Raw genomic sequence first — 144,179 nt, 5'->3', positions numbered from 1 at the left:
CAGACATAAGCAAGAGCGTTGTACTCAGCTTCAGTAGAAGATCTAGCCACAGTACGTTGCTTATTACAAATCCAAGAAACGAGATTAGACACTAGAAAAATAGCAAACACACTCGTGGATTTCCTATCCGTAGGGCAGTCAGCCCAGTCCAAATCAAAGAATGCATGGATATCAGTGTTAGAAGACTTAAGCAGTTGAAAACCATAGTGCAAAGTCCCCTACTCCCCTTAACATACCGTAGCGTCCTCTTAAGCTAAGTCCAATGAGCCTCCGTAGGGGCACGCATGTGTTAGCACAATAAATTTACCGCATAAGATAAGCCAAGACGAGTTACCGTGAGTTATTGTAAAACACTAGCCAAACTCCTGTACTTCGTGGGATCTACAAACGGCTCATCCGCTCTACTGACAGGACGAGAAACATGAACCTGGGTTGCTAATGATTTGCACTCAGTTATGCCCGCATGCTTCAATATTTCTGCCATGTAACGCTTTTCAAAAAGAAGCATACTCGTTTCATTACGAACCGTCTCAATTCATAAGAAAAACCCCGGTGCGCTTAGATCACAAATCTTGAAAGCACTAGACATCTTGGATATGAGAGTGGACACTAGAGATGATGAGATAAGGATCAGCGTTTCTATTCCAACACAATAGAGATTACAAAACAATCACCTAATATACATCAGCGTGAACTAATCCTATTAACCAGGAAAACCATAAATAACTAATCTAATGTAAAGACTAGTCAAACCAAATAACAAATAATAACATAAATAATAACATTACTAACAGAGATGGATCACTGCACATAACCAAGATATCATCTCACTTTCAGCTCCCCCTACGAAAAGATAAATAGAGAAACATCTGTTTTGGAAGCTTGAAAGCCAATAGAAAGTAGGAAATTATGCAGCCTAGTAAACCAATCCCGGGGAGCCTGCTTGAGCCCATATAAAGACTTCTGCAAAAAACATACATGACCCAGCCCGAGGTCAACGCCAAAGACAACAACAACCGAACCGTGGTTAGCTTAACCACGGGACTGAACGTATCAAAGAAGTCATGTCTAGCCACTTGGTAGAATCCCTTAGCTACCAACCGCGCCTTGTGCCGCTCAATAGAGCCATCAGCCTTTCGTTTGGAGCGAAATGCCCATTTGCACCCAACCACATTCATTCGTAAGGCACAAGCTGCCTAAGTGAATTAAATTACGTGTCTATAGCCTCTCTCTATTCTGGAAACCTGACAACCTGTGTATAGCAAGTTGGCTCAACAGGACATACCTTAGCAGACAAAGCAACTAAAACCGCACCTTCAGCCCGATACCTACTCCTCGTCGCCATAAGCGCTCGAACTAGAGGTCGAGATGTAGCCCGAGGCACCCGAGCACGAACTACAGGCGAAGTAGGCTGAGTAGTCACAGGACGCATCGCTGAAGCCATACACGGAGCCTGAACCCGAGAAACGGCCCACGACTGCGACGATTCATTAACAGATTTCTACAAAATAGGCTTAGCAAAAGGAAATACATGCTCATCAAAATGAACATGCGTGCAGATAAAGACCTTGTTAGTGTTAAGATCCATACAACGGTATACCCCCTAAACGACTCAGGATACCTAAGAAAGATACAAGGAGTAGACCTCAAACTCATTTTGTGACGATTGTACGGACGATGATGCGGATAACACAAGCAACCGAACAGACGCAGAAAAGAGTCGAACGATGAATACTTGTGTAAATATAATGTGGACTGGAATTTTGTAGAACAAACATAGGCATTTTATTGATTAAGTAAACAGCAAACACAAACGCAAAGTCCCAAAAGCGAGGCGGAACAGACACAAGAGCCATTAAAGTGAGCCCAGTTTCAACAATGTGCATGTGCTTACGCTCAACGCGACTATTCTGTTTGTGAGTATAAGCACATGACTGCGTATGATTAATACCAATTGAAAGAAATAAAGAGTGCAATATCTTATACTCAGCACCAAGATCAGACTGTATAGACTTAATGCGACAACTAAACAAACGTTCAACCAAGGCACGAAAATGATCAAATATAGCATAAATATATAATTTTAAACGCATAGGATAAAACCAAGTGTAGCGAGAATAATCGTCTACAAAAAAAGATAAAGTAACGATAGCCACTAATAGATAAAACAGGCGCAAGGCCCCAAATGTCTGTGTACACCAAATCTAAAATATGACTACTAGAAGACTCAACACGAGATAGGGGGAAACGAACAGATTTCCTGTGACACCCCAAAAATCCACATTTCCATCCATGAATTAATTGAGTAATTAATTCTATATCTTTTGAGGAATTGATTCCTAAAATCCTGATTTTTAATACTCAAGGACTAGAATTTGACTAGTCAACCTTTAAGTTGTGTTGTACCTTGTGCTTTGAGGGGAGTTCCCTTGTTCCTTACACTTTCTAAGGGTTAGTAAGGGTATCCTTGTCTTTTCACCAAGAGTTAGTATTGTAACATAACCTAGAAGACTTCTTCATTTCATTCCTTACAATTCCTAGAAAAATATCTCTACCTTCTCTCTAGAAAAGAAGTGTAGCTTATTCTCCAAGCCAAGTTGAGACTGTAACACCCCGTGTTACGACCCCTAAGATCAATTAAATCATTTAATCAATTACCCAAAAGAAAGAATTAAATCACAATAATTAATTAGGAAGGCCCACCATAGTCCACGGGCCCTTATCCCTAAACCCAATCCTTAGTTCCAAAAGAAATAGAATTAGCAAGCCCATAATATTAGTTCCTAACTAGGACTCCTAAATATATAAATAGGGGACTCAAGGGGCACCTAGAAACCCCCCACCACAAGAATAACGCCCACCACCCCAAAGAGCTCCAAGAATCCCCCTAGAAGAAATCAAGAAAGCAAGAAAGCTTAAAGAAAGGCCCTTCATAGCCGAGGAATTAATTAAGACTAAGAGGTAACCCATGTCTCAACAAAACCTATTTTCATAGTTATGATTCCCCCTTAGGATCCCCCATATTATTGTATGTTGATGATTCGTTATATTGATAATTGGTGTTATGATTCCATTGATGTTCTTGATGATCTTGACGATGATGGGTTCTTGATATTTAGGGCGTTCTTGATGATTAAAATGACGTTCTTGATAATTACGTGGTGATCTTGATGTTCTTAATGATTATATGAGGCTCTTGATAGTTATGTGATATTCCTACCGAATCTCGATTCGGGAAGATGAATTGTGTTCTTGTTGATTAAAAATAATTAGAACCCTAGGTTATATCATGAAATTCGTATGGTATTATTCTTGGTATATTTGGTGGGATTTCGCATGATTGGGTGTTTATTATGTTTAGAAAAGCATGATAGGTTATGTGCCGTTTGTTTCTTGATGATTGATTCGTTAATTGTCTACGTGTGTTATCAATGGCGTTTGAAAGTGTCTAAGCATGGTTCCGGGTTCCTCGAAGGCTCCCGGGGCGTTTTGTGATGAAAAGAGTCAGTGGGGGGTAGGTGGGGGTAGGGGACCCGCCACCTACCCGCGGCCTATTTGGGCATCACCGGCAGCGGGCAGCCGGCGGGCGGGCAGCTGCCCGCCGGGCACCCGCTGCCCGGAACAGTTGCCGCCGGCGGGCAGCCGGCGGGTGAACCCTTACCCACCGGCTACCCGCTGGTTTACACCCTACCTCGGGATTCCGGCTTCCCCGTTTGATGTTTCCCCGACCCCCGTGGTGTCCCAACGGACTCCGTCTATCGTGCCTATGTCTAGTTTGATATTTCGGGTACCGTTCGTAGGTTGTATGAGTCTTATATATTGCATGCTAGTTGAATTGGTATCCCGTTGACCTAGGTATAAGAAGTATGAACCCCTTAGGAGTATTCCTAGTTGTGGATGACCACGCATAGGTTTCGTTATACGTTTTCCCCCTTCCCAATGTGTTAATATGGGTTGCATGTGCTTGCTATGTGTTATGTGTGCATGTTACCCCGATTGGTTGAAATCAATCGGGCTATACGGGCAGTCGGATGGGCTGAGAACCATACCGGCTGTTAACCAGGCTGGTAAAGACCGGTTAGGTATATAAATATTATATAGGACTAAGTTCCACTATACGGGCAGTCGGATGGGCTGAGAACCATACCGGCTGTTAACCAGGCTGGTAAAGACCGGTCAGGTACATAAATATTATATAGGACAAAGGTCCACTATACGGGCAGTTGAATGGGCTGAGAACCATCCCAACTGTTAACCAGGCTGGTAAAGACCGGTCAGGTATATAAATATTATATAGAACTGCGGTTCATTAGTCGGTTGCGATCGGCTCCTCCGTAATGTGAGACGGGGCAGGGTGCTACGGGGCCGTGTCAGAGCTATATGCGCTGGCCCTCATGTATGGGCATGCGATTGGTCCTGTGGCGCCAACAAAGTGTGCTATGTGATGAGATGAGAAGAATTGATGATGTGACTGTTATGGAAACGTGACCATAGGACTCTTACTAGTAATGCTTAATTGTGATCATAGGTTGTGCTTATCTATAACTGTTCCCTATGTGAGAATTGTTTATGCTTGATTACGACTACTGATTGTGTGTACCCCTATCTGTCGAGTCGGTTCCCTAATTTGGAAACTAGAGTCTCGTAGGATATATCTTCATGCTTCGAAATGACTTTTCGTATACCTATGTATATATGTATATATGTATTGTATTTCAATGCGTTGGAGTGGGTTACCAGCATCTCTCGCTGAACAGATATATTTGGCTTTCAGGCACAGAAGAATATGTCACTGGAGCGCGCTAGAGCTTGGAACGTAGAAGTAGTTAGTTTCCGTTTCGGCCTGCGTGCCATGTTTATGCATTTACACTATTAAGACATTAGTTAGTTAGCCTGTGCACCCGAGTTCTCTAGCTCAGGTGTGGCATAACACCCCGTACTCTCGTACTCTATTTGGGATTTAATGAGATTTCACCTTTATTTTATAAGTTTTATATATCTTGAAAATCTGGGGTGTTACAGAGACCCTTGTCAGGATTCCAAGTTTTGCTTCCAAGATTCAACCTTTCACCTATTTGGCCATCTAGGAGGGTAAGATCTAAGCCTGTATTGCGTTTTTGGTTCCATCTTAGTTGTCTTTTTCTTAAAGGTAGGATCTTTATGATCTTTTGGTTTTATCTTGAAGTGGGTTTGGAAAGTGAGCCTAGTGGAGAGCTTGTTGTGGTGTAAATTGAAGTCTTTTGGTCTTCAAGAGGTAACCCATGCTCTACAAAACCTATTTTGCTTACCTATATGTGATTTCTTGGATTCTACTTGTGTTTTGCTATGAAATGTGAGGGTTTATGCATTTATCTTGTGATATTGCATATCTAGAGCTTGTGTTTAGGGTTCATTTGTGCCATTGCTTGGCATTTTCCATGGTTCAAGTCATTTTGTTGTGTTGGGTGAGATTTGGCATCTTTTGGACTTGAATTTGTGTTTGGAGAAGAAAATCCCCGAAGGGATTTGTTGTGGAATAGGGATGTTCCCGCGGGCGGAACGGCGGGCGGGGCACCACCCGCCGGCCTACCCGCGGGTACATAGGCCTGTGGGGTAGTGTACCCGCGGGCGGGACCACGGGTGGGGCACTACCCGTGGCTCCACCCGCGGGGAACACGATGGTATTCGTTCGGGATTTGATCCCCGTGATTTGTTTGTCTTAGTATTTGATCTTTTGGCTTCCCGATGTTCTTGTGTGGAACTATTTGAGCGTCTTCTTGATGTTTCGTAGGTCTAGAACTATATGGTAGGTATCCATGTAGGACTTTGGTGTCTTGAATCGTGCTAAGTGTTCAACATTGTTTTTCGTTGGACCAAGAGGTGTCTTGTGTGTTCCTCGGAACTATCTTGAGTTTCCCCGTTGTTAAGCATGCTAGTTCGTTGTCTTAATACTAGCGTGTGCGTGGTTTGTACCTTCCATTTGGTTGATGATAACTTGTGTTACTCATCGTTATTGTTGTTGGGCTGTGACCCGTTCCTTGATTGAGTATGTTTCATACCTTCATTGCAATCCGTGATTGATACCTGTTGAGGTGTGGTATGTGTGGCTTTACCTCGATTGCACGATTAGTGGTATGGGACACTAGTCACCAAGGTATTGCAGTGGTCCTCGTGGTGGCCGTGACGTGATTATGGAGTGTGACCTGTGTGTCTGGTTCACGTATTTCTTGGGTAAGGCGTGTGTCGCCGAGGCGTGTGTCGCCATGTGTGTGAAATTGGTGGTTTTGTTGGTGGTCTGTTGGTGGGGGACGACGGTTCCAGGAGGGAAAAGGTTGGACTAAGAAGTACAGGGGTTCCTGGAGGTAATGGTTGGATAGAAGATACAAGGTTGGGGGTAGCCATAAGGTTGGAACAGGGCATAAGGCGGGTATACCAACTCGTGATGGGTGATGTTGCGAGGGCTTGTAAAGCCGGCGTTGTGTAATCTTCTCTCGTGACGTGTGTAGTCACGGAGGCTTGTGTTGTTTGGCATGTGTTGCCGTTGGGTGAGTCTTTATCCTTGCGTGTGGTTAACCTTTGTGGTTTGGGATGTGTTCCCGGTGTTATCTTTGTGAGTGGTGAGTCTTGTGTTAACTATTGATCTTGGCTTTTGACTTATATATTTATGTATTCCGTTTCGAAAATGGTTTTTATTACCTATATCTATCTATGTATGATACTTAACGGTATTGGTGGGTTACCAGTATTATTCGCTGACCGGGCATCGTCCCAATGTTTATCTTTGTATCTTTCAGGTGATGTTTAGATGAGCGCGATGTCTAGAGCCTGGTAGCTTAGCTCCTTTACCTTTGTGGTTTTTTGTGGCCTGTGCGCCAATGTAGTTAGATAGACTGATGTTTGGGATAGATGTACACTTGCAGATTGTTTGCCGTAGCATTTACCGTGTTTGGTGGACGTGGCGTGACACCCCGTTGGATTTCTTTTTATCCAGTTTCGTTTTTATCTTCCGCTGTGCTAGTTTTGTCGCTTAATCTGCATGTGTTTAAGGCTTTTATATAGGTCTTGTTTGGGGGGTGTTACAGTTGGTATCAGAGCCTAGGTTTGAGCCTAGGAAGAGTTAAGTCTAGACTTTCTAAGTGGTTAAGTGTGCTTTGAGACCTCTAAGCGACCTTAAGAAGCTAAGTGTTTGGCTTAGGACTCTAGGTTGCGCGGTGAGATGTGTGTTGCTTTCTGTCTTGCATGTTTGCTCTTTTGGTAATCTCGTTGTTGTTGTAGAAGTTTGAGATGCCTCCTCGTCCCCGCGCTCGCACCCCTGAGACCCCGACCAACGAGCAGCTCGCTCAGAATCTCCATCAGCTGACGCAGACAATGCAGTCGCTTAGTGAAGCCTTGCTGAACAACAATCAAGCTGCATCGCGATGTAGGTCGTTTGGTGTCAGGGCATCGGCCGCCAACCTTCGCTGGCGAGGAAGACCCTGTAGTCCTAGAAGAGTGGCTACGGGTGTTTGATAAGATCTTCACCGTGGTGGGCTGCCCCGAAGAGAGGAGAGTAAAACTGGCAACATTCTACTTCTGCCAAGAAGCGGATTTGTGGTGGGTTCACGAAGGTCCGGCCTTCCTTGAAGATCCTGGGTTTGATTGGACCACACTCAAGGACAGAATGCGCGAAAGGTTCTACCCAGCGCATGTGCGAGCCGCCATGTTTGATGAGTTCCTTCATCTGCAGCAAGGATCCTTATCTATGGTTGAGTACCACAAGAAGTTCTTAGAGCTGGCGCGCATCGCGAGGATGCTGGTGCCTACAGAGCTTGCTAAGGTTGAGCGTTCCGTTGGCGGTCTGAATTTTGAGGCACGAAAAGCGTTGACGGTGAGTATGCCCAGTTCCCTTAAGGATGCGTATCTGTGATCTGTTTCGTGTTCAGCAGCTTCAGAGGGGTTCGTTGGAGTTGGCCAGGAAGAGAGTTGAGAGTGGGGGTTCTTCCACCTTCAAGAAGTCCCGATCGAGTTTCCCGGCTTCTTCTCAAGGACCTATCAGAATGAAGCTTCAGGATCAAGCTCAGTCGGTTGGTTGTCGTAGGTGTGGGAAGGTGCACGCAGGCCATGATTGTTATGGCCAGGCGTTCAAGTGCTTCAGATGCGGGGATCGTGGTCACAGAGTCGCGGAGTGTCCCCAGCTTGCCGGTCAGAGAGCGTTGCCGCCACCCCCGAGAGCCGGAGGAGCACCAGGAGGGAGTTCAGGTCGCGGAGCTGTCGGAGCTAGGCCGCCGGGAAGAGTCTTCGTGATGGCGCGTTCGCAGGCGGAGTCGGAGGGTCTGGTGGAGGAAGAGTTAGCAGGTAACCCTTGTTTTCGAGCCTATCCTTGTTTCCCAAGAGTATTGTGCTCTTTGTTGCCTTGAGTGTTCTCGTGTGTTTCGTAGTTGTCTTTGTTTGGCAAACCTTGGCATGTTTTCCTTGTTAGTAATTCGTTGGATGCTTAGTATAGACTCTCTTCTTGCTAAGTGACTTCTTTAGTTGGCATCTAAATCTTGTTGTGTGGTAGCCATCTATCCTTGAGTTACCTTGTGCTTAGCCTAATCCTTCAATCCCTACACTTGGTTGTTCTTACAATAATTCCTTGTGCATTTCTTAAATTTTTCCAAGTATTCTTTGATTTGGGAGAATAGAAAAATCCATACCAAAAACCTCTCCTTGTGTAGTTTTAAAAGCCAAGCCTAAAGTTTAATTATAGTCTTTGAGTTTCAAACCTTAGCCTATTTCTTTTCTACCCAACCCCTAAACCACTTGAGCTAATTATCTTCCTTGGAACCTACCCAATTCTAATTCCTTTTCATCCATATTTTTCCTCTTTACCCAAAATCCCCAAATTTAATCATCTTTTTCCCCAATTTCACCTAAATCCCTAAATCCCCAAAATTTTTCTCCTCTTCTCCTTTTTCCTTCTCCCTACCCGTGAACCACCCTAACCCCATCCCCAACCCGTAGCATCCCTTCCACCCGTCGCCAGCCACCACCGAACCGCCACCCGCTACCGCCACCGAGCCGATGTTGTTGTGTCGCCGAGAGAGAGCGCGAGAGAGAGAGAGCGTGCGAGAAAGAGAGGAGCAGCGAGAGTGTGGGTGTGAAGAAGAAGTTGTGGGCTTTGTTTGTTGAGCTTTGGATCATCTCCTACCATACCTAGAAAGTCAAGTTTGGCTAGGAAAGCGGAATGGGTGGATGCCCATTACCTTGTTCTTGAAGGTAAAGCTTTTGATTCGGAATCTTTTCCTAGTTCCTTGTTGGATTTGCTTAGGTATCAAGGTTTGTTGGATGGGTTTCTCGCCATAAGGGCCGAGACTTACCCGAGTTTGGTGAAAGAGTTTTATCGCCACATGGTTGTGACAAAGGAGGGCGATAAGTTGGAGATCACCTCTAAGGTGAGAGGTGTGAAGGTTGTGTTGTCTGAGAAGAGGTTGGCTCAGTTTTGAGTTTGTCTGCTACCGGAGTGGCTCAGTACAGTGGTCATTCTTGGATTAGTACGGATACCATGGGGTACCGTGACTATTTGAGCTATCTGTTGGGCTGTACGAGTGGTTTCACTCAAGCCTCTAGGCCGGAGAAGAAGTGGTTGTCTGCAAAACAAAGGATCTTGGTGATGTTGGTGTCCGATTGTTTGTTGCCCAATAACAACAAGAGTAGTTTGTTGGGTAATTTGGAGTGCACCTTTGCTTTCTGTCTGAAGAATATGGTTAAGTTCAACCTGCCTGCTTTGATGTTGCAACACATGGTGTTTTGCCGGGATCACAACCGGAAGAGTTTGCCGTACGAAATGGTGCTGAGTTGGATCTTGGTTAAGAAGGGTGTTAGTGTGGACGGTTGTCTCTCGAAGGCTGTGAGAAAGATGGTGTTGGATACCACCAATCTCCGGAGTTGTAATCTGTTTCAGTTGGATGATGGTGAGTACATCACGCTTGAAGAGGTTGCAAGGAAAGCACCTGATGAACGGGCAAGTTAGCTGCTGAGCTTGGAGTCCATGTCGGGAAGTTGAGCCTCGCAGTCCAGAGTTTGGGTGGTGACGAAGAAGCTGGAGATGAAGCAGACCAAGAAGACGGAGTAGGAGCACCGGAGGCCGCCGAAGCTGAAGTAAGTGAATCAAACAGTGAGGAAAGTCGGAGAAGGAAGGAAGCTCGCACCAAGAGAGAGCATGACGTCGCCTCTTTGCTTCGTCAGCAGAACAGTTTGATCGCCGAGGGCTTTGCGTTTGTGAAGGCGTAGTTCGTCACAGTGCATCAGAGGCTGGACCAGATTGAAGCCAGTTCAAGCCACAGAGACGAAGACGAAGAGGAGTCTGAAGAGGCCGAGGAGTCGGAGTGTGAGGAGTTCTAGTTTGTGTTGCGGTAACCCTGTTCGCTTCTCCCTTGTTGTTTCCTTCTTAGTTGTTGCTAGCTTGGTGAAAGGTTGTTGTTTGCCTTGCGTGCTTGTTTGTTTTGCTTGTTGTTTTGTTGTTTAGCTAGCTTAGTAAGTCGGTGTTTAGAGTTAGTTGATTAGTTCTTGGTTGTCGTCTAGAAGTTGGTGGTTGTGTTGAGGGTAGAGTTCTTGATGCTCAATCTATCCGTTTGCTTAACTCTTGACCGATCCTTGAATTCGAAATGCCTTCTTCTTTGCTTTGGAACCCTTGTGAGTACTTTTGGAGTTTTTGACCAAAAGGACTATTCTTGAATTTCTTGTCACAATTTCGTTTCCTTGTTACCATTCGCTTTTAATTCGTCGTACCCAAGCTTCGGGGACGAAGCTTCTCTGAAGGGGGAGAGGATGTGACACCCCAAAAATCCACATTTCAATCCATGAATTAATTGAGTAATTAATTCTATATCTTTTGAGGAATTGATTCCTAAAATCCTGATTTTTTATACTCAAGGACTAGAATTTGACTAGTCAACCTTTAAGTTGGGTTGTACCTTGTGCTTTGAGGGGAGTTCCCTTGTTCCTTACACATTCTAAGGGTTAGTAAGGGTATCCTTGTCTTTTCACCAAGAGTTAGTATTGTAACCTAACCTAGAAGACTTCTTCATTTCATTCCTTACAATTCCTAGAAAAATATCTCTACCTTCTCTCTAGAAAAGAAGTGTAGCTTATTCTCCAAGCCAAGTTGAGACCCTTGTCAAGATTCTAAGTTTTGCTTCCAAGATTCAACCTTTCACCTATTTGGCCATCTAGGAGGGTAAGATATAAGCTTGTCTTGCGTTTTTGGTGCCATCTTAGTTGTCTTTTTCTTAAAGGTAGGATCTTTATGATCTTTTAGTTTTATCTCGAAGTGGGTTTGGAAAGTGAGCCTAGTGGAGAGCTTGTTGTGGTGTAAAGTGAAGTCTTTTGGTCTTCAAGAGGTAACCCATGCTCTACAAAACCTATTTTTCTTACCTATATGTGATTTCTTGGATTCTACTTGTGTTTTGCTATGAAATGTGAGGGTTTATGCATTTATCTTGTGATATTGCATATCTAGAGCTTGTGTTTAGGGTTCATTTGTGCCATTGCTTGGCATTTTCCATGGTTCAAGTCATTTTGTTGTGTTGGGTGAGATTTGGCATCTTTTGGACTTGAATTTGTGTTTGGAGAAGAAAATCCCCGAAGGGATTTGTTGTGGAATAGGGATGTTCCCGCGGGCGGAACGGCGGGCGGGGCACCACCCGCCGGCCTACCCGCGGGTACATAGGCCTGTGGGGTAGTGTACCCGCGGGCGGGACCACGGGTGGGGCACTACCCGTGGCTCCACCCGCGGGGAACACGATGGTATTCGTTCGGGATTTGATCCCCGTGATTTGTTTGTCTTAGTATTTGATCTTTTGGCTTCCCGATGTTCTTGTGTGGAACTATTTGAGCGTCTTCTTGATGTTTCGTAGCTCTAGAACTATATGGTAGGTATCCATGTAGGACTTTGGTGTCTTGAATCGTGCTAAGTGTTCAACATTGTTTTTCGTTGGACCAAGAGGTGTCTTGTGTGTTCCTCGGAACTATCTTGAGTTTCCCCGTTGTTAAGCATGCTAGTTCGTTGTCTTAATACTAGCGTGTGTGTGGTTTGTACCTTCCGTTTGGTGATGATAACTTGTGTTATTCATCGTTGTTGTTGTTGGGCTGTGACCCGTTCCTTGATTGAGTATGTTTCATACCTTCATTGCAATCCGTTGATTGATTCCTGTTGAGGTGTGGTGTGTGTGGCTTTACCTGGATTACACGATTAGTGGTATGGGACACTAGTCACCAAGGTATTGCAGCGGTCCTCGTGGTGGCCGTGACGTGATTATGGAGTGTGACCTGTGTGTCAGGTTCACGTATTTCTTGGGTAAGGCGTGTGTCGCCGAGGCGTGTATCGCCATGTGTGTGAAATTGGTGGTTTTGTTGGTGGTCTGTTGGTGGGGGACGACGGTCCCAGGAGGGAAAAGGTTGGACTAAGAAGTACAGGGGTTCCTTGAGGTAATGGTTGGAAAGAAGATACAAGGTTGGGGGTAGCAATAAGGTTGGAACAGGGCATAAGGCAGGTATACCAACTCGTGATGGGTGATGTTGCGAGGGCTTGTAAAGCCGGCGTTGTGTAATCTTCTCTCGTGACGTGTGTAGTCACGGAGGCTTGTGTTGTTTGGCATGTGTTGCCGTTGGGTGAATCTTTATCCTTGCGTGTGGTTAACCTTTGTGGTTTGGGATGTGTTCCCGGTGTTATATTTGTGAGTGGTGAGTCCTGTTTTAACTATTGATCTTGGCTTTTGACTTATATACTTATGTATTCCGTTTCGAAAATGGTTTTTATGACTTATATCTATCTATATATGATACTTAACGGTATTGGTGGGTTCCCAGCATTATTCGCTGACAGGGCGTCGTCCCAATGTTTATCTTTGTATATTTCAGGTGATGTTTAAACGAGCGCGATGTCTAGAGCCTGGTAGCTTAGCTCCTTTACCTTTGTGGTTTTTTGTGGCCTGTGCGCCAATGTAGTTAGATAGACTGATGTTTGGGATAGATGTAAACTTGCAGATTTTTTGCCGTAGCGTTTACCGTGTTTGGTGGACGTGGCGTGACATCCCGTTGGATTTCTTTTTATCCAGTTTCGTTTTTATCTTCCGCTGTGCTAGTTTTGTCGCTTAATCTGCATGTGTTTAAGGCTTTTATATAGGTCTTGTTTGGGGGGTGTTACATTTCCCCATTTGACACGCATTACACAACGAAGATAAACGACCAGACTGACTAACTGAACAAGACTTCAAGATGTGACTCTGAACCCGCTGATGAGGATGACCTAAACACCCATGCCAGATAGAAGCAGACGTACAAGCAGACAAGAATTCAGATGAAGACGAAGAGGACACTGGAAGAGAGTACAAGCCATTCGAGCTTTTACTCTGTAGAAGAACCTCCCTGGTTATGGAATCCTTCACAACAAAATATGACGGGTGAAATTCAAAGAACACATTATTTTTGGAAGCAAACTTCTGAACAGAAAGTAAAGACGCAGATAATTTGGGAACATGAAGAATACGAGACATAATAAATGTCCTAGAGGGGGTAGAAAATGAAGTATGACCAACACTAGAAATTGACAAGGCCTTACCATTACCGATACGTAAAGTGTCATTACCCATATAATCCTCGGACGCAGTGAGAGCATGAACATTAGGTATAGCATGATCTGTAGCACCCGTGTCAGGGAACCAACTCTGAGACGCCAAAGTGGTACCTGTGCCAGAATCATCATGATACACCATATTTGCCTGAGCACCATCCGAGTATCGACGATAACAAGTGACGGCAGTGTGCCTCACCAGGTCACAAATTTGACAACGATGTCCGTTACGGGAGCGCTAATTATGCCCACGTCCACGTCCACGCATGTTCTGCCCATTCTGATTCTGCTCGGAGCAACCACGTGTACACTGCGTAGAACCACGTTTTCCACCTCCACGCCAAATCTGCCCGGAGCCGCATCTGCCAGAACCATACCGACAACTACCTCGACGTGCCACATTAACAACCGGCGCACCACCAGCAACCACCGAGATATCATCCACCATCAAGAACTCCTGGTCGCCAAGGAAGTCCGCCAACTCTTCCAAGGTCGTCGGCGTCGTACGGGTGGAGAGAGAAGCGGTGAGTGACCTGTACTCCTGTCACAATCCACGCAGTACGTACAAGTTTTGCTCCACTGTCAACATAGGCCGGCCAACAAGCACCAAATCTTCAATAATCAACCACGCGTTACCCAAGTAATCAACTACAAAGGCGTCACCTTGACAGAGGATCTGCAACTGGCCTAGCAAATTAAGCCCTTGCTCGTGAGGAAGATGCCAATGCCGTTTCGATAGCCACCTAGACCTCCATGGATGACCGGCGACCTACTGCTAGGTGTTGGTCTCGGTAGGATCGAAAGGAGAGTCTAGAGGGGGGGAGGGGTGAATAGACTCTACTCGAGACTTCGCGAGCTACATCTGAGTTTCCGTTTGGTGGTAGTGGTGGTCGGTTATTGTTATGGAGGATGGCGTTGCTAAGTGTCTAGGCGACCTGAGTTAGTTGCTGTAGATTCTGAACTAGTGATTCGTGGGCGGAGGGTTCAGGGGTCCTTGACTGACTTCTTGTCGGTGCCATTCTGGTGTTTTACAGGGTCAATGTCGATTGTAATGGTAGGTTAAGGGTTCGCATCCTTACCTTGATGCTATAATTATAGGGAACCTTTAAGCTAAGCAAAGGATAGAGTGAGGAGAAATTAGGCAGATAATGATAGATAAACTCCCAGCCTCACCGCTCGTCCTAAGTATTCAAGCACCTAGAGTTATGGCTTAGCATCTTAAGGTCTTAGACTTAGAGTACTATCCTATATGCAGCTTAGATTCTTAGAGTCTAATTCTCAAGTATGTATGTACCTAGAGTTCGAGCATAATGTCCTAAAGTATTGTCTTAAGGGTCTCATCCTAGCTAGAGTCGAACTTAGGCTCTGATACCAACTATAACACCCCTAAATTTGAGGTATTTAAAACTTATAAAATAAAGGCGAATCCATTGATTGATTCCCAAACAGAGCATAAAACTATTCATAGGAGTCGGGGTGTTATGTCACACCTAAGTTTGAGAACCTAGGTGCACAGGCTAAACTAACTAAGCATAAGAAATCCTCAAATCGATATTCAATACAATCCCAAGGCACGCAGGCCAACTACTGAGCTAAGACTAACTAAGCCAAGTCCAAGGCTCTGACTAGCGCGCTCCGAAGCTAAAGCTCATCACCTGAAAACCATTCGGTATAACAACCGTCAGCGAACAATGCAGGTAACCCACTCCAACGCGTTAAGTACGATATAGGTAGATATAAGAAACTCATTTTGAAATTGGAATACATATATACTTACGAGACTCTAATTTAAATCCAAGTTCAAGACCCAGGGCATATTAACAGACTCAATATCATAGAATAATTATGAGAACTAATAGACACCCTAAACACGCAATGCAAGACATAACAGACAGATAAGCATGCAAATAACTAAGGCATTCAATACAATCAATTAGCAAGTAGGCAACAAAGCACACAATTCATCCTCCAACCCTATACCAAGTTCCAACCTTGTAGCTCCCATCCGTCCTTATATCAGTTCCAACCTATACCTCCAGGCCACTCTTATATTCCAACCCCTTATGCCTCCGGGTAACTACATGCCCCTACCGACAAACCACCTTTCAACCACCAACATATCAAGATGGTGCCGCAGTGCCATTCAATGATCCGCACCTCTAGTGCCAATATCAAGGGGTTAGCGCATATAGCTCTAACATGACACCGCAGCACTTATAACCTGACCTATGCTCAACGGCAAGCTAGTCAAAGGTGGGTGTGTGCCTTTACCAGTCACCGCTATGGCCTGTACCTTTAGTACAATGACCGTGCACAAGTGGTGCCAACCGCCAACAGTTTATTTTCCACCAATCACATTCTCAACATCATCATTATCATCATTCACACTGGTCATTGCTCAATGACCACAATACTCATCATCATTCAATCAATCAACACATAATCACATAACAATCAAGACACAACAACAACGACACGTATTACACATAAAATCCTAGAACGATGCCTAAAACACCAAACGAGACTCATACACGACAAACGGAGTACAACGGGACAAGGGGAAACAACAAACTGGAGAAAACATCACGACGCACCGCCAATTTCCAGCGGGTGGAGGACAACCCGCCGGCGGCGGTACACAATCCAACAGGTGCCCGGTGGGCAGTCGCCTGCCCGCTGGAGATCGGGCAAGGGCAGCGGGTAGGTGGCGGGCACCCCTGCCCCCACCTACCCCCCACTTGTGACACCCCGTAAATCCAAACTCTAGTTAAGGATTAATTAGAGAATTAATCCTAGTCTTATTGTTAATTTATTTCAAAAAATCCTGAAAATTCAATAGTCGGAGGACTAGAATTTGACCATTCAATCAAGGTCAAAGAGTTGTACCTTATGCTTAGTGGGTTGTTCCCTTATTTCCTTATTCTTCCAACTTTAGTAAGGGAAAAGATGTCTTTCTACCAAAAGTTTGTGCTCCAAGCTAACCTAGCATCATCTCTTCATTTCATCCACCAACAATCTAAACACAAAACCTCCACCTTCTCTCTAAGAATTTGGTAGCTTCTTCTCCAAGCCAAAATTCGGCATCCTAAATCTTACAAGTTGTCTTCCAAGATTCCTACTTTCCTAATATTGAGCATAGGGGAGGGTAAGATCCTTTATCACTTGGTGTTTTTAGCATCTTTTTAGTTGTCTTTTTCTAAAAATAGAATCTTTGTTGTCTTTTGGTTTGTTTATGAAGTTGGTGTTGAAGAAGGGCTTTAGGAGAAACTTTCTAAGGGTGAGAAAGTGAAGTTTTAGGCTACAAAGGTAACCCATGCTTTACAAAACCTATTTTCTTACTTATATGATGATTTCTTGGCTTCTACATGTGATTCTCGTGATGAAATGTGAGATTTGATGCATTGTCTTGTGGTAATGCAAGTTTAGAGCTTGTTCTTAGGGTTTTTGTATGCCATTGCTTGGTTATTTCTTGGATTCAAGTCATATTCTTGTATTGTGTGAGATTTTGGGTGTTTTGGACTTGAATTTGGACTTGTTGAAAATTGTAACACCCCCGATTTCCATACCAATTTAAACTTAAACATGTAGATAATTCTAACCATAAAAGCATACACAGCGGAAGACTAGATATGGAATATATGGAAAACGTAGAGTGCTATGCCACGCTCACTCAATGGTGAACGCACAGGCGTAAACATCTGCACAAAATCCACTATCCAAAATAAAGTCAAGGACAGAAGGACTCAAGTCTAACATCGGCGCACGGGCCAAAACATAACAAAGTTCAAGGGGTCTAATCTAACAGTCTCTAGACCGCGCTCTCGTCTACTTCGCACCTGAATGAAACACATAAAATATGAGACGACGCCCGGTCAGCGAATGATGCTGGTAACCCACCAATACATGTGAAATATCATATGCAGATAGTTTATATATACAAAATCATTTGCGAAATGGCATATAGTATATATATCAATTTCGAAGCCAAGATAGAAGTCAAACACAAGACTCTTTGCACTCACAATAACGCTAAGGGAACACATCCCAAGACACCAAGAAGCAATAACAACTCACAGGACGACTCAATGCATAATCTACCATCACACAGTAGATTAACACCCGACATGCATAACACAAGAGAAAGAAAGACTCAACCATTGGCAACACATGCCTTTGTGAAAACACATGTCACAAATAGAGAATCACACACACAACGGCTACACAAGCCTTCGTGACATCACCCATCACGAATTGAGATGCCTTCCTTATGCCCGGTTCCAACCTTATGGCTACCCCCAACCTTATAGCTAGTTCCAACCTGTACCTCCAGGACCCCTGTACACCAAGTCCAACATTTTCCCTCCGAGGACCGTCGTCCCCATCCGCCAACGACCGCCAACAAATCCACCAATTTCATAGTACACGAGGGTACCAATCACACACATGGCAACACATGCCTCCCAAGAAATACGTGAACCCGACACACAGGTCACAAACTCCATAATCGCGTCATGGCCACCACGAGGACCACTGTCGTACCTTGGTGACTAATGTCCCATACCATTAATCGTGCAATCCAGGTACAGCCACACACACCACACCACAACAAGAATCAATCAACGGATCACAACGAAGATATGAAACCATACTCAATAAGGAATGGATCACAGTCCAACAACAACGATTATTAACACAAGTCATCATCAATCAATAAGAAAGGACAAACAACCCACATGCTAGCATTTAAACACCGAACTAGCATGCTTATCAAACGGGTAAACCAACATAGTTCCGAAGAACATACAAGACTCATCATAGTTCAACGAATCACAATGTTGAACACTTAGCACGATTCAAGACACCAAAACCAACATGGATTCCTACCATATAGTTCTAGACATACGAAACATCAAGAAGACGCTCAAATAGTTCCACAAAAGAACATCGGGGAGTCAAAAGACCAAATACCGAGTCAAAAGAATCACGGGGAACAAATTCCCAAATACCAACATATAAGTACCCCGCGGGTGGAGCCACGGGTTGACCCCCACCCGTGGTTCCTCCCGCGGGAACCACCTCTTCAACCCGCATTCCCCGCGGGTGGGGCGGCGGGTAGGCCACCGCCCGCAGGTACGTTGTCCTGTACAAAATAATCCCTTCAGGGATTTTCAACACCATGCTCAAATTCAAGTCCAAAACATGCCAAATCTCACCAAATACAACAAAATGACTTGAATCAAAGGAATAGTCAAGCAATGGCATACAAGAACCCGAAACACAAGCCCTAGATATGCATTTTCACAAGACAATGCATAAACACTCACATTTCATAGCAAAACACATGCAGAATCCAATAAATCATCATATAGTTAAGCAAAATAGATTTTGTAGAGCATGAGTTACCTCTTGTAGACAAAAATCTTCACTTAACACTTCACCAAGCTCCTAATAGGGTTCTCCTTCCACACCAACTTCAAGAACCCACCAAAAGATCATAAAGATTCTATCTTTTAGGAAAGACACCTTAGAAAACACTAAAAACACAAGATAAACATAGATCTTACCCTTTTAGATGCTCAAAGGTTGGAAAGGTGGAATCTTGAAGACAAACTTTGAGGATTTGGAAAAGCTCCAACTTGGCTTGGAAGAAAAGATATCTAACTTTTAGAGAGAAGGAGGAGCTCAAGTTTAGAAAGTGTCCTCTAGGTTAGCTTGCAATTCTAACATAGGGTGAAATGTCTTTATTACCCTTACTAAAATGAAGAGGTGTAAGGGAACTAGGGAACCACTCACAAAGCTTTAGGTACAACATTTGACTTTGGGTTGACTAGTCAATTACTAGTCCCCGACTATAGAATTTTCAGGAATTTAAGGAATTAAATTATCAATTGGATTAGGATTAATTAATTAATTAATCCCTTAATTGAATTTAGATTACGGGGTGTCACAAAAATCCCCGAAGGGATTATTTTTGGAGTACAGGTGTACCCACGGGCGGAACGACGGGCAGGGCACCACCCGCCGTCCCACCCGCGGGGAACGTGACTCGTGGGTTTGTGTACCCGCGGGTGGAGGTCCACCCATGGCCCCACCCGCGGGGAACATTGTTGGCAATGTGCGGGGATTTGTTCCCCATGATTCTTTTGGCTCGGTATTGATGTTTTGACCTCCCGATATTGTTTTATTGGGCTATTTGTGAGTCTTTGTGATGTTTCATATGTCTAGAACGGTATGTTAAGAATCCATGTAGGATTTGGTGTCTTGAATCGTGCTTGTGGTCCAACTTTGTGATTCGTTGGATTGATGTTGAGTCTTGTATGTTCTATGGAACTACTTTTGGTTTACCCGTTTGATAAGCATGCTAGTTTGATGTTGAAATGCTAGTGTGTGCGGTTTGTTCTTTCCTATTGAGATTGGCAACTTGTGTTGACCATCGTTTGGTGTCGGATTGTAATCCTTCGTTGTTGAGTATGGTTTCATATCTTTGTTGTGATCCATTGATTGATTCCTATGATGTGAACGTATGTAATCGTTGTACCATTTGATTGATGCATGATTAAGGTTTATGGGGCCTTAAATAATGATGAGGTCCTCGTGTGGCCATGATTCAAATTGGTGGTGTGACCTGAGCGTAGGCTCATATGTAGGTGGTTGTGTGATTGAAATGAATAGTACCTCGTGTACTCATATGTAGGTGGTTTTGTTGGAGGTTGTTGGAGGGGGAACGACGGTTCCCGGAGGCATAAGGTTGGACTCAAAAGTACAGGGTAGCACTCGGAGGTAATGGTTGGAACTGAAATAAGGCCGGGGGTAGCCATAAGGTTGGAACAGGACATAAGGTTGGAACTTGTGACATGTAGTTGTCACTGTGGCATGTAGTTGCCGTTGTGTGAATGTCTATTCTTTGCTAATGAGCATGTCTTGATGTATTCTACTTTGTGATCAGTAGAATACATCTCAAGTTGTATTGTTTATAGTTGGTATTCTTGTCTTGTTGTTGTCGTAAGGATGTTGATTTCCTTTCCTTTGAGAGTGTGAATGAGTCTTTGAAGTTGACTTCCCTCTATGGCTTTTGAAATGATATATACTGTATTCCGTTTCGAAAATGGTTTTGACTTATACTTATCTATATATGCTATTTAATGCGTATTGATGGGTTACCAGCAATGTTTGTTGACCGGGTGTCATCCCCTATCTTTATGTTGCTTTACAGGTTTTGAGTAGCATCTTGGAGAGCGCGCTAGCAGATCGTTAGTTAGTGTAGCTCCTTGTGACTGTTTTAGTTAGACTTTTGGCCTGTGAGTCGTGGATTTTTATAAGTATGACTATGACGTTTTGTTTAGACTTAGCTTGTGCACCTACAGATGTGTAGGTGTGGTATAAAATCTCCCGTACTTGTTTATTAGCTTCCGCTTTAATTTAATCTTGATGAGTAGACTTTACCTCTTCATTAAGCTTTAATTGGTTTTTAAAAGTTGTGAAAATCGGGGGTGTTACACCACTAACTCATAGGTAATATTTTGGTCCCGGGATCTCTCGTGGAACCCGAAATCATGTCCAAACACATCCAAACACATAACGACAACACCACGTATTCAATTAACGGAATTAAACCAAGAATCACACCAAATACATCCTAACACGATTCCTAAACATGCCAAGACTCAACATAAATCATATAACGATCCAGGGACATCCAGAATCACAAGAACATTAAGAAATCTATATGCAAAGTCCTAAACACAAGTCCTAGGCTAGACTCAACACCCGATCATGCGTAATCCCACCCAAATATACCAAGAACATCATAATATGAAATCCACGATATAACCCTAGGGCTCTAGACATAATCAAAATACAAGATCATTCATATAATTAATCATAGTATCATGAACATCAAGATTATCACATAAACATCAAGATTATAACATAAACACAATATAAACCCTAGGTAAAGCTCTCTCAAGTCTCAAGCACAGAATCATATATCAAAGGAACCAATGAATAAGATATAGCAAGGAAAATAGGTTTAGTCGAGACATGTGTTACCTCTTAGCCCTAATCAATATCCTTGGCTACTAAGGTTCTTCTCTAAGATCTTCCTCCCGTGAATTCTCCTACGACGTTTGGTAGCAAGGGGATTCCTGTGTAGGTTTCTCCCTGGAAATATCTTGTGTGGTAGAATTAACTGTGGTAGGGTTTCTAAATGATTCCTAAGTCCCTATATATAGATTTAGAAGTCCTAACTATGGTCTGAATAGTAAGGATCCACTTATCCTATTCCTTATAGGATTAAGGGTTTGGTTTAAGGATAAGGGTCCATGGTACATTGTGGACTACACTAATTAATTAAAGGGAATCCTAACCAATTTCAAACCCTTTTTAATTATTATTAACGGGATTGGTTAAATGATTAGTCCGAAATTGAAGGTCGTAACACGGGGTGTTACAATAGGATTGTTGAGGCCTTAAGGGATTTTGTCGAGATCTAGAAGGAGGAGGGTGACTTGACTTGGGGGGGCAGGAGGAGGAGGTGTAGGCTTCCGCGTTCTTTCATTTCTCCTTTCGCCTTGTCTGCTTTCATTTCCCTTGTTAATAATTATGCTTACATGAACCAAAACTAAATGGCAAAAACTTGTGTTAGGTCGTCTCACGGACGATCTTTGTTCGTGAAGTGGGTCGTGTTAAGATGAAATGTAATACTTATACTAACAAATGTAACATTAAATCATGAATAAAATATTTATTACCTATATAGGAAAATGTAATACTTTTGAAGAAAAATGTAATACATTTATATTTTGAATGTTACTTATAAGGGAAAATATAATATTTTTTATGATAAAAGTAATACTTTTAAATCAAAATATAAAAGTATTACATTTGTCCTTAAAAGTATTACGTTTTACCATGTTAGTAACAAACATTTTATTCTTGATTTATATAATATTATACAGAGTATTTGTTAGTATAAGTATGTATTACATTTGCACCCGACTCATCTTATAGATAAGAATTCATAAAACGGTGTCGCACAAGTGTTACCCAAAATAAATAAATAAATTATGCCAGTCTTCACAAGGTTTTGTCTTTGCGAAGTCTTCTCAAGGAGTAAGAGAAGACGAATTTCGCTTGAATTAAAAAGAAAAAAAAAGTATATTAGATCAGACTACGTATTTGATATGGCATGTCTGACGTTGAGGTGACAAGATTATTTACTTACATTTGAGGAAACGACTGTACCAAACTACCAATAGATGTCCAAAGTATCAAATTGGTTAGGTGGTATTGAGCCATTGAACTTGCCTTTTTAAGGACTCCAACATCAAACTTTAAAAATCCCACTACTCCAACAGGAAACAAAATACCCAAAATCCTAGAAATGGCGACAAGCAACCAGGTTGTCCGTCCACCTGTCACGAAATTCTCCCCAAGCCTGTGGGGTGATGAATTCCGATACTTCGTCTTCGATAATGAAGTTGCAAAAAGGTATGCACAAGAGATTGAGGTGTTGAAAGAACGAGTGAGGAGCATGCTGGTACGTATTAGGAGCTCCAAGCTGGCTGAAAAACTCAACTTTATTGACACCATTGAACGTCTCGGCATTTCATATCACTTTCAGAGTGAGATTGATGAGATGTTGAAAGAGATATACAATGCCAATCTCAAATTTCATGGAGATGATTTGTGCACTTGTGCACTTATGTTTCGATTACTTAGGCAACATGGCTACAACATCTCTTCAGGTAACACATTTACACATATATGCAATGTTTGCAAGCCCATAAAAGATGAGGTAAGGCATATATTACTACTCCACTTATGGGTTCTAATTTTATGAATTATTAGGAATCTTTGAAAATTTTCAAGAGAATGGAAAATTCAGAAACAATCTTTCCAGAGATATCAAGGGATTGTTGAACTTATATGAAGCATCTCACATGGATGGACATAAAGATGACATCTTAAAGGAAGCTTATACCTTTTCAAGAACTCATTTAGAGGGTTTTCACCCACAACTCAACTCTACTTTGGGAACGCAAGTGAGACATGCACTTGAGCAACCCTTGCACAAGGGCATCCCTAGAGTAGAGATTAGCTTTTTCATCAGAGTTTATGAAGAAGATGAGTCCAAGAATGATGTTCTGCTACGGTTTGCAAAGTTGGATTATAATTTGTTACAAATGCACCACAAGCAAGAACTCTACCAACTCATGAGGTAAAGAAAACAATTGAAATAAATTATAAAAATATAATTAATTATTTCTTTAATTAATAACCTATAAAATTAAAAGCTCATGCACTGTCAACTCTTATTAGTACAGCATATAATACAATCCAAAAGAGTGTTCGTGCACACACACACATACCCACAGACCCATGCATGTTTACGTGAAAAAACAGCGCATAAAAAATGTGAAATAGTCTTATCTATCCATGCATCTCGGTTAACCATGCTAGAAAATAATGAAAAAAATGTGGGGATAGACAGTTTCACAAATATTATAAAAATTTTAAAATTTTGTAATATTTACAAAAAAACGACTTGCACCTTTAAACAAAATTCATTTTCCCATATTTTCCAACTGTTGATCACCTTAGATGAGTTGATGAGATTGTTTAACATTTTTTAGAAAGCAATATTCTCATATGGTGATATTTATATATATATATACTATATCAATCAATTGACTCTAACATTGCATCACCCTTTACAGATGGTGGAAGGAGTTGGACTTTGTCACTACACTTCCTTATGCAAGAGATAGGGCTGTTGAATCTTACTTTTGGGCATTGGGAGTGCTTTTTGAACCCGAATATTCCAATGCTCGTCTCATGATCGCCAAATCCGTAGCAATGATTGCCGTTATAGATGACACATTTGATTCTTTTGGCACGCCTAATGAATTAGAGATTTATACTGATGCCATACAAAAGTATATATGTTCCTACCCATACTATAATGTTTTTTTCCTTAAATATACGATATATATAGTATTATAGCATATCTCGTATTAATGGAAGGTTAATTGTTTAATATATAGGTGGGATATAAACCAAATAAATCGTCTTCCAGATTATATGAAGATAAGCTATAAAGCACTTATAAATCTTTACGATGAGGATTTCAATAAAGAACTATGTGAAGAAGGAAGAATTTTTGCACTTTATTATGCAAAAGAGAGAGTATGTATACTCACTAACAAGTTGTACTGACTTTCTAGCTTTCTTTTTGCTTTGTTATTATTATTTTTTGTTTTTCTATTGTAATTATGAAGTTGCTCTAATCTTGTTTTTTTTTTTTTTTCTTTAATTTCTTGACAAGTAGATGAAAGAACTTGTCAGGGCTTATTACACGGAATTAAAATGGTCTACTAAAGGATGCATGCCACCATTTGTTGAGTATCTAAACAATGGTCTAGCTAGTAGCACCGTCTACTTGCTCATCACAACTTTTTTACTTGGCATGAAATCCGTTACAAGAGAAGCATTTGAATGGGTGAATCAAAACCCTAGAATTGTTGAGGCCAATGCGATATTGGGTCGGCTTATTAATGACATAGGCTCCTATGAGGTATATATAAAAATAGTATTTCATGAACATATATATAATATTGCTTTTTTTATTATTATAATATCATTTTTATTTTTTGTCATTCATTATCGGTGCAATCAGTTTTGGCCCGTTGATATTTCAAATGAACCAAATTGGTTCAAAATATCTTTTTTTTTTTTTTTTTTTTGAAAATGGTTCAAAATATCTTAATTGCGCTCATATGAAGAAAAGTGAAGTTTGGTAAAAATGCAATCTTTTGGACATAATTTGTTCAATTTAGAAAAATTGAGGGCTCAAAATTGATTGTGCAATTAAAAATGTCTATTCTTTGCAAATTAAATAATTTTTCTAAGTATATTCCATCTATGTTTACCTATATACAGCGTGAGAAAAGCAGCAGCCTAATTGCAATAACAGGGATTGATTGTTACATGAGTGATTATGGCGTATCTGTTCATGAAGCAATGGACAAGCTCAAAGAAATGATTAATAATGCGTGGAAAGATATCAATGAAGATATTCTTCAACCAACTTTTCCAATCTCTAGAGAGATTCTTATGTGTCTTCTCAACATTGCTCGTGCGGTTAGTGTGTTGTATATGCAAAATCAAGATGGATTTACTAACTCTGAAAAAGTCATGAAGCCTTATATGAATGCTCTTTTTGTGGAATCCTTTGAAGTCTAAGTTGCCGTACGTGGTTTCTTTGGTCTTTGTATTGTTTGTGTGTGTTTTCCCTTTTTAATGTATTCTGCAGTTTGAATTGTAATAATGTGAAGGGGAGAGACAAGCCTTGTACGCATCATACATCCATATATCCTTTGTGACAATAAAGTATGGATGTTCTCCTTCAATTTTTCTTGCATTTGTGTTTTAAAATTCAAGATTAATTAATTTGTTTTTAATTAGCTTTATGGTCCGTAACGAGGAAAAAAAAAAAGTCTAGAGAAGAGGGCATTTAATTTTCAAACTTCCTAGAAAAAGATAGATTTGTACAACACTTGGTAAACTGATACTAAAACAATATACGTTAGTGTTAGGTTGAAATGTTAAATAATTAAACTCCATAGTATAATACCAAGTATAACGGGAGTGATCATCCATGAAAATAACAAAGTAATGATAGCCATTAGTGGATAACAAAGGAGCTGGACCACAAATATCTGTGTATATTAAATCAAGAATATTGGAACTAGATGACTCAACACGTGGCAGTGAGAATCAAGCACATTTCCTAACTGACACGTATTACATAGACCCGAATTACAACGAATAAAATTACTAGACTTACTATCGAAAAAGGCTGAAGAATACGATGTAAGACTCGAGGGTGTGGATGTTCCAAGCGATCATGCCACAATGACTCAGATGCGCGAGCAGAAAGAAAAGTTGAAGGAGACGACCTGGTGATAGGAAGCTTGTATAGACCCCAGAGCTATTGCCCCATAGCAGAATTTCCTTGGAATTGATATCCTTCAAAAAAAAAAAAAAAAAAAAAAAAAAAGTGTGAAACTCAAAAAACACATTATTATCTGAAACAAATTTTACAGATAATAAAGATGTAGACAAACTGTGAACAAGAAGGATATTTGATAATTGAAAAAAAACTAGATGGGGTGTTAAAGGAAGCATGACCAACATGACTAGCTAACAGATTAACCCTTACCATCACCGACACGCAACGTGTCATTACCAACATACTCCTCAGATGTGGATAGGGCTGTGATGTCGGGGTCACAAGATTGGTTGCTCCCATGTTTGGAATCCAAACTTGAGAACCACTAGTGTCTGAACCATTATATATCTTGATATGTCAAATTGGCTTGAAGAGGATGATATCTTTGATTATCAAAACAGTTGTGACATGCAAGAGCCGTGTGACCATTGCGCCCACAAATCTGACACTTATTCTGACCACCATTGTTACCGTCGCGGCCACATCCACCACGTCCTCCTTGCCGCAACCGCCGCGATGATTTTGCCCGCCGCACTGGGTATGTAGTGAAGGCCACCGACGCTCCATCGTTGGTGGTTCCTCGAATGAATTCCTAAGCTCTGAGAAAGTCTGCGAGCTCAGTAAGAGTAACAGGTTGCCCACAAACCGAAAGTGATGCAGTTAGGTTTTGTTAATCTGGCCGTAACCCACGAAACACATACAAGTTCATCTCGTCCAAACCAATCGGTCGACCAGCCAAGGCTAGGTCTTCCGTAAGAACACGTGTACAGCCAATAGAATTAGCAATAGAAGAGTCACCCTGTCTAAGAGACTGAAGCTGACCGAGGATATTAAGTGACCGGGCACGAGGCGAAGAAGCTAGAGACTGCTCTATGGACAACCAAACCTCTCGTGATGTACAACATCCAACAGCGAGGTGCATGAATTCTTCGGAGAGTGATGAAATCAGTACATCAATGCTTTGTCGTGGCGATACCACATGACATGGTCCGGGTTTGGTTGTGGTTCGCTGTCGGCGACAACCGGTAGGAAGACTGCCGGGCATGGGTTAGTCCCATCAATAAACCCATGAGCCCGTGTCCCTCTAAAAAGGAAACTACTTGTGTCCTCCAAAACAATAAATTTTTGTGAGTAAGCTTAATACTGATAAAGTGATGGGCAGTAGAAAGCAAATTGACCGCTACAGAACCGGAGGAAGTAACGGCAGCATCCGAAATGGTCTACTCAGAAGAGTTAATTAACAGATTCGTCAATATTAGTGCCCTGGGGTTCCATTGAGAGAAAATAGAAAAGAAACCTGAGACTACTGATGCCATATGACAACTATATAAAGTGTATTACATAAACAGCCATTACAACTGTATAGATTGAGGGAATATATACAAAAGAGAATCATAGGAAGACTAAGATAAGGAGTAATAATGTGACTCAAATATAGAGAGTTGTAATCTTACATATAATAAAGCTATATGGTTGGGAAATAATTAATGTTACAATTAATTACCAACATTATTATTATTACTAGCTATAAATATAAAATAGCCACAACACCTTTTACTATAATAATAATAAAAAAAAATAAAATAAAAAAAAAGAAGCACAACATTTGAAAAATAAAATAGCTATTTTTTTTCTCGCCCATAACAAAGGATTACATTTATTGAATTAATGGAGTTATTAAATGTTATGATATTAGGATTAAGGATTTCGATTCCCGATTAATAGAAAATATGAAACGATGCAATATTAGTTAAATCTCTGGCTTTACAGTGAAAGCCTATTTGATATGCTTTTGTTATTTATGGTGGTTCTTAGGATTACAATTTTAATTAAATTTTCGATGAAAGCCTATTCAATATCTGAAACAGTGCAATTAATGCAAGCCTCTACATATAATTTTTCTCCATCTCAAATGCTTCAAAGAAATGGCAGAAGCAAGAAGGAATGAAGAAAGCAAATGTTGCGGGCCGTGGGTCAATTATTTGACTTCAGAATTAAAAAAAAAAATCATTTAAGCCATAAATAAAAATTTAAATATATATAAATGTATATATCGTATGGGTCTTTAATGTTTTTCTGAATGTCTAAACTTAGGACTTTTAAAAGAAAAAAAATACATTTGAATTATCTCCACAAAAAGTGGTCTTGGACTTATAAAATGACATTTGAGTTTATGGAATGCCATGTGCATAAAGAATACATTATATAATCATATAAAAAAAATGTGTTCAATTAAAGTTTAAATTTACTCATACAAAATTTGAAATTTGCTTTCTAAATGTAATTATCTTAGTTATTATTCGTATATTGTAAAAATTATAATATAGATGAAATACAATTAAGAATAAATCAATATAATTATGTAAATTCTCTCTATAAGTTTATTTGAATATGTACATAATTAGAAATTATATTAACCATACAAAATTTTAATTATAATTTTGTATTCTATAAAAATAATAAATACTTGACCAATGGAAGCTCAAAAATTTTATTATATTAAACAATTTAAAATATTTTTATTTTTTCTATTTTTTTATTTATATTTATAATAACATAATTTTTTCCCCGTGCATTGCGCGGGTGAATTACTATTACTACTTATAATAGTAAGAAACTGACATATAACTATGTTTAATTTAAGACGGTTTGGATAGAACATGAAATAAATGGCCTTTTTCCCAGAGTGCAGAAAAGAGTAGGCGTATGTATATAATATTTTATAATAGTTTGGATGGTATAATTCCTGTCATCTTCTCCTGTGAGGAAATTCATTAATTAATTATGTTACCATAAAAATACAATAGTGAATCAATTTTTAGGCATTATTACTCACTAAAAAATTATTAGCATATTTTATTAAACTAGTATTTTTACTTGTGCGTTGCACAAATAGATTTGTTATAATATTTTAAAAATATTTGGATTGATATAAAATTATATAAAGTATAATAACGAATATTATATAGTGCAATTGATGAAATGAGTTTGATCTGTTATGTTTTCTGATGTTATTCTTATTTGAATTACCCGTGCGATGAACGGAAAAAAATTTTATTATATATTTAGATAATAAAATTAAAGATAAATTATAGAAATTCTAATATTTGAAAGTGTACAATTATTTGATTATAAGATTAATGAAAAAGTATCACACAATTAATGAAATAACATATGACTTGTTTGTGTGTAATTATCTTTAAAAATTGATATATAATAAGATTTATGTAATTATATTATTACTAAAATAAATATGAAAAAATGGAGAAATAATTTATTTGTAATTTGTAATTCTTATATATAAAAAATAAATTCAACGACTAATGTTTAACTTAATTACCATAATAATTATTAGACAATTATTATTAAGTAATTATACTAATATTTGTGCAATTATACTTTATTTTATACTTTAAGTATATTCTTTTCACCATATCACATTTACTTTTTTCCTACCTCCAGCTCCACATCCCAATGAATTAATTGTAATTATTATAAAAAAATTCAACGACCCATGTTTACTTGTAATTATACTAATATTGGTGCAATTATTAGTTAAATTAACATAATGATTATTAATCAATTATACTAATATCTGTGCAATTAATTCATTAATTACCATAAAACTTAATAGGTAATTATACTAATATTGTACAATTATACATTTATATATATATATATATATATATATATATATATATATATATATATATATATATATATATATATACTAATAAGAGCCCAAGAGAGTTAGGCCTATAATGGGTAGAAAAAATGGCAGTCAAAGATTTTAATTAAATGAATGGCTCAGATTGAATATACTAATAAGAGCCCAAGAGAGTTAGGCCTATAATGGGTAGAAAAAATGGCAGTCAAAGATTTTAATTAAATGAATGGCTCAGATTGATTGAAAGATTGATCAGATTTAAATTTTACATTAAAATTTCCTAAAATACCCACACACCGTTACTAATTCCGTTAAAATTTTAAGAATTGCCATTAGTTCACCGTTAACTTACTCATTGATTTCAATAGAAAAAGGTCTTAGGTTCGAATCTCATCCCAATCAAAGTTGGCATAATTAGTACTCTATTTTACTCTTATTAAATTATATAAATAATAATTTAGTAGTTACAACAAAAAATAATACATATGCATTTCTTTAATTTATAATTATGTGTCCACAATGCCTTTATTCAAAAAAAAAAAAATCATTATCAATAAATTAACTAAGAGAAATAATTTTATTAGTTATATTGTCTTTATTTTTCTTCAATATAAAAATTTTTTATATTCAAATTTATTAATTGATTATATTCGCTATATTATCCTTACAATATTATTATTATTATTATTATTATTATTATTATTATTATTATTATTATTATTAACAATAATAAAGTAAATCCATGTCCCTTGATGCCTACTCCGTTCAGTTCCTATTCTCACTGGTATCTCTCTTAAATTTTTTTATTTGATTTATCTTTTGTTAATTGTCGCAATTGTTCCTTAGGTCACAATTATTTCTAACTTGAGTTATTCTTACAATATTCAGTATTTTCCTTAGGGTGTGTTTGGAAACCTGGAAAATGAGTTCTGGAAATCATTTTCCAAGTTTCTATTGTTTGGATGTGCTTGAAAAATCAAGTCAACAGAAATCATTTTCCGTTGACTTTGGAAAATAGGCTTGTTTTGGAGGAAAATGACTTCCCCTTTTTTTGGGGGGAAGTCATTTTTCAACTTTTACACCAACATCACACCACCACCAACATCATCAACACCATACCACCACCACCTCACTACCACCATCACCACCACTACTGTCGCCACCACCACCACTATACCACCGCAACTACCGCCACCACACCACCACCAACACCATACCACCGCAACCACTACCACCACCAACACCATCAACACCATACCACCACCACCACCACCACTACTGTCACCACCATCACCACCATACCACCGCAACCATCGTCGTCGCCACCACCATCATCACTACCACCACAACCACCGTCGTCATCGCCACCACTACCATCGCACCACCACCACTACCACCATCGCCGCCGCCGCCGCCACCACCACCATACCACTGCCGCCGCCACCACTACCATACCACCGCCACCACCACCACCATCACACCACCGCCACCACCACCATACCACTGCCACCACTACCACCACCGTCGCCGCCACCACCACCACCGTACCACCGCAACCACCGTCACCGCCACCACCACCACCATACCACCGCAACCACCGTCGTTGCCACCACCACTACCATACCACCGGCGCCACCACCACCACACCACCATCACCGCCACCACTACCACCACCGCCGCCGCCACCACCACCATACCACCGCAACCACCGTTGCCGCCACCACCACCATCATACCACCGTCGCCGCCACCACTACCATACCACCACCACCACCATCACACCACCGACGCCGCCACCACCACCACCATACCACCGCAACCACCGTCGCTGCCGCCGCCACCGCAACCACCGCCACCACACCATCACCACCACCACCACTGCTACCACCGTCATACCACCACCAGTTATTATTATTATTATTATTATTATTATTATTATTATTATTATTATTATTATTATTATTATTATTATTATTATTATTATTATTATTATTATTATTATTATTATTATTATTATTATTATTATTATATAACAAATAACACCACTACCACTACACCACCACCATAATATTTTTGATATATTATTAGTTATTTTTTATTATATTTAAAATTATTATTATATTATTATACATGTTGTAATATTCTAAATAAAATAATTAAAATGTTTAATTGTACAATTCTACTCATTTTCCAGAAAATGAACCAAACACACAAAAACAGTTTTCCAGAATGCAACCAAACACCGGAAAGGAAAATATTTTCTGGAAAATGACTCATTTTCCAGAAAACATTTTCCAGAAGTCATTTTCCTACTTTCCAAACGGACCCTTAGTTTCATATTTCTATGAAATTAATGTGCTTTGATATCATTCTAATTTTGATTTCAAGTGCACTGAAATTATTTTCTAGTACTGGAATATATTTCCAGTGCATTGGAAAATAATAGTTCAGTGCACTAGCAATGACGGATTGTGTCCAAAAATTAACTATATAGTACTTGACACTTGTTCTCCAAATAATAACTATATAGATAGATGATTATTCATCTTGTCAATAAAATATTTTCCAAGTGAGCCAACAGAAGAATCAATAAAAAGTCAACTGATGTTTGGTAATTAGTACTTAGTAGTGTGTTTGAACTCTGGATTGTTATTTTGTTATATAATGTTTAGACTTTGTATTTGGACTATGTGAATATGTATTGTTTGGTAGTGTGTTTGTAAAATTAGGAAATATTAAAATTTCGGGTTCTTAAATCGAACCGAACCAATTCCGAACCGAACTAAACTTTTTCAAACCAAACCGAATGGAATCGAACTATAATGTTAAACTGAATTGTATCTTTAAATACCAAAATACCGAAACCGAAAAAACTCAAATCGAACCCCGAATTGCCCACACCTAATTCTAATATATTATTTGGCGATTCTGTAAAACAAGAAGTAGAATTGTATTAGGGATAAGAAAGTATATGTGCTAAAATTTTAATATAAATTATTAATAACCGATTCTTTTCTATTTTTTCGCAAAATCTTCCTTATATTCATTAGAATAATAGTAAAATAATGTCATGTAATTTTAATCTAAATTATTAATAACCGGTTCTTTTCCTCTTTTTTTGTGCAAAATCTTTCTTATATTCATCGTATCCATTAGATTAAGAGTAAAATAATGCGTACAGAAAATTTTAGAAAATTATAACTTCTTGAATTACAAAGTCTTTTCCATTTTTTCTTTTTACTGCTAACCTTTATTATTATTAAGTGTTTAGCGGGAAGTTAAAAAGAAGTATTTTGTTTTTAATAATGGTATAAATTAATCAATTGAAATATGCTACTTTTATGTAAAATACCAATTTTTTTCATTACATTTGGCACATTTTAATTTAATTTGTGACATAAAGGTGTAAACGAATCAAAGCGCGATCTCAACTTGTTAAGTCTTTAAACATTGTTTAATTAATGCTGCATTGAGCTTGAGTAACAATTTGAGTCCAATTCTAATTAAGTTTGTAAAAATACTTAAGTTATAAAGTTCGAAACATAGTCAATATGATCTTTTGTCTTTGACGATAATTGGAAATTGCCATAAACTTGGAGGGATGATAAATTAAAAAAAAAAAAAAAAAAAAAAAAAAAAAAGATACTCCGTACCACAAATATATGTCTAGAATTACAAATAGACAATTTTAGAATTGAGGTCTAAAAGAAGTAAATCAATGGTAACGGGAGAAGAAACCATGCTGTAAAGTAGAATTAGTTACTAGTATTTAATAGAAATACCATATCTTGACTATTCAATATTAGAAGTGTCAATGCAGTCCAGCTCGCGCTTGCAATTTACAAAAAAAAATGAGTTTTGAAAAGTCAGATTTCATGAAAGAAAATAAATTTATTATTAATTTACGTAACTTAATTGATCTAAAATTTTAACGTCGTGTGACATTGACATGACCTTTGACTTTAAAATAAATTATAAAAAATCATTCGCATTCAATCCCCAACCCTCTTAATCATATGATTAACAATCACTAATCACGTACACATTATAACCATCATTTTTTATACCCAAATTTCATTATCTCAGGCATGCATTACCTTATTCTATATATATATATATATATATATATATATATATATAGAATCGCACTCAGGTGCGAATACTTCGCCCAGACGCGAAATAGGAATGGATTCTGTCTGTCCACATGTCCAGATCTAATGGATGAGAAACACTGATTTTTTTTTAAAACGTGGTGGCATTTTCGTAAATAATTGAACATCGAAGTGCAAGTAAAATGTATTACAAGTGCATGTAAAATGTATTATAGGTGCAAGTAAAAATTTACACTGAGCATCAATACTTAGTTGCACCTATAGTTCTAAGTAGTTGCACAAATAGTTCTAAGTAGTTGCACCTAGCTGTATGAATGTTTGCGAGTGGTTTTCAGGGGTATTACTACCCGCTGAACTCATATCAATGAATGTTAACAAGAAAAAATTACATGCACTTATAGGTGAAAGTTATGTGCACCTATAGTTATAAATAGTTGCACATATAGTTATAAATAGTTGCACCTATAGTTATAAGCACACCCAGGTGCATGAATGTTTGCAGAAAGTGAATGCTAACAAGGCAAAATTACATGCACATATAGGTGAAAGTAGGTGCACTTGTAAGTGATTTTACTTGCACTTCGATGTTCAATTATTTACGAAAATGCCACCATATTTTTTTTAAGTTATTAGATCTGGACACGTGTCGCGCGCTGATTCGTTCGCATATTCCTTCCTGGGCACTTATTCGCACCTGAGTGCATCCTATATATATATATATATATATATATATATATATATATATATATATATATATATATATATATATATATATATATATAACAAAACAAAAAAAAAAAAAAAAAACCAGAAAAAAATAAATAAATAAATAAAACAAAAAACACACACTTTACGTACACATTACAACCATCACATTTTTATGCCCAAATTTCATTAATCTCAGATTCTCAGGCAAGCATTACCTAATTCTTCTATATACATATTAAAAAAAAAAAAATAGGAAGAATAAATTACTATTATTATTAGTATTTTCGCCCGTGCGTTGCAAGAAATGGATTTGTTAAAACATTTTAAGAATATTTAGATCAATATGATATTATATAAGTTATAACAACGAAATTATATATATAGTGCAATTGATGAAATGGGTTAGATCGATTATGTTTTTTAATGTTATCCTTGATTGAATTCGAGCAAATAATTGTCCAATTATTTGTAAGAGTAAATGCCAGCCAAGGTCATCCGAGTTTGGTGGTTTTGCCACCTTTAGTCCTAAACTTTCAAATCGGACCATTCGTGATCCTTCGAGTTTCGAATTCAACTTGCCGTAGTCCTTCTATTAAGATATTCCGTCTGAGTCGTGAAAATTAAGGGCAAAAAAATCTTTTAATTTCAATCCCAGCCAAATCAATTCATTTCCCTCAGAAATTATCCCTAATCCACCGAAAAAATTACAATTGAACGAATTTCTGAGCACTAATTTCTAAGGGAAAAAATTGTAATTGAACGAAAAAAATTGCAATTGACAAAAATTAGGGCTAATTTATGAGGGAAATGAATTGTTTTGGCTGGGGTTGTAATAAAAAGACTATTTTGCCCTTACATTTCACGGCTCAGACGGAATATCTTAACAGAAGGACTACGGTAGGTCGAATTCGAAACTCGGAGGATCACAGATGGTCGATTTGAAAGTTTAGGACTAAAGGTGGCGAAACCACCAAACTCGGAGGACCTTGGCTGGCATTTACTCTATTTGTAACTACTATAATAATATGTAATACTTCGTATGATTTATGAAATTATATTATTACAAAAATAAATATGGGAAAAAAGGAAAAATAATTTATTTGTAATTATTAAAAATGAATCCAACCACCCATGTTTAGCTAAATTGTCATAATAATTATTAGGCAATTATATATATTAATATATATGTTTAATTATACATTTATACCTTAAATATATTCATTTTTACAATATTGCCTTTACTTTTTCCTTCTCCTCCATATCGGAATGAATTAATTGTAATTACTATAAAAAAAAATCAATGACCAATATTTAATTGTAATTATATACTAATATCTGTGCAATTAAATCTTTAATTACCATAATAATTATTAAGTAATTATATTAATATTGTAAACTTATACTTTTATACCTCCAGTATAAAAAAAAAAAAAAAAACATATAAATTGCGATTACCATAAAATTACTATAATAGTTATACGGAAGAATATGATTTATAATTTTTTTTGTTCACATAGTATTATACTTTTAAGGAAATATACTAATATTTGTGAAATTAATTATTTAAATACCAAAATAATTATTAGTTAAATTACTAATATTATGCAAGTATACTATTATACGTTAAGTACGTATGTGTGTGTGTGTGTGTATATATATATATATATATATATATATATATATATATATATATATATATACATATATATATACACACACACACACACACACACACATACAAATTTAAAAATTAATTGTAATTATAAAAAACTTCAACCGTCTATGTTTAATTGTAATTATACTAATATTTGTGTAATTATTAACTTAATTAGCATAATAATTATTAATCATTTATACTAATATCTGTACAATTAATTCTTTAATTATCATAATAATTATTAGGTAATTTTACTAATATTGTGCAATTATACTTTTATACCTTCAGTATAAAAAATATATAGAGAGAGATTACCATAAAATTATCATAGTAATAACACAGAAGAATATGACTGATAATTTATTTTGTTATCATAATATTATACCTTTAAGTGTATATATATCGATTATCAAAAATTTAATTGTAATAATTATAAAAAAAAAATTAAACAATCCATGTATAATTGCATTTATACTAATATTATGGTAATTATTAGCTTAATTTTTAATTATTATGTTAGGAATATATTGTAAGATTTTGATGAGTCAAATGTATTTTTGAAAAATTAGTAGTTTCCAATTTTATTTTATTTGAGTCAGTTCTGAGTCCATGAAGTATGGTGCACCCATATCATGCAACCCACGTACAAGTCTTGAAGCTCATATTTTATTTGAGGAGAATTAAGCGGGATTATAGCTTAACACATTTATGATGTGCATAAGTCATTAAAGGTGTGCTAGAAGAGATGGAATACACTTTTATGATGTGTATTCCAAACAAATGGTCTATAGTTTGAAACTCTTGACAATATTTTTTGGTCTCACATGAATACTAAGGAGACTAAGTACTAGGCAACACCGGGAGACTTGACAACATTTTTGTTCTCATGGGAGGCTTAGTAGCTCGGGACACTAAGAATAACGATCCAATGGACATCTGTGTTAGGACTCTTGTATTAGTAGTTGGCTAGGACTCTTTACTTATCTCTTTATATTGTTATTGTTCAGACTATTATTGGTTTACGTTGAATATACAATCCTCATCTGGTATCAGTATCCAGGGATTCTTATTTCCATGGCAACCTTGGGAGATAACAATGGCGGTTTTGTTCGTGATTCGTCTGAATGGACTGTGTCCGAGGTTGCCCCCACTCCCGTTTACCCGAATACTAGTTTGTCCTCCGCCCATCACTTCGTGGTCTATCAAACTTACCGTCCACAATTATTTGTTTTGGCGTACTCAGATGTTGCCATTCTTGGAAAGCCAAGGGTTGCTTGGATTTGTTGATGGCACACTGCCATGTCCGACGCCAGTACTGCCATCGTCCGTCCCGGTGGAGTCGACGACGGACAGCGCTGGCCGGCCGTCTGATTTGGCTTCGCTGCAGCAGCAATGGCGCCGGCAGGACAAGGCTGTCCTTTCTCTACTGATTTCATCCTTGTCCGACGAGATGCTACCTATGGCGATCGGGCGCTCTACGTCGCGGCTTCTATGGTCGGCGATCAAGCAGGAGCTTGGCTCGGCAACGCGTTCTCGGGCTTTGAGGCTTCTCGGCGAGCTGCAGGGGCTGTCCCAGGGGGCGTCGTCCGTCTCGGATTATTTGAGTCGGGCGAGAGTTCTGGTTGAGGACTTGGCGCTGGCCGGCCGGGTTATTACGCTTGATGATCAGAATCTCTACGTTTTTCGTGGATTACGACCGGAGCTCCGTCCTCTTGTTGCACCACTGACGCGTGGCTCTCCGGTAACCTTAACTGAGCTTTCTGATTATTTAACTTCGCAGGAGTATATTTGTGCGCCGGGTGGTGGTGATGCTGCTGCCCCGACTGCTATGGCAGCCTCGCGTGGCCGAGGAGGAGGCCGCGGTGGCGGCCGGTCCTATCGTGGAGGCTCGGGCAGTAGCAGTGGCAGCTCGGGCAGTGGCGGCTCGGGCGGTGGAGGTTCGGGCCGTGGCCGAGGTGGCCGGGGTCGTGGCCGTGGGCGGTCGGACGTCCGGTGTCAGATTTGCGAGAAGTTTGGGCACTCGGCACGGGCTTGTTTCCAGCGTTATTCTGAGACCACAGATCCTCAGGCGCATATGGTTGTTTCTGGTGGTGAGACTGGTGGTGTTGAGTCTCATCAGTGGTTTCCTGACACGGGAGCCACGAATCATGCTACTCCCGACTCCTCTATGTTGACTTCTTGGGCTCGTTATGATGGTCCAGATACCTTACGTGTGGGTAATGGTACAGGTATGCCTATTTTTAGTGTTGGGTCTGCTTCGATAGCTTCTTCCTCTAGATCGTTTAGTTTAACTGATGTTCTGCATGTTCCTGGGTTGTCCTCTTCGTTGCTTTCTGTTCAGCGGTTTGCTAAAGATAACCGTGTCTTTTTTGAATTTCATCCTGACTGTTTTCTTGTGAAGGATCTCTTGACCAAGAAGGTGGTTTTTAAGGGGGTACCTCCGGTGGCTTATATTCGTGGCCTGTGTCTTCGAGTCCGTCTGCTTTTGTTGCTGCGCGTGCGTCATCCTCTACTTGGCACAAGCGGCTTGGTCATCCACACACACGGGTGTTGCGTCAGATATTGCAGACATCCGGTGTTAGTTCGTTTAATTCTAGTGATTTGTCTCGTTTGTGTTCTTCGTGTCAGTTAGGGAAGTCTTCCCGTTTTTCTTTACCTCGTGTTGAGACTAAAAGTACTCGAGTATTAAAACTTATATATACTGATGTTTGGGGCCCAGCGCCTGTGTACTCTGTTAATGGTTTTCGCTATTTTGTTCTATTCGTGGATGATTTTACGCGATATGTGTGGTTTTATCCTATGCGTGTGAAAACGGATATTTATTCTATATTTGAACGGTTTCGGTCACTAGTTGAGCGGTCATATTCCCACAAAATCGTGTCTATTCAGTCTGATCTAGGGAGAGAGTACAAAAAGCTCCACTCTACTTTCGAGTCGCTCGGTATTCGTCACAGGCAGTCCTGTGCGTATACTCATGAGCAGAATGGTCGGGTAGAACGCCGCCATCGGCATATAGTTGAAACTGGGTTGCCTTTGATGGCTCAGGCGTCTATTCCCTCTCGTTTTTGGGATTATGCGTTTGAGACTGCAGTTTACTTGATTAACAAGATGCGTACTCGTGTGTTGAACGATGAGTCTCCTCATTTTCGGCTCCATCGTTCGCCACCCTCTTATTCTTTCTTGCGTGTTTTTGGCTGTCTGTGTTTTCCTTTGTTACGTCCCTATAATCGTAATAAATTGGAATATCGTTCGTCTCCCTGTGTTTTCTTAGGTTATCCTGACTCTTTTCGAGGCTATCGTTGTCTGAATCCTAACACTAATAAGGTCTTTATCTGTCGCCATGTGCGATTTGATGAGTCTGTGTTTCCTTTTGCTGGCTCTATTTCTTCGCAGGTGGTTTCTCGGCCCCCGACTGCTCCTTGGGGTGTTGCTCCAGTTGTTTCTGTGCCTCCTCCTACTACTGAGGTGGTGGATAGTGATTTTGATAAACAGGTTGTGGATTCGGATCCGGTACCGGCTGACTCTGTGTCTAGTGAGCAGACAGTTTCTGTTCGGCCGGCTCGTGGTCGTCCTCGCCGTGGGACTAAGGTGGTTTGTCCTCGTTCTCATGTTATGGCCAGACGGAGCCAGGGTCCACAGGAGCATGTGGCATTGGTGTCCACTGTTGATCCACCTGAGCCCACGTGTTACTCCCAGGCAGTCAAGCATCCAGAGTGGCGTGAGGCCATGGATGCTGAGTTTAATGCTTTGCTTCAAAATCAGACATGGCGGCTTATTCCCTATACTCCGGGGATGAATGTTGTGGGCTGCAAGTGGGTATTTCGTGTCAAGAGGAATGCTGATGGGTCTGTTGAGCGGCACAAGGCCCGGTTAGTTGCCAAGGGCTTTAATCAGATTGCGGGCAAGGATTTCTTTGAGACGTTCAGTCCGGTTGTTAAGCCCACCACGGTTCTTCTCTTGCTTTCTCTGGCCTATTCTCGTGATTGGTGTATTCGGCAGCTGGATGTGCACAACGCCTTCCTTAATGGGCGTTTGGCTGAGACAGTGTATATGCGTCAGCCTCCGGGATACGAGGACAAGTCAGCTCCTACTCATGTTTGTTATCTGCAGCGCTCTTTGTATGGGCTTAAGCAAGCCCCGCGTGCATGGTTTACCGGTTACATAACTTTCTTCTTTCCGTTGGCTTTACTCCATCGAAGACTGACGTGTCTTTGTTCATTTATTCTGATCATGGTGTGCAACTTTATTTTCTGGTCTATGTCGATGACATTCTTGTCATGGGATCGGATTCTCGCCGAGTTACTGGGCTGGTGGATCGGCTTGCTCAGGAGTTTAAAATTCGAGATATGGGGCCCCCATCTTTTTTTCTAGGGATTGAGACTGTCTCTATTTCTGATGGTATTCTTTTGTCTCAGCGCCGTTATGTTCAGGATATTCTCAAGCGTGCAAGGATGGTTGACTGTAAGCTGGTTTCTACCCCGATCTCGGTTGCTCGCTCTGAGGACGGTGATGTTGCTCCCTTTGCTGATCCTACGCACTATCGTGGGCTAGCTGGTGCCTTGCAGTACTTAACGGTGACTCATCCTGATTTATCCTTTGCAGTCAACCGGCTATGTCAACGCATGCAGGCTCCTACTACTGCTGATTGGTCTATGATGAAGCGGGTGTTGCGTTATGTGAAAGGCACTCTTGGCATGGGGCTGTGTGTTCGGAAGTCTTTATCTACCTCGCTGCATGCGTTTTCTGATTCGGATTGGGCTGGTAGTCCGGATGATATGAAGTCTACCAGTGGTTTTGCGATATTTTTGGGCTCTAATCTAATCTCGTGGTCGTGCCGGAATCAACGCACTGTGGCGCGTTCTTCTACTGGGGCAGAATATAAGGCCTTAGCTGATATGGCGACTGAGGTGACATGGCTTGTTTCTTTGCTTAAGGAAATCAGTTTCTCTCCAGCTTCTCCGCCTAGTCTATGGTGTGACAATTTGGGTGCTACGTACCTGTGTGCCAATCCGGTTTTCCATGCTCGGACTAAGCATGTGGAAATTGACTATCACTTTGTCCGAGACAAGGTCGCCAAAAAGGAAATTCAGGTTCACTTCATTTCCACGAAGGATCAGATTGCTGATATTTTTACCAAGCCACTTGCGTCAACTCGGTTCTCTCTTCTTCGTGACAAGCTCAACATTTCGATTGCTCCACCTTGAGCTTGAGGGGGAGTGTTAGGACTCTTGTATTAGTAGTTGGCTAGGACTCTTTACTTATCTCCTTATATTGTTATTGTTCAGACTATTATTGGTTTACATTGAATATACAATCCTCATCATCTGGAATCACAAGAACATCAAGAAATCTGTATGCAAGGTCCTAAACACAAGTCCTAGGCTAGACTCAACACCCGACCATGCAAAATTTCACCCAAACATACCAAGAATAACATAATATGAAATCCACGTTATATATAACTCTAGGGCTCTAGACATAATCAAAATACAAGATCGTTCATATAATTAATCATAGTATCAAGAATATCACATAACCATCAAGATTATCACATAAACACAATATAAAACCTAGGCAAAGCTCTATCAAGAATCAAGCACAGAATCATATATCAAAGGAGCCAATGAATAAGATATAGCAAGGAAAATAGGTTTTGTCAAGACATGGGTTACCTCTTAGCCTTAATTAATCCTCCCTTGGCTATTAAGGTTCTTCTCTAAGATTTCCATCCGTTTGATCTCCCTAGGCTTGGTGGTGGGGAATCTCCTAGGAATAATTTCGTGTAATATAACTATGGGTGGTAAGCGTTCTAATTTCTTTCTAATTCCCTATTTATAGAGTTAGGAATCCTAATCAGAGTCTGAATAGTAAAGACCTACATTCTATTCTTAACAGGTATATAGCTCTAGGATCCCTAATTAGAATCTGAGTAGTAAAGACATACTATCTTTATTCCTAATAGGTCTGGGATTCCTAATTAGAATCTGAATAGTGGAAGGTCCACTCTCTTTATTCCTAATAAGCTTAAGACTCTAGTTTAGGCAAGGGTCCACAATCCATGGTGGACCATATTAATTAATTAAAGGGAGTCCTAACCAAATTAAATCCTTTTTAATTATTATTAACAGGATTAATTAAATAATTAATTCGGGATTGAAGGCCGTAACACGGGGTGTTACACCCGTATTTTAGCCCTTCTAACTTTTGTCCCAAGCCTTATCCTACACCCTAAAACACTTGTTCATGAACTTCTACCACTTAGGTAGAATCACTCTCAAACATTTCAGCTCACCCTACACACCTCTACACATGCCATTTTTCCTCTTCTACTCTACCAAGAGTGTTCTTCATTTCTCAACCAAGAAGACTAAGCAAGATTCCATCTTTCACCCTCACCAAGCATAGGATGGGTAAGAAATAGGTGTTTATAGTCTTTATTTGTGGTTTTCCATCTTCATCATCTAAGTCTTTTCCTTTTTGTGTGTTGGGTTTGGGATTTATGATGAAGATCACTTTGAAGGGGACTTGCAAGAGTGACCTTGGACGGTTTGGAAGGTTTGTTAAGCTAAGAAGATTACCCTATGTCCAACAAAACCTATTTTCTCTACATAAATGTGTATTCTTGATGATCATGTGTTGTTTGAGCATATTCTTGTGTTTATGCTATTGTTAGAGCTTGTATCAAGGTTGTATGATGTTCTTTGATGTGTCAATCCTTCTATTCAAGTCGTTGATGTGAGTATTGAGTAGTTTGGACTTGGATTGTACATTCTTGGCAATTTTTTCCCCGAAGTCCATTTTTTTTTTGCAGGTTTGCGTACCAGCGGGCACTTCGGGCGGGTGGTGTCGCACCCGCCGAATGTACCTACCGGTACATTATTTTCACAGTGAGTTCCGGCGGGTGCTTTGGGTCCCGCGGGAACCGCCCACTGGTACATCAAAGGGGTTCGGCGAGACATTTTTCACCCGCCCAAACCACCCTCTGGTACGATATTTGTTGCTTTTTTGTTGTTTCCCCGTGTATTTGCGTGTATTTATTGATGTCTCGTAAGTCTAGAGCGGTGTATTATGAACCTAAGGGTTAGGATTTGGAGTTTTGAATCGTGGTTAATATCCAATATTGCTATTCATTGGATTATTCGATTCGATGAAGTTGATGATGTTCGTATGAACCCTCGTGATTATTCTTTGACTTGTGTATTAGCATGTTGTTTCTTGATGCTAGTATGTGAATTCCTTGTGATAACCTTCGCTTGCTTCTTGATTGAATTGGTAACTTGAGCGTATCCATTCGTTGTGATTTCTTGTTGGAATCCTTTGATATCGTTGTATTCTCTTTGGAATGTCTTTCTCATATCTCTTTCTTGAATTCCATTGACCTTGAATTATCATTGCAAGCTTGTACCTTCGTTGTACATTATCCTTGCTAATTCTTTGATTGAGCTATTGTTTGAGCTTATCTGATGTTGAATACCTTCTTGTGGAATCTATTACTTGGTTTTGTCTCTTACGATTCCTTGTGTATCGAACCTTGTTGTGATGATTGAGCTAGTACAATAGACAGGGTGGGAGTTCTTAAGATTCGGGATGATGGTATAAGGATTTCCCGTTGAAACTTATCCGGGTTGTCGTATTTCTACTTACTAGGGGTTGGAGGTCCCAATACGGGTGTATACACTTAAGGATTTAGGGTTGTCTCTATCGGGTCTTTGACCCCACGGAAACCATAATCGGGTCTGTGTGACCCCGCGCATCCTAGTCGGGTCTTCGTGACCCCGCGGAATCTATGTATTGAGATGGTGGTTTACCACAACCGAGCTTATGGCGCCGCGGCATCTCTTGCGTTACTTGCTGAACTTGAGCCCCCCCCCCCCCCCCCCCCCCCCACATTGATCCACTATGGTAAGAAGTTGTTGCGATGACTCCGCGGTGTATGAATAGGTTTGGCTATGCCCTTTGAGGGCTTGGAACCTTGACGTTGCTTGATTTGCATATCATGATGAGAATTGCCCTTTGTTGATGATTGTGATTACTCTACCTTGCTTATTATCCTTGCTTCGTTATCATTGCCTTGTCGAGTTGATCTCTATTGATATCCTTGTGTATTGAGTGGTTTGTTGAGTATATTCTTTGAATGGTCGAGTCTTGAATCTACTCCTTGTGATTTTATAAAATTAGAGTTGTTTAGAGATATACGTATGTATTCCCAAGTCTTAAAATGATTTCCAAATATAAAGTATACGATTATGTATTTTAACGCGCTGGAGTTGGGTTACTTAGCATTATCGCTAACGGTTATTTAAACATGTTTTCAGGTGTAGTTTAGTCGGTCCGTGAGCGCGTTAGTTGGAGTCCATCTTCTAGCCTTAGTATTCCTTTCCTAGTATTTAGATGGTTTGGCCTGTGAGCCCTTTTGAATATTGATGACTGTTGAATGATTAATTCTAGTTTTAGCCTGTGCATCTACGTTTGATGGCCTAGATGTGGCATAACATCCCCATACTTTAATGTTAGCTTTCGCAATGTTCTGAATTATGATGGTTAGACTTTATCTTTATTTCCTAAGTTAAATGCTTTAAATTTTGTCTGGTTTTGGGAGTGTTACACAAATAGCTTTTATCAGCTATAAAAACCTGTGAAGACTTGAAGAACAGAATGGCTGATCAATTAAGATACACAAGCAAGAGAAAAGCAAGCAATATACAAATCAGCCAAAAAGAGAATCTGAGCTTCATAGAAATACTTTCAAGTCTGAGAGAGAAATATTTTATTTCTTTGTAAACATCTCTACTGCGTGTAGAAAGAGGGCGGAGTAACAACGGGAGTGTGAAAAAATCTGATTGAGTGTAGCTTTGTGCGCAGCACTCGTTGTAAAGGGCAGAGTAACAAGAGGAGCTTGTGAAAACCCTGTGAGAGCGTAGCTTTGTGCGTAGTTGGATTCTTTTTCATTTTTTCATTTTTTTTTATTACTAATTAACCTTATTATTATTAAGTGTTTGGTGGGAAGTTAAAAAGAAGTATATTGTTTTTAACAATACTATAGATTAATCAATTGAAATATGCTACTTTTATATAAGATACCAATTTTTTTCCATTACATTTGACACATTTTAATTTAATTTGTGACATATAAAGGTCTAAATGAATCAAAGCGCGATCTCAACTTGTTAAATCTTTAAACATTGTTTAATTAATGCTACATTGAGCTTGAGTAACAATTTGAGTCCAATTCAAATTAAGTTTGTAATAATATTTAGGTTATAAAGCTCGAAACATAGGCAATTTGATCTTTTGTCTTCGACGGTAATTGGAAATTGCCATAAACTTGGAGGGATAAAAAAATAAATAAATAAATAAAAACTCCGTAGCACAAATATATGTCGAGAATTACAAATAGACAATTTTAGGATTGAGGTCTAAAAGAAGTAAATCAATTATAACGGGAGAAGCAACCATGCTGTAAAAGTAGAATTAGTTACTTGTTGGGAGAAGAATTAGTTACTTGTATTTAATAGAAGTGCCATTTCATGATTATTCAATATTAGGAGTATCAATGTAGTCCAGCGGTTGCAATTAACAAAAAATTAAATTTTGAAAAGTCAGATCACATGAAAGAAAATAAACTTATTATTAATTTACGTAACTTAATTGATCTAAAATTTTAGCATCAAGACACTGACATGATCTTTGACTTTAAAATAGAATATAAAAAATTTGTTACGAGATAAAATTTAAAAAATCAATCGCATTCAATCCCCAACCCTCTTAATAATATCATAAAAAAAAATAATAATATCATTAACAATCACTAATCACACTTTACGTACACATTACAACGGAACCATCATTTTTCACGCCTAATCACTAACAATTATTATGTTAATTACGCCTAATCGAAAAAAATAATATCGTTAACAATTACTAATCAAAAGTGTACATTTATATGATTATAAGATTAGAGCAAAAATATTACTCAATTAATTGAATAATATATGACTCGTATGTCTGCAATTATCATAACAATTGATATGTAATAGATTTATGTAATTATATTATTACTAAAATAAATATGCGAAAAGAGGAGAATTAATTTATTTGAATTTATTATAAAAATAAATCCAACGACCCATGTTTACCTTAATTACAATAATAATTATTAGGTAATTATACTAATATCTTTTTAATTATACCTTTATACTTTAAATATATTATTTTTTAATATGACATTTAATTTTTTTCTTTCTTCTTCATATCTGAATGAATTAATTGTAATTATTATAAAATAATCCAACGACCCATGTTTAATTATAATTATACTAATATCCGTGTAATTATTAGCGTAATTAATATAATAATTATTAGTCAATTATACTAATATCTATGCAATTAATTCCTTAACTAATAACATAATAATTATTAGATAATTATACTAATATTGTGCAAGTATACCTTCAGTTTAAAAAAAAAAAAACATATAAAGAGAACAAACAAACATACATACATACATACATACATACATACATACATACATACATACATACATACATACATATATATATATATATATATATATATATATATATATATATATATATATATATATATATATATATATATTTGTATGCATGTATATGTATATATTATCAAAAGTTAATTATAATAATTATAGATAACAATTCAATGACCTAGGTTTAATTGGTAATTACACTATTATTATTTTAATTATTAGCTTGATTATCATAATAATTATTAGTCAATTATACTAATATCTGAGAAATTAATTCTTCAATTGTCATAATAATTATTAGTTAAATATACTAATATTGACTCTTTCTCATATGAAAAAATCAATCTAGCCAGCACATTTTGCCCCTTAATTGGGACGGCTGGTGCGAACAGGGATTAGTTTGAGTGTGATACGAGCTTAAAGGTACCTCTTACAGTTAGGGCCTACTTAGGACACCTCGTTGTCTGCAAAAAAAAAAAAAAAAAAAAAAAAAAAAAAAAAAAAAAAACTAATATTATGCAATTATACTATTATACCATAAGTATTATATATATATATATATATATATATATATATATATATATATATATATATATATATATATATATATATATATATATATATATATATATATATAGAGAGAGAGAGAGAGAGAGAGAGAAGGGTTCAGGTGCAGTATAGCTTCCGGTGCGTCTGACGCACCTTAAGCATTAAAATGGTGCACCTTATATACACAAACCACGCACCTTAAGCATACAAACAAAGCACCTTAAGAACACAAACCACACGCACCTAAAGCTTTAGGTTGACGCATCTTAAGAACACAAACCACGCACCTAAGATTTTAAAATAGCGCACCTTAAGTTTCAACAACTCACGCACCTTAAGCAGTGGCGGAGCCAGAAAGTCGGGGTTGGGGAGACCAAATTTATATAGGAAATTTATCATCTTAGTCTATATTAGTACCAATCACGCAATATTATTATATATATACCATATATGATTGTGCAAATTATTATTGATAATTATTTTTAATTATACTATGTGCAATAATATATGAAATATATAATTATATGAGTACGATCGTTAAGATTGTCAAACATTACTTTTGAATTTTTTACATAACACGAAAATTATACAATAATAAAAAATAGGAAAAATTACACTTTTAATCACTAAGTTATAGGGTAATTGAAGAATTCATAATTATTAGTTGTGCTTACTTTTCGTCTCTAAAATTACTCTGTAATTGATGTTACAAATTTTGTCACTTTACTAACAAAACATTAGGAACGAAGTATAGCTTAGAAAGGAAGAGTGACCACAACTTGTTATTAAAAGGACGAAATTTGCAACGTCAATTATAAGTTAGAGACGAAAAGTGAACACGACCAACAATTATGGACGAATTCTACAATTATCCCATAACTTAGGGACAAAAATTGTAACTTTCGAGTTAATTTAATATATACATAATAGATTATTTTTTAAAAAATAATTAGGATGGGAGCCAAAAGTGTAATTTATCCATATTATAATAATATATACCTATATATTTACTAAAAATGGGGGTAGTGGGGGGCAGGGCCTCCTTACCCCAAGGGGTGGCTCCGCTCCTGACCTTAAGCATACAAATCACGCACATTTATAAGAAGGAAAACCATGCACCTTAAGCTTTAGGTCGACGCACCTTAAGTTTCAACTACTCACCATAAGCACACAAACCACACACCTTAAACATAAAACCCACACACCTTAAGCATAAAAATCACGTACCTTAATATGGAAAACCACACACCTTAAATTTGACCTAGATGCAAAAATTACCAAATTGCAACCGCATTTTTTAAAAATTTTGTTAATCCTTGACGTTGATTTAAGCAAGATCAATGGTTTAGATTTTACCACACAACCGCACCTGGAACCTTATATATAATTAAGTTCCCGTGTGGTTGATTGTCTCCTGTGTGGTGATTAATGTGTGTGAGTTTTGTACTTAAGGTGCGTGTGTGTGTACTTAATGTGAGTAGTGTTGAAACTTAAGGTGCATGAGTTTTGTACTTAAGGTGCATGAGTTTTGTGCTTAAGGGTCCTGAGTTTTGTGCTTAATGAGCATGAGATTTGTGCCCTTAATGTGAGTAGTTGTTGAAACTTAAGGTGCATGAGTTTTGTACTTAAGGTGCGTGAGTTTTGTGCTTAAGGTGCGTGAATTTTGTGCTTAATGTGTGTGAGATTAGTGTTCTTAAGATGTTTTATTTATGTGCTTAATATGCGTGTGTTGTGTACTTAATACGTGCCATTTTAATGCTTAAGGTGCGTCCAACCGCACAACCGCACGGAAAACCATTCTCGCACCTGATCCCTTCCCTGTATATAAATTATAATTTATTTTGTTCTCATAGTATTATACCATATATATATATATATATATATATATATATATATATATATATATATATATACATATACATATATATATATATGTATATATATATACATATACATATATATATGTATATATATATATACATATATATATATATATGTATATATATATATACATATATATATGTATATGTATATATATATATACATATATATATATATATATGTATATGTATATATATATATGTATATATATATATATATATATATATATATATATATAATCAGAAAATTAATTGTAATAACTATTAAAAAAATTCAACGATCAATGTCTAATTGTAATTATATTATTATTATTGTAATTATTAACTTAATTTCCATAATTATTATTAGTCAATTATACTAATATTTGTATAATTATTGGCTTAATTGCTATAATAATTATTAGATTTCATATAGTAATGGCCTGGGAGGTAGTTTGGACAAGAAGTTGCAAAAATTGAATTTTTTTTCATTAGTAGTAAAATTGCCCCTTTAATTTTTACTAGTTCAACATATAGAGATTCTTCAAGTGTGACATGGGTTGTTTGGGATCTTCAACTAACTATGGAGTCTTCAATCACGATCTTGATCTTGATCTTTTCCCTTTAGCATTTGAAGGGTTTTACTTCCACCCATTTGATGAAATAATCGACGGCAACGATCAAGAATCTTAGATCACTAACTTCCTTCGGGAAAAGTCCTGTCAAATTGATTCCCCATCATGCAAATGGTACTGCCGAGGTTAACGAGGTGTAATAGAAGGTGGGTCTATTACTTGAGCTAATCGGGTAATATAAGATGGCCAAAGTTTCCTCCTTCTCACTACTCGGAGCATCGATGTCTACTACTTGAGCTAATCGGGTCACGTGTCCTAGGTGGTCCTCTAATCCTTGGTTCAATCGAGATAGGAGGTTCGCTTCATCGTTCTTAGTTCTCGGGATCTGTGTAGTTCCCACTGCTCAATATAATCCTGCCAATAAAACTCCTGTACTGTCTCCTTATATTGCCTCATTTTGTCCTACAGCCTCGAATTGATTGTTAACATGTCCCACCATGATTTGGGTGTCGGACCTAATATTTAAGTTGCAAACCTTAAGGGCTTTTGGTTCCAACTTTAACCGTCTGATTAAAGCCTCATACTCTGCCTGGTTAAGAATTTTTTTTTTGGGTTTACATACCCAGGATTTCTACCGTCTGACACAGTGACTAATCCACTCGTTGAATTGTAGGCACCTTTTTTAGGTGGGACAGCTGACCTGGAGATTTAAGGCTGCTCCATATTCAAAGCCATGGATCGAACCTTTGACCTTTGGTTAAGGATGGATAAGTCCATTCTACTCAATCACACCCCCAGGTTGCCTTGTTAATAAAATGATTACTTGTGAAAAAGGTGTTATAAATATGATACGGACTAAGAGTCATCAAACATTTACACATTCATCTAAAATAATAAATAAAATGATAAATATATTAAAGCTCTCTGGAGATAAAGCTGGATTAGGCTACAATCTAGCTACATGTTCTCAAATCCTTGAGAAATTCACTAATTATACTACTTCTTTAATTAATAAAGTTCAAGTAGTAAAATTTTATATAGGTCAGGACAACATAATGAGATAAGGATTTGGTTATCACACTTATTCTAAAATTGCTAATGCAAGGCCGAAGCATCATAACATTATTTCAACTAAGCAACAAAAATTCAAAAAACATAAGTTTGTATCTCATAACACGGTTATTGAGTCGCGAGCAAAAAGACCTCATAGGAAAATGGGAAGATTATCAAGGATTGGGACTGGGAGACTTTTTTCCACGGAATTGAACAATATTGGTTATATGAAGCTGAACCATTGATTAAGTCTAGCTTTGCTACCTTTCATACGTTCAAACAACAACCTGGTTCCTAGGTGCAAAACAATAGATTAAATTTTAAAAATATAGCACCAAAATTTTCTTCAAAATTTCATTATGATTATAAAATATCAAATGGATACAAATCACCTCCTCTTGGATTAATGAGACCAAGGTGGATTTGGATGTCAAAAATTACTATCAATGAAGGACACAAACAAAAATGGCTACCTAAAAGTACTTGATTTTATTGTAGGAAGTTTGGTACTTTGATAGTGGATGTTCTCAACATATGACTGGCAACAAAGCGAGTCTAGTAGAGTTCAAATATGTCAAAGGACAAAAAGTTATGATTGGATGAAATGAGAAGCATGGAATGACCAAAGGAACATGAACAGTGATAAAAAAAATGGATTAAAATTCGAAGATGCATCCTATGTTGAAGGATTGAAGTTCAACTTATTGAGTACAAGTCAATTTTGTGATAAACGATATCTTGTAGAGCTTTTCAAACAAAAATGCCAAGTCAAGGATGAATCTACAAAAGAAGTAGTGCTCATCGGAATATGAAGACAGAATATGTATATTGTAGATTGGAATACATCAAACAAGTGTTGAAGATTGGAGGATATATCCTAGTCGAAGGAACACTACCGGCGATCAATAGTGCTTTGTGGATACACTGAGTGCTCGGTTCACTTGTATTTGTTACAATACTAGTGATAACCTCCTTGGAGTTTATGGAGAACATTGGAGTAGGCTATTGCCGAACCACTACAAAAATTTCTCTCCATGTCTTTACATTTTGCACGCTTTACATTTCAGCATATTGAATCGGACACACACACTCTAAGACATTTTAAGACGTCTTTAAACTTCAAATCACGCTACAAATTTTCAAGACTTCCACTGCCTATCAGGCTATCACTTGCATTAAGCTAGAGTTAAGCTCTATCTAAAAAGAGCATTTAAGTTAAACTTTTTGAAAAGTCAATTCAACTCACTCCCTTACCCCCCCCCCCCCCCCCCCACCACCTCTTCTAGACTTTTTACTCCCCAGGACCAACATAGGCATAAATATGATGCTTGGGTCGGGTAGGGTCGGGTCGCTAGTCGCCACCACACATTGGCTTTAGGCTTCCACCAATCACCACCACACACTAGCATGTGGGCTAAGGCTTCCACCAGTACCACTGAACCACCAAGAATGGGTCACCGTAGAAGAGTGTCAAGAATTGAGATTCTAAGAGACAGAGACTGTGAGTAAACTAAGAAAAGACAAGAGACAGGAGAGTATAGAACGGGTGGGTCGACAGAGAACAAAGTAGAAGACACTAGAAACGCGATTGCGCAAATGAGAGGAATGATATAGGGCATCTAATATATGCTTTTATATATATATATATATTATTTTTAAATATTTGGACAGGTCAGATATAAAAATATACACCCCACCCAAATATATCTACCCACAACATGCAATAGTTATGCTGTGCAACCGTGTGCACCATGCATGGTGCACACGGTTGCAAAATGACGTTGTGACACCCCGTAAATCTAAACTCTAATCAAGGATTAATTAGAGAATTAATCCTAGTCTCCTTGTTAATTTATTCCTAAAAATCCTGAAAAATTCAATAGTCGAAGGACTAGAATTTGACTAGTTATTCAAGGTCAAAGGGTTGCACCTTATGCTTATTGGGTTGTGCCCTTGTTTCCTTATTCTTCCAACTTTAGTAAGGGTAAAGATGTATTTCTACCTAAGGTGTGTGCTTCAAGCTAACCTAGCAACATCTCTTCATTTCATTCACCAACAATCTAAACACAAAATCTCAAACTTCTCACTAAGAAGTGGTAGCTTCTTCTCCAAGCTAGAATTTGGGCATCATAAATCTTGCAAGTTGTCTCCCAAGATTCCTACTTTCCTTATCTTGAGCATAGGGGAGGGTAAGATCCTTGATCTTTTGGTGTTTTTAACCTCCTTTTAGATGTCTTTTTCTAAAATAGAATCTTTGTTGTCTTTTAGTTTGTTTATGAAGTTGGTGTGGAAGAAGAGTTTTAGGAGAGGCTTTCTAAGGGTGAGAAAGTGAAGTTTTAGGTTACAAAGGTAACCCATGCTTTACAAAACCTATGTTCTTACTTATATGATGATTTCTTGACTTCAACTTGTGATTCTTGTGTTGAAATGTGAGATTTGATGCAATGTCTTGTGATAATGCATATTTAGAGGTGTTCTTAGGGTTCTTGAATGCCATTGCTTGGCTATTTCTTGGGTTCAAGTCATATTGTTGTTTTGTGTGAGATTTTGGGTGTTTTGGACTTGAATTTGGACTTGTTGTTGAAAATCCCCGAAGGGATTATTTTTGGAGTATAGGTGTACCTGGGGGCGGAACGGCGGGCAGAGGCCTACCCGCCGCCTCACCCGCGGGGAACGTTGTTGTTGATGGTTGGGGATTTGTTCCCCGTGATTCTTTTGACTCGATATTGATGTCTTGACCTCCCGATGTTATTTTATTGGGCTATTCGTGAGTCTTCTTGATGTTTCGTATGTCTAGAACGGTATGTTAGGAATTCATGTAGGATTTGGTGTCTTGAATCGTGCTAAGGGTCCAACTTTGTGATTCGTTGGGCTAATGTGAGTCTTGTATGTTCTTTGGAACTACTTTGGTTTACCCGTTTGATAAGCATGCTAGTTTGATGTAAAAATGCTAGTGTGTGCGGTTTGTTCTTTCCTATTGATCGAGTTTGGCAACTTGTGTTGACCATCGTTTGGTGTCGGATTGTGATCCTTCGTTGTTGAGTATGGTTTCATATCTTTGTTGTGATCCATTGATTGATTCCTATGATGTGAACGTATGTAATCGTTGTACCCTTTGATTGATGCTTGATTAATGTTATTGTTAAACCTTAGTCTTCTTGGTATTGATGATGACTTGTGTGATTATGATTGAAATTGGTGGTGTGTTACTTGAGCAAAGGCTCATATGTTGGAGGTTGTGTGATTGAAATTAATGGTATCCTCGTGCACTGAGAGTTCGACGGTGAATAAGAGATGTTGGAGGGGGGACGACGGTCCTCGGAGGCATAAGGTTGGACTCAGAAGTACAGGGTGGCACTAGGAGGTAACGGTTGGAACTGAAATAAGGTCGGGGGTAGGTATAAGGTTGGAACTATGATACTTGTGACATGTAGTTGTCACTGTGGCATGTAGTTGCCAATGTGTGAATGTGTATTCTTTGCTAATGAGCATGTCTTGATGTATTCTACTTTGTGATCAGTAGAATGCATCATGAGTTGTATTTTCTTTCAATTCATGATTCTTGTCTTGTCATTGTTGTAAGGACGGTGATTCCTTTTCCTATTGAGAGTGTGAATGAGTCTTTGAAGTTGACTTCTCTCTATGGCTTTTGAAATGATATATACTTTATTCCGTTTCGAAAATGATTTTGACTTATACTTATCTATATATGCTATTTAACGTGTATTGATGGGTTACCAGCAATATTCGTTGACCGGGTGTTATCCCCAAGTTATGTTATCCTTGTTCTACAAGTTTTGAGTAGAGACCCGAGAGCGCTAGACTTGGAGCTTTAGATAGTTTTGCCCTTTGTCTAGACGTTGTGTTTTGAGCGACCTGTGTGCCTTGACTCTTTATACTTTGTTGAATGGTTTAGTTTCCCACCTGTGCATCTTTAGTATGTAAGATGTGGCATAATGCCCCCGTATAGACTTGTTTCCGCTTAATGATTATGGATAATTAGTTTGTTTATCTCTAGCATTTAAGTTTTAAAAATATGGTAAAATCGGGGGTGTTACAGACGTCGTTTTGACTAAAAACGCGCGTCCCATTTTAAAAAAAAAAATCTGTTCCGATTCCCTCAACAGCATTATGTTGTTCAGTCATTGTGGATATTTAGTTCATTCATTTTGGATTTTGTGTTATGAATTTGTGGATATATAGTAATGAATTGTGGATATATAGTTATGAATTTGTAGATATATAATTCAAATTATGCACAAAAAAATACTATTGTCGAGAATCAAACCTGATTTTTTTTAAGTGGGACGCACGTTTTTGGTCAAAGCGACGTCGTTTTTGCAACCGTGTGCACCACGGTTGCACAGCATAATTTGCGCCCAAATGCTAGTTTGTTTGGGTTAGTATCCACAATTTGGAAAAGGATATCCATGCCGAGTAGGATTTCGGTTCTCAGGTCGAGCGGAAAATGGGTGCGTTAGGTTGTGCATAGGCATAAATATGAGTAATCAATATTGCATGTTTTCTCATAATTTATTCCAGCTCTTAAATTTTTTTGTCACGAAATGTTAAAATTGATATAGATTAATAAGGAAAACATAAATTAAAATTCGTACACCAAATATGATAAAAATAATACTTAATCGTAAAATTTAAAAGTAACCTAATAGTCATACGATCAAAAGTACAAATTAAATAACTTCGTTTAAAAACATTAAAAATCACAAGTCTAAGACTATCCTTATCTCTACAAATATTTCTCACTTTTTAAAATGGATCCCATTTCCACATCATCAAATTTACAAATTTTTCACTATTTATTCTACATTCATACAAATCTCTCTCACTTCCAAAAATAGGTTCTACTTTCATATTATATTATAATTTATAAATATAATAATAAAATAATATTAAAAGAAATATATATATATATATATATATATATATATATATATATATATAAAGGTGTGTTGCGAAAGCTTAGCCAATTCTCTATCCCTTTGCTAAGCTTGCCAATTTTCTCTCCCTTGCAATACACGTTGACTTTAAATATAATAAAAAACTAAAAAAAAAAGTGTCTCTCTTGTCAGCTTTCCAATCCCAAACTTGTTGGGATAATGGCAGCCTTACATTGAGGATTATACAATACATGGTAGGTGGAGTACGGCAGATGGATGGAGACTATTGTCCCAATAGATTTCAAATGATAAAATCAGTTAGGTGGTGTAGAACATACACTTTGTCCTGCCATTTAAAGGAAATTTCTACTCCAAAATCTCATTACTCCAACAAAAACCTTAAAAAATCCCACTACTAAAACAAGAAACAAAATACCCAAAATTCCTAGAAATGGCGACAAGCAACGAGGTTGTCCGTCCAGCAGTAACAAAATTCTCCCCAAGCCTGTGGGGTGATGAATTCCGATACTTCGTCTTCGATAATGAAGTTGCAAAAAGGTATGCACAAGAGATTGAGGTGTTGAAAGAACAAGTGAGGAGCATGCTAGTACGTATTAGGAGCTCCAAGCTGGCTGAAAAACTCAACTTTATTGACATCATTGAACGTATCGGCATTTCATATCACTTTCACAGTGAGATTGATGAGATATTGAAAGAGATTTACAATGCCAATCTCAAATTTCATGGAGATGATTTGTGCACTTGTGCACTTATGTTTCGATTACTTAGGCAACATGGCTACAACATCTCTTCAGGTAACACATTTACACGTAGGTAAAAACTTGTATGAGACCGCCTTACAGGTATCAATTCGTGAGATGTGTGGGGTCATTGATTAATGAGGTCAAAGATCCGACTCATTAATCAAATAAAGATTTGATCCATTAATCAAAGATCTGACCAGTCTCACAGATTTAGATTCGTGAGACAGTCACACACAAGTGTTACCCTTACACATATATGCAATGTTTGCAAGCTTAATGTGTGTGTGTGCCGTGCCCATAAAATATGAGGTAAGGCATATATTACTACTCCACTTATGGGTTCTAATTTTATGAATTATTACTAAAATTATTTATTAGGAATATTTGAAAGCTTTCAAGAGAATAGAAAATTCAGAAATAATCTTGTCAGAGATATCAAGGGTTTGTTGAACTTATATGAAGCATCTCACATGAATGGACATAAAGATGACATCTTAAAGGAAGCTTATACATTTTCAAGAACTCATTTAGAGGTTGTTCACCCACAACTCAACTCTACTTTGGGAACGCAAGTGAGACATGCCCTTGAGCAACCCTTGCATAAGGGCATCCCTAGAGTAGAGATTAGCTTTTTCATCAGAGTGTATGAAGAAGATGAGTCCAAGAATGATGTTCTGCTACGGTTTGCAAAGTTGGATTATAATTTGTTACAAATGCACCACAAGCAAGAACTCTACCAACTCACGAGGTAAAGAAAAGAATTGAAATAAATTTTAAAAACATAATTAATTATTTTTTTTAATTAATAACCTAAAAAATTGAAAGCCCATGCACTGTCAACTCTTGTTAGTACAACATATGATACAATCCAAATAGAGCATTCGTGCACGCATACACCCATGCATGATCAAGTGAAAAAACAACGCATAGAAAATGCGAAATAGTCTTATTTATTCATGCATCTGTGTTGACCATGCTACAAAATAATAATAAAAAAATCTAGGCACAGTTTCACAAATATTATAAAAATTTTAAGATTTTGTAATATTTACAAAAAATTAGTTGCACCTTTAAAAATAAAAATTCATTTTCCCATATTTTCCAACTGTTGATCACATTAGATGAGTTGATGAGATTGCTTAACATTTTTTAGAAAGCATTATTCTCATATGGTGATATATATATATATATATATATATATATATATATATATATATATATATATATATATATATATATATATATATACTATTTCATTTGTCAATTGACTCTAACATTGCATCACCCTGGACAGATGGTGGAAGGAGTTGGACTTTGTCACTACGCTTCCTTATGCAAGAGATAGGGTTGTTGAATCGTACTTTTGGGCGTTGGGAGTGTTTTTTGAACTTGAATATTCCAAGGCTCGTCTCATGATCGCCAAATCCATAGCAATGATTGCCATTATAGATGACACATTTGATTCTTTTGGCACCCCTGATGAATTAGAGATTTATACCGATGCCATACAAAAGTATATATGCTCTTACCCATACTATATATAATGTCTTTTCCTCAAATATACAAAATTTTTATATACAGTATCATAGCATATCTCGTATTAATTAAAGATTAATTGTTTAATAGGTGGGATATAAACCAAATGAATCGTCTTCCAGATTATATGAAGATAAGCTATAAAGCTCTTATAAATCTTTATGATGAGGAGTTCAATAAAGAACTATCTGAAGAAGAAAGAATTTTTGCACTTTATAATGCAAAAGAGAGAGTATGTATATTCACTAACAAGTTGTTTATCTAGCTTTCTTTTTGCGTTATTATTATTAATTTTGGTTTTGTATTGTAATTATGAAGTTGCTCTAATCTTGTTGGTTTTTTTCTTTAATTTCTTGACAAATAGATGAAAGAACTTGTGAGGGCTTATTACACGGAATTAAAATGGTCTACTAAAGGATGCATGCCACCACTTGTTGAGTATCTAAGGAATTATGGTTTAGCTAGTAGCACCATCTACGTGGTCATCACAACTTTTTTACTTGGCCAGAAACCCGTTACAAGAGAAGCATTTGAATGGGTGAATCAAAACCCTAGAATTGTTGAGGCCAATGCGATATTGGCTCGGCTTATTAATGACGTAGCTTCCTATGAGGTATATATATATATATATAAATAGTATTTCATGAACGTATAATATATATATATATATATATATATATATATATATATATATATATATATATATATATATATATGTATGTATGTATATATTGCTTTTAATTTTTTTTATTATAATATCATTTTTATTGTTTTTTATCATTGATTAATATTTCAAAGGCAAATTATATCGTGGACCATGGTCCAAAACAGTGTCTTTTTTTCAATGAAAAGAAACGACACTCGTTTCGCGTAAAGTAGCTCCGTTTTTATAACATATTCATTTTTATTTTATAACACTGCAACTTCATTTCAAGACAATTACAGTTTCATTTCGATATAACTACAGTTTCATTCAACATTATACACTCAAATATTTGAAAATGTTATTCAGTTTCATTTTATATATATTATAGTTTCATTACAACATAACTATAGTATCATTTCGATATAACTACAGTTTTATTGAACAATATACACTCAAATATTTGAAACTGTTATTTAATTTCATTTTATATACACTACAGTTTCATTTCAATACAACTACATTTTCATTTCGATATAACTACAATTTCATTCGACATTTAACACTCAAATATGTGAAACTGTTATTCAGTTTCATTTTATATACAATGTCGTTTCATTACAACACAACTACAATATCATTTCTATTCAACTGCAGTTCTATTTGACAATATACAATCAATATGTGAGACATATTATTCAGTTTCATTTTATAAATACTGCAGATTCATTTTAATACAACTAAAGAATAATTTCAATTCAATTAGAATTTCATTTGATAATATAAAAATAATATGTAAGACAATTTCATTTTAAATACCGTGCAGTTTCATTTTCTAATTAACACACTTAAAATACGGGTTCCATTAAAATGTAATGACAACCGTTTCTTTTCTATTAAAAATAATATGTAAGACCATGGCCCACGAAACTTTGTGGACCACGGTCCACGATATAACAACTTTATTTCAAATTAACCAAATTGGTCCAAAATGTCTTAAATGCGCTCATATGAAGAAAAGTGAAGTTTGGTAAAAATGCAATCTTTTAGGACATAATTTGTTCAATTTAGAAAAGTTGAGGGCTTAAAAGTGATAAAATTAATAATCGTAGATCAAAAGTGGAAATGCTACTTTGATCAATCGACCAAATTGAAAATGTCATTGAGTGCATTTTTTTTTTTGTAAATAATTTTTCTAAAAGTAAATTTCATCTATGTTTACCTATATACAGCGTGAGAAAAGCAACAGCCTATATACAGGGATTGATTGTTACATGAGTGATTATGGCGTATCTGTTGATGAAGCAATGCACAAGCTCCAAGAAATGGTTAATAATGCCTGGAAAGATATCAATGAAGATATTCTTCAACCAACTTTACCAATCTCTAGAGAGATTCTTATGTGTCTTCTTAACATTGCTCGTGTGGATAGTGTGGTGTATATGAAAAAACAAGATGGCTTTACAAACTCTGAAAAACTCATGAAGCCTTTTATGATTGCTGTTCTTGTGGGATCCTTTGAAATCTAAGTTGCCGTGGCTTCTTTGGTCTTTGTATTGTTTATTTGTGTTTTCCCTTTTTAATGTGGTATCCTTTGTGACAATAAAGTATGGATGTTCTCCTTCAAATTTTTCTTGCATTTGTGTTTTAAAATTCAAGATTAATTAATTTGTTTTTAGTTAGCTTTATGTATGGTCTGTAATGAGGAAAAAGAAAAAGTCAGGCCGTTTACTAACTGCAAAATTTCTCCTAAAACAATATACGTTTGTGTTAGGTTGAAATGTTACGTTTAAACAATTAGTCTTTAAAAAAATTTAGGACCCGTTTACTAACTGCAGAATTTCTCCCGTTTGTTGATAAATTGGAAAATTAGATAATAAAAAATAGAAAATATGTTTAGTAGTACATTTTTCCATTTTGAAAACTGAAAACATTTAGAAAATTGGGGAACTTTTAAAAACTATTTTTTAAATTGAACATAAAACCTCTATCATCTATTTGATTATAAAGCACTATATCTACATTCTCAACGTCCTCGGGTAGAGGAACAATGTGTAGCTCAATCACCTCCGCTTTGCTCATCGGCTCCATGTTAGAGGCACAGATCTCTCTTTCCAATTGGGCCTTGAATCCCAACACACGGCACAACTGACTCACAATCGATCCCACATAAATGGTCTCGGCTTTAGCTTTACGTTGGGACTCCAACCATCTCTTACAAACTGCCCCCATGTTAATGGGGTTGCCAGTGTCCATACTCGAAAGAGCAAGGAGATCCGTCCTAAAAACTTTGTTTGAGTTGATCCTTCGGCCACACCAAGAGTGGACCAAAGTCCTTCTCACAACTCTTATACCTTCTCTAGCAATGTCATTCCCATGCACTCGTACGTGAGCCTAGCCACGGGATCCCGGGGTATGCAATACTTCTCCAAAAATCATGCAAGCTCTTCTCATCCTTGAAATCCACGAGCAACATCTGGTCCTCCTCCTCCTCTTGCTCCTCTCGGTTGTAAAATCCAAACATTACGCCCAAGCCATTCACCGAAAATTTGAATACGGTGTTGAAGATTTGAAATTTGATTGTTCGGTCCGTGAGATTCTTGGCCCATCCCGTAACCTCCAAAGTTGCAACGAATTCATGCACCACGGGACTATAAGTAATGTCTCTCTATTCAAATATATCTCTCCAATGATATTGGTTCATAAACTTTTCCAACCTCTCCTGGAGACCAAAGGAATCCAAGAGAGGTGGATCAATGTATCTCCCCTGAGCAATCTCCGTATTCTTTGCATTTTCAAACTTCACCAATGCCCGCTGGTATTCCTTGTGGTTCATTTTGTTGCATGGGTGCCTCAACACCTCATCTTTCACCTTTCGCACTTGATTCACCTTGTTCCCTTCTTCTTTTAGCTTGTGTGGCCCTAGTTCTCCTCATTTTCCTACAAAAATATTTTCAAGCATAATATAAAGGAGCAACATTCTCGGGTCCATCATTCTTAGTCAAGAAAATCAAGTGTGTGCAATTCATCATTTTTTTCAAGTTTCAAGTGTTGGTGGTGAAGTTAAGAGACATGGTTCTCACAATTATTCAACAAAATTAAAGGAGTCAAGTAACCAAACTTTCTTTCTCAATTGAATCAACTATCAAGCATAAAACAATTCAAGCAATCAACTTTCCAACGTTCTTCATCTTCTCTCTTTTTTTTTTTTTTCTTCAAGATTCAAGAACAACAAAGATGATTCACAATTGTAAACAAAAAGATGGTCCATGCCTAGCAACAAGTGTATTATACAATGCTAAATTCAACACGGAATGATCAACAATTATGTACTAGCTGTTAGATAATAATATTAAGGCTAACATAAACTATAGTAAACGAGTAACCTGCCTCGTTACAGCGGAAGCTCTAGGACCGCCCGAATATCTCTAGCCATAGTCGTTGGTATTGCCATGAGATGGTAAACCTGCAAAATAAAGGTTAGTGTTTTGTCTACCACTTCTCTCCCGAATACCTGATGGTGCGTAAATTCTGAACACGGGAGCTGTGGAAGGACTCATTATGCTTAGAAGCCTACATGCCATCAATGTAGGCAGATATTCAGTTAATCCTAAACTGAATATCCTGAGTTGCCTAACAGATTAAGCCACTAACTAACTTAATCTTCCTACTTGCACCACAACCACCCAATAATACAATATATTATATATTATAATATATTGTATACAGGAAAAATACTTACACTAGCATCATGTGAACAAAGAGCAAATTAAATAGAAGCACAAAATTCCTACATTCTTCATTCTAGAATTTCCACAAACACCTAATGTGCATTCTTAAAATAAGAGGTTTTCAACAAAAATGTTCAATGCAATTCAACTCTCATGTTCAAACATCAACAAGAAGCACAAATACATGGATTTCCAACATCAATTTCATCACATTCATCACATTCTAGCTCAAATTCATAGCCCTAAAGATTTAGCAAAAATTTCCAAATTGGAAGAACAATTAAATTTCTAACATTGAATTCATGAATTGGGAAGATTAGAGCTTGATTTTTTGGTTTTGGAATGTGCACAAGTGATGTATGGGTGTACCTTTGCAAGTTCTTCAACCAAATTCGAAGTGGGGAGGTGTTTGGAGAACAATAGAGTGTTTTGAAATGAATATTGGCAGAATAAGGTTGCTTTTTGGCTTTAAAATCTAGGCGTTGTATACCATTAGGTACGCGCCTACGCGAGACTACGTACGCACCCGCATACACTTGTACGCTGCCGCATACGAGCTATGCTGATGAACCTTCCACGAACTGTGGTCCGTTCGTGGTTTAGAAACAGTAGGTTCCACGAACCGGATCACAAGTCAACACAATGAAATGGTGAAATGAACAACACTATGGATTTACAAGATAGCACAATGGAATAAGCAAATGTAATTGAAAGCGCAACTAAAAGAAACTAGACTCCCTATGCAAATGTGCAACTCATGCCAACAACACAAGATTCAAGATCGTTGTCATCCCCAACAACATCACCATTTTGACAAGGTTTGTAGTAAGCGTGGGATGGAATGAAGGTTGGAATGAGATCCCTAGGAATGTCATTCTCAAAGGATGGATGTGACACCCCGTAAATCCAAACACTAATCAGGGATTAATTAGAGAATTAATCCTAATCTCTTTGTTAATTTATTCCTAAAAATCCTAATAGTCGAGGGACTAGATTTTGACTAGTCACTTAAGTCAAAGGGTTGTACCTTGTGCTTCTTAAATTGTGCCCTTGCTCCCTTGTCTTTCCAACATTAGTAAGGGTAGGAATGTCTTTCTACCTAAAGTTTGTGATTCAAGCTAACCTAGTCATTCTCTTTCATTTCACTCACCCTTCAACCTAAAACACAAAAACCTCTAGCCTCTCCCTAAAAAGGTTTAGCTTCTTTTCCAAGCTAGGATTTGAGCATCCAAGTCTTTCAAGTTTGTATCCAAAGATTCCTACTTTCTTCATCTTGAGCATAGGGGAGGGTAAGATCCTTGGTCTTTTGATGTTTTTAACCTCCTTTTAGGTGTCTTTTTCTAAAGATAGAATCTTTGTTGTCTTTTGGTTTGTGTATGAAGTTGGTGTGGAAGAGGAGCTTTAGGAAAGGCTTTCTAAGGGTGAAAAGAGGAAGTTATTATGCTACAAAGGTAACCCGTGCTTTACAAAACCTATTTTCTTACTTATATGATGATTCTTGGCTTCTACTTGTGATTCTTGTGTTGATTTGTGAGATTTGATGCATTGTCTTGTGGTGATGCATGTTTAGAGCTTGTTCTTAGGGTTCTTGAATGTCATTGCTTGGCTATTTCTTGGGTTCAAGTCATATTGTTGTTGTGTGTGAGATTTTGGGTGTTTTGGACTTGTTGTTGAAAATCCCCAAAGGCCTACCCTGTAACACCCCTAAATTTTAAAACTTTTAAAGCTTATGAAATAAAGGCAATTCTATTATCAAATCCCAAACAGAGCATAAACTAAACATAAATGTCGGGGTGCTATGCCACATCTGAGCTGGAGAACTCAGATGCACAGGCTAAACTATCCAATCATAAGAGATTCCCAATTCAATATCTAGTACAATCTCAAGGCACGCAGGCCGATAATAGAACTAATCTAGCTATGTTCACGGATCCGACTAGCGTGTCCGGGGCTACTCATCTGTGCCTGAAAGCCAAATATATTTGTTCAGCGAATAATGCTGTAACCCACTCCAACGCGTTAAGTACAATATAGATAGATATAAGGAAAATCATTTTGAAGCCGGAATACATATATATACTTATGAAACTCTAATTTAAAACCGAGAGTAGACTCAATCAAGCAATAGCAGACACCTTCAATATAATTAATCATGCACATAAAGATTCCAACACACATCCTAAGGTCACAAGACTATCCAATATCAATCATATCAGTGCCCAATTACTATTTCAGTCACAATCAACAATAAGACACGTATGCACATATGGTGGTGCCGTATGACCCTTCACGTGCCCATACATGAAGGTCAGTGCATATAGCTCTGACATGGCCCCGCAGCACTTTACTTGTACCGCAGCACAAAGAGATTGATCGCAACCAATCGATGAACCGCAACTCATTTATATCATAACGTTTGATCGCAACCAAACGGCGGACCGCAGCCCTATTATCATGTATATCTGATCGCAACCAGATTATGGACCGCAGCCCTCTCTCTCTCTCTCTCTCTCTCTCTATATATATATATATATATATATATATATATATATATATATATATATATATATATATATATATATATATATATATATATATATAACAGCCGATGGTTCTCAACCCATCCAACTGCCTGTATAGCCGACCGATCGCAACCGGTCGGGTTAATAACTAATGGTTCTCAACCCATCAAATAGTCATTATAGCCAATTGATCGCAACCAATTGGGGTATCATGCACAATTAACATAGAAGCCAAACAACATGCAACCCACATTAACACATAACGAGGGGGGATTATCGGGGAACACTTATCCTAATATAACTCATACGTAACACACCACATTAAACCACTCATGACACTCCTAAGGGATCATACACCTTCCTCCTAGGCCAACGAGATACCAATTCAACTAGCATGCAATACACGGGACTCTTTTATCCTAAGAACGGTACCTGATACATCAAACTAGACTCACACACAACAAACGGGGTATAACAGGACAGAACCGGACACGGGGAAACATCAAACGGGGAAAAATACCACGATTTGCACCCACATTCCAGCGGGTGCCCGGCGGGTGGAGGTCCACCCGCCGCCGCCGGCCTATAAACCAGCGGGTGCCCGGCGGGCAGTCGCCTGCCCGCTGGGAAGAGGGCACGGGGCAGCGGGTAGGTGGTGAGCACCCCTGCCCCCACCTACCCCCCACTGACTCCTATGTAATATTTTGGTCCCGGGATCCATCGTGGAACCAGAAACCATGTCCAGACACATTCAAGTACAAACGACGACACCACGTATTCAAGTAACATATTTAAATCAAGAACCACACCAAATACGTCCTAACACGACTCCTAAACATGCCGAGACTCAACACCCGAACATGCTAAATCCCACCCAAACTTACTAAAACCACATAATACGAAATCCACGTTTATTACCCTAGGGCTCTAGACATAATTGAAACACAAGATCGTTTATATAATTTACCATAGAATCAAGAACATCAAGATTATCACATAAGTATCAAGATCAACACATAAACATCAAGATTATCTCATAAACACAACATAAATCATAGGCAAAGCTTTATCACGACTCGAGCACAGAATCATATATCAAAGGAGTCAATGAAGAAGATATAGCAAGGAAAATAGGTTTTGTTGAGACATGGATTACCTCTTAGCCTTAATTAGAATCCTTGGCTACTAAGGTTCTTTCTCTAAGATCTCCTCCTCGTGGTTTCTCCTACGTTTGGTGACAGGGGAATTCCTGTGGAATCTTGTGTGGTGGAATCAATCGAGGTGGGATTTCTAGGTGCCTCCTAAGTCCTTATATATATTTAGGAGTCCTAACTAAGGTCTGAATGGTAAGGATTTACTTATTCTATTCCTTATAGGACTAAGGGTTTGGTTTAAGGATAAAGGTCCATGATCTATGGTGGACCCTCCTTAATTAATTAAGGGGATCCTACCCCAATCAGGTTCCTTTTCTAATTATCATTTTTGGTAAACAATTAGACAGTTAGTCCGGGTTAGAAGCCGTAACACGGGGTGTTACATACCCGCCGCCCCACCCGCGGGGAACAATGGCCTCGTGGGTTATGTACCCGCGGGCGGAACCGCGGGTGGTTGTCCACACGTTGCCCCACCCGCGGGGAACGTGTATGGTTGTGGGCTGGAATTTGTTCCCCGTGATTCTTTTGACTTGGTATTGATGTTTTGACCTCCCGATGTTATTTTATTGGGCTAATGGTGAGTCTTCTTGATGTTTCGTATGTCTAGAACGGTATGTTAGTATTGAATGTTCTTTGGAACTACTTTTGGTGTTAGTATTGAATGTTCTTTGGAACTACTTTTGGTTTACCCATTTGATAAGCATGCTAGTTTGATGTTGATATGCTAGTATGTGTGGTTTGTTCCTTCGTATTGAGATTGCGAACTTGTGTTGACAATCATTTAGTGTTGGATTGGAATCCTTTGTTGTTGAGTATGATCTCATGTCTTTATTGTGATCTCTTGATTGATTCCGATGACGTGAACGTATGTAATCCGTTGTACCCTTTGTTGATACTTGATTGAGACTATTGTTGAGTCTTGGTCTTCTTGAAAATGATGATGACCTTGTGTGTGATTATGATTGAGATTGGTGGTTTGTTACTTGAGCTTTGCTCACGAGTTTGGCGGTTTTGTGATTATGAAATTAATGGTACCCTCTTGTACTGAGTGATCGGTGGAAATGTGGGTGGTTGTAGGTGGGGGGACGACGGTCCCCGGAGGCAAAAGTTTGGACTCAGAAGTACAGGGGTTACTTGGAGGTAATGGTTGGAACTTAAATAAGGTCGGGGGTAGCCATAAGGTTGGAACAGGGCATAAGGTTGGAACTATGAAACTTGTGACATGTAGTTGTCACTGTGTGAATGTGAACTCTTTGCTTATGAGCATGTCTTGATGTATTCTACTTTGTGTCTTTGTGATCAGTAGAATGCATCCCGAGTTGTTTGTCTTTCAAGTTGTGGTCTTGTTGTAGTTGTGAGGACGGTGATTCCTCTTTCTTTTGAGAGTGTTTGATGAGTCTTTGAAGTTAACTTCCCTCTATGACTTTTGAAATGCTATATACTGTATTCCGTTTCAAAATGGTTTTGATTATAATTATCTATATATGCTATTTAACGTGTATTGATGGGTTACTAGCAATATTCGCTGACCGGGTGTCATCCCCATGTTTTTCCCTTGTTCTACAGGTTTTGAGTAGGTGTCCGAGAGCGCTAGACATGGATCGCTAGTTAGATCATCTATCCTGTGTAGACGTTCTATTTTTGTTGGCCTATGAGCCTAGTATAGCGGCATGTGAGCCTAGATACTTTATGACTTGTTTGAATTGTTAGTTTTTCCCACCTGTGCACCTATGTCTGAAATAGGTGTGGCATAACATATCCTGATTTTATATAGCTTCCATTGCTTTATGTCTTGATGATTAGATGTTTTCCTATGCATTAAGTTTTAAAAATGTGCTAAAAATCGGGGGTGTTACAATGGACAATTATGAATTGAACATCGTGAGGTCAAACACAAGCACTCATTTGCAATAGGAAGCTAGGAGAAAGCATTGTGCACATGGGAAAGTAAGTAAGCAATGAAGTTAGTAAAGATGTTGTTAGGTGAATTGGATTTCCCTATCCCTTGTGGATTTGGAGTGAATCAACCTAGGAGTGTAACTAGTGGTGAATGAATCTATGTGAGATAACTTCCAAAGTCGTTCACCTCTCGGTCTACTAGGTCTATCATAGGTGTAGAACCACCTTTTAAGTGTCTACTTTCCTTATGAACATTTAATCAAACATGTTGTCTACATCTCATTCCCATCTTAGGCCTCTCGGAACTTAAAGAAAGGAATTGCAAGGGGGACAAGTTTAGGATTAAGCCACAATCTCTTGCAACCCTAATCCTACTCAAACCTCAAGCATATGGTGCACATCCACACACAAGAGTCCATACAAACTCTCCTTACAACAAGACATCACACATAGCCATAACTACCTAGATCAATCCACACACAACACAAGCAAATAGGATCCAATTCACAAAGAGATTTTAGCCAAGCATCATTGTCTAGATTGCAATACAAACACAATCAAGCAAGGTAATACAATTATACGATGGAATTGAAGATGAAAAGTGCAAGAGATTACCAAGCTAAATTGCTACAATCCACTAGATTGAAGGAGAACAATCAATACATGGAGGTAGAGTTGTCAATTCTTCCTTCAATCCTTGAAGATCCTCTTGCTTGGATGGAGAATTGAGAAGAGCTTGATCTAGAAGATGACCTAATCTAGAGAGAGAATTTTCTAAACTGCAAAGCTCTGAAAATTACAAATGAAAGTTAGATTGTGAGTGTCTCCCTGAATCCCCGCGACAAGCCTTATTTAAGTGCTGAATCCTATAGCGCATACACCATTGCGTACGTGCCCTGATTTTCACTTATTCCCAGCCACGAGCGTGGATATGCTTTGTGGGATCTTCTGTTTCCGATCCACAACGGTCCATGAACGTGGCCCACTCGTCAACGGGTGTTCGGCACCTTTCTCCATTGCATTCTTCCTTGGTTCGCTCCGATTCAAGCCGTATGTCTTCCTTTAAGCTCAAGACCCTTCAAAACACTAAAGTGTACATGTTCATGGGCATTTGCAACACATTAACACATTTCATAGCATTTACACCATAAATCATCCCCAAAGAACTTCAACTAAGCAGAACACAACCCCTTAATGACACATAAAATGTGGTATCTTTGACACTTATCAAATGTCTACGATCGTGGCACGCTCGTGGATTGAGAACAGAAGCTGCCACCAAGCAAACCACGGTCGTGGCCAAGGCACCGGATCACTTAAATGCCTGAACCACGAACGTGGCTGGTTCGTGGTCGACTCGTAGATTTGGTCTTGGGCGCAAATTGAAGTGCCACATAGGAGGAAAAGCTATAAAAACGCTAGATTTAGATATTTTAGGGGAGTTAGTGAGTTTTAGTTGAAGTTAGAGTTTGAGATCACTTTATATTTCCTAGATTACATCTCTCTAGCCTTTCAAGAACATTGGATTGGAGATCTTCATGAGTGAAGGAATCTTGACACAATTCCTTGATTCTAGAAGTAATTTGTAGAGTGAATCCTCAATTGAATTCAAGTTTGGTAACTCTCTTGCTTTCTTATTTCAATTTCATTATTTGATTGATCCTTGATTCAATGATGATTCATCTAGCTACAATGAGTGGTTAGGTTTCTTTTAGAAATTGAATTGTGATTCTATTGCATGATGCTAGTGTGAAATGTAATGCTTAATTAGATTGTGGATTGCAATTGTGATTGAATTCCTGTTATAAGTGGTTGCTTGATTGCATCTTGTGAGTTAGGGTTCAACTCCCTTGATTGTCCTAGGATCAATTGATCTAAACAAGAGATTGCTAGATCAATTGTACTCTCCATTCCATTTGTATTTCCCTTCTCAAGATCCGAGAGGACTAAGACCGGAACCCGGTGACGACAAGGCGTTCGATCAAATGACTCTTAGAAATATAATCACTTAACAAGTGTTTCTATACATTTGAGAGACCTAGTAGATCGAGAGGTGAACGACATCAGTAAAGCCTTGCTTGAATCACACAATTGCAATGTCTCAATCTTACCTTAGACACTAGAAGCATCATGTAATAGATGATCAATTCTATTCCTTGTTTTTCTCAATTTGATTCAATTGATTGATTGTACTCTTGTGACCTTGAACCAATGAACACCAAGCTCCTTGTGAACCATGTTGGGTTGGACTTCCCTCCTATGTGGTAAATAGCTCATGTTTGGACCAAGCCAATTTTTATCCACTATATTTTTGTTGAGCCCTAATTATTATTATATTATATTGTATAATAATATTAGGGAATATAAGAAGTTGGAGCAGCACACGTTTTTGGCATGTGAAGGGGTGAAGAATTAATTCTCTTTATTTGTCTTCATAAATTCCCATGTTCAAGTAGCGAAGCTATATAAGGAACAAGTTATTCTTCTCTTTCATTTGACATTGATTCGGCAGTAGTGCAAGCCAGTAGAGAGCAGTGAAACAAAACCAAGTTTCTTTTGCTTCTTTTTGTCTCTTTGGCCAGTCTTGTGAGGACATTCTCCACTACTTTTAGCGACACGACGACAACGTGTTCGGCGGGTTTTGTCACACGATTGATGAATTTGTCATGAGGTTTGTCGAGGTTCTTAGGTTCTTTATTCATCAAATATTTTTGGAGGTCAACTTGTTTGTTACAGGCATATTTTTGGATAATCTCGTAATATTTGTATTCACTTTCATCTTGTTCGTGATGGTTGAATATTTTGAGTAAAAGATATTATTCATGTTTATCCCGTGAAATATTATAGAAGTCTCTGGCCTAGAGTTGTTGTATTTTGATGATTTTTGGATGTTTGGCTCGTGTGGTAGGCAGAAACTTTGTATCCAAGATTTGTTATAATAGTGGAATTGTTGTTGGTGGTGGTCCCGTGGTGTTTCCCCGTGGTTTTGGGGTTTTTCACGTAAATCATGTGTCTCTTGTGTTGACATTTATTTTGGGCTATTGAGTGTTGTCTCGTATTTGTGCACCATGTCGGGTTTGTGATTTTCATTGTCACATGAAGTGGGATTTTTTCCTAAAAAACCATGTATATGATAAGCATAAACTTCATTATATACAATTTAGCATTTTCAATTTGTTATCCTTTGAGAACGATATAAACTCGGGAATCGTGATTCCTATCTTTTGACAACCACCACCACTGTCAAACCACACCAAAAACCGTCTTGTCAACTATGAATAACATTCATGGCCGTATTGTTCGCTAATGATTTCTTCTTTTCGTCTGGTGTCTACTGATTAAGTGGTGTTTCCTTCTCTTCATTTTGGACCATCATCATGTGTGGAGTCCAAACATTTTCCATGGCATCCCAACATTCTTCATCCAATGATTTGATTAAGTCTTTTATCATAGCCTTCCAATAAACATAGTTGCTTACTCCTTTCAACAATGGTGGTATTGAAATTGAGGCACCATCTTCCATTCTGCAAAACAATACTCGTGTATCCCTAGGATCTCGCTAGAAAATTGAGCGGCATTGCTCTGATACCAATTGAAATTATGTAATGCAGATATGATACACAATATAAAGCAATAAATGAAGCACCTAAATAAGTACACAACTGAATTTGATGATGCAGTTGGAGAACACCTCCTAATCTGCGGGGCCACGCCCAAAAACTTTTTCACTCAAGTTCAACTCACGGTTTTTACAATTACAAGATTCAATGAATTACAAAACTAGATTTACCACATATTTAAATATTAACCTCATAAAACAACCCTATAAAAAAATTTACAAGTATAGTTTGAACTAATTCTACCAATTAAACAAACTGTAACCAATTTGTATTTTAACATAACTTGTACTAATATAAAGTGGAGCCGATTTCTCCAGATAGTTCTGAAGTTTCCTTGCAGCACCTTTCAAATAATTCCTTGTAGCACCTTCCAGAATAATATTACTATTTTTTCCCATTCTGAAAACTTCAAAAACTTCATTACAACCTTCCCTGTTTATAGTGTTAGGACACCCCGTTATTAGGGAAGTTATTTCCTAATTTCAGAAACTTCATTACAACCTTCCCTGTTTATAGTGTTAGGACACCCCGTTATTAGGGAAGTTATTTCCTAATTTCATGCTACATTATCCACCATGATCTCATTCATGCATACACGTACATACACCACTCCTGCAATGTTTCCTACTTTCATGCTTATTCACCATGATCTTCATACACGTATACCACTCATAATGCTTATTCACCATGATCTTCATACACGTATACCACTCATAATTGTTTCCTAAATTCATGCTTATTCACCATGAACTTCATACATAGATGTACACCACTCATTCTTTCCACCTTTCATGCATCATCTCATGTTAACCTCATGTTTGTTGATCTAATGCCAATTAACGAGTACTAACTAATATATATATATACATATGTATATTATAAACATACGTTATATATATATATATATATATATATATATATATATATATATATATATAGTACTAACATCTTTCATGGTGTATGGAGTTGTTTTATCATCATGAAAATATTGTATGACACCAAATTTCGGTCTAGGATTATTTGCAGAACTTGAAAAATTAAAATTAGCTCATTTTCCATTGCTTCTAGTAGCAAAAGAGGATCCGAGAACCAAATGACTGCTCTCTCCCCCTTTTTGGCATAATCAACTTAGAGCTCAACATTGCCATCAATTAGATCTACTTTAGAAGATATTGCAGTATTTTCATTTCTCAAGGCAAACAATTCATTATGTAGATCATAAATTTGATTTTGTTTTTGATGAATTATTACTTAAAGTAGGCTCTTGTTCTATGCCATGGAGAAGTTATCTGACCTCTGTTACTATTCTTCCAATGCCTCTTTAATTCCAAAACATAGCATCCCATCTTTTCTCCATTTTCTACACTTACTAAGGTAATCATGTAAAGGTCCAACGACTAAGTAATTAACAAGATCATTATACCAAGGAACCACATCTGACATTTGGAACAATTGTTCATCAGGGAAAGTTTCAGAAATAGGAATTATATCTTCATTTCTTACCAATTTGCTCAGATGATCTGTCACTGGATTTTCAGCTCTCTTAAGATTCTTTATTGTCAAATCAAACTCCTGAAGTAGTAAGATCCATCTTATTAGCCTCGACTTAGATTCTTTTTTTTTTCTTAAAAGATACTTCAATGCTTCATGGTCAGAAAAAACTATGACTTTAGAACAAAGCAAATAAGATATGAATTTATCTATAAAAAAAAAAAAAAACAATAGCCAAAACTTCTTTCTCTATTGTGGAATAACTGCACTGTGTAGCATTCAATGTTCTTGAAGCACAGTATATGACATGACTTTACTTCCCAACTCTTTGGCCCAAAATAGCTCCAACTACATAGTTGCTGGCATCGCGCACAATTTCAAAGAGTAAATCCAATTTAGAAGTTGAATAACAGGCGCGCTTGTCAGCAATGCCTTATGCCTGTCAAATTACCCAAATTCTTAATACATGCCTTATGTCTTTGATTACCCAAATTCTTAATACATGCCCTTGTTTCTTATTGAAACTATCGAGTGTTATAAGCAAGTGCTTTAACAATTTTATCTAAAGACATACCAAAATTTGAAGCTTGGGGTTGAAATTATTGAGGTACTAGGAATTGTCTAAAATTCTCTCTAAAACCTTAGTGTGCCCCTTGGTTCCCATAGCTCAAGTTTGGATGATCTCACCATCCGGATTATACTAGTTTGAAAAGGATCATATTTTTTGGTTGGGTTGACCAGGAAAATCCCCCTATTGCATTCAACTCTTGATTTGGATTTTGCAATGTTGGGCACATGTCTATGGAATGCCTGACAAATGAACATACTTCACATGTTCCTGTGGACTGCATTTTTCCTACAACCATTTGGCGCACAAAAGTAGTCAAATTAGAAATTTTATTCTCAAAGTTGAGAAGTACTTACCTCATTAACTCTATGGATATACCCATCCGCTCGTGTCCTGTATTGTTGAGAGTTTTCTTCCATGGTTGATATTAATTGTCTAGCATCAGTGGTTGTCTTGTCAGGCAAAGAACCAGCACCGGCTGCATCTTTCATACTTCTATCCATAGGTAACAACCCTTCATAAAAATATTGTATCAAGTGTTGTTTTGAGATTTGATGGTGTGGACAACTAGAACACAACTCCTTGAATCTTTTCTAATATTCATACAATGTTTCCCGTGTACATTGCCTTATCTCATATATTTCCTTCCTTATATTAGTTGTCCTAGATGTAAGGAAGAATTTTTCTAGAAATAGTTTTTTTCGCAGCATTTCACGTGGTAACTGAATTAGGGGAAAGATTATAGAGCTAATCTTTTGCTTTATCCTTTAATGAAAATGGAAAGGCTCTAAGGCTTACACTAGCACAGAGATGGCCTTTAACGTCGGTTTTTATGCCATTTAACGTCGGTTAAAAACCAACGTTGTTCTGGTTGACGTTATAAACTAATTATACGACGTCGGTTATATAAATAACCGACATCGTATATTATTTTTGTTATGAAATAGACGAATGTATTATTTCCTATACATCCTCATAGAAGAGAATACACAACACAACCCTATATATACAAGCTAGAAGACACCAAACAAGGAAACAAATATATATTATTTTTTTATTTTATTTTTTTCATGGTATTAATAAAATACTTGGTAAATAAATATATAGCATTATTTTGTATATAACTTTGATATTTAATTAAAAAATAGCGTACAAAAAAGATAATAGACAATGTAGTGAATATAATCAATTGTTGAATTTGAATGTAAAGAATTTTTAAATTGGAGAAATATAAAGACAATATAACTAATAGAATTATTTCTCTTAATTAATTTATTGATAATGAATACTTTTTTTAAATAAAGATCGACAGTGTAGGAAGAATGTGACGAATATAATCAATTGATGAATTTGAATGTAAAGAATTTTTATATTGAAAAAAAATAAAGACAATATAACTAATGAAATTATTTCTCTTATTTAATTTATTGATAATGAATAACTTTTTTGAATAAAGACATGGTAGACACATAATTCTAAATTAAAGAAATGCATATATATTATTTTTGGCTCTAGCTACTAAATTATTATTTAATTTAATAAGAGTAAAATAGAATATTAATTATGACAACTTTGATTGAGATAAGGTTCGAACCTAAGACCTTTTTATTGAAATCAATGAATAAGTTAACGGTTAACTAACAGAAATTAACGAAAAAGATAATATTTAAGGGAAAAATTAACGGATAATTATATTCATTAAGGATAAATTAGAAAATCTTAAGGGAAAAAATTAAAATCTGATCAATCTGAGTCATTCATTTGATTAAAAAATTTGACCGCCATTTTTTCTACCCATTATAGGCCTAACTCTCTTGCGCTCTTATTAGTATAGTAGATATATATATATATATATATATATATATATATATATATATATATATATATATATATATATATATATATACACTATAACAATTTTTTTATTTATTAAATATAACTTACAACGTCGGTTTTTTACAAAAAAAAAAAAAAAAAAAAAAAACCGACGTGGTATGTTAATTTTTTTAAAAATTAAATACATACAATGTCGGTCGTATGTATTTAATTTTTTACAAAATTAACATACCACGTTGATTTTTTGTAAATAACCGACGTGATATGTTATTAAAAATTTTTTTTAAAAAAATATTAGTGCCTACAACCAAGGAACTGGAGACTCAAATAGTGCCTCCATGCGTCACAATTAGTTTTATGCATGGACCCCAACCATCAAATACCAATACTGATAATTAAAAACTCTAATTGCATGGACCTCACCCCAGTTTTTCCACTTGAATGTGAACATCACAATTCTAAAACAGGCTAATTAACTGCTAGTGCTCTCAAAAATATTCAACCCTTGTGCAACCACATCAATTGAGCTTGTATTTCACCCTGTACAAAGAGTACCATTCTTACCCAAGTCCTAAACACTACTAGTTCAAGAGAATTAGTTAAATCATATCAAAATTCACAGAAAAAATATCACACATACACACTATATCTATACAAATACAAATACAACTTACCAAAAGCCAATTAACAGTCAACACCACAGCGTCGGAGCTCAACCTGAGGGATTGGGTAGCAAAGGAGTATGCATGGCATAGAAGTTGGCAAGAGCAGCAGAAATTGATTGAAAACAATTCTTTTCATCCTCCCAGTCAATCTACCAAAGTGAATCTGTCCTTATCATTTTATGAACTCGAGTTTTTTGTGATTTTATCCCTGTAACAGGCAAGATTAGCTAATTGGATTATAAAAAAGAAAATCTAAAAAGTCAGAACATTTCCACACATCAGATCAAGTACATTTGCCATAATTCAAGGATAAATTGGGAATATATCCACTATACCAGATTGGAGGGATCTTTTAATTTTGTGGACCTTGGTTTGTAGGCAAAGGACTAGATGAAGAAGGATCCATTGTCTGCACCATATTAGAAATAGAGCATAAAGTTAGAAAAAGAAAAAGATGGCATGTAGAGTATGACTCATAGTGAAGCATGCAAGGATTTGGGTTTAACTTCAGGAATAAATTAAATGAAGATCCAAAAGTATAAAGTTTATTCTGATTAAGTAACTATGCTCTCAGAAATATAATGTCCACAAAAGTACACATAAAAAAACTACCATGCATTATTGCACACTGTGCTCTGTGTTGTGAGAGCAATATTCACTTTGAATGAGTTGGTTTTTCACTTTGGGTAAACTACTGTTTCATTTTCAATTCTTAAAATAATGTTCACTTAGAATGAACTAATGTCCGCATACAGCGAATCACTTTTGATGAACTAATGTTTCACTTGAAATTAATATTTCACTTTCGATTTTGCATTGGCACATGGTAGTTTACTGTAAAGCAGGAGAGTATTTTCACATTCAAGATCATGGATCAATATCAATATCACATGTTACTTTCCAAAAGATTTCTTACGAGTACCTGCTCTTGGAATGTCCTTGACTCATTGGAACTTCTCAGCTTTAATTCTACCACAGATTGTATCTTCTCAATAATAACCTCAGCTCTTGGTTCAAAAGGCTAACCTGTTTATTAAACACAACTCTTAACACTCCAAAAGTATAACACTTATTATATAAAACATAAATAATAGCAACTCTTAAATCTGAGAGAGAAAATTTTGAAGGGAAGATGGGAAACAGAGGTGGGAGTAGACCTTCCCACGAGCATCAATTAATGAAACTAACAGCACAATCATCAATACATCTCTCTTTGTGGGGTGTACATTCACATCAACATGCTCAGCAGGTAAAGTGATTGACATATACACAAATGGTTTTGATGCTTTAGGCAATGTTGCACCACGAACTATTTCAATTGCCCTCTTGAGAGCACCAAAATCTACAAGTCTGTCTGGAAAAGAAAATAAAGAAACGAAATATCTTCTTTAGGAAAAAAAAAAAATATACTAGAGAAACAGTCTAGACTTCATAGACCATTCAATTTAACGAAACATGAGCAGAAAAATTGAAAAAACAAATAAAAAATAAAATGGCCATTGAGCTCCACTCTTTGGCCAAGAAAAAAAAAAAAAAACCAAGAATGATTGTTATTTTACTTAATAAGAGTGAAAATAGCAGTGAAAAATATGAGATAGAGTGCTAAACAAAAGAATACGAATATCTACCAATAGCAAACCATCAAATGTATAAAATATATGTTGTATTGTTATGTAAGTCATAATACCCATTTTAAAATGTCCACATGCAAAAAGAAACAGGAAAGGACAATCTTTTCTTAAGTGGTCATGTTTAACAGTTACAAACAGATTATAAAATTGGTAAATAAAAGCTTCAAGAAACCAATTAATATATTCAAGAAACAGATTCATAAGAAAGCTTATTATAACAAAAGGTTGGTAAAATACTAAGATGCAAACCTATAAACAAGCACAAGGTTGGCTCAATTAATTGGATGGCATTAAAATGTGCAAACCGCAGGAGAACTTGCTGGTACATGAGCTCTTTGCTGTGAAGCATCAAACAGAAGGAATCAAGGAAATATTATCAAATCAATTTTTACAGTAAATCCAACGGAATGGAAAAAGCAAGCAGAAAATAAATTAAATTCATATTCTCAATATAGTATACAAGAGCATAATGTTTAAACATAACTAGTGTCATATTATTACTAGTAAAGTTAAACTCAGTTTACGGGTATGCAGCTACTTCACATGACAACTTAGATCGAACTCATCAAAGAATAAAGGGAAAATAGCATATAAATCGGTACTAGAAGCATTTCCCCTTCTTGCTATACAAATATAAACAATGCATGGCTTAGATCTGGTATAAGAATTAAACTGCAGTTCTGATACATTTCTAAATACTGGCCACAAGTATTTGTATCTTCTAATCTGTTAGCCATTAGCAGAGGGTTCTATAGAATTGTCAACATATGCAGTTACAGATGGCTGCACAAGCACATGCTTTACTAGACCTTGATTAGAATGTTCTTGCAAATAAATGCTTTCCAGTTTTCAAGGAGTTATTTTTTAAAATTTATGCCACGATTAATTTAGAAAATTTGAAGTAGGCCTTAGAAATGAGCTTGAAACACTCAACATTCAGCTTGGCAATGCAACACAAAATAATGGACCTATAATTCTGAACATCCATAATAAAATAATTATTGTCAACTCCCAAAAATTCAAAAATTTCAAAAAAAAATATACAAAAACTCACAAGGTAGGTCGTGCATGCGGGGAGGTGGGAACGCGGTGCGGCGGGAACGCAGTGCGGCGGTTCATTTGTGATCCAGTGCGGTGGAGGCTGTGCCGCGGGGCCTGCAGTGGTTGTGCGGTTGTGGCTGTGTTGTGGGCGCTCGAACTTTGTTTGGGGAGAAGAAGAAGACGAAGGCGATGGCGGTGGTTGTGAGGGGCGGTGTGGCGGTGGGCGTTGGCTGAGCGCCGATTTGTGGTGCCACGGAGAGGGGTAGAATGACTAAAATGTGTAGTGACGAACTTGTATTCCCGAAAATGTGTAACTATTTTTTTGGACAAAAATATGTAAACCGAAGTTGGAATTGCGTTTTTGAGTCTGTCCCACTACTTTTTTTTTTTTTTTTTTTTTTCTGGATTTTCTTAAACCGCAAGTTGGATTTGCGGCTTAGGTATTGTATACGTTGAAATGCGTTTTACCTATACGTATCACATACTGCAAAACGCATCTACCCAGATGCGTTAAACTAATAATACGTTTAACGTATGTTAGTCATTTTTCCTCTTAGTTTGAAAAGATCTGAGAAGATTATGGACAATTAACAGACACTGAGACACATAATCATATCAATGTTGAAAAGTAGGAATAAACTTGAAATTTTCTGCAATATTCCGACTCAACCACTGCTTGAAAATGCATACATACATAATAAACTATATAAGCTCGAAGCAGCAATCTTATATTCTCAGCTTAATCGTCTTATTTAGGAGGGGGATCGGAAAGGTGATATATATATATATATATATATATATATATATATATATATATATATATATATATAGTGTCAGGTTTCTGTGAAGTCAGGTCTTCTCGTGCAGTCAGTGCGGCGTACACCATTAGGTATGCATTAATGCATCACACAGTGTTCGTAAATATGCCGTGTGGTGTATTTTTTTTTTGTGTGGTGCATTTTTTTACATTTCATTCTTGTGTATTTTCAAACACTATATGATGCATTTATGCATATATAATATTGTATGTCGCACTGACCGCACAGGAAGACCTGACCGGAACCAATATATATATATATATATATATATATATATATATATATATATATATATATATTATATATATATATATATATATATATATATATATATATATATATATATATGGTGTTATATTAAACATTGGTGACAAGGCGGAGATAATCCTTGCCGGAGGGGAGATCAACGGTGTTAAATCCCTGCGAGAACTGCTTCTTGGCCTCGTCGGTTGAGACGCTGGGAGAGATAACCACCGCCTCCCCGGGCTTCCAATTCACCGGCGTCGCAATCTTGTGCTTCGCCGCAAGTTTCAGCGAATCCAACACCCTTATCACTTCATCCATGTTGGCGCCAGTGCTCGCTGGATACAGAAAGCTCAGCTTAATCTACAAATTAAATTAAACAAGCCGTGAAAATTGTCGCGGATGTGATAATAAATAAGATAGGGACAGTAAAAAGTAACTAAAAACCTTCTTATCCGCGGCGACGAAGTGGAGAGCCCAGCAAGGAACCTGGTTGCCGGCGGCGTCCTTCTCGTCGGGATCAACGATGATGGGGTATCCGACCTGGTGTCCTTTAGTGTAAGCTTCAATGTCTTTGATCCACACTTTGTGAGACTCGACGTCGTCGCAGGACAAACCAAGCAGCTTCACTCCACGCTCCGTGAACTTGTCGGCGTAGGCCGCCATCATCCCCAGCTCCGTCGTGCATACCGGAGTAAAATCACCTGAACCATATATACAGACCCATCAATTCAGTTCAGTCACCGAAAAATCAAGAAAACAGAAAAACAACAAAACTCATTCCATGAATACATATCAGGGTGAGAGAAGAGGACAACGAAGGTGTCTATGTAGTCATGGAGATTGAAGCTGCCATGGGTGGTTTCAACTTCAACATTGGGGATCTCGTCGCAGAAAAATGACTAAAATCTGTAGTGGTGGGATCGGCGGTAGCAAAACGCATCTGGCAAATGCAATAAACGTATTATTCATTTAAGGCATCTACCAGATGCGTTTTGCAGTATGTGATACGTATACGTAAAACACAGTTGGGAAATGCGTTTTACCTATACAATACCAGTGTTGTAAAACTCGGCCGCCTAGCCGCCTAGGCGCTAGGCGGCCACTTGCCTTGGAGTTTTGGCCTATAGGCGGCCAAAACTCGGTCGGCCGCCTAGGCGGCCTGGGCGGTCAAACTCGGCCGAGTCGGTCAACTCGGCCAACTCGGCCGAGTCGACCGATTTCGTCCGATTTCGACCGTTTTGACCGATTTTGATCGATTTTGTCTGATTTTGACCGATGTCGTCTTTCATTAATTATTGATTTTAATATTATTATGACATTATGACTTATAAATTATCATTATTTCATTTATTTAGATGTATTATTTGAGTGAACGTTGAAAACAACCTCATTAAAATTGTCGAACTACAAGTCTGTCACTATTTTTTTAAATTTTTTTGGTGCCCGCCTAGCGCCGCCTAGAATCCGCCTAGGCGCCGCCTAGACCGCCTAGGCGCTAGGCGCTGCCCGGCCGCCCGACTAGCGCCTAGCGCCTACTGCAACCTTGTACAATACCTAAGCCGCAAATTCTACTTGGGGTTTAAGAAATTCCAAGAAATTCCGGAAAAAAAAAAATATTTACTGGGACAAACCCAAAAACACAATTCCCAACTTGGGTTTACATATTTTTGTCCAAAAAAGAAAAGTCAATACACATTTTTAAAAATACATGTTGGTCAGTACACATTTTAGTCATTTTTCCACGGGGGAGAGGCTGGGCGGTGGTTATTGGTATAATTGTTTGGCTGTGGTCGATTTGTGAGGCTTGGGGATTTAAAAATTTTAATAACAATATACGATGAAATAAAATAAAATAAAAACTAAAATGGTGTACGACGTCGTATTGTTGTCTTTTTTTTTTTTTTATTTATAACGTCGGTTATCGACGTTATATATTTTTTAAAAAAATTTTTAAATTGAATTAACTTTTAACGTCGATTATGTATAAAATCGACGTTAAAAGGGCGACGTTGTATGTGAATTCTGTAACCCCATGTGGCTTCATACCTGCACAAACAATTTGAAACTCTTTCAAATGTTTATGTGGGTGTTCATTAGCCAAACCTCGAAAAATTGGGAGTAAATGAATCAAATCTCTATCTCTATCTCTATCTGTATATATATTATATTATAAAGCGAAAAGGTTGGCACAACAATTTCCCCCCCAAAAACTTAAGGGCATTTTTGTGAAACCAAACTCATAAATATTAACTAACCCTATAATAATAATAATAATAATAATAATAATAATAATAATAATAATAATAATAATAATAATAATAATAATAATAATGCTATTATCACAAAATATATAAGTATTTACCTTAATAATACTAATTATTCTTATTAAACCCTCCCCATAATTCTGACAATCCTAAATTGTCTAATAATTATTTATTATTTAATAATAATAATAATAATCTCTATCTCTCTCTTTCTCTCTCTCTCTCTCTCTCTCTCTCTCTCTCTCTATATATATATATATATATATATATATATATATATATATATATATATATATATATATATATGTAAAAGTTCAGGTGTGAACTTCAGTTATCATGTGAACTTGTGCACTTATACCGGCCGTGCATTTGAGCTGATCAATGGTCATGAATTAATGTGCACGTCGACCAGGTGCACCGCATCCCATCTAGTAATTTGTACACAAGGGGTATTTTGGTCTTCTACTTAAATTGTTTTACCATTGGTCAGCAAAATGGTTGGCACAAAATTTTTTCTCCCAAAATTTATGGGCATATTTGTCAAATCAAAATTTGGATTATTTTAGTAAATTAAATTATTAATTGACCAGTTCAACAAGACTGTGGAGTACATTGTGAGGAGAAAATATAGGCAGAAAGAGAGGAAGGTTCAGCTTGAAATGTCGGCTCTGTTTGGCAAACCTAGCTGAAAAGCTATAAGCTAGGAGCTGAAAGCTGAAAAGCTATAAGCTCGGAGCTGAAAACTGAAGAGCTGTTAAGCTAGCTGTTATGATTGAAAGTGTTTGGTAAAATTAACTTTTTGATAAGCTGATAAATGTAAAAAGACCAAAACGGACATCTTCATAAAATTTAAATTAGTTTGTTTACATATTAAAATTTAACATTTTGTCTTTAAAAAAATTAACATTTTGAAATAAAACTATTATCATAATCAGGATCTATCTAGAATCTCATAATGAGGTATCAATATTGTTGCAAATCTAATAATAATAATAATAATAATAATAATAATAATAATAATAATAATAATAATAATATTTGCAGTGAAAATTGCTGATAAAAGAGAAGAGAAATGGATTTTAATTGGGAAGGGTAATTATGTCATTTCTTTAAAATAATAAGGATAAAGATGGAAAAAATGTTAGGAAGCTAGGAGCTTATTTTGAAACGCTACCTAAGGTAGCGTTCTAAAATAAGCTCTTATTTTAAGTTAGGAGCTTATTTTGGGAACATTACCAAACAGAGCTTATAGCTCATTAGTAGCTCAGAATAAGCTATAAGCTCCTAAATAAGCTTTGCCAAGCAGAGCCAAAGCAGAGCCGTCATGTAAACTTCCAACTTCCTGTTGGCCTTTCAGTGGCCCCGCGGCTAAGTCACAGATCTGAACTACCAAGTATTATTTAGTTTTTTTTTTTTTTTTTAATTGTGAATCAATATAAAGTAGGCAGATTTGTCCAAAGATAAAATAAATTTAAAGGTCAAAATAACCGAATAAGCTAACTACAATTAATAAAAAATTATATAGTCAAAAATCTTCATCCAAATTTAGAGAGATTTCAGAGACAAAGTTGAAGATAAAAATAAGAAACCATCAAATTCACACTGAAATTGATGATTTTTTACCTTTTATCTTCAACTTTGTCTTTGAATTTTCTATTGAAGTCTAGAGTTTAATAAAAAATTCACCAAAATCGAGCAAAATTCGAATTTCAAATTGAAGCAGCTAAAGGCACGAATTTTATTTAAAATAAAAATATAAAAAAAAATTTAAACATATCGATTTCTAGGAAAAAAGTCCACGAAAAAAAAAAAAATCTAACTTTAACTTAAAATTGAAAAACAAAATTACCCCTAAATACCTAGATATTATTATAGTAATTTTGTGTTAATCTTCGTTTACATTCTTTTATGAAATTATTATGATAACGACGGTGGTTTTGATAATTTTATAGGATTTTCTGAAACTTAGAGTCAGAATGTTGATTTCGAGGTTTGTACATGCTATTCAATTTTCTATGCTTTTTCATCCTACTTTGCCTTTTTCTCGAGTGAGTAGGAATGTGACGGTGAGGAAAGAAAAAAAGAAAATAGAGAGAATATTTTTTAACCAGAAGTTTCTATGTTTTCTTATACAAATTTATAATTTTAAATTTATTATAATAAATAATTATTAGGGTAAGTATAATTTATTTTATATTGTGGACACGTTATTTTTAATAATTTTAATTTAATAATATTATACCTTATAATTTATTTTATATTGTGGACACGTTATTTTTAATAATTCTTATTATCATAACATAACATAGTCCGTGCATCCCACGGGGATCATACTAGTCAGATTTTATAGCAAAATCAACCTCAATATTTGATATTCTTCTCCCAATATTTGATATTCTTATACATAGAGGTTGTTGGTTTAGATTCGGTGTATCTAGCTCCAAGTGTTCTATTGTTTGGTTTCGCCATTTTACTTACAACCTCCTCATTTATTGGATCACTGGTTGAATTTACCTCTTCAGAGCTTGATGAACTATTTCTTAACTTTGTTTCTTTCCTTAGCTGCCTTGCAACTTTCTCAGTTTCAGGGATATATTGCAATTCTCCTGAATGAGAGGAAAGAGACATGCAACACTAAGGACCACATAAGCAATCACAATGAATACTTCAAGAAACGATTTAGTTCCCAAATAATGGTGCCAAAATTTGGCAGAGTTGTCAAACCCCTACAAAATTAATACTAACCCACTCCACTAATTTGTAGTAGTGGTAAGACAAGGTCGAATCTTTAAAAAAAAACTAATGGGTCTCATTTCTTAAATTAAAGGACCAAAAATAGGAAAAATAGTTTGAAAGGAATAAATAAAATAAACTATAATTGTAAACAAGTTCAAGGATACTGAATTCTGACTAAGGAAAAGAAATGGTAAAGATATGATTTAGATCGTTGGCTCTTAATAAAAATAAGGGGAAATGGCATTTTTTCCTCTCTGAGTTATATACTTATAGTACTTTTTTCCCCTGAATTATTTAAGTGGCTCTTTTTCTCCCTGAAATGTTAAATGGACATATTTACCCTTAAAATAAATATTTTATTTATTTTTCTTCTCTAATAAGTTATTACTATAATTTGGTTCAAACCAAAGATACTATAGCAACCAAACCAAAATATTCCAATTACAATTTATAATCAAAACGCAATATTTAGAGTTTATTAAAATCGCGAACCGGAATGGCCGGTTCATGTTCCGAACTGAAAAAATAAAATACATTTATTGTTGAATTTAGACTATTTTAAAATAAAAAATAAAATTTTAAAATAAAGACGGTTCAAAATCGCGAACCGGATCTGGAACTGCCGGTTCACGGTTCATGATCCAGTTTTTTTTATTCATAAATTTAATAAATTGAAATCCAAATATTGGGTTCTAGATCTGAATCATATCCGAAAACTTTTAATTCGATTGCTATAGTGTCTGGTTCAGTTCGAACTGAACCATGGTAATCGCTACATATACGCAATAATTTGTTGGAGAAGTAAAATAAATAAAATGTTTAGTTTAAGGGTAGAAATGTCAATTTAATATATTAGGGGGAAAAATCACCACTTTTAAAATAATTGAGGGGGCTAATGTGCTTACATAAATAATTGAGGGGGAAAAAGTGCTATAAATATATAACTTAGGAGGAAAAAATGTCATTTTCCCTAAAAATAAAGTTGTACTTAGCCAAAAACTAATTAGGATAGCCATAACTAGCATTTGATCTCTTGAATTAATTGATTCAAACTAAACATTCAAACTATCAACTATTATTGGATAAACTAGTGACCATAGAGTTCCATATTCAACAAATAAAAACACTATTACACTTTAATGGAAAATAACTAAGCCTATATCACGAATTGAGATAGCTAAAACCTGCAACTTAGTCTTCCTATCCTTCATGCACTAATTACAGCAACATAATCAAATACAGGTTACTGGGTCTAATCGTTCATGACAATTACGGATCATAAACACTACTTAGATAGCAATAGAAAAAGAAGTAACCAACTAAGTTGTTAATTTAATTCATTATCAACATTTCCTAGAAATTTTAACTTCAAAAGAACATAAAATACGGGAATCCAACAAATCAATGGAAATAAAACCTCCCTAAATTCACAATTGAAACTTCAATCATAATTAAGAAAATTTAGCTAAACATAGAACTAAATGTTGAGCATATAGTCATTAATGTGCAATCCAACTATTAGCTTAACTTTTGTTGAGATGGAGCACATACTTCAATTTGGTATCAGAGACCAACGAAACCCGCACACGTGAGGGGGCTAAAAGCTTAAGCTAATAGTCGGATTGCACATTAATGACTATATGCTCAAAATATAAGAAAAATGAAAAGAAAAATCTACTAAAATACATCAAAATAACTCTCATTTTATAGGATTCCAAATCAACAATCTTCCCTTCAATAACTAGTTCCTATAACAAATTCTTCAACTTCAAAAGATTGTTTTATTCCCTCTAAGAATGACCGGTCGAAGTTGCTTGGTCCAAAGTTCTTTCCGGCTTGCGCCTTCTCCATCCAGTCGTTATGGTAAAAAACGGAGTCGTTTCTTTAAGTAAAGAAACGGTCCGCCGTTAAAGTTAACGGAGTCCGTTTGTTTGGTGTATTAAACACCAACTGACACTACAGTATATTTAAACCGACACTGCAGTTATATCAAAATGATACTGTAGTTATAGTGAAATGAAACTGCAGTGTATATAAAATGAAACTGAATAACGTTTCACATATTTAAGTGTATATTGTACAATGAAGCTGTAATTATATCAAAATGATCATGTAGTTGTGTTTTAATGAAACTATAGTGTATATAAAATAAAATTAAATAACATTTTCACATATTTGAGTCTATAAATATCGAATGAAACTATAGTTATATCGAAATGAAACTGTAGTTGTGTTGAACTGAAACTGCAGTGTATATAAAATGACATTGAATAACAGGGTTACTTTTTTATGAAAGGGTGCGAAACGGCGGAAAACAAACACCGTTTCTTTTCATTTAAAAAAAGAACGCACGGTACATGATTACCGTGGTGCATGATATAATTTGCTTTCTCCATCTCGCGTCTGCAACATGTCCGTGCGTAGCCCAAAGAAAAGGAAACAGAACATGAGAACACATTAGAATGTAATTTGGGGCTTGCTAATTAAATATCAAGTGGGACCACAAAGCAATATAATATTTTTGTTTATCTAACTTAGCTTTATAAGCGTCTTTATTATTTTATTTACTAAGTTCTCTGAACCAAATATAACAAAATATACTAAAAACAATAAAATATAAGATACAAATACTGAAATTAAACTATAAAACTTTTTAAAATTAAAGATATAAAATATGCTCATCATTGTGCTGATGGCTTCTTGAGCTTCATTTATTTTGACAAATAAAGTGCTCAACAAGTTGTCCTCATCTTCTTGCCTGTCTTCGATTAGATTCCTTTTCAACTTCCACAAGTATTTTTCCAGTTCCTTTTCCTTTTGTCGAATTGGAATGGTAATCAACTGCATTTCTGACTCCTTCTCAATGGGATCGGAACTGCCACTGCTTCATCAATATTATCAGATTCACTGGATTCAGAAGACTCTAAAAGGACAATCTTCCTTCTCTTGGTTGATCTCAAACCTACAATTTGAACCTCAGCTTGAACAATAGCTATATCATTTAAATTTGCTTCTGAAACCACATATTCACTTCCATTCAAGAGCAAACATTTCTTCCGGCCTTCTCCATTTCTGGATCGGACCAACTTTTGAAACATGTGAGTGATAATTTTCAAGTCTCCAATTCCTCCATTCCTTTATTCTTGCAAGTTCACCAGTTGCCACATAAGGTACAATGGTAGTGATATTGTAAGATATATTAAGTATAATATATTTAATATAATATATATATTAAATATAATATAATATATCTATAATATATATTAAATGTAAAGTTTCTCTCTGCCCTGGTATCTAGGGTTTCTCTTTCTCTCTGCCCTGGAATCTAGGGTTTTTGCTACGTTTTTGCGAATCACGATCGACGATCGGAACTGGAGCTTGGTTCGACGTTTGGCATGGATACCCAGGACATAGTCGATAACACCGCTGATATTACGTTGGAGGATGAAGATCTGGGGGTGCGTTTTGAAGAGGAGCCGACGGGGGGGATTGATCATACAGTGCAGAACCAGACTTGGTCGATAGTGGGGCGATTATTAACGGATAGGCCGATCAGAACTGAGATGATGAAAAGGGTGTTGGCGTCGGTTTGGCGACCGCTAATGGGCATTGAGGTCGTGGATGTGCAGCCGAACCTCTTCCTGTTCACTTTTTTCGACGAGCCGGATAGGCGCTGTGTACTGGAGGAGGGGCCATGGGCTTTTGAGAATGCTACATTGCTATGCCAGCCTTTGCATGGTAATGATAACCCTACGCAGGTGGCGTTGAATACAGTGGACCTGTGGGTACAAGTTTTTGATCTTCGGATTGGATATCGTACCGAGAAGGTGTTGGAAAAGGTTGGGGACTTCGTTGGGGTATATTTGCGGGTGGATGATCGAAATTTCATGCGTCCGTGGGCTACTTTCTATCGGGTGAGGGTTACGCATGATGTGGCTATGCCTCTGAAGCGCCGCATGAAGATGATCCTTCGGGATGGCACGTGGGTGTGGGTAAACTTTAAGTATGAGCGCCTGCACATGTTTTGTTTTTTCTGTGGCAAATTGGGGCATACGGACAAGTTCTGTCTGGATGCGAGACGATCAACACTCATGCCCGAACAATATTTATACGGACCGTCCTTGAAGGCGGGAGGTACGAGATGGACCAAGGTGCTAGGTGAAAAGTGGTTCAGTCTTGGGCAGGAACGCCACCGCGAAATTGGGTACGGTGGGGCGTCGGGGGGAGAGGTGCGTGCTGTGGTGTCTGCCGGGCCAGTGGCTGGTGAGACGGCATGCCGGGGGGTAAAGGGCAGTTTGGGTGCGTGAGGACAGTACAGTGAGGGGTTTGGGTGGGGGCAGTCCAATGGGGGGTTCGGGTGGTGGGGTTGAGACGGATTTGGGGGTTCGGGTGGACCCCAAGAGGCGTTGGGGGGCGGATGGTGGTGTGGTGGTGTTGGATGGGGGCATGCAAGTGGAAACTACTCCTTCTTTTTTGGTGGGACCTGGGGACCAGGCCCGCCGTTCCCAATGAGTACCATGTTTTGGAACTGCCGTGGCTTGGGCAATCCACGGACGGTTCGAGAAATACAGGACATTGTGTCCAAAAGGAAGCCAGATTTTATTTTTTTGATGGAGACGATGGTGGATGGTAGTCATGCTGAGAGGTTACGAGTTAAACTGGGCTTTGAGGGGTGCTTCAAGGTAGATAGCGACGGTCGAAGGGGGGATTGTGCTTTTTATGGGCTAAGAACAATTACGCTAGCTTGATCAGTTATACTTCTAATCACATTGACTTGGTGTCCCTGCCGGGAAAACCACAATGGCGGCTCACGGGTTATTATGGCTATGCTCAGAGGAACAGGAGAAGGGCGTCATGGGACTATTTGAGGTCACTTAAGGGAGCTTCTGAGTTACCTTGGGTGGTTCTGGGGGACTTTAATGATCTGTTGGCCCAATCGGAGAAGAGGGGAAGATTGCCGCATCCGAATGGCTTGATTGAAGGTTTCAGTGAGGCGCTGGAGGACTGTGGTTTGTTGTCTCTTCCAATGATTGGCTATCCGTTTACTTGGGAAAGGGGCAAGGGTACTGTTGATTGGGTGGAGGAGCGGCTTGACAGGGTGGTGGCTAGTATGGATTGGCTGGGTTGCTATGATAGGGCGAGGTTGTACAATATTCGTACGGACTCGTCGGATTATTCGGCTCTTTTCTTGGATATTTATGGATTGGTACATGCTGCTAGGCCACGTAGTTTTCGTTTTGAGAATGCGTGGTTGCTGGATGAGGGGTGTAGGGGAGTGGTGGAGCAGGAATGGGCCAGTTCGCAAGGAATGGACATGCAGGCAAGGCTAAATCAGTGTAGTAGAGGCCTGAAAACGTGGGGTGGTGATCGGCATCACAAGTATGGTAAGCGTATTGGGGTGTTACGAAAGGAGATGGACAAGCTGCGAGCCTGTCGTGATCCGGTATCTTTGGCCGAGTTTGCACGATTGGACATTAATCTAAATATAGCCCTATCTCAGGAGGAGGCCTTTTGGAAGCAGCGAGCTAAGCAGCACTGGCTGCATGGTGCGGATCGTAACACCAAGTTCTTTCATAAGTATGCATCCCACCGAAAGAAGAAGAATGTTATTGAGAAGTTAAAGAGTGACAATGGGGTTTGGCAGGAGGGTCAGGCTTTGGAGTCTCTGGTTACTTCGTATTATAAGCAGATTTTTGCCTCGGGAGGTTCCCCTGGGCCTTTCAGGGTGGATTTTATGCGGGCTCGAGTGACTGACGCTCATAATGCTGATCTCTTACGTCCTTTTGAGCCAGAGGAGGTACGGGCGGCTTTGTTTTCGATGGGCAAGGATAAATCCCCTGGGCCGGATGGCATGAATCCTGGTTTTTACCAAGCCTTCTGGGATGTCATCGGTAAGGATATCACTGCTTTTGTGCTAAATTGTTTATCCCAGTCATCTTTTCCTGATTGTTTGAATGATGCGAACATAGTATTGATCCCTAAAAAATGTGTTCCTGAGCATGTTTCTGATTTACGCCCAATCGCTCCGTGTAATGTTATTTATAAGATCATGGCTAAGATGTTAGCGAATCGTATGAAACCCTTGCTTGAGAGTATTATTTTAGAATCACAAAGTGCGTTTCTGCCGGGTAGGTTGATCTCGGATAATATTCTGATTGCATCTGAGGCTGGACACTACTTGAGGAGGAAACAATTAGGCCAGGTAGGGTGGGCTGCGTTGAAACTTGATATGGCTAAGGCTTACGATAGGATGGAATGGTCCTTTGTGAATGATATGTTATTGGGTCTGGGTTTTGATGCAAGGTGGATACAACTGATTATGTTGTGTATTCAAACTGTGCGTTATAGGGTATTGGTGAATGGCAGGACTACAGAAGAGATTGTGCCTACAAGGGGACTACGGCAGGGGGACCCTTTGTCACCTTACTTATTCATAATTTGTGCAGAAGGTCTATCATTACTTTTGCAGGATTCACATGCAAAGGGCCTAATTCATGGTTGCAGGGTAGCCCGGGGGGCGCCACCGATCTCACATTTGTTTTTTGCTGATGACAGTTTACTCTACTTTAAAGCTAATCTGCAGGAAGCATTGGAAGTAAAGAGATGCCTAAGTGTTTATGAGTCCTTTTCTGGCCAGTCGGTGAATTTTCATAAATCAAACATTTCGTTTAGTAGGAATACTCACGAGGGTATGCGGGATCTTGTTTCAGGGGTTTTGGTGGTTTCTCAGGCTGAGGATTTCGGGAAGTACTTGGGATTGCCATCAGTTGTTGGCAGGAACAGGAGGGCGGTTTTTCCTTACATTGAGCAAAAGCTGAGACAGAGGTTCGGGTCATGGAACAAGAGGTTGCTGTCTAAGGCTGGTAAGGAGGTTCTGTTGAAGAGTGTTGCACAGGCCATGCCAACCTACACTATGAGCATCTACCTTATCCCGATCACTTTATGTGCTTCATTGGAGAGACTAATGAACAGGTACTGGTGGGGGCAGGGTGGTCAGGATAGCAGCATACACTGGTTGGCCTGGGATAGGATGTGTAAACCCAAGAAGCATGGTGGAATGGGCTTTAAACGGTTACATGAGTTTAATTTAGCACTACTGGCTAAGCAGGGGTGGCGGCTCCTAACAAACCGCACTTCTTTAATGGCTCGTGTTTTCAAAGCAAGGTATTTTCCGACTACATCTTTTTATGAGGCTGTTATGGGTGGTAACCCGAGCTATGTTTGGAGAAGCATTATGGCTAGTCAAGATTTATTAAAATCTGGATGCAGGCGCAGGATTGGTAATGGAGCATCTACACAGGTTTGGAAGGCTCCTTGGCTCCCGGATCGCCAAAATCCATACATTGAAACTGATCAGGTGGATCACGCCCATCCTATGCGTGTTTCGGACCAGATTGATTCCCACACGGGAACCTGGAACCATGAGATCTTGCATCACCTTTTTAATCCACGGGATGTAGATTTGATTTTGCGTTTGTCGGTGTGTATGGAATATGAGGATATATGGTACTGGGAAGGTGACATAAGGGGTTGTTATTCGGTTAAAGATGGTTACAAAAGGTTAGGATTTTTGAATCTCGACCCAGCATCGGTATGGAACAATGTTTGGAAGCTACAGGTTCCCCCCAAATGGAAGGTCTTTTTATGGAGAGCCTTATCGAATATATTGCCCTCCCTGGATAATTTGTTGATTAGGAGGGTTGACATTGTTAATGTCTGCCCATTATGTGGCTTAGTTGAGGAGTGTGTCATGCATATATTCTGCTTGTGTCCTTATGCTATTAATGTTTGGCAACTTTCTCAGTTTCAAATTCCCCCTTTTGTCAACAGGAATTTCTTACAGTGGACGGAGGAATGGCTTGGTGGTACTACGGGTTTTACACGTGAGCAACAAGGGAAAATTTGTGGCATACTTCATAGTATTTGGACTGCCAGGAATTCGACAGTATGGGAATCTGCCGTGCCTCTGCCAACGATGCTCATTCGGCGATGCTTGGCGAATTGGACTTCATGGGTGGATAGCCAGCAACGTATTTATGGAGAGAACAGCACCCGGGCAGTGCAGTCTCATGCATCTGGTGAGACTTCGGCGCCCTCAAGCCGGTGTTTTGTTGATGCCGGTTTTCACGGCCCCGAACGCTATGCAGCATTTGGATTTGTGGTATTGGATGCTAATTCTACCTTTGTGGCAGCGGCTAATGGCCCATTGCCGTGCCCATATGAGCCCCTATTGGCGGAAGCTATGGCAATATGTGAAGCCCTCTCTTGGTTGAAGGATAACGGATACTCAGGTGGCAAAATCTATACCGACTCAGCAGTTTTGGTTACACGTCTTAGTAATGCTAGTTCGTTTCACAATTATTTTGGTTTCATTCTTTTATCTTGTATTCGTTTGTTAATTGCTTTACCCGGTTCTCAGGTCTTATTTATTAATAGGGAGGCCAATCATGTGGCGCACTCCCTATCTAAACATGTATCTGCTCTGGCAGAATGCTCATTCTAGAGGGATGTTCCACCTCCTTTTATTCTGCCCCTAGTGGCTAATGCAATCTGATTCATTTGGCTTTCAAAAAAATCTATAATATATATTGAATATAATATATCTATATATTATATTTATATATATTGAGAAGAGAGAGAGAGAGAGGAATAGATAAGTGATTGTATTGATGATTTAAAATGCTTGAATATAAAGACTATTTATACTAAACAACAAAACTAACAAAGTATAAATTTAGGGAAGTAAAGCTCCCCATGTACCACATAGCTTTCATGTAATGCTGCCACATTCCCATTACACAACTCTACTAACTGCTCCTTATTCCCATTTACTTGGTTTAATAATAATTATAATAATATTATTACTATAACATTGCCTCCTTTAAACCAAGTTGGATATATTGGTCATCCCAATTTCCTTCTTCAACTTGATAAATGTCTCTGTCTTCAGCGGCTTCGTAAAGATATCTGCAACTTGACATTCACTTGAACAATACTCAATGTTGATTTGTTTTTCAACAACCAACTCTCTGATTTTGTGATACTTAATATCAATGTGTTTGCTGCGACCATGAAAGATTGGATTTTTGGACAGTGAAATTTCTGACTTGTTGTCACAAAAAATAGTTGTAGGTGCTTTCTGCTCGTGTTATAGGAACTCCAAAATTCTCCTCAGCCAAACTGCTTGAGTAGCACAGTTTGCTGCTGCAATATATTCTGCTTCTGCGGTTGAAAGTGTTACGATCTGCTGCTTCTTTGAAGACCAAGAAAATATGGCTGAACCAAGATAGAAGGCATATCCTGATGTGCTTTTTCTGGTCTCAACATCTCCAGCCCAACCAGCCCAATCACTGTCTGTATATCTAACAAGCTTCACAGCTTCATTAGTAGAGTAAAAAATTCCATCATTACTTGTACCTTTGACATATCTCAGAATTCGCTTTGCTGCAGCCCAATGTGATTCTTTTCGTTCCTCCATGAATCTGCTAAGTATCCCAACTCCAAAAGAAATATCCGGCCTTGTTGCCACCAGATACCTCAGACTTCCAATTAAACTTTTATAAGCTGTAACATTCACATTCTTACCACATTCATCTTTGGACACCTTTAACTTTTCAGCTAACGGAGTCGAAACTGGTTTGGAGTTTTCTATTTTGAACTTTTTCAAAATATCAGCAGCATACTTCTTCTGTGAAATAAAGATTCCACCGTCCATCTGAACAACCTCAAGGCCAAGAAAGTAAGACATAAGGTCCATATCAGTCATTTCAAACCTCTTAATGAGTGCCTCCCTGAATTCTGAGATTAGCTTCAAGTTATTTCCAGTAAAAACCAAATCATTAACATACAGACAGATTAGAACAATATCACCAGAATCCGTGCATTTGACATACAAAGTGTGTTCATGAGGACATCTCATAAAACCACTTTCAACAAAATATGAGTCAATGCAACCATACCACGCCCTAGGCGCTTGCTTTAAGCCATACAAGGCTTTTCTCAACCTGTACACTTTATTTTCCTCCCCTTTCTTCAGAAATCCTACAGGTTGCTCAACATATATTTCTTCTTCAAGAAAACCATTCAAAAAGGCAGACTTGACATCCATTTGATGCAATTTCCAATCATTTTGAGCAGCAAGAGAAATAACCTTCCGAACTGTATCAAGTCTACTTACTGGAGCAAAAACCTCAAAATAATCAATACCTGGTTTCTGCTTGTAACCTTTTGCTACCAACCGTGCCTTAAAACGGTCAATTTCTCTATCTGACTTGTACTTCGTTCTGTAAACCCACTTCACTCCAATTGGCTTCTTTCCTGGAGGTAAATCTGTTAACTCCCAGGTACCATTCTTTTCAATGGCACATATCTCCTCATCCATCACCTTAAGCCAATGAGTTTCTGTAGCAACCTCCTCAAAAGATAAAGGATCACAATCTGCAAAGAGAGCAAATTGAACAATCTCTTCATCAGACAGGTCATTATCATGACACAAAACATAATCCTGCAAGCGAGCTGGTAAGTGGCTCTCGCGCTGAGATCGTCGAACTGACGACTCTGGCTGGGAAGGAGACTGGACATTATCTACAATCTGTTGCACATCAACAATATTTTCAACAACAGGAATTACAACTGAACTTTCATCTTTAGCTAACCAATCCCAGGCACCATATTCATCAAAAGTAACATCACAACTTATAACAACCTTTTTAGTTTCAAGATTGTATAGTTTATAAGCCTTGGAAGCGTCACTAAAACCAATGAATATACATTTCTCACCTTTATCTTCCAACTTCTTTCTCAACGGATCTGACACATGTGCATATGCCAAACATCCAAAAATCTTGAGATATTTGATAGAGGGTTTTCTCCCACTCCATGCTTCTTCGGGTGTCTTATCACGGACACTCTTAGTTGGACACCTATTCAACACATAGAAAGCACAAGCAACAGCTTCAGCCCAAAAAGGCTTAGGCAGATTCTTGGATTTCAACATGCACCTTACCATATCCACGATAGACCTATTCTTCCTCTCAGCCACTCCGTTTTGTTGTGGAGTGTATCTAGTTGTCATCTAGTGTTGGATACCCTTCTTCTTCAGAAAATCATCACAGGCAATATATTCTGTACCTCTATCAGTTCTTAAGATTTTTAATTTCATAACCACTTTGCTTCTCAACAAAAGCCTTAAATTGTTTGAAAACATCACATGCTTCAGACTTTTGCTTCAGAAAGTAAACCCATGTTTTTCTACTGAAATCATCAATGAAAGTAATATAGTACTTACAACCTCTATGTGAGGGAACCTCCAACGAACACAGGTCTGAGTGAATAATCTCCAACTGTTTTGTAGCTCTCATTGACTTGCCCACGGGAAATGGATCTCTATGCTTCTTCCCAATCACACAAATCTCACAGATACAATCAGGGACATTCACAACAGGTAAATCAGAAACAAGTTCCTTTCTCGCAAGATAGTTTAATCCAGAGAAATGAAAATGCCCAAATCGCATATGCCATAACCAATTTTCATCACAAATTTCAGAATTAAAGCAAGCAAGGAGAGTATGCTTAATTTTCAAAGGAAATAGTCGATTTCGAGACATATTAACCTTTGCAATCAAAACTCCTTTAGCATCAGCAATGGTACAACACCCCTGAGGAATATCTATCTTATATCCTTTTTCTGACAATTGTCCCATACTCAACAAATTTTGGTGTAGTTCAGGAACATAGAACACATCGGATATAACATTGTGAGTACCATCCTTCAACTGAATAGAGATTTTACATTTTCCCAAAATTGGCACCTTTGACTTATTGCCAAATGTCACTTCAGACCGGACTGATTCATCTAGTTCAGAAAACAATTCTTTCTTCCCACACATATGGTTACTACACCCAGTATCCAAGAACCATATGTTTTTATCTGCAGAAAAACTATCGCTGGCTAAAAGTAAAGTTTCAGAACTCTCACCAGACTTTTTAGCAGTGTTTTCAGCAATGTTTGCTTGATTTCCACGATTGTTGTCCTCATTATACCAACAATCTGCAATTTTGTGCCCATACTTGCCACAATTGTAGCAATGAAATGGAAATTTACCTTGTTTGGTATTACCTCCACCTCTTCCTTGGTTGGAGTTACCACGTCCTCCTCCTTGGTTGAAGTTACCACGACCTCTTCCACTAGAAACTCCTCTTCCTCTTCCACGACCTCTACTAGATCCTCCACCTCTTTGATTAATGTCAGTCACTTTAAGGGTGACTTGACTCTTCAAAGCTTCTTCAGCTAGTGGTTCCGATTTTGACGCAATTCTGTCAATATGACTTTCTACCATACCTTTCAGCTCTGCAATTGATAAGAGCTCGGTTTTGTGTGACTCTGTTATTGAAGCCACCACATGGTCATACTTCATCGGCATAGTTCGAAGAACTTTTTCAACCACTGCACCATCTTCAATCGTATCTCCGTATAACCTCATCTTAATCACCATATCCATAAGACGAGTGAAATACGTATCTACTGTTTCTGTAGAGGTCATCTCACAATTATCGTACAACCTTCTCAATGACTGCAACTTAGACTTCTGCGCCCGATCAACTCCTTTGTGTGACATCTTTAAGATGTCCTAAGCTTGTTTTGCTGTTTGAGCACGAGCTAATTGCCCAAAAATGAAATAATGAACACCTTGGTGAATCTGACCCAAGGCCAATTTATCTCGCCGTATAACGCCTGCTTCAGCTCCTTCTTGTAGACCGGGATCAACAAAGCTCCAAAGATTTTGAGCTTGCAGATGTGTGGACATCATAATTTTCCAATAATTGTAATCGAGTTTCCCGTCCAATTTGGGACCCGACCATACAATATTGAAATTTGTTGCCATATTTCACTACGGGAAATATTTCGGGGTTGAAAGGTTGACTGGCTCTGATACCAAATGTAAGATATATTTAATATATATATTATATTAAATATATTATATTTAATATATCTTGCAGATATTCATGGCTGAGCTCACAACTTCTTCATTCTCAATTCCTCTAATCATCAATGGTGGTTCAATTCATTTGATCCAAATTCCTCAGCAACTGTACAGTTTTCCTCCCAGCTAGTTTTCTTCTCTTATCTTGAACAATTTTAACAAGAGGGGTATTGGAGCTCATGGTCCTTCTACTAATAGACACATATTTTTGTTACCTTTTCCCAAGTGTTTTAGGGTTTCTAAACAAATATTTGTAACTAGCAATAATGTTCTTGCATCTTCTCTACTAGAGGTGTGACATCTTTACAAAAATTCACCAACTTCTTAAACACATAGGCCCTGTTTGGTAAAATGGCTGTTAGCTGTTAGCTGACTGTGTTAATTAGAAGGTATAAATAGTTGATAACATTAGTTGATTGTAGAAAAGTGTTTGGTAAATTAGCTATTATCTGATAGCTGTTTGGTATAATTTCTTTTCTCAAAAAGTTAATTGAAAAAGTTGCTTCGAGCAACGCGCTTTTTAAATTTTAGCCTTTTGAAGTTGCAAAAAGCTAATTAACCAAACATTTATATTGATATTTTAACTAAATTAAACAATTAATAATGGTCAAATAAACCAAAATTGGCCTATAGGCCAATTTTTTACCAAACAGGGCCATAGCCTGCCGAGTTGAACCATATTCCCTCCAATACACCAACCATTATAGCAATTTTATGTGGCTTAATCTCACCTAAAGTAGCAAGCCTACACTCCGGGCACTTATACACTATATCAAGTAATTTTTCATACTCCCATTTCCAAGACCTTTTAAACCAGTAAGTGTCTTGGAATTTCTGAAGTTCTTTATCCTCTAATTAAATCCCAAAATTCATTGTAAGTGTAAAATTATTTACACATTAAACTTATTGGCTATTTTATTTAGTAATAGTTTTATTAGTTTTTAATTAACAATCAATTAGAGATGTTAGAATTTATTCTATTTTGGACCATGTGATATCTAAGTATGTGGATGGGATGCATTGATAAATGAAGAAGTCAGCAACGCATGAAGTTTTCAAAGAAAACAAAAGATGTGGCTGTGAATCATTCGAACAAATGAAGGCTATGATTAAGGATCACTAATGAGGCTTATCATCTAGTATTTAAGGAAGCTGTTCGAAAGAAGAAGATTGCCAACTTTGAGATTAATATTCAAGAGCGCACATCTGATTTACAAAGCTTTCCATTTTAATGTGTTTTATTATTTAATTCTTAAGAATATTTAATCTGTACGTAAGAATATTTAATCTGTACTACATGATCAGTACGTGGTACTACTGAAGCATCTGGTGAAGATTGTTCGGGTATTCGTGTGTCAATCCTGGATAAGTGTTAGAAAGAGTGGTAGTGGTAAAGGCTGGAGGCCATCTGTATTTACCTCTTGTAATACTCCTTTTGGTGAACATCTATAGTGTATTGGGCAGACGCGGGTTGCCCCGCAGACGTAGGAGAAGGAGCTCCGAACTGCGTAACAATTCCTTTGTGTTTTTACATTCTTTTATACTTACAGCTTTCATTATTTACATTTGCTTAAACAAGTTTAATTAATGAACGTAACTAGTGCATAACTTAATTAACAAGTAAAAATACATTGCTTATTGTTTTTCAAGTTTCACAGTGCAATTTCAATTGTTATCAGAGCCTGCAGACTTAATTTATTAGTCTGTCAATCTGGCTATTCCGTGTATCTTGAACTCAATCTTTCAGCGGCTTTTATTGTTTTTCTTTATTCTGTTAATTTGTTCAATCTCACGGGTTGTTGAGTGTTACAGAATGGATCGTGTTAAAATTCTTGCCCAGCTGATTGGCGACAACTACGCCTATTGGAAAGCTCGTACACGTACACACCTAAAAGATCAAGGTGAAGCAGTATGGCGATCTGTGGTAACAGGTTGGACTCATCCGACCAAAGCCAGCTCTAGCACTGACGGAACACAAGTAGCCAAACCTGAAACCGAGTGGTCTCAAGCTGAGATAACCAGCGCTGGAAACAATGATAAGGCCTTAGACACAATTTATTCTCTTATGCATGAAAGTCAGTTTTCAATTGTTGCAGGTATTCCTTCAGCTAAAGGTGTTTGGGAAGCTCTTGAGTCAACTTACGAAGGAACTACATCGGTAAAACAATCAAAGCTGCAGCTGGTCCAGTCAGAATTCGAAGAGCTTCACATGAATGAGGATGAGACAATCATCGACTTTCACACACGCGTACAGGAATTGGCGAATCGCGCAATGGTCCTTGGTGAACCATTCTCGCAAGCAAAGCTTGTTAAGAAAATACTAAGATCTCTACCTCCCAGGTTTCGAATGAAAGTCACAGCCATCCAAGAGCATGATGACTGGGAGAATAAATCGGTTACTCAGTTAATGGGAAATCTTAAAACATATGAAATGGAAATCTTAACTAATCATACGAAAAAACAAAAAAATGTTGCATTTGCCGCTGAAGAAAATAATGTTGTATCCGATTCAGATGAAACTAGTGATGATACAGTTGTGTTCTTGACTAAACAGTTTTCAAAAATTTTGAAACAGGTATCCAAAAACACACGCAACAGAAATTCACAAAGGGGAGCAACGTCGTCCAAAACTGCGCCTAGGACAGAGGCGTCAAACTTCAAACAGTCTGTCTCACGTCCAGGACAGTCCAAAGAAAGATCCAACAATAAAGGAATCAAGTGTTATGAGTGCGAGGGCTTTGGACATGTACAAGCTTAGTGTGCTACCTATCTTCGACGCAAAAAATCTATGTCAGCTATTACCTGGAGTGATGACGAGCCTGACGTTGAAACAACTGGATCGGATGTCGAAGAAATCTCAGGTAACTTTGTTGCATTTACGGCACGAGTTACTGGCTGTTCAGAACCCATTGAAGACTCAGAAGGTGGTGAATATGTCTCTGCAGAAGATGTGGAACTAAATGCTTTATCTTTTGAAGCTGAGTTTAATAAGTTGTATCCCAAATGGGAAGCCTTACGAAAATTGAACTGCAAACTAGCTAGTGAGATAGAAATTGTAACCAATGCTAATAAAGTATATCAAACTCAAGTAGGTGATGGGAATGTCTTACTTAAAGAAGCAGCTGATCGAGAGGAAAGACTACAAAACGAAGTACAAACTGGCAGTGTACTACTTAAGGAGGCAACTGACCGAGAAGCTAAACTCCAGCAAGAAGTAGAGACCTTGAAATAGGAGCTCAGCACCTACAAACGACAAATCCAAATGATGGATACCACTTCAACACTTGATAAAATTCTTGATTCCGGGAGAAAAACTTCTGCAAAATTTGGCTTGGGCTTCACTGGAAGTAACTCCAAAGATAAGACCGTATTTGTCAAAGCGTCCGGACCTGATCCAGATGACATCCCTGAATCCAGCACTATAAAACACTCCTATGGTAAAGTAAGCGCAAATAAGATACATTATAAACTATATAATCCTGTTTGCCACTATTGCAGGTTACGCGGTCATACCAGTCCTGAATGCTACTACTTCTACAAGGATCAAAGAATAGAGAAGTTCAGGCACAAGAACATACAACCCTTCACAAAACAAATTTGGGTTAAAAAGACTGATTATATTTCGTTTGTTTCGTTTCACACTAAAAGTGCAGGAAGGGAAGAGAAATGGTACTTTGACAGCGGGTGTTCCCGTCACATGACAGGGAATGTCAAATTTCTGAACAATGTAAATACCAGTAAAGGTGAAGTTACCTTTGGTGATGGTGTCAAAGGTCAGGTGACTGGCGTAGGCACTCTAAATGTAGCTGGTTTGCCAAAACTGGACAAAGTGTTCCTTATCCGTGGTCTTCACGCTAATCTTATCACCATAAGTCAATTATGCGACCAAAACTGGAACGTATGTTTCACTAAAAATAGCTGCAGTGTGATGGACAAAATAAATCAATGTGTTATGGAAGGTAAAAAGGTCAACTGACAATTGCTATATTCTAACTAACATATCTTTTGTTGCAGGACCAGCATGAATGAAGCCGAGCTATGGCATCAAAAAAAAAAAGATCATCTAAGTTATAGACTCCTTGATAAACTTGTAAAAGTAGAAGGTGTTCGTGGTTTACCCAAGATGAAAGTCGAGTCAACTATCTGCAGTGCCTGTCAAGATGGGAAGCAAACCAAATAATCTCATCCAGCTCAACATACCATAAACACAAGTCGGTGCCTAGAATTGATCCACATGGATCTCGTTTGTCCAACTCAAACAAAAAGCTTCGGAGGTAAGAAATACATACTGGTATGTGTCAATGACTTTTCACGTTTTTCGTGGGTAATCTTTCTCAGGGAAAAATCTGAAGCACCTGAAGCATTCAAAACACTGGGATTAAAACTCCAAAAGGAAAGAAATGAATCCATTGTTCGAATCCGAAGTGATCACGGCAGAGATTTCAAAAACAAGCTGTTCAATGACTTCTATAACCAATCAGGAATCACTCATGAGTATTCAGCTCCAAAGACTCCTCAGCAAATGGGAAGGGTTTTATTAAACGCCAAAGGATTACCACAAAAGTTCTGGGCAGAGGCTGTAAACACAGCATGTCACATCATCAACCGAGTCTACCTTCGTCCAGGCACAACACAAACACCATACGAATTATGGAAAGGTAAAAAGCCGAACATTACATATTTTCACATTTTCGGCTCACGATGTTTTATATTGAAAGATAGGAATCCAGTCTCAAAATTTGAACCAAAAAGTGAAGAAGGAATCTTTCTCGTAATCGATGATCAACCACATGAGATTATCGAAGTTACTCAACCTGACTCAGTGACAGATCCTTAAGCTAACCGCCCTAAATCCCCTGACGCTGGTTCTTCGAAACCAGATCCTGAGCCATCTACCTCATCGCCCATATCTAATCAACCAGAACCTGAACCAGAGTCAGAATCAGACAACGATCGAGATGACATTGACATTCCAACACGCATCCACAATAGATCACCCATCTTCAAAATTAATTTTTCCATCATCGTTGGTGATAAAGTTTACAGGTTCATCACTCTCTAATTCCTTTTGATAATTCCTTGAATGTTTTTTTTTGGGTGTATTTGTCTAATGTGTCTTGTGAATTACCTACAAATTTTCCTATATCTAAAGCTGAGTTTTATGTGTTCTTTTACCTAATTTGGTGCCATCTACTTCAATATCCTTGCATTCATCAAAATCTTGAGATTCTTCATCTTTTCCAGTGTAATATTCTGCATCTGTGATATAATCTTTTTCAGGATAAGGGAATTTATCTTTTGAATTAATGGGTCTGTTCCTACATGCTCTTACATTGCATCTATGTCGTTTTTTGTGGGTGTGTCTCTCTATGATTGATTTGTCCTCTATTCCATTTTTTTTCTCGCAATTAGTTCTTTTCATTACCTACTACTCAAAATTGCAGATTGATTCTTTGAGTGTTGTTCTTGACTATTTTCTATGTGTTACTAAATGTTCTACTTGTGTTGTTGTGAGTGCTTTTAAACCTATTTTTTCTGAGGTTACTTTATTGGTGTTTCTTGTGTTGCATCTTTTGAATTCTCTATGGTTATTTGAATGAAAATTTGATGCATTTTGTTTAATATTTGTACAATATGTGAATGTGTTCTGTTGGTCCAGTCATGACCGTATCGGTGTTTTCTTGTGTACTTAATTGTGCTAAACTGTTATGAATTCTTGTCTGAAGTTGATTTATATGCATCTGTGCCTGATTTTGATCTATTTTAATCTCTGGCTGAATATGCTTTTCATAACCGTGCTTGTTTTGTTTGTGTGTTTTACCGTGCTATCTGGTATGAATCTGTGCTTGACTTTGCTTTATATGAATCTGTGCGTAAATGTGCTTTACCTGAATGTGCTTACTGTCTTATTTACCAATCTGTCCTTTTGAGTGACCCAATTGTGTGCTTTTTGTGTTATTTGATACGAATTTGTGCTTGAATACGTTTGTTACTTGGTATGTTTTATCTACTTAATCTGCTCCAACTTGACTTGTGCGTATATGTTATTTGTTAAAATTGCTTTGATAAAATTGTTCGAATTTTTGTTTGGTATGTTCTGGTTGTTTTTGTTGGAATAAAGGGGTAAGTAAGAAAGGGGAAGTAGTAGTTAATATGGTTTAGGTATTGGCTTGACTATGACTGCTGCATATGGTATTCTTTTTGGTACTACTACTCTTATGGTAATCTTCTTTTGGTAAATCTCTTGCTATTATATCAGCCTCCGATTATGAAGTTTATGGTTATTAATCTCTCGCCAAATATAAAGCCTTTATTTGGCTGTATGATGCATTGGATTCTCTTACTGGAATTTCTCAGATTTTGGATTATCTCGTTTGGTTATAGTTTTATTTGGCTCATCATAAACTCTGGGGTCTCATTTTATAATCATCACCTTAAGTTTCTGTTAACTTTGGGATTATTATGGAAATTATTGGGATCATTATGGAGTGGTATAATTTTGAATCATTATGAAGTGATACATTATTGGAAGTTTTATCCTATATTATTGGAAGATTTGGACTATCTTTTATGAAAAAAATAGGAGTATTATGTTAGGGGGGGGGGGGGGGGGGTAATAATCCTTTTTTTGTGCACTTGATGACATTGTGTATGGGATGCTACTACTACTCACATGGACAAGGTGAATTCGTTCCTACTATGTGCAATCCACGGCTATGAGTTCTTTTTAATCAGGTACACTATTCACAAATGGTCCAAAAAGAAATTAAGTCTAATTTTTATTATTATCTTTGTCTTGTCAAATACCTATACTAAGGGCTATTAATAAAATTAAATTGATTCTCAAGTTTTTCCCAAAGTATTTGATACTTAAGTTTTACCAAATAAAATGCCAAAGGGGGAGATTGTAAGTGTAAAATTATTTACACATTAAACTTATTGGCTATTTTATTTAGTAATAGTTTTATTAGTTTTTAATTAAGCAATAAATTAGAGATGTTAGAATTTATTCTATTTTGGACCATGTGATATCTAAGTATGTGGATGGGATGCATTGATAAATGAAGAAGTCAGCAACGCATGAAGTTTTCAAAGAAAACAAAAGATGTGGCTGTGAATCATTCGAACAAATGAAGGCTATGATTAATGATCACTAATGAGGCTTATCATCTAGTATTTAAGGAAGCTGTTCGAAAGAAGAAGATTGCCAACTTTGAGATTAATATTCAAGAGCGCACATCTGATTTACAAAGCTTTCCATTTTAATGTGTTTTATTATTTAATTCTTAAGAATATTTAATCTGTACTACATGATCAGTACGTGGTACTGCTGAAGCATCTGGTGAAGATTGTTCGAGTATTCGTGTGTCAATCCTGGATAGGTGTTAGAAAGAGTGGTAGTGGTAAAGGCTGGAGGCCATCTGTATTTACCTCTTGTAATACGCCTTTTGGTGAGCATCTATAGTGGATTGGGCAGACGTGGGTTGCCCCGCAGACGTAGGAGAAAGAGCTCCGAATTGCGTAGCAATTCCTTTGTGTTTTTACATTCTTTTATGCTTTCAGCTTTCATTATTTACATTTGCTTAAACAAGTTTAATTAATGAATGTAACTAGTGCATAACTTAATTAACAAGTAAAAATACATTGCTTATTGTTTTTCAAGTTTCACGGTGCAATTTCATTCGTGATGACTAAAAGCATGGTCTTCTACTTCCAGATCAGATTCATGCAGTTCGAAGATATCTCTTAAATCATTTTGAGTAATTTCAACACAAGTTCCACTCACATAAGACACAATAAATGAACTTCTAACAGATGAATTTAGATAAAATTCAATAACATCTTCCTCATAAATTCCAGAGAAGGGGCATGTAAATTACCTAAGAACGCCACTTTTTTCTAGGGCTTGAATCATCTGACTATTGTGAAATTTGCTTTTGCTCCACTAATCACGTAATAATAGGGACGAAAACAGTATATATGTAGATGGAAAAATGTAGGCTGGTTTGCAGGTTTCTGGTGACGGGATAGCAAGCTTTCGACAGGCAACACAGATTTTAATGTTGTACGTGCTCAGACTATAAAAGCTACGAAAGAAGGAGAAAGAAGAAAGCTTTGTATTGCTAGTGTGTTTTTGTGAGAAGAGAATGCATGAATTTATAGGATTGATCAGCAAATGTTATGTTGGCCATAAACTCGATCTCGCAAAGATTGGAGAGAAGTGAAGAGCATGGCACGTTGGTGTAACAAACCTACACGTTGAATGATGATCAAGAATATTAGGGAAAGCACATGCATATTCTGAAAGCTTTCTGTTTGAATGGTCTCCAACAATTCCCAACCCATTCCAAAGAAAGGTTCATTAAAGGCATGTCTGAGCAATTCAAAAAGTTGACCTTAATGTTAGTGAATGAAATCTTGAACTAACATGTAGTGACATTGACTAATTTTCTTTCCAAGAGTGAAATAAGTCTTGAACTCATTAGTCAGAGAAATTTTGAACTCTAATGCATACATCAACTTTTACAAACTCCCGTCATGTCTACCTCGGTATATACGTTTCAAATTCGTCAAGTCTATCTCATTATTGACTTCAGCTCTGTCAAGTCTATCTCAACATAGACCACCCATTTCATGCTACAGAGTGATTTATGACCATTTATTTCACAAGTTAGGTGTAAGTCTTTCCATGATTTTGTTTGACCACCTTAGTAGTACAGTATCCATCATGAATTCCTTACCTCACATGTTTTAAACCCATTTCCTTGGTGTTTCAATGATGGCCTTTTGGTTTAAACCTTTTGTGAGAGGATCTACAATATTCCTCTCAGATTTCACATATTTCATTGTGATTACCTCGCTAGTAATTAACTGTCGTACAAACTCATGTCTGGTCAACTGAAGATGACATGAATAGCTTACTTCTACGGGTGTGGATTGTCTAGGTCTTTTTCTTCCTCCTCAGTGAGCTAATTGAGCTCTCTCTTGCATGATCCAGAGGTGGATGGCCCGGAGCCACCAGCCTTCTTCCATACGTTGGTTGGACCTTGCCATTGTCGAGGTCTTTTCACGAATTACCCAAGGTAGCCCTGCTGGATGAGCTTCTCGATCTGACGCTTGAGGAGCATGAACTCATCTATGTCATGTTTCGTTTGGTGGTGGAACCAGAAATATTTTTCAAGGCTTACCATTGGGGATATCTTCATGCATTCACCAGGGTATTCTATGATTCCGATCCCATGTCCTCCGCGTTGTCTAAAGATAGTGCTTACGGGTCATGTCAGTGGGGTCAGGTATTGCAGGAGAGCCAATCTAATAGGCCCCTCAGCATGCTCACGGCGTGGTGGTCATGGTGCATGGTGGTCCTCTGGGACCTGAGATGCTTTATCCTTCCAACCTCTCCCCCTCCTCATCTTTTTTCCTCTTCTCTGCCACCTCAAAGTTTGTGAATCTAGCTGCCTGGTCCATTAACTAGAGTAGGTTTTGGGCGGGTACTAGTTGAGGTCGCGGTGGAATGCGCCTAACCTCAAAGCATTGGTGAATATTGGGAAGACTTATTTGCCTTTGAAGTCTGAGACCCCCATCACCTCCCTCTTCCAGTTACTCAAAAATTCGGCCAGGGTCTCTAAGCTCTTCTACTTCATCTAGCACAGATGGGCAAGTAGTGTAGTAAAGATGAATATGGTTATACATTGTTTTTTATATTAAAATAAATTAAATCTTCTTAATGCAATACTGATTAGTGACAAGAGGTCAAAAGATAGGAGTTGCAATCCTGAGTTTTAATTGTTCTCAAAGGATGACAAATTTGGAAGTGTTAAATCGTTTTGAGCTAAGGAATACGATTCACGCTAATCACACACATGTTCACGCAAGCTTTGTGTGCAAGAAGTTTGACGTTGTAGAGATCAAGAATAAAAGCAAGTAGATGAATGCAATTAAAGAAAGCTAGGAATGGAATTGTTGATCTATCACATGATGCTTCTAGTGTCTTGAGTCAAGGTTGTGACATTGCAATTGAGTGATTCAAGTGAGGCTTTACAAATGCCTTTCACCTCTTGGTCTACTAAGTCTCTTCTTGGTATCGAACTCGTTTAAGTGACTATGATCCTAAGAAGCATTTTATCAAACACTTGGTCTTCACCTCATTTCTAACTTAGGCCTCTCGAAACTTAAAGCAAAGAAATACAAATTGGCTTGGAATGCACATCATTCACAATTGCAATGCACAATCTAATTATGAATTACATTTCACACTAGCATCATGCAATAGAATAACAATTCAATTCCTAATATAGATCTAGCCACTCATTATAGCTTTGAGAATCATCAATGCATCAATGATCAACTAAGCAAAACAATTGAAGGAAAGCAAGTAAAGAAATACCAAACTTGATTGTAATAGAGATTCAATCTACAATTGTCTCCAAGATTGAGGAAGTGTGTCAAGCTTCCTTCACCAAGAAGATCTTCAATCCAATGTGTGAGAGGCTAGAGAGAGAAAAACCTAGCTTGAACTAAGTTGTGTCAAATAGAAAAATGATGTAAATGATGTATGATGTCACTAAACTATCTAATCTAGGCTTAAATAGCTTTTCCATAAAAAATACACTTGAATTTCTGCGGTTCCTTGCATCTACAAGCCATCCACGAGCGTGCCACGCTCGTGGATCACGCACTTAAACCATCTGACGTTCCTCTCCACGAGCGTGGATCTTGCTCGTGGAACCTTTCTGTTCTCCAACCACGAAGGCTCCACGATCGTGGATCTCGTCGTTGAACGATCATGTTTTCTATCCACCAGCGCTCCACGATTATGGATGTGTCCTCTTGAAAGACTCCGCTTTGCTCTTTTCTTGGGATGCTCTAGTTCATGCCTATATGCCTTTCAATTTTTGAAAGAAGACACTATTTTGGAACAAACTAAAAAGGGAAGTAAGACAGGTAAAGTAGTTATTAAAGAGTTTTGCAATTTAGTTATAACATATGAATTCATATGCAATTTAAAATTTAAAATTTGACTTTTGAAAAATTATAAACTTTACTTAAAAAATTAAAATATTCTAGCGACAGAAAGAACAATTGACGCAAGCTCCGTCGCCACTCGCCAACCTCAAATGTCAAATATCTCTTTGCAACAAACATCGCAACATACTTAATTTTTGTTGCCAATTCCAACGCCTTAACGCGAGGGACACGTAGTGCATTGCATTTTCTGTTGCCATTGTGTAAACATATTGGTGACAGAATTGCTTTCATCGACCCATTCTGTTACCAAAATAAATTTTACTTAGAAAATTAAATATTTTCCCGAAGGAATGAACGATCTTTTGATGTTTCGTCACCAACCTGAAACCTCAAATCTTCATTTGCGCTAAACATCGCAAAAAAATTAATTTCCGTTGCCAATTTCATCGCCATATTGAGACGAAGATGTTTGGCGTCACATTTTCTATTGCCAATGTGTTAACATATTGGCGACAGAATAGATTCCGTCGTCTCATTCTGTAGCAAAAATAACATTATTTAAAAATTTAATATTTTAGCGATGGAAATAACGATCATCGCAAGTTCCATCGTCACCTTCAAACGTCAAATCTATCTTTGTGCCAATATCACAACAGAATTAATTTCTGTTACTAATTCCATCACCATAGTGCGACGGACGAACATGTAGGGTATCAAATTTTCTAATGCCAATGTGTCAACATATTGGCAATGGAATTGATTATGTTGTCTTATTCTGTAGTGAAAATAAACTTTATTTAAAATTTAAATATTTTTGTGACAATGTTGTGTTCCTTCGGATTTTACTCCGGGTCAAAATATTTAGGTTTACACCCGAGTTTTATCGTTCTCTTCGGATGACAATTTGGAAACGCTAGATAGAAGTCAAATTAAGGAAAGAGGCTCATGTGCATCGAGTAATAGTCACGCACCATAAAATGAGATGTAGTATGGTTAAAAAGAATGCTAAACGTACACAATTATTGCAAATCAATTGAAATGAAATAGGATTGAATTGCTTGTCTTTCTCATGATGCATGTAGGATCTTTAGCTTTAGGATAGAGTGTAGCCAAGACTAGAACCTAGGAGGTTTGCTACGTCCTTTCGCCTCGCAATTACTAGGACTTGTTCCTTGGCACTAAAACACCTCTTTGGGGTCTAGGAACCTAGGAAACCTTTTATCAAACACCTTTCCTACACTACCTTCCTATCCTAGGCCTCTCAGCTCATTAAGCTAGGAATTGCCAAGGATTGGAGCTCCAAGTGATCTAGCAATCTCTTGCCTAGATCACTTCCTTAGCACAACTCTAGGAATTGGCCGGACTCCATAGAGTGCATACAAATCACCCAAAGGCAACAAGATTCATATACATTGCAATCATCCTAACCTAATTGAGAATTAAGTATCACATAAGCATCATGATCAAGACTTCACAATTCAAATTCTAAAAGGAACTCTAGCCACTCATAGCTACACAATTCAACATTGCAATCATGAATCAAACAATCAAATGAATTATAAAAGCAATAAAAGAGTACCAAATTGAATTGCAAATTTTGAAAGCTTCTACAATGATCCTTGAATAGAAGGTTGTCAGTCTTCTTCTTCAAGAGTCATAACAATGAGAGAGACTAGAGAGAACTAAGAACCCTACAGAGTGAAAATCTAAGCTATCTAATGTGTAGTAATCAGAAAATGATGTAAAAGTCCCATATCTATTCTAATCTCAGCCTTTAAATAGCTTCCCTCCATCTATACTTCCAAAGATGTTGCCGTGCTCCCTTCCACGCGCCCGGTCCACGTGCGTAGACCGTGTACTTAAGCTGTCCCACGAATCATCCCAGGCACGTGGGTCGGGTGCATAGGAATTTCTGTTTCCCTTCCACGCACCCTTCCACGTGCGTGGACTGGTCACGTGGAACTTTCTGTTCCACTTCCACGCGTGCTTCCACGTGTGTGGATAGGTCCCAACTCGGCTCCGGTTTGCTCTTTGACTTGTGATGCTCCGATATATGCCACTATGTCTCCTTTTGAGCTTAATTAAACATTTCCAAAATCATATAAATACAAAGTGTGGTAGCATTTTATAGCACAATGCACATTTTAGCTTAAATAACCATAAATCATGCACAAAGGATAGCAAACAAGCATAAAACACACCCTTAGAGACCCTTAATTATAGGTTTCTTTGGCACTTATCATTTTGCGAAGGAAAAAATAAACGTCGCGATTTCGTTGTTAATTCATTGGCGCAAAGATTATGTGGGAATATTTCCCACCTTGCGCCAAACATCGCAATGGAATTGATTATAGTCGCCAATTCCGACATAAAATTGCGACGGAAACATCGGCTGTTGTCTTTTATGTCGCCATTATTGTGACATAACTTAATTCCATCGTAAAATCTGTCACCAAAATGTCGGCACCAAAGTTTCCTCGGTTTTTTCTTACTTTGCACCAAAAATTGTTACGGAATTGAATTTTCATCACCATTTTGGTCGAAAAATCGCGACGAAACACGTTTTGTCGCGAATCGATAACGGATTACGTCCCATTGCGATTTGTGATTTTTCTTGTAGTGAAGGAGACTACTCACACATTATCACAATGAAAACAAGTATAGTGTCAAGAGTAAAAGAAAATTCCATAGCAACACAAAGTAATAAATTGATATTGTAATGAATTGAAATTTGATTGACTTATCTAATTCGAATTAAACTTGTAGTTGGAAAATGAAATCAATCTTTAATCAACATCAACATTTGCTTTCATGAGCATGAGCACGATAGGCCTCGTGACAGCCTTGAATCAATCTTTGAAATTCCCTTCACGAATGCTCTCACGAGCATCACCCCCATGTGTGATAGCAAAAGTGGCGCTTTGAAGTTGATCTCACGAAGCTCCTCACGAGCGTGATTACCTTCGTGATAGTAGACATGGTGTTCTGAAGTTTTGTCTCACACCATGTTTCACATGCGTGATGGCTTCATCTGACTTTCATCCTATTTTGTCCAGTTTGAGTCCAAATTGCCCTTTACTTTGCTCTTTTTGCCCTCAAACCTTGATATGTTCCTATTTTGCACCTTCATACACAATTTATCACATAATTGGTCAATTTAAAAAAAAGCAAAACAATTCTTATAAAAAATAGCAAAACAATTCTTATAAAAAATTGGCCAAAATATGCATTTTAAAGTAGCAAAATTGAACACCAATCATAATTCCTTAACTTACAACAAAAAAAATCATCCAAATCTATACAAAATAATTCAGTAACAATTTAAATTATATTATATATATACGTACCATGCGATAGTTACAACTTTGAAGTATTAACAAAGAATTAGATATCAAATAATAATATTTTAAGCCTTCGTTACTATTTGATTAGGTGACAAGATCTTTTACTTACATTGAGGATGATACTATACATGTAGGTGTAGGAATACGGCAGATGGATGGTGACTACTGTCCCAATAGATTGCAAAGGATAAAATCAGTTAGGTGGTGTACAACATTTAGTCCTGCCTTTTTAAGGAAATGCATTTTTAGCAACAAACTTCCAAATTTGCACTACTCCACCAAGAAACAAAACAAGTACTATACGCTAAATCCTAGAAATGGCAACAAGCAAGAAGGTTGTCCGTCCCTTCACAAACTTCCCCCCAAGCCTGTGGGGAAATGAATTCCAGCACTTCCTATTCGATAATGAGGTCGCAGAAAGGTATGCTCAGGAGATTGAGGTGCTGAAGAGACAAGTAAGGAGCATGTTGAAAAGTGTTAGGATGTCCAAGCTAGCCGAGAAGCTCAACTTTATCGACACCATAGAACGTCTTGGCATTTCGTATCACTTTGACGAAGAGCTTGACGAGATGTTGAAGGAGATTTACAATGGCAATAATTCTAATTTTCAGGTCGGAGATGATTTGTGCACTTGTGCACTTATGTTTCGATTGCTAAGGCAACACGGCTACAACATCTCTTCAGGTAATACATGTAATAGTGTTTGCATGCATGCTTCACAATTATAAAGTTGACAATAAATATTAGAGTATTGGCATCTGTTATTTGGAAAATAGATGCTAAAACAGGCGCGGTGGCATTATTGATCAAATCCAATTCCATATTACTTCACTTGCATGGGTACTAATTTCGTGAATTATTACAGGAATTTTCGAAAACTTTCAAGAAAATGGAAAATTCAAAGACACACTTTCCAATAATATTGAAGGATTGCTGAACTTATACGAAGCTTCACATGTAATAGGGCATAACGACAACAATTTAAAAGATGCTTATACCTTTTCGCGGAATCATTTGGAGGTTGTTGGCCCACAGCTAAAGTCTACTTTGGGAAAGCAAGTGAGGCATGCACTTGAGCAACCCTTGCACAAGGGCATCCCTAGAGTAGAAATTAGCTACTTCATCAGAGTGTATCAAGAAGATGAGTCCAAGAATGATGTTCTACTTCGTTTTGCAAAGATGGATTTTAATTTGTTGCAGATGTATCACAAGCAAGAACTCTGCGAAATAAAGAGGTAATAAAATAACTAAATTAAATTAACTATTTCATTTACCAAACTTTAAAACATTATATTGCCTTGTTGGTGAAGAGTTTTGAGGCCAAGACGAATGACTCAAAATGTTAATAATTGAATCCCATTGAGAGTAATTACTTAATTATATTTATGCGATTTGTTGTATTTAATTGTTTATCCAATTGTTATATTACTAATTTTTATATTACAATAAAAAAATTGCATCAAATTGTTCAGGTGGTGGAAGGAGTTGGACTTTATTACTACACTTCCATATGCAAGAGATAGGGTTGTCGAGTGTTACTTTTGGTCGGTGGGAGTATATTTTGAGGCAAAATATTCAAAGGCCCGACTCATGCTCGCCAAATCTATAGTGATGGCTTCTATTTTTGATGACACATATGATACTTTTGGTCTGGCTGATGAATTGGAGAATTTCACCAGTGCCATACAAAAGTATGCACCTTCACACAATATAATATCTTCTCTCTAATATAATATATATTACTTTATTATCATATAATTAATTAAACGTTAATTATTTACTAGGTGGGACATAAGGCAACTGAACCATCTCCCAGATTACATGAAGATAATCTATAAAGCTCTTATAGATCTTTATGTGAATTTCGATAAAGAACTATCAAAAGAAGGAAGATCTTTTGCTCTTTATTACACAAAAGAGCGAGTATGTCATTATTATTATTATTATTATTATTATTATTATTATTATTATTATTATTGTTATTGTTATTATTATTATTATTATAATAGACAAATTATGATATTGTTCTTTATATATATTGCCATTTAATTGTGATGTTGTTTTAATGAGTTAATTTCATTTTTTGTTATAGATTTATATGCGGTAGTTCACTTAGGTCCTTTTTTTATCAAAGCATCCACTTATAGTTCTAGTATTATTGTAGCATAATCATTTTTTGTCCTTTATCTACAAAACATTTTAAATATCGTTAAATAAAAGGGCATTAGTGTCTTCAGTTATAAGTTTTTTTTCAAAAAAATAAATAAAAAATTAAACATAAAAAATATAGTGGTTCAACCTACTTTGTATAAAAAAAAAATATTGAAATGTCTTTGTATTTAATAACATTTCAACGACTTTGTTGATGATAGACTAAAAATGATCATGCCATAATAATACTATGACCAAATTAGGATGTTCTAATATTAAATGACTAATAGTGGGCTTCCCTCATAAATATAAGACAAAAAATGAAACTAACTCTTGTTCTAATTTTTCTTTCATTCTTGATAATAGATTAAGGAACTTGTGAGGGCTTACAACATTGAATTAAAGTGGTCTATTGAAGGATGCAAGCCACCGGTTGCTGAATATTTGAAAAATGGTCTACCTAGTAGCACTCTTTACTTTCTCATCACATCTTCTTTCCTTGGCATGAAATCTGTTACAAAAGAAGCGTTTGAATGGTCGAGTCAAAACCCTAGAATTCTTCAGGCAAATGCCATGTTGGGTCGTGTAGTGAATGATATAGCTTCCTATAAGGTATATATAAATTTAGTCACTGCATACTATATTATTTATGATTTGATTTTTCTAATAATTAAGTTCCATCAATGTTGACCTACATAGCGTGAGAAAAGAAACAGACCAATTACAACAGGGATTGACTATTACATGAATGATTATGGTGTATCTGACAAAGAGGCAGTGGACAAGTTTCACGAAATAGCTGAAAATGCTTGGAAAGATACCAATGAAGATATTCTTCAACCAATTCCACCAGCTATCTTCACTGAGATTCTTATGCGCATTCTCAACTTTGCTCGCATTGATGAGGTGGTATATATGAAAGGACAAGATGGCTATACTTACCCTGAGAAAGTTTTGAAGCCATATATCATTGCTCTTTTTGTTGATTGCTTTGAAATTTAAGTTACTGTGGCTTTGAGATTTAATTTGCTTATTTGTGTTATATATATATAATGGAATTTGTAATGAAGAGGAGACACAGGCTTTGGCCGCCTTGTAAGTGTATCCTTGTGGAAATAAAGAGATGTTCTCATCTCCTTAATATTGTAAGTGTATCCTTGTGAGTTTTTATATTACGGAGTATTAAACTATTTCATTTAAATAACAAATTATTGATATTATTATTGAATATAAAAAAATCTAATTGTTTTGTTAATGTTGGTGCTTCAATTTAACAAGACAAACACATAATGTAGAGGAAAACAGAATGGAGTGTTATGGTATGGTTTGAGCAATTGTGTGCACTCATGCCCATTGCATGTTGCACACACTTCTACATTGCATTGTGCACACTTGGACATTGCACTGTGCACGCTCTAATATTAAATTGCGCACACGTTCACATTGAAATGCTCACATACATACACATCATGCACCACCACCAATAGCAAGAAAAACAAGGATAAAAAACTCCAATGATTCACATATTTGACTAGTGGACAAACACATCATTGAATGCAAACCGCACTACAAATAAATACACACCCATATGTACTATAGTGCATAGACGCTACTGTAACACCCCATTTTTCTAAACTCTAGATCCCAAAAATAAGTAATCTAAACATGATTAATCAAGATATGATTAAGTAAACTAGGATATAAAAATCCAAATCACTAAGCTAGGGGAATGTCACCGCCACAGTTACCACTCTCGATAACTGCACAGGCTAACAAGATCTACTGAAAACTACAGTCAGAAGCTCATCAAAACATCATAACAAGTGGAACAAGCCCCGGTGTCTACGCACCATCAAAACAAGGTGGTTCAACTACAACCAACAACAAAGTGCTAAAAAGGGAAGAGGGCACTGATCTAATAACTACTAAATCTAGAGCTACGCACTACTCTATCACGCCCGCTCTCAAGCACTGGGTCCACCTGAAAGGGGTTATAAAAGCACATAGGAAAATAAACCTGTTAGCAAATAATGCTAAGAATAAAGCCACTCAACCCTGTAAAGTACTATAGATATAGGTTGGAAAACGTTTTGCAAACATACACGATTCTCAAGTATGAGATAAACAATCACGACACTTAGTCAAAGATCTCAATAGATATACTTATATACTTCTATATGCTCAACAACCTATATTCACATATAATCAGACTTTAACTCAGAACTCATACTTGTGCACATTCATATACTGTAAACAGATACAAATCATCTATATTATACTATGCACGTCTCACGATCATGCTGATTCTTTCAAGATAGATAATGGAATGAATGATGCTTATCAGATAAAGTCATGCTTTCATACTAACACTAAAACAACGAATGATAATGTACTTCTCAAATACTCAAGATGAGACATATGTTATGTCATGACATAAATAAGGATATGATATGATGTTATAAATATATACTTATACTCTCGCTCTTTATTTAAAAAGAAATATTTTCTGTGGACGATCTCTGTTGAGTCACTTGACTCGCTTTTCTCTTCTTTCTTTCTTTCTTTCTTTCTTTCTAAACTCGTGGGAGAGGTAGGAACTTTATGAATTGTGATTGGACCTATCCGGGCTAGGCAATCTAGCCGGCCTATTACTCATCTCGTCCACAGAATCGGTACTTGTGGTTCTTATAACTCTGTGGAATCAGATATCGTACGTTTAGTGCGCACATCCCCTAACTAGGATTCCAAGCCTAGCGGGTAGTATCGAACCTAGCAACTCGGGATTGTTCTACAAAGTTACTTCTAGAATAAACTGTCGGTCCTTTGTGACCGTTTCTTTCTTTTCTCATAACTTCTTTCTTTCTCTTTTCTTCAGAAAGGACATAGCCCTAACGAGAACCTCTAAAACATAGATTTTCCTCACTTAATATAAATAACATATATATCACATGCAACTTCTTTTTCTCATGCTAGTAATCTAGATGTCATGCAAGCTTCTCAATGCACATATATCTCATATAACTTCTCTTTCTCATATTGGAAATCTAATTATCATGCAAGCTTCTCTATGCAAATAGATATAGATTTTTCAAAATAGATATAAGGTTTTGAAAATAGCTTAGGGCTTAACGTTGAGCCTTTACTGTACTTAATATTTAAATATGACAAAATAACATTTTCACTGCAAAGCTTGGAATACACTGACTTATGCAAGAAATCTCAATAATCTCAACAATCCTTCTACTCAAGAGTTAAACAATGCAATTGGCACAACTACTCAATTAATCTTGTAATCAGATGGTAACATTCTCCTTCACAGACTTGAACTCAAAGCCAAAAGATTACAAAGAGCCCAACTTTCATACTTGTCTGCTAGACATGTTTCTACTCAAAATCAAACAAATACAAATCATACTAGCGCGTCATTATGAGCCCGAGTGTCCGAGCCTCACAGGCCCACGAATTCCGGTCCGAAACTGTAACACCCCCCGATTTTCAGCATAATTTAAAACCATTAAAGCTTACGAAATAAGAACAAGTCTATCATTAATACCCAAATAAGCGTAAGCCAACATTATAGTTTACGGGTGTTATGCCACATCTACGCTTGGGGACCTAGATGCACAGGCTACTAACTAACTAATCATAATCCATAAACAATATCTGAATACAAAAGCAGCTCACAGGCCATCAACTAAACCTAACTACTATCTAAACTAGGAATCGCAGCTCCGACTAGCGCGCCCACGAGCCAACTAATCTGTACCTAAAAACATGCGGTATTACAACCGTTAGCGAATAATGCTAAGTAACACACTCCCACCCTTTGAGTAAAATAAATATAAATATAGGAAAACTATATTTAGACTTGTGAATACATAAATATAGTCCTAACGACTCTAGCTTTAAAATCATGATCATGACTCAACAAGAGCACACGGACAACAGTATAATCAGACTCAAGGCATAACAGTACTAATGACACTATAAGACCACAATAAGACACAAGCAAGCAAACTAGGACTACATGACACGACACGACAACAAATCAAGACCACAAGACACGGCAACAACAACAAACAATATAATAACAACACACATGTCTATGTTCCAACCTTATACAAAGTTCTAACCTTACTCCTCTTCATCCTTATAACAGTTCAAACCTTTACCTCTAGGCCACCCTGCACACCATGACCCTTATCCCTCCGGAGCACCACATGATCCCCGCCTACATTTCCGTCAACATAACCACGATCTCTCAGCACACGTAGTGCTATTAAACAGATTGTACCGCATCACAATAACATAAGCACACACAGTGCAACAACACAGGTACCGCAACACAATAACAAAAGCACGCGCAGTGCATCAAATCGCCAACATATTCTTTTTCACCAATCTCATATCTTTTCTCATCATGGACAACAACACAATAAACAATACTCAACAACAACTTCATCAAACGGTAATCAGGGGAAGGGGTACAACACACGTACAGACTCTTATCAATCAATGACACCAATACAAACACACGACTCGTGGGGAACAACATAGACTTTACTTACAATGACAACAAGACAACCACAAGACTCACGGGGGAACTACAACTCGTACTTTGAACCTACGGGATACCAATTTGGACTGCATGAATTTAATCAAGACTCACAAATCCAAACACGGTTGTGACACCCCAAAAATCCGACTCCTTAATTAGGATTAATTGAAGAATTAATCCTAATTTCCTTATGAATTCCTTTCCTAAAATCCTGAAATTTAATAGTCAAGGGACTAGAAGTTGACTAATTCCATAGTCAACGATGAGTACCTTATGCTTTGCGCTTTGTACCTAGCCTTTTGTCTTCCTGGCCTTTTAGTAAGGGTAAACTTGTCCTTTCACACAATCCTAGCATTAAAACCCTACCCTAACCAAGGAATCCAAATCATTTTTCAGGATTTCCCTTCCCTCGACATCTCTTTCTTGCTCCCTACTCCTCCTTCTCTCTAGGAAATCCAAGAGTTGATCTTCACAAGTTCTTCAAGAAATCCCAAGCCAAGATTCCAACTTTCCAACACTAAAAGGCTAGAAATGGTAAGATCTATCCTTCCCTACCTTTTCCTTACAAGATTCCTCCATCTTTCTCTAAATCCCTCTTTTATCTTGTTGGGTGTTGGGAGTTTGTAGAAGATCTAGTGGTTGGTGAAGTGCTAGGTTGTTCTAGAGGAGCTTTGTTCTTGCTTTGAGGTTGAAGAAGGTGTTCTTGGTCTACAAGAGGTAACCCATGCTCTACAATACCTATTTTGCTTACCTATATGTGATTTCTTGGATTCTACATGTGGTTTTGCAATGAAATGTGAGTGCTGATGCATGATGTTGTGAAAATGTATATCTAGAGCTTGTGTTTAGGGTTCATTTGTGCCATTGCTTGGCATTTCCTTTTATTCAAGTCATTTTGTTTTATTTGGTAAGATTTGGCATGTTTTGGACTTGAATTTGAGCTTGGAGTTGAAAATCCCCGAAGGGATTATTTTGGTGCACAGGGATGTACCCGCGGGCGGAACGGCGGGCAGAGCCCTACCCGCCGCCCCACCCGCGGGAACATGAGGCTTGTGGGTGTATGTACCCGCGGGCAGGACTACAGGTAGGGGCCTACCCGTGGGCCCACCCGCGGGGTACACAGTGTGGTTGATTGGGGATTTGTTCCCCGTGATTTTTTTGACTCGGTATTTGGTCTTTTGACTTCCCGATGTTCTTTTGTGGAACTATTTGAGTGTCTTCTTGATGTTTCGTATGTATAGAACTATATGGTAGGATTCCATGTAGCTTTTGTTGTCGTGAATCGTGCTAAGTGTTCAACATTGTGTTTCGTTGAACCGTGATGAGTCTTGTGTGTTCTTCGGAACTACCTTTGGTTTACCCGTTTGATGAGCATGCTAGTTCGGTGTTTAAATGCTAGTGTGTGTGTTGTTTGTACCTTCCTATTGGTTGATGATAACTTTTGTTATTCATCGTTGTTGTTGTTGGGCTGTGACCCATTCCTTGATTGAATATGGTTTCATATCTTCGTTGTGATCCGTTGATTGATTCCTGTTGTGGTGTGATGTGTGTGTGGCTTTACCTGGATTGCACGATTAGTGGTATGAGACACTAGTCACCAAGGTATTGCAGCGGTCCTCGTGGTGGCCGTGACGTGATTATGGAATTGTGACCTTTGTGTAAGGTTCACGTGATTCTTAGGTGGCATGTGTTGCCGTGTGTGTGTACGGTACCCTCGTGTACTATGAAATTGGTGGTCTTGTTGGTGGTTTGTTGGTGGGGGAGGACGGTCCCAGGAGGGAAAAGGTTTGACTAAGAAGTACAGGGGTCCTGGAGGTAATGGTTGGAAGAAGATACAAGGTTGGGGGTAGCCATAAGGTTGGAACCGGGCATAAGGAAGGCATATCAACTCGTGATGGGTGATGTCACGAGGGCTTGTGTAGCCGTTGTGGTGAGTTCTCTTCTTGTGACGTGTGTAGTCACAAAGGGCATGTGTTGCCTAAGCATGTGTTGCCATCGGTTTTGTCTTTATCCTTTGTGTTGTGGTTATCCTTGGTGGTTTGGGATGTGTTCCCGTATCCTTGTTGAGAGTGTTGAGTCTTGTGTTGACTATTGCTCTCGGTTTTGTACTTATATATATGTATTCCGTTTCGAAAATTGCTTTACAACTTATATCTTATCTATGTATGATATTTCACATGTATTGGTGGGTTACCAGCATTATTCGCTGACCTGGCGTCGTCCCATGTTTTATTGTGTTCTTTCAGGTGATGTCTAGACGAGTGCGCGGTCTAGTTCTTGCTAGTGTAGCTTCTCCCTCTTGTTTTGTGGCCTGTGTGCCAGTTTAGTTGTAGACCTTTGAGACTATGGATTAGATGTAAAAATTGCAGATGTTGCCGTAGCGTTCATCCTTTTGGTGAACGTGACATAACACCCCGTGTTTTGGATTTATGTTTATCTAGTTATCTTTCAGTCTTCCGCTGTGTTTGTTGTTTAGTTTAGTTATCTGCATGTTTAAGGCTTTTAAATAGCTTGTTTTTAGGGGGTGTTACAACGGTACTCAAGACATAAAACTAGACTTACAAACATCAAACGAGATACAACGGGGCACAGAGAAACGACCAACGGGGGAAAACAACACACCACACCGCCCATACAAGCGGGCTGCCCCGTTCCAGTGGGCATTCCGGCGGGTGGTCGTCCACCCGCCGGTCACCCCGCTGGAACAATGGCCTTCTCCAGCGGGTGGTCGGGTGGGGATTCGTCCCCCCATCGACTACCCGCTGGAACACATGTTTCTTGGCATTTTTCCCATCCCGAGAATTCATCAAGTCCAAACACGTTCCAACCCACCTTAACAACAATTAGGGACTTGAACACATAGAGTAAGCCAAGAAACAACATAGTTGAACCCTAAACACAAGTTCTAAACATGACAAGACTCAAGGATAAACACATAATTGTTCAAGAGCATCAATAACCTTAAGAACATCAAGAAACCATCATATAAAACCCTAAAGACAAGCTATAAACATGTTCGAACACAAGGACATGCATATAAACACTTACGAATATCATGAACATCAAGATCACCAAGATATCACAATATAAACCCTAGGACAAGCTCTATCAAGACATAATTACCAGATCATGCATACAATCATTCGAAGGAGCCAATAAATAAAAGATAGCAAGGAAAATATAGGTTTTGTAAGACATGAGTTACCTTTTTGCCTAATTAAACTTCCCACGACTTCTAGGATCTTTCCTCAAGGTCCTCTTCCTATCGGTTTTTCCTAAGTTTGGTGACGGGGAATTCTTTGTCTGGATTCTAGGAGGGGATTTTTGAGTGGTAGAGAGAGATGGGAGAGAAAGGGTTCTAAAGGCTTTCTAATTCCCTTTATATTGGTTTAGGATTCCCAATCAGAATCTGATTAATAATGGGCCATCCTTCTTTATTTTTAACAGGCTTAAGGTTTTAATATAGACAAGGGTCCACGGTCCATCGTGGACCATTCCTAATTAATTAAGGCGTCCTGACTAAATTAAATCCTCTTTAACCATTCTCGACGGGATTAATTAAATAATTAATCCGGATTTAAAGCGTAAAAACACGGGGTGTTACACTGTTCCCCCCTAATAAGAAGCTTCGTCCTCAAAGCTTATACGTAGTGCGATTAGACGAGACAAGCAGTTTGGAAAGTAAGTTGGGTGGCAAGACTCAAGGTATGTTTAACAACCGGAAAGTTGTTAGTCATAAGGCTTGCACCATGCCAAACCAACTAAAACTCGTTCCCGAGCTAGTTAGCTTACTCAACTTAATTCTAAACATTGCATCGACCAAAAGTGTCCAATTAGGAAATTTTAATGTGCTCTTGTATCTCAACAATCACAAGTCTATGTTCAATCAAGTTAGGAGGTAATTAAGGTTTCAAGTAAGTTTACCTCGGTCCCGGCTCCCGAGCTAGAGGCTTCTGAAGGTCCGTGTATGCCAAGTGTAACACCCCCGAATTTTACAACATTTTTAAAACTTAAATGCATAGGAAAACATCTAATCTTCAAGACATAAAGCAACGGAAGCTAAATAAAATCAAGGTATGTTATGCCACACCTATTTCAGACATAGGTGCACAGGCACGAAAACTACAAAGGTAACACCCCCAATTTTCATGCCATTTTAAACTTAAATATGCAAGATAATCTAACCACAAACATAAGCAAAACACAACGGAAGTCTATATATATAAAGCCAGAAAAAGGGAGTGCTATGCCACACTCACACCATTGTGAATGCACAGGCAAAAATCATCATCAACAATCTAACGTATTGTTCAACATATGGGGCACACAAGCCCAAAACACAACTAAAAACTGTCTGGGAGACTAAACTAGCCATCTCTAACGCGCTCGCCGACTACTTAGGACCTGAAAAGCACATAAATAAATGGGACGACGCCCGGTTAGCGAATAATGCTGGTAACCCATCAATACGCGTTAAGTATCATACATAGATAGTATATATACAAAATCATTTTTGAAACAGAATACTGTATATATCAGTTCAAAACCAAAGATATATAGTAGTCAACCACAAAGACTCTATATCACTCACAACAAGGACAAGGGGAAACACGTCCCAACACACATGAAGACGTGACAACGACGACACAAGTAAGGCTCAAGGCGTATTCTACCATCACTCAGTAGAATATCACCCGACATGCTCAACAAATGAGGATAGAGAAACACACATCGGCAACACATGCCTTCGTGACATCACACATCACGAATTCAATAATCCTTCCTTATGCCCGGTTCCAACCTTATGGCTACCCCCAACCTTATAACTAGTTCCAACCTTTACCTCCAGGACCCCTGTACTCCAAAGTCCAACATTATGCCTCTGAGGACCGTCGTCCCCACACCGACAATCTCCAACATAACCATCGATTTCATAGTACACGAGGGTACCGTTCACACACATGGCCGAAGCCACCCAAGAACACGTGAACCTTATACAAAGGTCACAAACTCCATAATCACATCATGGCCACCACAAGGACCACTGCCGTACCTTGGTGACTAATGTCCCATACCATTAATCGTGCAATCCAGGTACAGCCACACACACCACACCATCATAGGAATCAATCAATGGATCACAACAAAGTTATGAAACCATACTCAACAAGGAAATGATCACAATCCGACAACAACGATGATCAACACAAGTTATCATCCACAACAGGAAAGAACAAACCACACACGCTAGCATTTCAACACCGAACTAGCATGCTTATCAAATGGGTAAACACAACATAGTTCCGAAGAACACACAAGACTCATCATGGTTCAACGAATCACAAGGTTGAACACTTAGCACGATTCAAGACACCAAATCCTACATGGATTCCTACCACATAGTTCTAGACATACGAAACATCAAGAAGACACTCAAAAGCCTAACAAAAGAACATCGGGAAGTCAAAACATCAATTATCGAGTAAAAAGAATCACCGGGAACTAATCCCCACACAAACCACCATTGTACCCCGCGGGTGGAGCCACGGGTGGACCCCCACCCGTGGTTCCGCCCGCGGGAACCAAGTTCCACGAGCCATGTACCCCGCGGGTGGGGCGGCATGTGGAGCTCTACCCGCCGTTCTGCCCGCGGGTACACTAGCCTGTACCAAAATATCCCTTCGGGGATTTTCAATGCCAAGCTCAAATTCAAGTCCAAAACACCCAAAATCTCACAAAATACAACAATATGACTTGAATCAAAGGAATAGCCAAGCAATGGCATACATGAACCCTAATAACAAGCTCTAGATATGCATTCCCACAAGACAATGCATCAACACTCACATTTCATAGCAAAATCACAAGTAGAATCCAAGAAATCTGGAATTTGAATTTTTTGAATTTGACTAAAAGATTCATCAATTATCTGGTTGCTTATTCTAGAATCTTTTTCTTTTTCCATTCCACCTATTTCTCTCGATCTAAATAATATAATTGGTTTACCCTTGGAGAGGTCTTTTTCTATAAACGGAAGATTTTGGTTTGCTGTTCTTGTTTCTTTTGAAACTTTTTTAAATAATTTTATTATTATTTTTTTTAAAACGCTTTCAGCTGTAACCTTTTCATATTTTCCAATTTTTTTTCGAGTTCCTTTAAAATGGGCTCAAAAAAGGAAGGTGTTTTTCGGGGAGAGCCAAAAGGCAGTTCTGTTTCCCTTCCAAAAATTGTTAAAAAACAAACGTCATCACGAGAAGTTAGCGGTTTAGATGTGTGTCAAGGTTTCAGATGGAAATGATGTACAATCTTGATCTGAATACCTTATGTCAACCAATTTTCCGGAAATTCTGTTTCGGATAACGGATTACCAGTATAAGTGCACTTAATATGCTTTTCTCTATTCCATTCCTCGAAATCTTCAGACCATTCAGGAATTTGCAATAATAGCATACGTCCAAGATTTTTACCGATTATCAATGAAGGTAATATAAGATTTATATAGGTAAGTAAAATAGATTTTGTAAGGCATGGGTTACCTCATTCGCTTAACATCCAAAACCACGCCAACTTAGGCTCAACTCATAAAACCAAACCAAGCTACGGGAACCTGTAGATTAAACCGGATCTTCGCTAATTAACAAACAAGCTAATTAAAATTAATTATGCTCATAAGGGGATTTGAACCCTAACTTATCTTAATCTTAATATTAACCACAAGTTCAACCATCTAGGCTAAGCATCCTATTATATAGGTAATATAAGATTTATATAGGTAAGTAAAATAGATTTTGTAAGGCATGGGTTACCTCATTCGCTTAACATCCAAAACCACGCCAACTTAGGCTCAACTCATAAAACCAAACCAAGCGGGAACCTGTAGATTAAACCGGATCTTCGCTAATTAACAAACAAGCTAATTAATATTAATTATGCTCATAAGGGGATTTGGACCCTAACTTATCTCAATATTAACCACAAGTGCAACCATCTAGGCTAAGCATCCTATTATTTATTAGTCCCAACATTAAAGAACTAATAATTAACTAATAACCAAGCTTAAGTTAAACTAGGAATTAAAACTAATAAACAAGGTTAAACTATGGTGAGTTTCAAACCCTAACCAAAACCCAGCAATTAACACCCTTTTACCATCACAGTAAGCTAACCACTTGGTAAATTAATCAGCATCAAACTACTTATCCTAAATAAACAACAACAACAAGGCTATAAGCTCACCACTGCCTTCTTCTTCGCTTCGCATGCAGCCATGCCGTGGGTGGAACGGCATGCACACCACCACCCATGGCTCTGCCCGCTGCCACCAAGCCATGATGTCTCCGGAAAAGCTACCACGCTGGGAACGGAGAGACGCCATCACCGAGCTCCGTCGATACCGCCGACGCCACGCACCACCGCTGTCACGAACCTCCCACTGTAGACACTTAAATTTTGATAAATATTGATTATTTATCAATATTAGTATATTTGAATATATTTGAAATATTTTGGATAATATTGATATTATCTAATTTGTTAATTAGATAATATCAAAAGAGTTTGAGCTTATCAAAACTCTCTATCCTACAGCTATAAATAGGAGCTCTCATTTCTATGTAATCACAGACATCATAGGAAGAATGATGTAAACATCTAGAAAAATATTATTCAGGATCACAATAAAAATGTGATCCTGAAAGTAAAAGTCCCTCCTCCATAATGATCATGCCTATGCCTATTGATCTAAACCTCCATTGAAGATCAAGCCATTTGAACCCGGAGGCCCTTCAAGAAGAACAAGCTATATATACAAGCCCTTCTTTGAAGATCAAGCCACTTGAAACCCGGAGGCCCTTCAATGGTGGAGTGTTCAAGGCATCAAATTGAAGAATCAGAGGACCATCCAGAGACTTGTACCCACACCCCCTTGATACTTGATATGTAAACCAGAACTTTGAATTTCTAAATATATATTCAATTTTCTTTGTTTACAAATTGGCACGCCCAATGGGACAGCTCTGCCTCTCATCTCTTCATAGGAACATACCATTCAACCGGTATGGGGGCAAACCCCATATGAAATTTGAAATGGAGGAGGCTAAATGATACTCCTTGGCATGAGTTAAAACGGCCTCATATCTTTCAAGGCTCCTTGGCACGAGTTGAAACGGCCTTATATCTTTAAGTTGTAGTGTCGAGACTTTCTTGCACTACATACTTTCAAGTTTTATATGCTCTCAAGTGGTGTACAAGTAAGTCTCGAGGGGGCATTTGTAGACACTTAAATTTTGATAAATATTGATTATTTATCAATATTAGTATATTTGAATATATTTGAAATATTTTGGATAATATTGATATTATCTAATTTGTTAATTAGATAATATCAAAAGAGTTTGAGCTTATCAAAACTCTCTATCCTACAGCTATAAATAGGAGCTCTCATTTCTATGTAATCACAGACATCCTAGGAAGAATGATGTAAACATCTAGAAAAATATTATTCAGGATCACAATAAAAATGTGATCCTGAAAGTAAAAGTCCCTCCTCCATAATGATCATGCCTATGCCTATTGATCCAAACCTCCATTGAAGATCAAGCCATTTGAACCCGGAGGCCCTTCAAGAAGAACAAGCTATATATACAAGCCCTTCTTTGAAGATCAAGCCACTTGAAACCCGGAGGCCCTTCAATGGTGGAGTGTTCAAGGCATCAAATTGAAGAATCAGAGGACCATCCAGAGACTTGTACCCACACCCCCTTGATACTTGATATGTAAACCAGAACTTTGAATTTCTAAATATATATTCAATTTTCTTTGTTTACACCCACCACCGTTGGTTCTGCTACCTTGGACGTCGAAAGCAGAGGAAAGGAGAAGAGAAGCTCGCCGGAGATGCTCTGCTTCACCGTTACTGCCGAAGCTGCCGCCGAAACTTAACACTCTAACTCGCTGCTGCAAGGAGACTAACGGGATTCTCCTGTGTTGTTCTGGTCAGATCGACGAAGAGAGGGAAGAAGGTTGGTGCTTGTCGCCATGCAAGAGGAAGGAGAAGCTTGAAGAGAAGAGGTCATCCACACCATCGTCGTAGCTGCTCCCACTGCTTCACTCTCCGGTTGACGCCCAAGCGAGAAGAAGAACTGGAATGGTGGGTTTGGCTGCTGAGGTTCCAAGGAGACAAGGAGGGCAAAGATACAATGCATACAAACACACAAGAGAGGGTAGGGTTCACTCACTAGATTGGGCTTAGGTTAGATGGGTTGGGTTTAAACACTCTGGGCTCACAAAATAACACACATATATATTTATTTATACATATGGGCTTGACTAATTGGGTTCAAGACTCATATAGTAAATAATTATATTTTTGGGCTTAAGGCATTTCGGTACAAAATACTGGTTCACCATGTTAAATAGATCCGAGCCCATTTCAAAATAAATAGCTATATAAATATTTTTATTAAAATATTTAATATCGGGACTATAGTTTGTTTTTTAGACAAATACGGGGTGTCACAACCAATTCAAACAAGTCATAAAGCGTAAAGGCACACAAGCCGCTGACTAGGCTCACAGGCCAACAAAACATAGCGTCTACACATGACAACTAATATAACTAGCGATCCAAGTCTAGCGCTCTCGGGCATCTACTCATAACCTGTAGAACAAGGGAAATAACATGGGGATAACACCCGGTCAGCGAATATTGCTAGTATCCCATCAATACGCGTTAAATAACATATATAGATAAGTATAAACAAAACCATTTCGAAACGGAATACACAATCCATCCTACAGATCCCCAGAGCAGATCTAAGAATCTCAAACCGATTTGCATCCAGAGGCTTTGTCAGTATGTCTGCCAGTTGCTTATCTATCTGAATATATTCCAATTAAATCTCTTTTGCTTCAACCAAATCTCTGATAAAGTGATGCCTTATATCAATATGTTTGGTCCTCGAGTGTTGAACTGGATTCTTTGAAATGTTTATGGCACTGATATTGTCATAATAAAGTGTCATAGAGCCTTGAGAGAGACCATAATCTAGCAGCATTTGCTTCATCCAGACAAGTTGAGTGCAACATCCTCCGGCTGCTATATATTCTGCTTCAGCTGTACTCAAGGAAATTGAATTTTGTTTCTTACTTAGCCATGATACTAAGTTCTTCCCAACAAAGAAGCATCCACCGGATGTGCTTTTCCTGTCATCAATATTTCCTGCCCAATCAGCATCACAGTATGCAATCAGACTTAGTTCACTGTCCTTGGAATACCATATTCCATATTGAATTGTACCCTTGATGTACTTCAAAATCCGTTTAGCAGCTATCAAATGTGACTCTTTGGGGGCTGACTGATATTTAGCACACATGCCAACACTGAACATTATGTCTGGACGATTGACTGTTAAATAGAGCAGACTTCCAATTAAACTTCGATAGACTGTGGAATCTACTGGCGGACCGGCATCATCTTTAGCCATATTTGTAGAGGTTGAAATAGGAGTCCTAGGTGTCTTACATGATTCCAGATCAAACTTCTTAACCAAGTTCTTAGCATACTTTTCTTAAGAGATGAAGTACCCTTCGGAACATTGATTAACTTGGAGGCCTAGGAAGTAAGTCAGTTGACCAACCATGGACATTTCGAACTTTTTTTTCATGACTTCCACTAAATCATCAGTATACTTCTGTAGGGTAGATCCAAACACAATATCGTCCACGTAGATCTGAGCAATTGTAACATGATTTCCAGTGGTTTTAACAAACAACGTTTTATCCACACTCCCTCGATCATAACCATGATGTAACATATACTACGCCAGTCGTTCATACCATGCCCTTGGAGCCTGTTTGAGTCCATAGATAGCTTTCCTAAGATTGTAGATATGATTTGGATGTACTGGATCCTCAAAGCCCTTAAGCTGTGCCACATAGATAACTTCATGCAAATATCCATTCAAGAACGCTGTCTTGACATCCATCTGAAACAGTGTGAAGCCCAGTATGCATGCTATTGCTAGTAAGATTCTGATTGATTCCAATCTAGCAACAGGTGCAAATGTTCCATCATAGTCAACTCCTTCTATTTGGGTATACCCTTGAGCAACTAACCGAGCTTTGTTTCTTGTAATGTTACCGGCCCCATCAGTTTTATTTTTGAAGATCCACTTTGTTCCGATTATGTTTACACTGTCAGGTCTTGGAACAAGTTCCCACACATGATTTCTTTCTAACTGATGCAGTTCCTCTTGCATTGCCTTAACCGACAGATCATCCTGCAAGGCCTCCTTCACATTTTTTTGTTCTATTTTTTAGGTGTAACAGGCAAAACCAGCTATTTCTATCATATAACTTCTCAACCTGCTTCTGGTGTGAATTCCATCTGTTGGATCACCAATGATGTTATCTGAAGGATGATTTTTCTGAGTTCTGGTAGGCTTATTTTTTCCATCTCGATCAGAGAGCGGCTTGTCAGTTTCTGGATTATCCTCGTCTTCTTCTGATGATTCATGTGTGTCAGTCAGTTTGCCTGTGTCAGACAATTTTGGTGGATCACCGATGAGAGAGTCTGACTCTGAATCAGCCATTGTTTCTCCATTTGGTTCTTCTGGATTCTCATTAATAACCACATTTACTAACTCCATGACTGTTTGAGTTCTTTTGTTGTAGACCCCATAGGCTCAACTGTTTGGTGAGTATCCAAGAAATACCCCATCATCACTCTTGGGCTCAAACTTTCCTCTTTGTTCCCAGTCAATTAGGATGTAGCACTTGGTTCCAACCACATGAAAGTATTTCAAGTTTGGCTTTTTACCTTTCCATATCTCGTATGATGTCTGAGAGGTACCGGGTCTGAGATAGACTCTATTGACTGTATGACAAGCAGTATGCACTGCTTCAGCCCAGAAACGTTGAGGTAGATGTGCGGCATGTAACATTACTCTCGCCATTTCTTGTAAGGTTCGATTCTTCCTTTCCACAACGCCATTCTGTTGTGTAGTTCGTGGAGCAGAGAATTCATGAGCTATCCCATTTTCTGAGCAGAAATCTGAGTACAAGGTGTTCTCAAACTCCTTTCCATGATCATTTCTAAGCCTTTGAATTTTCACTATGGATTCATCCTTTTTCTTTCTGTAATCTTATGCATAGTGTTTTGAAAGCATTAAAAGCCTCATATTTTTCTCTCAGCAAATATACCCAACAGAACCGTGAGTAATCATCAACATAAACAAAGATGTATTTCTTTCCTCCAATGCTTTCAGTTTGAGTTGGTCCCATAAGGTCTATATGGACCAGTTCTAAACATCTATCAGTAGTAATCATTTTTACTACTTTGTGGGGAGCCCTGATTTGTTTTCTAATAGCACATGCACGACAAACTCCTTCCTGTTCTACTTTAAGCTTTGGTATCCCTCGAACAGCATCAAGTTTGATCACTTTGTCCATATTTCTGAAGTTTACGTGCCCCAAACGACGATGCCATAGTTTTGATTCGTCTGCTTTAGACATAAAACAGGTAGTATCATTTGTTAAAACATAGCAATTGCCAGATGAACGAGTTCCTTCCATTACAACTTGATCTGCCTTATCACGGACACTACAACAGTCTCGATTGAAACACACATTCCAATTCTGATCACATAGCTGACTGATACTAATAAGGTTTGCTTTCAGGCCACTGACCAAAAGGATTTCATTCAAATTTGGCAGCCCCGGCACATATAGAAAACCTTTACCAACTATCTTTCCCTTTTCTCCGTCCCCATACGTCACTAATCCACTACTAGGTTGAACAGACATAAGGCACTTAGCATTCCCAGTCATATGTCTCGAACATCCACTGTCGAAATACCATCTTGCTTCAGTCATAGCGGCAGTCAGTACTATTGTGGGATAGCAGATTACTTCTGATTTTCTGACCCAAACTTGTCTTGTGAAAGGAGTGATAGACTTGTTCCAATATTTTTCTTCCTTTGATCTCTATAGAAGAAGTAGCATTCAGGTCTAGTGTGCCCTTTTGTTAGACAATAGTGACAGATTGGTACATACTGTTTGACTTTTACATACTTAGTCTTAACTTCTGAGTGTTGAGACTGAAATTTGACTCTGCTAGGTTCAGCCTTAGTGATCAGAGTAGACACGCTTCCTTTTTGATAAAACTGAGTTGATCTTGATGATTGGCCCCGTTCATAACTGAGTTCTGAACCATCAACAGATGTACCTTCTTTGATAAAAACATGAGCAGACATTGAGGACTGTCCACTTTCAAATCCGAGCCATTTTTTGTCGTTAGGATTTCGACCAGAATCCAGAATTTTGTCTAAGGTTGAAGTGGTATCCATCATCTTGATAGTTTTCTTCAGATCCTCCAGTTCTTTTATCAGCTTTCCCTCTCGAGATCTCATTTGAGCAATAAGTTCATCTTTCATCACTAAATCAGTGTTTAGTTTCTTCAGTAGCTCATCTCGGTGTTTCAGATCTTCATTCAGATTCTTATTGATTTTCACTAGTTGTTCCCAGCTACCAACAAGTTTAGCAAATTCCATCTCTAGCTGAACATGTCGGTCTTCAAAATCATCTGATGATATGTAGGACTCACCATCAGTTTCATCTACTTCTGAGTGAACCTCTGTTGCTGTGAAGAAAGCTACAAAGTTTCCGACATTTTCATCAGACGGGTCATCTATTGTTTCCTCTTCATCATCACTTAGGGTAGACACAGACATAGATTTCTTTCTTTTGAGATTAGTTGCACATTTAGATTATATATGTCCAAACCCTTCACACTCCCGACACTGAACTGATCGATTCAGAGTTTTAACTGTGTCTGTAGATGTGGTTCTAAATTGCCCTGCTCGTCTAGTCTGGGACTGACTGGTCTTCGTGAAAGAGGACGGTCCTGATTTCTGATATGCGGAGTTTCCACCTTTGGAATGAGTCCTGTTAGCCTGTCCTTGACTCCTTCAATTAAAACTTTTCAGTATTTTCTTGAAATTTTTTGTCAATAAGGCTAAAGCTTCATCATCTATATCATCTGTGTCAGATTCTCGATCAGCCTCAGCCACAAAAGCCACTGACTTGCATTTTCTGTTGAATACAGGGTCATCATCAGCCAACACTTGAAGTTCATAGGTATGTAGATTCCCCATAAGCTCTCCTACACTCTTCTTCTCCCAGCCTGTGTTTTCCTGAATTACAGTCACTTTCATTCGGAATCGTTTGGGTATAGAACGAAGGATATTCTTGACAACTCTTTCATCTGTAAACGGTTCCCCAAGTACTGATGGTCTGTTCATCAAATCCTAAACACGACTGTGGAAGTTAGATACAGTTTCTTCTTCACTCATCCTGAGAGCTTCGAATTCTGATAGGACCATCTAGAACTTTGACTATTTGACATCATTGGTGCCCTCAAATCTGGTTTCAAGGATTTCCCATTTACGTTTTGCCTCTTTTATTCCTGTAACCAATGTGAAGACTGATTCATGCAGAGATCTTACAATAGAATTCAGTGCTTTATTATTCAGATCAGATGACGATATTTCATCTTCAGTCCAAGTCTCTATCGGTTTGATCCCAGTGGTTCCATCATCATTCTGAACTGTCGGAGGGTTCCATCTAGTGAGGACAGTACGGTAAACTCTGGTGCCTTAATCTTGAAGGTAAATCTCCATTCGAGCCTTCCAGAAGGAGTAGTTCTGACCATCCAATTCCGGTGGTTTCATATTTGCATCCATCCTGATTCAAACAGACGACCAGCCAGAACTCACAAGCAGAGAGTTGTCCAAATCTCAACAGACAACCACGCAAACAGTATCTTAAAGAAAGAAAAATGCAAAAAGCTTTTCCCGTATGGATCAAGTCACTATGTAGACTTAAAAGCTCTGATACCACATGTAATTTTGCATATTCTCTTAATATGGAATTATTGATTTAGTTTCTTGCAAATTGAATAGGTGACTGACAAACTCAAATTCTCAATCAAGCAGTCATTCATATAGATATGCAGATAGTACGAAATGCGGAAGACTAAGGCAGAAAGTAAATCAACACATATGTTTGTTTACCCAGTTCGATACAGTGTGTAGCTACATCTGGGGGACGATCACCGATGCGTCCAATTCACTAACTTAGAATCCAATGTACAAAGGTAGAGAAGAACAATCTCACCCAAGTGCCCCACACAAGGTCAGTATCCAGTATCTAGTCTACAAAGTTTTAGTGGATTGTTGAAGTCGGAGAGCCATGCATTCAGAAGTCCAATGAAATCCCTTCAATTGGAGAGCTAACTCTGATGCAGTCCGCTTCAATGACACAGTCCCACGTTGTTCCCACAACTGAGTGATCTTCGCGTGCAATCGGTTAAGCAGAGTTGATACTTCTCAAGTTCTTCTTCGTAATCACCATGAACTTATTGTTTTGAGAAGAGGCATGCCAACTAGAGATGTGTATTCTGTTTAGTATAGAGTGTTGCGGCTTCAATGAATGCAACCCTATCTTTTGAACGAATCAGTATATTTATACTTCTTGATTTGGACACTCTCCAAATATATCTCTGGTTGTAGAAGGTAGAACTTTTTGTGAAGAAAGAAATCTTGAGATTCGGTCCATACCTCACAAGAAGATTCGCTGATATTCTTTCCAAAACCATCATCTCATAACCGCGTGCCAGCTTTTAGAAACTTTCCTTTATCAGTCCTTCGGTGGCTCGATCTAGAGGTGCGTCTGTTGACTTTACTGATCAATCAGTCTTCTTCAAAGACGAAACGACACCAAGCTAAACTCTATCTTAATTTTTCATATTAATATTGCCAATTATATGTTGGGGTTTTTCTTAAAGAAATAAAACACTAACACCTGTAAATGCGTGCATTTTCATAGGATTCACAACGTATCTCATCCAACTCACTCAGTTGTAGTTACCTTCTCTCACCAGTAGCTTTCAACTCAAAATTCAAAGTTCTAACTGCGCAATAAGAACGATGTTCTAATTAAACAGGAAGATGACATGATTTACCATAAACTAGCCTATAAGGTGACATCCCTAACGGTGTCTTATACGCGGTTCTGTATGCCCATAATGCATCAAGTAATTTCAAAGATCAATCCTTCCTAGATGAATAACTGTTTTTTTTCAAAAATTCTCTTAAGTTCACGGTTAGAGACCTCTACTTGACCACTTAACTGAGGATGGTATGTGGTCGCGTGCTTGAGATGACAACCGTATTTAAACAACAAAGCTTTAAATTGTGAGTTCTTAAAATGCACTCCATTCTTACATATAAAAGCTCTAGGAACACCATAGTGTGAGAAAAGATATTTAACAAATTTAATTACACTACTAGCGGTGTTATTAGGCAATGCAATTGCCTCTACCCATTTGGAGACATAATCAACAGCTACCAATATATAAGACTTGCCATGAGAAGGCGGAGAAGGTCCCATAAAATCTAAACCCCAAACATCAAAAAGTTCTACCTCAAAGATTCCATGTTGAGGCATTTCATGTCTCCTCCCAATTGTACCTGTACGTTGGCATCTATCGCATGCCATTATGTAGCTCTGTGCATCCTTGAATAAAGTTGGCCAATAAAAACCACTTTGTAAGACTTTGGCAGCAGTTTTGTTACCTCCATGGTGTCCACCATATGGAGAAGAGTGACCGTGATAGAGTATTTGGACCATCTTCTGCAAGTACGTTCAATTTCAAGATCAATCGGGAATAATTCAGCGTTTTTATGCCTCAGTGATCGCAAGTTCATAAACAAATAAAATAAAAATAGAAGAAGAATAAATAAAAATAAAATGATAATGAACCTAACAACAAAAATAAACTTAAAAGAGAAAAAACTTAAAATAACAGTTTAATAAAGTGTTCCCCGGCAACGGCGCCAAAAACTTGATTGTTATAATCTGCAAGCGCACATAGTCAATCACAGTATAAATTCCTGGAGTATTCCAGGGTCGATCCCACGAAGAACACTACTAACTATTATCTAGAATAATCAATTTGATAATAAGGAAAAATGCAAATAAATAGAATTAATATAATTAAAGAGAATATTTATGAAATTAAAGCAAAGAAAATTCCAATTGAGAGAAGACTAGGGATTTGGGTTCACCTGTAACACCCCCGATTTCCATACCAATTTAAACCTTAAACATGTAGATAATTCTAACCATAAAAGCATACACAGCGGAAGACTTAAGCATGAAATAGATGGAAAACGTAGAGTGTTATGCCACGCTCACACAACGGTGAACGCACAGGCGTAAACATCTGCAACATAATCTATCAATCCCAAAAGCAAAGTCAACAACATAAGTCTAGAGTCTAATCAAAGGCACGCAGGCCCAAATCATCACAAGGGAAAGGGATCTACACTAACTGCCTCTAGACCGCGCTCTCATCTACTCAGCACCTAAAAGATACACATAGATATATGGGACGACGCCCGGTCAGCAAATGATGCTGGTAACCCACCAATACATGTGAAATATCATAAGTAGATAGTTTATATATACAAAATCATTTGCGAAACGGGATATAGTATATATCAATTTCAAAGCCAAGATAGAAGTCAAACACAGGACTCTTTGCACTCACAATAAAGATAAGGGAACACATCCCAATACAACAAGAAGGAATAACGACTCACAAGAACGGCTCAAGGCATAATCTACCATCACACAGTAGATTAACACCCGACATGCATAACACAAGAGAATAAGGACACAACCATTATCAACACATGCCTTTGTGACAACACATGTCACAAATAGAGAAATACACAACACCGGCTACACAAGCCTTCGTGACATCACCCATCACGAATTGAGATGCCTTCCTTATTCCCGATTCCAACCTTATGGCTACCCCCAACCTTATGTCTAGTTCCAACCATTACCTCCAGGACCCCTGTACAACCAAGTCCAACCTTTTCCCTCCTTGGACCTTCATCCCCCACCAACGACCACCAACAAGACCACCGATTCATAGTACACGAGGGTACCGATCACACACACGGCAACACATGCTACCCAAGAAATATGTGAACCCATCACTCAGGTCACAAACTCCATAATCGCATCATGGCCACCACGAGGACCACTGTCATACCTTGGTGACTAATGTCCCATACCATTAATCGTGCAATCCAGGTACAACCACACACACCACACCACACCACAACAGGAATCAATCAACGGATCACAACGAAGATATGAAACCATACTCAATAAAGGAATGGATCACAGTCCAACAACAACGATGATTAACACAAGTCATCATCCACAATAGGAAAGGACAAACAACACACACGCTAGCATTTAAACACCAAACTAGCATGCTTATCAAACGGGTAAACCAAACATAGTTCCGAAGAACACACAAGACTCATCACGGTTCAACGAATCACAATGTTGAACACTTAGCATGATTCAAGACACCAAAACCTACATGGGATCCTACCATATAGTTCTAGACATACGAAACATCAAGAAGACGCTCAAATAGTTCCACAAAAGAACATCGGGAAGTCAAAAGACCAAATACCGAGTCAAAAGAATCACGGGGAACAAATCCCTAAACAACACCAACATTGTACCCGCGGGTGGAGCCACGGGTGGACCTCCACCCGTGGTTCCGCCCGCGGGAACCAATTCCCACAAGGCGCGGGTAGGGCGGCGGGCGGGGCACACCCTGTACCAAAAACAATCCCTTCGGGGATTTTCAACTCTAAGCTCAAATTAAAGTCCAAAACATGCCAAATCTCACCAAACACAACAAGATGACTTGAATCAAAGGAATAGCCAAGCAATGGAATACAAGAACCCTAATAACAAGCTCTAGATATGCATTTTCACATGACAATGCATCAACACTCACATTTCACCGCAAAATCACATGTAAAATCTAATAGATCATCATATAGGTAAGGAAAATAGATTTTGTAGAGCATGGGTTACCTCTTGTAGACAAAAATCTTCACTTAACACTTCACAAAGCTCCTAATAAGGTTCACCTTCCACACCCACTTCAAGAACACACCAAAAGATCATAAAGATTCTATCTTTAAGGAAAGACACCTTAGAAAACACTAAAAACACAAGATAAACATAGATCTTACCCTCCTAGATGCTCAAAGGTAGGAAAGGTGGAATCTTAGAGACAAACTTTGAAGATTTGGTAAAACTCCAACTTGGCTTGGAAGAAAAGCTATCTAACTTTTAGAGAGAAGGAGAAGCTCAAGTTTAGAAAGTGTAAGGGGAAAGAATGAAGGGTGTCTTCTAGGTTAGCTTGCATTACAAACATAAGGTGAAATGTCTTTATTACCCTTACTAAAATGAAGAGGTGTAAGGGAACAAGGGAACTACTCATAAAGCTTTAGGTACAACACTTGACTTTGGGTTGACTAGTCAATTACTAGTCCCCGACTATTGAAATTTCAGGAATTTAAGGAATTAAATTATCAATTGGGTTAGGATTAATTACTCAATTAATCCCTTAATTGAATTTTGATTACGGGGTGTCACATCACCTATTAGATAATTAACTAACTCTCCTACGTATTGATTCTTATGATTATAGTGACGATTGCTTCATATATATCCTAATACTCCATCGAGCTACTAGGTTGTATCCAATTAACTGTGACCATCCGTCGATATCTCCCCAACATTAATTGAACCCATTAAGCAACAATCAAATATCACCACAAATACTTAAAGCTATGTCTAGTTTAGGTCAATTGTGTTTATCTTACGAGTTCTAGGTTCATAATTCACCTGTCAGTTTTTCTTATGAACCCTAATATTAGAATTATGCAATAGCCAGTCACACAATTCACAATTCAAATACATAAAATAAATATAATCAAGTTCAATTATTCAACTAAAATTAAAAGAATCAACACATGAAGAATAATCCATTAATCTTATATAGGCTAATCCAAATCCCTAATTAAAGTTCTAGCCAATAATCATAATGAAAATTAACACTGTAAACAATAAATTCAAAGTGCTACTGGTACCAGGACTATGTGGTCTAATGGTACCCGGGTTGGACTTCCATTTGGAAGATTATGAGTTCGAGCCTCAGTGGAGGTGTTATTGGTTCTTTGTGTTTCAGTAGGTTGATAAAGTATATGAACAGATACTACAATGTAATAGAACCAGTAGCTTTCAAAGTGCTACTGAGTTAGGAGTATTTTTTATAGAAAAGATAAAAGAGAAGAATCCAATCGCTAAAGAGAATTAAAGCCTGGATGTCGAACAGTAGCCGCGCGAGCACGATCTCTTCTCCGCTCCTTTTCCGTTTTGTTTCTCCGTAACCCATAGATAAACAATTTAAAGAGGATTCTTTTTTCCTTTTTCCTCTGTTCTGTATGTATCTGTCGAACCAACGACAAGCAAAAAAAACCAAAACCATTTTAATCTCTTTCTTTTCTCTTTCTGTTGCGCAAATCCCGAAAAGACCAAAACCATTTTAATCTCTTTCTTTTCTCTTTCTGTTGCGCAACTCCCTAAAAGAAATATAAAATAAAATTAAAGAGAAGATAATTATATCCTAATGACATAATAAACACTTATTTAAATTTCTTTTTGGATGTTACTGGCTCTATTACATTATAGTATCTATCTATTCCTATACTTTCTCAACCTACTGAAACACAAAGAACCAACCAATACGTCTCCACTGAGGCTCGAACTCACAACTTTCCAAATAGAAATCCAACCCGGGTACCATTAAACCACATAATCTTGGTAACACTTATTTAAAATTTGTTAGGAATATATTGTATGAGTTTTGATGAGCCAAATGTATTTTATAGACCCCAATTTTATTTTATTTGAGTCAGTTCTGGTTCACAAAGTATGGTGCACCCATGCCATTAAGCCTACGTGAAAGCTGGCTTGAAGAAATAATAAATGTAAGCGGGATCATAGCTTAACACATTTATGAAGCATTAAGTTATCAAAGGATGAGATGGATGAGATGGAACAAGACTTGTTGAAGCACACTTAATACGAAGTGATTCGCAGTTCGATTCTCATTGAGAGCATTTTGGTGTAAAACGGCTTAGGCAAGCTATGGTGAAGTGCTATCACGAAGTATATGATATCGGGAGGTGATATCATGAAGTATTGGGTAGAAGTATCACGAAGAAATAGTTTTTATAACATGATATCGGATGATGACGTCATAACGTGGTATGATTCTACAAACCCACGTGAAGAGATAAGACAAAAAAATTTAAGTCTTGAGATGTATCAAATGGTTAACTAGTTAAGTTGGAAGAAGCCTTACAAAGCAAACCAAAGGATATATGGTTTGATTTCCACTTGAAGCAATTTTTTATAAAGACATGATATCAAGATCATGATACTAGCCTAACATGATACTAGTTCATGATATAAGGTGGACATGATATACTATCATGACATGACATCATCAAAGGAGCTACGACATCATCATGTTATAACTGTTAGATAGAATGTTTCTTTGAAGCTCTGTTTTTGCAAGGGAAGTCGAAGGAGTTGAAGAAGCTGATACACGAAGGAAATCTTTTAAATACTCAAGCAAGAATCAGCAGATAAATTATTTGATCAACTTGGCACATCAGATCAATAATTCAACAAAAGTCATGCCAGAGAAATTCAAATTTGGAGGCTACCCATTCCAAGGAAAAGCTTTGTCAGATTAAAGAAGAACAACGGCAAAATTATTCAAATCTTCTGACAGACAGCGAAATGACTTTGCAGACCAAGTTGGCAAAATTATTTGATCAATTACAATTCAATTTGGACGATCAAGATCGAAAGTTGATCAACGGGCAAATAGCTTTCATTGGCTATAAAATGCCCAAGCAGACTTGAAGACAAGCAGAGATTGAGAACTTGAACAACACGAAGAAAATTATCCAATCATACATCAAGTGATATATTGAGCTATATACGATAGAATTCAAGTCTGAGAGAAGAAATCATTGTATTTCATTGTAAACCTTCTACTGAGTGTAGAAAAGGGGTAGAGTAACTGGAGAGAGTGAAAAACCCAGTTGGAGTGTAGCTTTGTGCGTAGCACTCGGTTGTAAAGGGTAGAGTAACAAACCCAGTGAGAGCGTAGCTTTGTGCATAGTTCTCGTGGTGTAGGAGTACAGCTTGGTGCGAAGTACTCGGGAAGGCGAAGTAACAAGAGGAGCTTGCGAAAAACCTTGGTGGAGTGTAGCTTTGTGCGAAGCACTCGGAGAAGTGTCGCTTGACACTTATTTACTATTGTATCTGGGTGATCGAAGAATGGTGAATTTCCTCCTTGAAGTGAAAGGAGAAGAGTGGACTAGGAGAATTACACCATCTCTGAACCACTATAAATCTCTCTCTCTATTTACTTACTGCACAATTATAATTCGTGCATACTTATATTAACTGTGAACTAACCCGTTACGATTTATCGCGTATCTTTATCTGTCTGGGTTTGATAGTTCCTTCGTTTGCATGCAAGTAAAATTTTACATACATCATCCTTAATCTATATCAAGTGTTTATAACGTGATGCATGTATAGAATCTCTCTTTGAGCACTACACAATTAAAGCATAACACTTTGCTGTTACATTTCCGCTGTGCACACTCTAAGTTGTTGTACTTGTTTATGCTTGTTACTTAGAGTTGAAGTTACCAAAGTGTAGTTTGCAGAAGAAAAGTTAAAAAGTTAGAGAAGTCTATTCACCCCCCCCCCCCCCCCTTTGTACTTCTCGCCACCCTTTCGGGACCAACAAGTGGTATCAGAGCGGTTGTCTATTTGAGTCATTTCTTGACTGCTAGATAGATCTCGAAACTTCAAGATGAAGAGAGACCTGGTCCTTGCTCAAAATTTGCTTTTCTCACTTGATAAATTTGATGATTGAAAAATACGTATGCAGGTGCAATTATCTGCTTTAAATGATGAAATGTGGGAAGTCATCACCACTGGTCCTATCAAGCTCATGGAAGCTAATACCGCTACCCCACGAGATCCAAATGCTCCACAATATGTTCCAAAGCCAAAATTGGAGTGGACAAGTGAAGATAGAGAGCGAAACAACTTGGGCAATATTGCCAAGGACATTTTGTTCAAAGCAGTCGATGACACCATATTCCCAAAGATTCAAAAGTGCACCACGACAAAAGAAATATGGGATACTCTCATAAGCATCGGTGAAGGCGGCGAACAAGAAAAGGAAAACAAGCTAACCATCGCCATGAAAAGATTTGAAGATTTCAAAATGCTTTCTAACGAAAGTATTACCGATATGGAAGCACGCTTAGTCAAGATTCTTGGTGAAATAAGTGATCTTGGCAAAACCATCTCCCAGAAGGAAATATCACTCAAAGTATTGCGTGGACTACCTTCTAATTGGGATATGAAAGTAACCGCGATGCGAGATCATAGAGATCTAAGGACATTATCTACGGATAAACTCTTTAGTGATCTCAAGGCGTATGAGTTTGAGATGAAGACACGAATTGAAGAAGAACGCGATGAACGAACATCCGCACTAATGGCCGATCAACCGTCTACATCAAGGTCAGTAGGAAATAAAGATTTTTTATCTGACGAACAATTCTCCTTATTTGTTAGGAAATTCAAAACGTTCATGCGAAAGAACAAGTTCAAGAATTAACTACAAGGAAGCTCATTTAGAAGACCAAGAAAAGAACCGGTCGAAGATAACACAAATGTGTGTTATAATTGTAGAAAGCCTGGACACTTTATGGCAAAATGTCCACACCCCAAGGTAAGCAAAAATTCGAATACTACTAATCCTTCGCAGGAAGAATACAAGTCGAAGGAAAAGAGATTCAAGAAGGATAAACGAAAAGCTTTGATAAGTGATCCGCTAGAAGCAAGCGAATCCGAAGAATCATCCAGTGACGAAAGTGATTCATCACAAGAAGATACGGCGCTTCTATGTTTAGTCGGCAAAACACCCGAACATGAGGAATGTTTAATGGCGCGCGAAATCGACGAAGAGGTATCTTCTAGTTCCTTTATTTCTTTTAGTTCCGTTGACACTTCTTTTGAGACTCAAGAATCGTTTCAAAGTCTTATGGAAGATTGTCAAAAGGTCATGGCCACTCATATCAAATCAAAGAGCGCAATAATACGTTAATCCTTGAAAAGGAAGAAATGGCACAAAAATTGCAAAATGCTCTAAACGAAATGAGTAACTTGAAAGCCGAAAATATTCGACTTCAAGAAGAGTGCAAAGCTAGGGAGGTTAGAGAACATAACCTTCGGGAAGTTATCGCATCATTTATGCATTCATCCAAAATAATGGATAAAATGGTAAATATACAAAAACCCGCTGGAGATAAAGCCGGACTAGGCTATGATCCATAATGTTCTAAAACCTCTCAAAAGTTGACTAATTCTACTACTACTTTAATTAATAAAGTTCCAGTGGTAAAATTTGTGAAAAATCAACACGGCACAATGAGACAAGGAGTTGGAAACAAAATTAATGCCCAGAAAATTGTTGCAAGGCCGAATCAACACAATGATATCTTGGCAAGACAACAAAATTTTAAAAGGCAAAAATTTGTATCTCAAAGGAGAACCAACGAGTCTAGTGCAATAAAACCTCATAGGAATATAGGAAGAATTCCGAGAATTGGGGCTGGGAGATTATATCCGTCAGAAGAATATTGGTCACTTGAATACAAACCATGGACCAAGTCCAGATTTGCTCTATTTCATAGAATCAAGCAACTATCAGCTTCCCAACCCGCACCGAATCATTATTCGAAAGTGCGTTATGATTATAAAGTTTTTAATGGTTACAAATCACCTACTCTTG

The 144,179-nt window shown here is 37.7% G+C and overlaps 5 protein-coding genes and 2 long non-coding RNA genes across 7 annotated transcripts in view; 4 read left to right on the top strand and 3 right to left on the bottom strand.

Annotated features, from left to right (window-relative positions):
* LOC109163618 overlaps positions 1-15,095 on the bottom strand; it is an 18,627-nt gene extending 3,532 nt beyond the window's left edge. The window contains exons 1-2 of the long non-coding RNA XR_002051304.1: positions 15,085-15,095; positions 4,547-4,552 (exon numbers count right to left, since the gene is read on the bottom strand). This is a non-coding gene — a long non-coding RNA (uncharacterized LOC109163618). The remainder of the gene's footprint in view (positions 1-4,546; positions 4,553-15,084) is intronic.
* A 7,807-nt stretch (positions 15,096-22,902) lies between these two features.
* On the top strand, positions 22,903-25,980 carry LOC109163682 (vetispiradiene synthase 3-like). The gene is made up of 6 exons (XM_019312441.1): positions 22,903-23,316; positions 23,420-23,789; positions 24,289-24,507; positions 24,616-24,757; positions 24,900-25,145; positions 25,511-25,980. The coding sequence occupies exons 1-6, from the start codon at positions 22,953-22,955 to the stop codon at positions 25,811-25,813; spliced, it is 1,644 nt and encodes a 547-aa protein (XP_019167986.1). The 5' UTR covers positions 22,903-22,952; the 3' UTR covers positions 25,814-25,980.
* A 30,431-nt stretch (positions 25,981-56,411) lies between these two features.
* On the top strand, positions 56,412-72,367 carry LOC109163683 (vetispiradiene synthase 3-like). The gene is made up of 8 exons (XM_019312443.1): positions 56,412-56,424; positions 56,489-56,981; positions 57,309-57,678; positions 58,225-58,443; positions 58,557-58,698; positions 58,831-59,079; positions 60,342-60,696; positions 72,357-72,367. Exons 2-7 carry the CDS (start codon positions 56,618-56,620, stop codon positions 60,636-60,638), a joined length of 1,641 nt encoding a protein of 546 aa, XP_019167988.1. The 5' UTR covers positions 56,412-56,424; positions 56,489-56,617; the 3' UTR covers positions 60,639-60,696; positions 72,357-72,367.
* A 1,654-nt stretch (positions 72,368-74,021) lies between these two features.
* Positions 74,022-79,539, bottom strand: LOC109163684. Its single transcript, XR_002051321.1, has 7 exons — positions 79,281-79,539; positions 78,476-78,564; positions 77,753-77,949; positions 77,518-77,621; positions 76,931-77,004; positions 76,605-76,803; positions 74,022-74,608 (listed from the first exon to the last, which is right to left on the bottom strand). It is a non-coding gene; the product is annotated as an uncharacterized LOC109163684 (long non-coding RNA).
* Positions 79,540-79,902: 363 nt separating this feature from the next.
* Positions 79,903-88,429, bottom strand: LOC109163541 (probable 1-Cys peroxiredoxin). The gene is made up of 6 exons (XM_019312290.1): positions 88,186-88,429; positions 85,074-85,201; positions 81,128-81,212; positions 80,776-81,035; positions 80,428-80,691; positions 79,903-80,042 (listed from the first exon to the last, which is right to left on the bottom strand). The coding sequence occupies exons 1-5, from the start codon at positions 88,427-88,429 to the stop codon at positions 80,443-80,445; spliced, it is 966 nt and encodes a 321-aa protein (XP_019167835.1). The 3' UTR covers positions 79,903-80,042; positions 80,428-80,442.
* Positions 88,430-88,726: 297 nt separating this feature from the next.
* LOC109163540 lies at positions 88,727-89,638 on the top strand. Its single transcript, XM_019312289.1, has one exon. It carries the CDS (start codon positions 88,727-88,729, stop codon positions 89,636-89,638), a length of 912 nt encoding a protein of 303 aa, XP_019167834.1.
* Positions 89,639-112,881: 23,243 nt separating this feature from the next.
* On the top strand, positions 112,882-115,947 carry LOC109163681 (vetispiradiene synthase 3-like). Its single transcript, XM_019312440.1, has 6 exons — positions 112,882-113,310; positions 113,492-113,861; positions 114,099-114,317; positions 114,411-114,549; positions 115,144-115,389; positions 115,477-115,947. Exons 1-6 carry the CDS (start codon positions 112,944-112,946, stop codon positions 115,777-115,779), a joined length of 1,644 nt encoding a protein of 547 aa, XP_019167985.1. The 5' UTR covers positions 112,882-112,943; the 3' UTR covers positions 115,780-115,947.
* Positions 115,948-144,179: the final 28,232 nt, after the last annotated feature.

This window comes from Ipomoea nil, unplaced genomic scaffold (assembly GCF_001879475.1).
Source record: "Ipomoea nil cultivar Tokyo-kokei standard unplaced genomic scaffold, Asagao_1.1 scaffold3030, whole genome shotgun sequence".
Taxonomy (NCBI): domain Eukaryota; kingdom Viridiplantae; phylum Streptophyta; class Magnoliopsida; order Solanales; family Convolvulaceae; genus Ipomoea; species Ipomoea nil.
Note: the sequence above shows the minus strand (reverse complement) of the source record. Positions and strands in the feature narration are given on the sequence as shown.

Excerpts from the sequence above, each read along its gene's own strand:
- LOC109163682 (XM_019312441.1), top strand. The coding sequence starts at position 22,953 with ATGGCGACAAGCAACCAGGTTGTCCGTCCACCTGTCACGAAATTCTCC. Across the intron at positions 23,317-23,419 it reads TGGCTACAACATCTCTTCAG|GAATCTTTGAAAATTTTCAA; the intron begins GTAACACATTTA and ends ATGAATTATTAG. Across the intron at positions 24,758-24,899 it reads TTTATTATGCAAAAGAGAGA|ATGAAAGAACTTGTCAGGGC; the intron begins GTATGTATACTC and ends CTTGACAAGTAG.
- LOC109163683 (XM_019312443.1), top strand. The coding sequence starts at position 56,618 with ATGGCGACAAGCAACGAGGTTGTCCGTCCAGCAGTAACAAAATTCTCC. Across the intron at positions 57,679-58,224 it reads GAACTCTACCAACTCACGAG|ATGGTGGAAGGAGTTGGACT; the intron begins GTAAAGAAAAGA and ends CACCCTGGACAG. Across the intron at positions 58,444-58,556 it reads TATACCGATGCCATACAAAA|GTGGGATATAAACCAAATGA; the intron begins GTATATATGCTC and ends ATTGTTTAATAG.
- LOC109163541 (XM_019312290.1), bottom strand. The coding sequence starts at position 88,429 with ATGTTTCAAAAGTTGGTCCGATCCAGAAATGGAGAAGGCCGGAAGAAA. Across the intron at positions 81,213-85,073 it reads ATCCAATAAATGAGGAGGTT|ATCCCCAATGTTGAAGTTGA; the intron begins GTAAGTAAAATG and ends TTCTGCGACGAG. Across the intron at positions 81,036-81,127 it reads CGTTGTCCTCTTCTCTCACC|CAGGTGATTTTACTCCGGTA; the intron begins CTGATATGTATT and ends GTATATATGGTT.
- LOC109163540 (XM_019312289.1), top strand. The coding sequence starts at position 88,727 with ATGGATACCCAGGACATAGTCGATAACACCGCTGATATTACGTTGGAG.
- LOC109163681 (XM_019312440.1), top strand. The coding sequence starts at position 112,944 with ATGGCAACAAGCAAGAAGGTTGTCCGTCCCTTCACAAACTTCCCCCCA. Across the intron at positions 113,311-113,491 it reads CGGCTACAACATCTCTTCAG|GAATTTTCGAAAACTTTCAA; the intron begins GTAATACATGTA and ends GAATTATTACAG. Across the intron at positions 114,318-114,410 it reads TTCACCAGTGCCATACAAAA|GTGGGACATAAGGCAACTGA; the intron begins GTATGCACCTTC and ends ATTATTTACTAG.